The sequence below is a fragment of the Ictalurus furcatus genome, chromosome 20 (genome assembly GCF_023375685.1).
Source record: "Ictalurus furcatus strain D&B chromosome 20, Billie_1.0, whole genome shotgun sequence".
Taxonomy (NCBI): Eukaryota; Metazoa; Chordata; class Actinopteri; order Siluriformes; family Ictaluridae; genus Ictalurus; species Ictalurus furcatus.
In genome coordinates this window covers 15,588,227-15,692,581 of record NC_071274.1, presented here as the reverse complement: position 1 = coordinate 15,692,581, position 104,355 = coordinate 15,588,227, and the positions used below count along the sequence as shown (strand labels likewise).

The following is a 104,355-nucleotide window of genomic DNA, read 5'->3' as shown; positions in this document are numbered from 1 at the left end:
ATAGCTACCTAGCTTAATAGGTACCTTAGTAAAGGCACTCCAGGCATCTTGTGCCTTTATTAACCATCTTGTGTATGGATTATCGTAGTTTTATGAATCTTATTTGAATCTTAAGATCAGCATACTGCAGTCCATTTAACTGCAATCACTGATTCATTGGTGATAAGATGCAGTTATTTCAACACTACATACTATGTTTATTTCAGGAGACTCACAGGGATGTAGGGACAGAACCAGACGGACAGAGCAGTGGTTTAGATCAGTGCTTAGAGGAGCTTGGTACCTGCCCACACCAGCCCAATACCTGCTTCATTGAGACTCAGTCCCTAACAAAAAAGACACTCAAGACATGGCTGAGAACTACAATGACGCAGACTCGGCTAAACAACATTGCCATTCGCCATGTGCATCAAGAGAAATTGGATGCATTGGACAGGACACAAATCTGTCAGAGCCTAGTTGAGTTCAATGATGAGGGCCTCCAAGTTTTTGGGTCATTTATTTAGATACCTTTCCATCTCCACCCCTTGCTGCAATGTCTGTAGCTGCAGTACCTTTACACATACTCACCCCATTTTTACACCCAGAGAGCCATAAATCTAACATTACACTGCTGACACTGATGCCAACACTCATTCAACACTCACATAATTTAATTTACAACAAGATTATTCATAACTTTGCTTTCACCTTTGTTGTCTGTCAAGGTTTTTACTTTCATTTTTTTTATACAAGTCATTCATTCACATTACACTTTTCAGTGTAAATGCATAGACTTACTTTAATATAAATAAAAATATATAAATAATAAATATAAAGTTGGACATCTATTGGAAGTCTATTGCATTTTTTTTTCTTTGATAACAGAATAATCTGCCATATGTTCAAGTACAGCATTGGTTGTTGTAGTCACATCATTTACATAAACATATTTTGGATATGTAATTTGTATCCATTAAAAGTTATTCTGTTTGCTACTACTGGAAAATGCATAATTCTATTTGGCAGGTGTGATTTCTTGCATTGTAGCACCATCTAGTTGGTCTTGTTGAAATAGAAAATTAGTTGAGTAGATTAACCATTTCTTATGTTGATAGCGTTTTCACTACTTTGTAAGAGGTGAATCGGAAGTAACCTGCTTGCATGTGTCTGTAAAGATTCTACATCTTTGTATCACACTCTTAGAAAATTTCCTAAAATGTTTTTCTCTTTGAATGCCTTTGCTTGGTTATGGAGCAGAGAATACATCTGCCCACAGGACGCCCACAGCACCCCACAATTTCCCAATGCCGTGGTAGCTTCTGTCACTCAGAAATCTCGTGAACTCAAACGGTAACTGTAATCCTAAAACTATGTTCTAAATATGCAAATGTTCAGTATCAAACTTTGGATGTGGGGGGGGGGGGGGGGGGGTACGCCATGGTTACGGTGTGAACTAACATGTACCTGGAGGACAGAGCGAGTATCTACAGTGTCTCCCAGCACATTCTCAGGCTTGGCAGTAAATGAGTTTTATGTGACATTCATTTGTATATTTAAAACCAATTTGACCAGGTTTATTATTTAGTAACATTACGATCAATATTGTATTGTGTTGAACCCTTAAAATGGGTAGCCATGTTTTCCAATGCACCAGCATTCAGCTAACTATTAAATTGTATAATTCATGTCCAAGCATTACTAGGAAACGGGAATATTTTACCAGCTACTCATTTTAATGTTTAACTCTGCTCAATATAATATTTATCTTAATCTTAGCTGCCAAGCTAATTAGCCAGGTTTGTTAGCAGTGTAGCTAATGTTAGACCAGAGTTTCCCCCCAAACACACAGATGATACTCTAGTGTTACCAGACACTCTGTCTGTGTGTGTGTGTGTGTGTGTGTGTGTGTACAGGTGACATGATTAAACTCTCTAAAACCTCCTGTCCATCACCCAAATCAGTATAAATATTATACTGTCGAATTATTAAAACCTTTAACCGAGTTCAGCGAGCTAATTACCTCATTATACTCATTATACCTCATTATATATATTATACTCACTATGATATTGTGTAAATGAAATAATTAGCCAAGTTCTCCAGGGAGATAACGTACAGCTGTAAAAGAGTTCGTTAGTTGGTAGGCTAATCATGATTTAGTGTAAAACCAGTAGCCAGGGTTGTTAAAGTGACCTTCTAAACTTGTATAACAATGTCGCATGTAACTTTAGAGACGATCCCTTAATTTCCGCATATCTGTGAATATCGAACGCCGTTATGTGCACGTACCCGGTCTAAAATTTATATATAATAGTAATTAATTAATTACATGAATAAAAAACAATACAAATGTAGTTTTACAATTTAAGTAAAATTAGCCAATATTTGTTAATACATATTATATTTACTATTTATAAAATATGTAATATTTAAATGTAAACTGTAAAAAGTAGACATTATTATTATTATTATTATTATTATTATTATTATTATTATTATTATTAAATGAACAACTAAACAACTGACAACAATTTTTTTAAAGCAAGGCATACGTAGATTTGATACGTGGTAACTGATCAAGAAGGCCCCCCAGAATGTGGTATCCTATTCTTTGCCTGCTCGAATTGACTCAGAAATTTAAAATAAAAAAATAACAACAGAATAGTATTTCTCACTGACTACAAACTATATTCCTGCATTTAAAAACGTACAATTATAGTATATAGTAGATTTTATTACAAAGTCTCTGACCAGTTATTTACGCGACCCGGTACTAAAAGGACCCCAACGTAAACGCGAACAGACATGGGGACGAAGAAACATCGGCGGTCCAGGTCTCTGTCTGGCTCTAGGGAAAGAAATAAGAGTAGGGTATTCAGATCACGATCTCCGGAGGACAGACACGAAAGAAACCGACATGTAGAAAGTTCTCGAAGAAGAGCTCGGTCAGAGAGCAGCGGGTCGAGAAGCAGTGGCGCTTCCAGAGAGCGAAGACAGAGAGCAGCTGCCCGCTCGAGCGATTCCGACAGCGACAACCGGCGGAGGAGACCCCGCTCTCGTGGAGGATCTAGAGACAGAGACAAGTATGTGATAACACTGAACATGTTCATGAAACCAATGTATTTATGCATTTTTTTCTCGCACTGATTGTAATTAACGAGCGGGTCCTGGTGCTTGTGTGCAACTTCTTGTGTGTTCTGATTGGCTTGTCGTTGTAAACAGTATTGGAACAAAGTTGGTGTGACGTTATAAGTTCGCAGATATGCGGAAATTAAGGGACCGTCTGTAAAGTTACATACGACATTGTTAAACACGATTCTAACTTCAATAGCAATTGAAGGTAAAGACTTACAGTCATGTATCCAACTGTAAAGTGTTCATCTAAGTGTCAGCTATAATGTACACCTTTTTAGATTTTTGATATTTATCAAAATAAGCTATTAAATCATATATAAATATTGCAATGTTTTTCACTACCGAATGGGCCCATACACAAAATATACCATTATTTAAAGCCCAATAGCATTTGAAGGAACATCTATTTTTTGAAGAAAACCATTCAGTCCAGTACGGGTCATGTTGACCCCCTTTATGCATTCGTGAAGGTTTTTTTGGTTCATGCATTGTAGGGTTAAATATCAAAAATCTAAAAGGTGTGAGTCATACCTGACACCTAGATTAACACTTTACAGTTGGTTTTGTGACTGTAAGTCATTCCCTTCAAATGCTATTGAGCTTTAAATAATGGTATATTTTGTGTACAGTGAGGGGAAAAAAGTATTTGATCCCCTGCTGATTTTGTACGTTTGCCCACTGACAAAGAAATGATCATTCTATAATTTTAATGGTAGTTTTATTTGAACAGTGAGAGACAGAATAACAGCAAAAAATATCCAGAAAAACGCATGTCAAAAATGTTATAAATTGATTTGCATTTTAATGAGGGAAATATGTATTTGATCCCTCTGCAAAACATGACTTAGTACTTGGTGGCAAAACCCTTGTTGGCAATCACAGAGGTCAGACGTTTCTTGTAGTTGGCCACCAGGTTTGCACACAGCTCAGGAGGGATTTTGTCCCACTCCTCTTTGCAGATCTTCTCCAAGTCATTAAGGTTTCGAGGCTGACGTTTGGCAACTCGAACCTTCAGCTCCCTCCACAGATTTTCTATGGGAATAAGGTCTGGAGACTGGCTAGGCCACTCCAGGACCTTAATGTGCTTCTTCTTGAGCCACTCCTTTGTTGCCTTGGCCGTGTGTTTTGGGTCATTGTCATGCTGGAATACCCATCCACGACCCATTTTCAATGCCCTGGCTGAGGGAAGGAGGTTCTCACCCAGGATTTGACTGTACATGGCCCCGTCCATCGTCCCTTTGATGCGGTGAAGTTGTCCTGTCCCCTTAGCAGAAAAACACCCCCAAAGCATGATGTTTCCACCTCCATGTTTGATAGTGGGGATGGTGTTCTTGGGGTCATAGGCAGCATTCCTCCTCCTCCAAACACGGCGAGTTGAGTTGATGCCAAAGAGCTCCATTTTGGTCTCATCTGACCACAACACTTTCACCCAGTTGTCCTCTGAATCATTCAGATGTTCATGGGCAAACTTCAGATGGGCATGTATATGTGCTTTCTTGAGCAGGGGGACCTTGCGGGCGCTGCAGGATTTCAGTCCTTCACGGTGTAGTGTGTTACCAATTGTTTTCTTGGTGACTATGGTCCCAGCTGCGTTGAGATCATTGACAAGATCCTCCCGTGTAGTTCTGGGCTGATTCCTCACTGTTCTCATGATTATTGCAACTCCACGAGGTGAGATCTTGCATGGAGCCCCAGGCCGAGGGAGATTGATAGTTCTTTTGTGTTACTTCCATTTGCGAATAATCGCACTAACTGTTGTCACCTTCTCACCAAGCTGCTTGGCAATGGTCTTGTAGCCCATTCCAGACTTGTGTAGGTCTACAATCTTGTCCCTGACATCCTTGGAGAGCTCTTTGGTCTTGGCCATGGTGGAGAGTTTGGAATCTGATTGATTGATTGCTTCTGTGGACAGGTGTCTTTTTATACAGGTAACAAGCTGAGATTAGGAGCACTCCCTTTAAGAGTGTGCTCCTAATCTCAGCTCGTTACCTGTATAAAAGACACCTAGGAGCCAGAAATCTTTCTGATTGAGAGGGGGTCAAATACTTATTTCCCTCATTAAAATGCAAATCAATTTATAACATTTTTGACATGCGTTTTTCTGGATTTTCTTGTTGTTATTCTGTCTCTCACTGTTCAAATAAATCTACCATTAAAATTATAGACTGATCATTTCTTTGTCAGTGGGCAAACGTACAAAATCAGCAGGGGATCAAATACTTTTTTCCCTCACTGTATGAGCCCATTCTGTAGTGTCTAATTTACATATGATTTACTAGCTTATTTTAATGAATATCAAAAATCTAAAAGGTGTGCCTCATACCTGACACCTACATGAACACTTTACAGTTGGTGACTGTAAGTCATTCCCTTCAAATGCTGTTGAAGTTAGAAACGTGTTAAACAATGTCGTATGTAACTTTAGAGGCGGTCCCTTAATTTCCGCATATCCACTAATATTGAACGTCCAACGTCAAACCAACTTTATTCCAGTGTAAACAGTTTTGGCTTGCCGTATATATGTATATTATTGTAAGCTTTTTCCTGTAGAAAGAGCAAACAAAACAAAAAAGAGTTTTGTCACATAAGCACGAGACCCAGTTTTTGATCTTTTATCTTTAGATATCCCCATGTTGTCTGCTCTAACAGCCCTGAAAAAAAACAATTGATGCCATCACAGAAATTCTAATTGTTTCCACTACAAATACCATTACAAACTATCATCTAACCATTAAAACCATTACCATTATTCATCCTTAATGGTATCCATTAGACATAACATGCCACCAATAGAAGGCAACAAATGACCAGTAGAGACCCACAGGGCACATTACAGTTTCCATTCAAACCAATTCCTATTATAACCATTACGAATTCTATGAATGTTTCTGTTGGTGTCCCCCCCCCCCCCCCCCCCCAGCACAATAATAACTGAATTTACACAAATGAACCAGTTTAAAAGTTTACACACACTTAAAAACAGTTGTGGGTCATCCAGGTGACGACACACAGTATTAAGAATTATGTTTTGTGATAGTTGTTCATGAGTCCATTGTTTGTCCTGAGCAGTTAAACTGCCCACTGTTCTTCAGAAAGATCTTCCAGGTCCTGCACATTCTTTATTTTCCCATCATATTCTGCGTATTTGACCCCTTTCCAACAGCGGCTGTATGATGTGATCTTTTCACACTGAGGGACTCGGACAAAACTATTACATAAGGTGTAAACATTCACTGACTACATTTACATGGACAGCATTAATCTAATTATTGATCTTAATCTGAGTAAGATAATAATGTGATTAAGATGTTTACATGAGTCGCTTTTAGAATACTCCTGCCATGTTCCCGTTTTACATGTTATAAAACATAATTAGATTAATGGCACATGTCATCAGTCACCACGCCACGCCGTCCGATGTCCCTCCAGAATTTCACGTATCAACATACAGTTCGTCTTCATTATGGTACCGTATACAGTTTTGGGTGTGTTATTTAATTTTTTTACGAACGCTTTAAGTGCAGTTAATTATTTGTCATGCTATATGTGCTAATAGACAACTGCTTGAAGCCGTGGGCTGTGTCTCAAACCGCGTATTTACCTTCTATATAGTAGCCGAGATACATGTATTTTTCCCCACTACTTGCCTATAGTAGGCAAGTATGCGATTTGGGACGCGGCCGAACTCTCTTGTTCGCCGTAAAACGTAAAACTGCCGTGTGTGATCGTGTCCTGTCGCAAAATGTGGTGAAAACTCTCACATGACGTTCATAATGTGATTAAGGTGTTTACATGTCTGTAATACACGTCCATAATGTGACTAAAACAGGAGTACTCCACCTGTCTTAATTAGATTATTGCTTACTTCGATTATGACCTTAATTAGATTAAGGTAAGTAAAAATTGCTGTTTACATGGTAGTTTCTTAATTAGAATATGGTCTTAATCGGATTAAGAGTGGATTATTGTTGTCCATATAAACGCAGCTAATGATGCTCAAGAAGGTAACACGATACATTAAGAGCCAGGGTTGTAAACTTTTGAACAGGATAATCGGTGTAAATTGGTTTACTTCTTTATTGTTTTACTTATTACTTTTTTGAGCATTAGTTAAATAAATAAATACACATATACAGTATCTCACAAAAGTGAGTACACCCCCTCACATTTTTGTAAATATTTGATTATATCTTTTCATGTGACAACACTGAAGAAATGACACTTTGCTACAATGTAAAGTAGTGAGTGTACAGCTTGTGTAACAGTGTAAATTTGCTGTCCCCTCAAAATAACTCAACACACAGCCATTAATGTCTAAACCGCTGGCAACAAAAGTGAGTACACCCCTAAGTGAAAATGTCCAAATTGGGCCCAATTAGCCATTTTCCCTCCCCGGTGTCATGTGACTTGTTAGTGTTACAAGGTCTCAGGTGTGAATGGGGAGCAGGTGTGTTAAATTTGGTGTCATCGCGCTCACATTCCCTCCTACTGGTCACTGGAAGTTCAACATGGCACCTCATGGCAAAGAACTCTCTGAGGATCTAAAAAAAAGAATTGTTGCTCTACATAAAGATGGCCTAGGCTATAAGAAGATGCCAAGACCCTGACACTGAGCTGCAGCACAGTGGCCAAGACCATACAGCGGTTTAACAGGACAGGTTCCACTCAGAACAGGCTCCACTCAGAACAGGCCTCGCCATGGTCGACCAAAGTAGTTGAGTGCTCGTGCTCAGCGTCATATCCAGAGGTTGTCTTTGGGAAATAGACTTATGAGTGCTGCCAGCATTGCTGCAGAGGTTGAAGGGGTGGGGTTCAGCCTGTCAGTGTTCAAACCATACTCTGCACACTGCATCAAATTGGTCTGCATGGCTGACATCCCAGAAGGAAGCCTCTTCTAGGGATGTCACGATACCAAAAATCTAGAGGTCGGTACCGATACCAGCAAAAATACATGATACTCGATACCAAAGTCGATGCCACGGTGTGTAAAAATAAATAAATAAATAATACTTAAACATTAATTCCTTTATTTAAACATTTGAGCATTATAAAAAACAATAGTGGCAACAGTCATATAATATATAAAAAAAAAATACAAAATAGATATATAATAAATATGTAGGCATAAAATGGTTTTTCTTTGAGATGTTCTGAAATGAGGTCTTTGGTTTCGGTGTATAGTTTGGGGATCTCTGTATACATGAAGTAATTTCTGCTTGGTAGCTGGTATCTGGGGTTGAACTGCTGAAGCATTTGCTGGAATCCATGCTTTTCTACAGTGTAGACAGGAATTTGGTCCATGCATATGAATTCAACAACTGCCTTATCCAGTTTCCTTTCTTCGTTTGAGTTTTTGTCATATTTTCTGTGCCTTTTATAAGCTTCTCTTAAGGTTGGCTGTGTTAATGTTTTCTGACTTTGCTCCTGACTCTCCTGGTGGACATCCTCCTCTGGCTGATACTGGAGGGGGAGAGAGATTTTAGTTATCAAACACTGTCTGACAATGACTAAAACAGTGGAGTCTACAGGTGCTAAGGTGTGCACTCCTAAACACACACCTTATACGCTGAATGCAAGCATTAGTTTAAATTCACTGACATGGTCTCAGGCCGAAAAGATTGATTAAAACCATTAAAATTAAAATAATTATTTAATCTAGTGACATTAAGCTACATTTAGCTGACAGGGCACGGGCTGAATGGCGATGCATGGTGGCCCATTAGGAGGTAATTTATAACACTGCAATGCGTTAGCATTGTGAACATATAACAGGCTATCGCTAACATTACATGGAGCATAACGTTTCACGGCTACAATGCCCACTGCCTCAATCAAACATAATATAGGACCATCTTTCAGGATAAGGATTAGAAGTTTTACAGTTTGATGTTAATATGACTTGAAACTCACTCACCTTGAATTCTTTGAAGAGATTGGGGTGCCTGTCTTTCAGGTGCTTTGCCAAATTCGAGGTGTTTCCTCCTTTTGTTTGAAGTGTACGATGGCATCGTTTGCACACCGGCTTCAGAGAATCAATTATATGTCCGTTTTTATTCGCCTCGAATGCGAAGTATTTCCATATTCGACTCCTTGCCTTTTTTCCTCTCAACGAGTCGGGGAGGAGCTGAACTTGTCACCATAGAAATCTTTTGTAGTTTTTCCCCCGTATGCGTAGTTCTTCTTCTTTACCACTTGTGGACCGACTAAAACATTTGCACGTATTTGCTGCTCCCTTCAGGTTCGGAAGAATCGCAACCTCCTTACTTTTGGAACTTTCGTTACAAACGGTACCAACGGAACTGCAGAAAAACCAGTGCCGTCACATTTTAAGAATGTTGGTACCGAAGTACCGCTTCTCGTGACATCCCTAGCCTCTTCTAAAGATGATGCACAAGAAAGCCCGCAAACAGTTTGCCAAAGACAAGCAGACTAAGGACATGGATTACTGGAACCATGTCCTGTGGTCTGATGAGACCAAGATAAACTTATTTGGTTCAGATGGTGTCAAGTGTGTGTGGTGGCAACTAGGTGAGGAGTACAAAGAGAAGTGTGTCTTGCCTACAGTCAAGCATGGTGGTGGGAGTGTCATGCTCTGGGGCTGCATGAGTGCTGCCGGCACTGGGGAGCTACAGTTCATTGAGGAAACAATGAATGCCAACATGTACTGTGACATAGTGAAGCAGAGCATGATCCCCTCCCTTATTCCAGTTTAACGACCCCAAACACACCTCCAAGACGACCACTGCCTTGCTAAAGAAGCTGAGGGTGAAGGTGATGGACTGGCCAAGCATGTCTCCAGGCTTAAACCCTATTGAGCATCTGTGGGGCATCCTCAAACAGAAGGTGGAGGAGCACAAGGTCTCTAACATCCACCAGCTCCGTGATGTCATGGAGGAGTGGAAGAGGACTCCAGTGGCAACCTGTGAAGCTCTGGTGAACTCCATGCCCAAGAGGGTTAAGGCAGTGCTGGAAAATAATGGTGGCCACTCAAAATATTGACACTTTGGGCCCAATTTGGACATTTTCACTTAGGGGTGTACTCACTTTTGTTGCCAGTGGTTTAGACATTAATGGCTGTGTGTTGAGTTATTTTGAGGGGACAGCAAATTTACACTGTTACACAAGCTGTACACTCACTACTTTATATTGTAGCAAAGTGTCATTTCTTCAGTGTTGTCACATGAAAAGATGTAATGAAATATTTACAAAAATGTGAGGGGTGTACACTTTTGTGAGATACTGTGTGTGTGTTTTTATATATATATATATGTATGTATGTATGTATGTGTATATATATATATAAAATTACCCACACACTGTTGATAAAGGTGAACTGTCAGAATAATGCTGTATTGATTTGCAGTGACTCTGATTGCTAAAACACTTCTGACTTTCTTTAATTTGTCACTAAATGTGGGGTCTGTGAGCAAAAACCTTGCGGAGATAACTGTTAATGACTAAGAAACTTGTCATATATATTGTATATTTAGCTACTATTGTTTTAAGCATAATTTGAATTTCATTTGACTTGAACAGGTTTCATCTATAGCTAAAAGCTTCAATGCAAATAGAAACAATGTTAATAACATTCACTGATGCTCAAGAAGTTAACACGATACATATAAAATTACACACACACGGTTGTGTTAATGTAAAATTGTAGTCTGAAGTTTTTGTTGCATTCTGTTTGTGGATTTTATTTTAAATACACGAAAAACGGTACTGAAAGTTTTTGTTTTTTCCATCCAATTAATAGAAAAAAATAATAATTCGATTAATTGATTATGAAATCGAATGATAAATGATTATAAATCGTTAGTTGCAGCCCTAGTCTGTTATTTAGTAAACGTAGTACCAACAAAGTATTACTTTTATCTATCTAGCTCACCGTTTGATGACCATGGTAAAAAGAAACACAAGAAGAAGAGTGAAAGGAAGGAGAAACGAGAGCACAAGCAGAGCAGAAGTTCGTCTCGTTCCAGCACACGCTCCAGCGCAGAGAGACGGCGCGTGAGGGACGGAGACAGCAGCGACAGAGACAGGAGGAGGAGACGGAGGAGCGCTGAGCGCAGGAGCCCCAGCAGAGAGAAACGGCGGGAGCGAGATGATGAGGGGAGGAGAAGCAGAGGGAGGGAAAAGAGGAGCGAGGACAGGGACTGGAACAGGAGGAGGAACGATCGTGATGACAGCAGGGAGAGACATCAGAAAAGGAGGTCACGCTCGGGTTCGTCGGTGTCCTCCGCGTCCTCTGTTTCTGAGCAGGGTGACAAAAAAGAAGGACCAGTTGCTCTGTCGGTCAAGGAGGAGCAGAAGAAACAGAAGGAGCTGATGAAGGCTTTGGAGACTCCAGAAGAGAAGAGAGCTCGTCGGCTGGCTAAGAAAGAGGCAAAAGAGAGGAAGAAGCGTGAGAAAATGGGCTGGAGTGAAGAGTACATGGGATACACTAATGCAGATAACCCGTTTGGAGATAATAACCTTTTGGGCACCTTCAAATGGCAGAAGGTAAGCGGATCTATTAAACATCAGATATTGACAGTACTTTTTATCTGTCTACCTCACAAATTATTATTTATATAAATTGTTTTTCTTGGTTTTTATTACTTGAATTAGTTCAAGTAATAAAAATATTACAGTTTGGATTTTTTTGTGTATGGCAGCAGTGTGCATTGGTGGAAAGTAGAGATGCACTGATACTAAATTTCTCAGCCGATGCCGATAGTTCTGCCTTTTATGCCTTCTTTTAAATGAATAATAATTAATTCCACAATTCTGGAAAAAAAAATTAAAATAGAAACTTTATTCTCTCCATTTCAACAAGTTGTTTCACAGTAACTGGTCTCATAAACAGAAAATACATTACTCTAATTTACATGAACACATGAACTAAATTCTGAAGATTAAAGTAAGATTTCTTAACTTATTGAATGTTATTAATTCATATTAATATTGACTGAACTCTAAAAAACCTCCTGTTAGTCTCACATTCACTCCCCACAAACAAAAGCATTTCTACTTCATCACTGAACATGAAACTGCTCATATATAATACAAAATTTTATATATTAACATTAACTGGATATGAAATATACTACTCTACAAATATATTGTTCTGTGCAATATATATATATATATATTTTTTGTGAACTTCATTTAAATCTTTAAACGGTGTACTGGCCCTTTAATTCAGCTTGGGCAGCGCGGCCAAAAAAGAGTAATTTAGACTCGACGCCAAAACTCCCACTTCACTGCTGCAGCGTCCAGTGTAAAATTTTAGCAGTGCAGAGATTACAAACTGCAGTTTTGTCGTCATTCCACACAAGAGACATCCTCTTTACATACAGCACGAAATCGATGTCATTTCCCGCCCTCTTTTGATTGACAGGATATAATCAACTCTGAACATTGGATGTTTTTAAACTATTGGCTGACGGCCCGTAGCGTGAAAAATAGTCTTTGTCGGCCGATACATTGGTGCATCTATAGTGAAAAGTATCAAAGTCCAAAATAACTCAAAATGTATTCCTGTTACTGCATTTTCCAGACTACGTTGCAAAGGTGTTTTTTTAATTATTATTATTTTTATTTATTTATTTATTTATTTTAACCTAGTAACCATGTATAATGAGGTTATATCTTCTAGAAAGGAATTACAGCTGTAATAAGGATGTGGTTGGATTTACTCACTCAAAATACATACAAAAATTAGATCCAAACATGTTTTGGGTAAAGTATTGTTTTTCTTGAATTCTTAATTCTTTCTCTTGAAACATATACAATTTAGAAAATAAGGTGCAGTTGCAAAATGTCGGAAATGACAACAGTTTTTCTTACTTTTGAATATGAAAAAATGTAAATATACTATTTGAGAAGCCTAGTGTCTTTTTTGCTATGTAGACCTGTTTCAATTCATGAATGTGCATACCAGAGTTCCATTATCACATGTTGTTGCCGTTTGGCAACAATTACATTTTACCATTGAATAAAATACTCGAAATATATAAACTTGTTTAAATGACAAGCAAATAAATTTTAACTTCGCTCGGATAGTGTTTCAGTTTTTTCTTTTAAGTAGTTTTGCCAAAATATTGAAAAGTTAATCAACTTTTGAGAGCCCTCCGATGATGATGACTTTGTCCATGTGATTGCAGAAAAGGAAAAGCAAACGGCACTTCCTGGTCATGTGACATGGCTTTTTTTTTTATGTCATGTCAAAGTTAAAGCCCCTTTTTCCAGTTACATAGGAGAACAGGAGTATTGTATCATTACCCATCAAAAAATTGGGAATAAATTAATTGTTGCCATATGGCAACACCATGCAGTAAAGGGTTATCCATTTATTTTAACATTAAACAATCCCTAATTTCTCCATCTGGGGATTAATAAATTAATTATCTTATCTTAAACAAGTTATTCACCGCCAACTGTTAAAAGTGGCTGACACTGGAGACTCCTTCCAAAAAATAAGTAAATAAACAAAAAAATTTTAATATAAAGAGACAATAAAACTTTTTTTAATTAAAAAAAAATCTGTTGTTACATCTTGTTTACAAGTCTTTGTATAAGTTGTTACTATAGAAGCGATAATGTATTAAAATGTATAAGTATGTTAATATAAACCTTACAGCGTGCATTAGTGTCAGAACTATTCTTAGAAAATAAATCAACAGATTCTGACCAATCAGAGTCAAAAATTCAGCAGTATAAGCAAATATTCTATAAAATAAACCATGAAAAAGAACAAGGGGGTAAATACTTTTTGTTGTTGTTAGGTAAATAAATGTGCCATTATAAGTCAGTGATCTTACAGGATCAACACTGGCATTTTCATTGGTTTTCTTTGCTGCAGTTTTAATCCTGTTCATTGTGTGTTGGTGTGTGTTTGTTCTGTAGGCTCTTGAGTTGAAGGGAATAGGGCACTTGGGTGAAAAAGAGCTGAAGGAGAGAAACAAGCTTATCCAGGAGGAGAATCGCAGGGAGCTGCAGAAGGTAACTGCAAGAACGTGAACGTGTAGAGTCCTTGCTGTTGCATGAAAGCCTGGCATTTGTAGCATTTAAGAGACTGAAATGGTTTGTGATGTGGGGATGGGAATGTGTGTGCAGGTGAAGCAGTTACGTCTGGAGCGAGAACGGGAGAAGGCCATGCGTGAGCAGGAGTTGGAGATGCTGCAGAGAGAGAAGGAATCTGAGCATTTTAAAACCTGGGCAGAGCAAGAGGACAACTTTCATCTGCATCAGGCCAAGCTCAGGTACGAAAAGCACACAGTATACGTTATATCTCGTTATAACCGACCCGGCCCGGAACACCTGAATTAACTGGATTAGATATGTGGGATAAGAGCTGGTCATCATCACACATGCTGCAGACACTACCAGACCTGCCAACGGTCAAATTTTAACATAAAATCGGAATACATTCGTCATCACTCAATATTGATTTGTGATTGACAGTTGTGTAAGTGTTTTCAATGTCTTGAGTTTCCTCCTTGAAATATCCCTACTTTCTGTAATGGTAAATGAAGAATGTTCAAATTCTTAGCTAACATTTACAGAAGTATACATGTAGCTAACATCAGCTAACTGTACTTATTAGGAATTTTTGGCAACAAAAAGTTTCAGTTGAATGGTAAAAAAATAAATAAAATTCTCCTCAGTTCAGGAAGACTATGCATTATTCCTCTTAGCGGTTGGCAGGTCTGCACTAGTGCTGTCAGATCAAATTTTACTGATTACGTACTATGCTCAAAATATTTATGTATTTTCAAAGCAAAAAAATCCACATTCGGATGTTTATGATCCCTTGACCCTGTTGCGACCAAGTTTTAACTTTCTGGCTGATGTCATGAGGTTTTGCTTCAGTATTTCTAGACAATTCTTCCTCCTCATGATGCCATCTGTTCTTTTGAAGCTTACCAGAACTTTTTCAAGCAAAACACCACCAATAACGTGATTTTGCCGCCACCATGCTTCACAGTCAGGATGGCGTTCTTCGGATTAAAATCCTCACCCTTTTTCATCCATGCGTAGCGCTGATCATTATGGACAAACAGTTCCATGTTTGATTCATCTTACCAGAGACATCTAAGCACCAAAATGAGAAATAATAATAATGGAATAATAAATATATGGAGGAATTTCCACTATCGGAGCTCTCTGTAGGGGCCGATTCCTGATACTGAGATCCTCACAGTAACCAAACCTGCTTGAAAAATGTCGAAATCCTATCCTGTGCCAGTCAGCTGTTTCAGGCCAGTATTAATGCAATTATTGATTTGTAATTTGTTGCTTTGCATGTGCAGGTCTAAGATCCGCATCCGAGATGGCCGAGCCAAGCCCATTGACCTGCTGGCCAAATACATCAGCGCTGAGGATGATGACTTGTCTGTAGAGATGCATGAACCGTACACCTTCCTGAACGGACTCACCGTCACAGACATGGACGACTTGCTGGAGGACATCAAGGTGTGTGCACTTCAGCTAGATATTAGATGTCCTTCCTCTCTTTCACCTTGGTTTTTTAACCACAGGCCTGCTTTTCATTGTTACCGTTAGTATGAAATGGAAAGACCTTTTATTATGTTGTGTTATTGGGAAGTTGTCATTTTTATTATTGTATTCATAACACGTTATATGATGTAGGTTTACATAGAATGGAATTAAAGGAAGATCACGTCTTCAAACAGCTATATTCCTTTCTGTGTAAATGGTAGGTGTATATGGAGTTGGAGCAGGGGAAGAATGTGGATTTTTGGAGAGACATGACCACTATCACAGAAGATGAGATCAGTAAACTGCGCAAACTCGAAGCTTCAGGGAAAGGGCCAGGTAAAGCACAACGTAATCACATTTTATACAATTGCTCAAACTCAAATAAGCAGCATAACTAGACACGTAAAACCAAACCACTTTATCAAGAACTTTATCATTTAATCTTAAAACAAGTCAGAAACATAAACTCTCAAACAAGAAAGTACAGTGCATCTGGAAAGTATTCACAGCGCTTCACTTTTTCCAAATTTTGTTATGTTACAGCCTTATTCCAAAATGGATTAAATCCATTATTTTCCTCAAAATTCTGAAAACAATACCCCATAATGACAACGTGAAAGAAGTTTGTTTGACAACGTGAAAGAAGTTTGTTAGTATAGTAGAGATTCACTGAAATTAAAATTCTTGGCCGAAGCCGAATATAATGAAAAACTTGGCCGAAGACCGAACATGTTTTTTCGCGTTTTTTCCATTTATTTTGCCATTTTTTTCACCATTGCATAAATTAAATAGTCCAAATGTGCTTTTTACTATTTTGTCTTGCTTTTCAAAGAAAAAAATCAATTACAAAAACAACAATTTCAAAGTATTTATTTAACACTGAACATTTTTTTTCATTCCAGCAGGCAGAGGCTACCAACAAGGCACAATATAACTTTAAATAAATAAATGAGTAAAATGAAAATATTTTGATGTGGTCATCTTTGAGCCCCCCTTGAATAGCCTATGTTAGGACTATAACTGACTGCTGAAAGAATGTAACACTGTAGCCTACAACTAAAAAGTGCATTGACGAGTACAAAAAATGGTTCTATTCGGTTATATACGGCTGATTATATTGGGGATATATACCGCTTGCGTCCCTGTACACCTTGCGGAGTATTATAGTAGATGTAGTATAGTTAGATACGTTGTTAATGTTATGTTCCTTGATAGATTTAGTTAGTTTAAACTATAGATTAGTTCATTTAGTCCCCGCTGGTTTTTCCACTCTCAGGCCATAGTACTAGTTCATTTTTCTTGTTTTGTGTTTTGACCCTGTTTTCTGTGACCGCGACTTTGATTCCTGCTTTGCCCCGTTTATGCCTGTTTGCCGATCGCCCGACCCTTTGCCTGTCTTGACTACATTTTTTGGATTATGATTGGATTTGTCTGCCTGCTCTTAAGTAAATACGACTTTACCTGCTTCCGTACTCTACTCCCTTACGTCTCGCGACGTGACGGAATACTCCGGAACAGAAACTAAACAAACCCACATGTCCACAGTAAACATCCGAGGAGCACGTAGCTCGTGCATGCGCGCGCCCCCTCATCGAGGTCGTGACATTCGCGCGTCTCACTCTGGTTGCTGGGCTATTTGGTTGTGTCCTCAAACACGTCATTGTTCGGTCAAATTTATTTGGCCTTTTCGCTTATTCGGCCGAACACCGAAAATGCTTTTTTTGCTGTATTCGGCCGAATAATTTCGCTTGCCGAACATTCGGTGCATCCCTAATTTATAGCTGTCTCTGTTCACACACAGGTGACCGTCGTGAGGGTATCAACACTTCGGTGAGTACAGATGTGCAGTCTGTGTTCAAAGGTAAGACGTACAGCCAGTTGCAGGCGCTGCACATGAACATAGAGAGTAAGATCCAGGCCGGCGGCTCGAACCTGGACATCGGTTACTGGGAGAGCCTGCTGCAGCAGGTGCGAGTCTACATGGCACGGGCAAGGTACGAGTCTTCTACTAGTAGCGTACGTGAGATGCTGTATGATGCTTATGATACATGCCTCACTGATTGTATGCTGTGTGTTACGTCTGTGCTGTGTAGACTGAGGGAGAGGCATCAGGAAGTCCTCAGGCAGAAACTCTATAAGCTGAAGCAGGAGCAGGGGGTGGAAAGCGAACCACTCTTCCCCATTATCAAAGAGGAACCCGAGGCTGAGAATCCAGTGTGAGTTCCAGTTACAGTCTCGGTTAGGACTGACAATAATAATAATAATAATAATAATAATCTAACTTTGTGTCTATTTCAGTAATTTAAGTATTATTTTCATTATTTAAGTTTCATCATTTTAATATTTTCTACAATAATTATATTTCTACAATACAGTGGTATTCTTTACTGAACAATATTTTAATTAGTACGTATTCATTAACTATATACAGTATGTGTGAGCATTCAATAATAAGTATTCATATATTTCATTTTAATTATGCATTATTTATTTATGTTAATGTGTAGGTATATTTATTAATTAATACACACATGCAGTGTCATTCATTTATATATTCATTTGAAGTATATACATCAAGTATAAAATATGTATTTCATAAATGACTACTTTCTTCATTTTCCTTACTAATACTAGATGTACGTATGTGTCTATCTACCTCTTTATTTACTGAAATAATTATTTAAAATAATCATTTCATTACCTTTTCTTTTTAATCACTGTTTCTTACCATTTTCTTTTTGTAGTACAAATGAGGAGCCTTCTAGATCGTCTCCCTCAAAGGCTGCGGCCGAGTCGCCTGAGGAGGCGGAGGAGAGAACAGAGCAGGAGAAAGAGAGTGGAGACGAGAGGCCAGGGCCGAGCTCCAGAGCATCTGCGGAGAAGGAGGGAGGCGAGGGAGGAGGAGAAGGGGGCGATGAGGAGGGAGAGAAAAGCGGAGGAGTGGAGGCTGTGCTGACCGAGGAGGATCTGATCCAGCAGAGCCAGGCCGAGTACGACTCGGGCCGTTACAGTCCTGCGCTCCTGCAGCCCTCCGAGCTCCCGCTCGACACGCACGTTGTGGATGCTGAGGAAGACCTCCAACGCCTGCAACTCGCCCGCAGACAGCTGCAGGTCACGGGTATGTACATGAAACCTGAGCTCTTTGAACTGAAATGATGTCTGGAATAATGAGGAATTGGTCAGATGTGTGTGTCATGTCACGTACTCTGTGCACCTCATACATGCATCTGATCTATTGCAGCAGTTGGACTTGTTCAGACTCGGATTAAATTTGACGTAAATTTAACATCAGCTATGACACCTTTGGCGTCTGATATTTGCTCCTTTAGTTTTGCAATGCAGTGTTCTAAATCTTCAAAAACTCATTAAGCTCTAATTGTGTGCAGTCTGATAACAAATCGAGTGTTGAAACAAATTTATTAATTATTATTAACCAATTATTCTGGTTGTCCAGGATGGTTTCCTTAATAACATTACAACACTCTAGTGTGGATTACATTCCTACATTATTACCTAGTATTTTATTCCTGACACAATTTACACTCTGTCCTTCTGTCTTGTGTGTGATGATTGTGATGAGTGTGATGATTTAAAAAAAAAAATCTATATTTTTTGTTTCCCTTCAGGCGACGCCAGCGAGAGTGCAGAAGACGCGTTTGTGCGACGTGCAAAAGAGGGCATGGGGGGTGACGAGGCCCAGTTCAGCGTAGAGATGCCCCTGACTGGGAAAATGTACATGTGGGCTGACAAGTACCGGCCACGCAAACCTCGCTTCTTCAATCGCGTGCACACAGGCTTCGAGTGGAACAAGTACAACCAGACGCACTACGACTTCGACAACCCGCCACCCAAAATCGTCCAGGGTTACAAGTTCAACATCTTCTACCCGGACCTGATCGACAAGCGCTCCACGCCGCAGTACTTCCTCGAGCCGAGCCCCGACAACAAGGACTTTGGCATCCTGCGTTTTCATGCCGGGCCGCCCTACGAGGACATCGCGTTCAAGATCGTCAACCGCGAATGGGAGTACTCGCATCGACACGGCTTCCGCTGCCAGTTCGCCAATGGCATCTTCCAGCTGTGGTTTCATTTCAAGCGCTATCGCTACAGGAGATGAGGGGCTGACGCTCAAGTTTGAAGACATCTGGACAAATGGTTACATGATGAATCTTCCTATGTGAATTCTACTTATGTTAAATCTACTTTCACCTTGTAGTGCAGCATTTTCAGAATATTGTTCTGTATGAAATGAATGTAAAACCGTGATGTTGCGTAAATAAAAATTATCTTTACACCAGGCCTCGTGAGAATAAGAGTAATTTGAAAGAAACGGGTGAACGTATGAGAACATCGGCCCCTGTACTGAAAGTGATGGAAAAGCAAATTCTGTATATTTTTTTGGTATTTGATCGATTATTCTCAAATGATCATATTCCAGTGTTTGTCTTTCTATGATTTTGCAACAATAAAAATCTTTTCTTAACTTGTTCTTGATGCCTCTGTAAGATGGATTATAATATAAAATCTTTCCCTCTGATTTTTTTTATGTCAAATACACTGAGAATCATGGTTCTGTACACAGAAGAAATGACAAATCATACATTCACAGCTTCATGGGGCGGGGGGGTTGGCTGACATTGCACACAATGAGTAATAAGAGAGGCGTAAATGTTCTCAAAGATGTGCACAGGGTCCTCACTAGACAATGTTGTCTCCATTATGCTGGCTTCCAGTACTGGGGAGTTCAGTTCTTCTGTCATGATTGTTATTACTGTTTGTACTGCTGCATCCTACTGATGCTGCTTTATTTCTGTCTACTATTTGCAGTGGCTCCTGATAGCCAGACATAGGCTGTGGTCTTTCCGCAGCTTTATTGAAGCATCTCAGGACAGGACAATGCCCTTGGTAGAAGTTCCATATCAAAAGCGCCACTAATAACAGTGATAGGATGATGACCATAGCCCTGAGGATCAAGAGGGTGTTCAGCTGTTCCTGCACCAGTGGCAGGACTGAAGGATGCCCCATGTAGTTCCCCAGTCTCAGCTCATACGTAACAGTTTGAATGACGTAGTCTTTGCCATAGGAGGACTCTACAGAGGTGCAGGTGTAGTGGCCGGCGTCGCTGTCCGAGGCATTGAGGATGAACAGGCTGTTGTGTTGAATATGGTACATGTTGGAGTTTTCAACTGGGTGATCATTTACACGCCACTGCACTTGGGCGAGGTTTGATCCCGGCTGGCACGGCAGCCTAACCACGTTACCCGGGTAGAAGGTTTTAATGGTCTTGGTGCTCTCTGTAACACAAACCGCATCTCGATTCAGTCATTTTAATTTTACTTCATTTCTAATTTTTATTTACTGCTTGAGTCACAATGGACTTGAACCAGATCTGCTGTATGTATGTTCAAACATACAGTCAATGAAGAAGATCATTAAGACTTTTTAGTGTAAATACTGTACTAGTGGATATAAAAATCAATCCGTTAACATACCGACTGCAGGACAATGTGGTTCATCTCTCAGACTCTGAACCACTTCACTTCAGGAGAAAAAGAAAACACAGAGACATGACAGAAAATCCAATATATCTAACATTCCCACTTCACACATAGGCTCTAGTACAGTCAGTACAATATGTTAGACAACAGTGCTGTTTAATTCTTGATTCAGAAGGTGATTTTCTATAGCAGCAAATGACAGTAGTGCTAACTGTAAGAAACATCACAGGTTTATATTAATGTGGATATTCGAAAATACGTTACTGTTTCTATAGTAACGCCATATTCACAGGGACTGGTATGGCAGGCACGCTACATAATTCAATTCAGTAATGAGTTTATATATATATAAAAAAAAGTTTAAATCACAAAAAAAAAAAACAACAGGTAGTATATGTGTCATTATTTAATAAATAAAAACATTAATAATTGATGATACTTTCTTTCTTTAAGGAGTCTCCAGTGTCAGCTCATTGTAACAGTCAGAGGTAAAGCTATCACTTTTATTTATTTATTTAACCGGGGGTGACTGTTTATAGCTGCTGTAACATAACAAGAACTAACTTGTTTAGTGGACATTACACAACATTAAATGTAACTATAATTGGCTAAAAGTATGATGACATCCTTTAATAAATGGAAAATTAGCTTTTGGTTGTTTTTTTTTGCACCAAATAAATGGAACAAATTACAAGAGGTATTGAAATTAGACCAGTGTGTGTCAGTAGATCAAATTAAGTGTATGATAGATGATATGGTTGCAGTACAGTGATCCTGCTTTGGTTGATTTGCAGACATGTTTGTTATTATTTGGACTTTTTCTTCATTTTATTGTTATTGTTATTGTTGTTATTACATATGGTTTATCCTCATTTTTTTCTGACTGTCGGCTAGTATGACTGTGAACTCAGGGCATTGCTGTAAAAAAGCTTTATGCTCAGTCAATTTGTCCCTGAATAAACACTGGTAATTAATTAATAAATTAAATATACAAATTGTTATCATTGACACATTGCTGTGGTGTAAAAGGAATAAGACCGTTGCAGGATGAACTTCAGGCCACATCACACCATCCCATTGTTTCTATTCATGTTTTCCTATAACATCACACCACATCATGATTAATTCCTTACAACGCTACAAAACAACATACGAGTAGTTATTTCTATAAAGCTGCTTTGGGACAATGTCCATTGTTAAAAGCACTATACAAATAAAAGTGAATTGAATTGAATTGAGTAGTGTATGCTCAGTACCTGTGTGTATCTGGGTCAATGCTGTTTATAGCAATGCAGCTGCTAGTGTTGAGGTTCCAGCCGCAGTAGGGATCTCTGGCCAGCACACAGTCTATACAGGAGATGTAATGGTCGCATGCGCTAAGCGACATCTGCACCGCTGCCTCGTCTGAGCCTGCATACAGCTGACCCTGACAAAATATGTGCACCAGTTATTGAAATGAGGGTCAAACAAAAACTGAATCAAACTCAAACTGAATCTAACGCTGTTAAGTAGAAACAATGAAATGAATCGGATGAGTACTGGGATAAATCACAATAAGAAAGTCATTGAGTAATGATATACAGTTATTTTATGCTATACTAGTGTGACTGATGATGGCACAAAATTCATATTTTAGGTGTGCATGTTCCATAAAATATGTTCAATATGAGCAAATATGAGCAATCCACTCAAGAAACACATTTTATAAGATATTCTCCCAAACTAAATAAGTTTCTCTAACTATTCATTCCCCTTACTAATCATACCCGTACGTGGTTCATCCCCACTCTGTTGTCACAAAATTGGAAGCAGACAATTGTCTAGAATGTCTTTGTATGCTGAAGCATTTGTTCACTTTACTGGAACAAAGGGGCTCCAAAGCTGTTTGAGCGTGACAATCAGTGCGTTTACATGAACAACAATAATCCACTATTAACCCGATTTAGACAATACTTTGATTAAGAAACTACCATGTAAACAGCAATTTTTAATTACCTTAATCCGATTAAAGTCATACTCGAAGTAAACACAAATCGAATTAATACATGTGGAGTACTCCTGTTTTAGTCGCATTATCAACGTATATTACAGACATGTAAAGACCTTAACCACATTATTAACGTCGTGTGAGAGTTTTCACCGCATTTTGAGACAGGACACATACACACACAGCAGCGTTCAACCGTTTTACAGCAAAAATGGGAGCATGGGTGCGTCCCAAATCGCATACTTGCCTACTATAGGCCTGTAGTAGGAGAAATATAAGTATTTCGGCTACTATACAGTAGGTAAGTACGTGGTTTGGGATGCAGCCCATGGCTTTATGCAGTCGTCTATTAGCACGTACAGCATGACAAATAATTAACCGCACTGGAAGCGTTCGTAAAAATGAAAAATAAAAACACCCAAAATTGTATACGGTACCATAATGAAGACGAACTGTATGTTGATATGTGAAATTCTGGAGGGACGTCGGACGGCGTGGCGCGGTGACGTAATGATGTGTGCCGTTAATCTAATTATGTTCTATAACATGTAAAACGGGTACATGAAAGGAGTATTCTAAAAGTGACTCATGTAAACACCTTAAACACAATATTGTCTTATTTAGAGTAAGGTTAATAATTAGATTACAGCTGTCCATGTAAACGTTGTCAATGTCTCTGCACACAAAGTGAGCTCCATGAAGACACTATTTGCCAAGGTTGGAGTGGAAAAACTTGAAAGGCCTGCACAGAGCCCTGACCTCAACCCCTATGAACACCTTTGGCATTAATTTTGAACGTAGACTGTGTCCCAGGCCTGCTCGCCCAACATCAGTACCCAATCTACAGTAGTAATGCTCTTGTGGCTGCATGGGCACAGCCATGCTCCAAAATCTAGTGGAAAGATTCCCAGAGGAAGGAAATTTATTTAAAAAAAGCAGAAGGGGACTAAATCTGGAATGGGCTGTTCAACAAGCACATATGATAATTATGGTAAAGCGTTCACATACTATTGGCCGTATAGTGTATATAAATATGAGTCCATGCAGGATTTCAAGGAATTTTTTTTGTGATTGTTTCGCCAAAAATGCTTGATCTCGCTGTGGCTTTTGTTCAAAATTTTGTGATTTTTTTTTTTGCTGAAAACTACTTGAATTGGTGAAATTGCAATCGCACAAACTTGTTTTGCACGGTCTTTTGCAGTGATGTTTGCTGGCAAATTAGATTTTTTAGTTGCACTCATGTTTGACGAACATGAATCGAAGAGGGCTATGGCTGAATGCACGTTATGATGATGTCACGTGACGCATCTCAGCCCAAATCTGTGGAAAACCTGTGGTAATTTTGAAAAATATTGTGGAGTTTGCTTGATTTTGCTTTCATTTCTGCAATTGCAAAATCTTGGAAGGACTGATAAACTGTTCATGCAGATTGGTGCCATAAAAAAATTATTTCTGGCGGTTTAATTTTTCAGAGGTTATAGCATTTACATATTACTGGCAGAGAGAGACAACACCACCAGGAATCAGCCACATGAGCAAACGTAAAAGAACTGAATGTATAACAAAGCTAAAAATTAAAACTGTTTTTGTGTAGCACAAATCTGCATAAATAAATTATACTAATGTGGCTAAAAAGAATTGGTTTAATTTGTAGACATTACAATCTCAAAACCCAAACCAACATAAATCAGCACAAACAGAAACTTGTATTGAATATTTATGTTCAATGTTATTTGTAATTTGTTCATGCACTTGAATATTTGCTGTTGTTTTCATCACACATTTTTTTAACAATAGTGTAGCATCTAGCTGTAAGCCACAAGTGATTGTGCAGAGTGTGAACAGAGACTGTATGTAGTAGAGACAGGCCACTGTTTGAAATATGAATGTGGCAGTGTGTAGCACTTAGCAAGGTATTACATAATTATAAGTAACCACTTGTCTTCTTGTTTCAATAAGGGAAAAAAGCCTGTCAGATTCTTACACTCGGCATGGCAGGGCCCGACAGTCTCTGAGTGTCTTTTCACATGTCATGAAAGTTGTCATTATGGACACATTTAGTCACATTTTGCTTTAGTTATTTCTTCATGTCAAAAGCAGCCAAAGTCCATAACTAATCTGTCGACTCCATATACTACATACTATACTCTAATACAGAGGGTTTATATACAGTTTATATACAATTTGCTGAGAATTATCTACATGGATACATCTACAACTATAGAAAATAAACAAACAAATAAGTAAATCATATATATTTATATATATATATATATATATATATATATATATATATATATATATATATATATATATGTGTGTGTGTATTTTTTTAAAGCAGCTACACATATACCATAGCATAGAGTTAGTAGCAGCTTTGCTAATAACTTGCTAGTAACATAATTCGCTTAGATCTCAGCTAAGATAAATATTGGTGAACTGAACTGAAATATAAATTTGCTAAACTTAAGAAGAGCTTGCTATGAACCCTAAATGGCCTTCCATTGGCTATATATTGCCATTACATTCAGCCCTATGTTGTACAGGTATACAGGTATGTTTCTAATATGCCTCGCTGATCATTCACAGTTGCTAGCAGGAAAGTTTAGCGTAAAACGGGAAGTCGGAGTGAAAGAATGATGAGAAAATCTGGTGGCTATTATACTGGGAAAACTAAAGTTCAGATTTATTTTGAAACACAAGTCACAATCTTAAATTCCTCTGGGAACATAAACATCCCACAACAGTATTAACTGTAAAATGTTTTTTTTTTTTTAAAACTAGCTTAGCAATAATCCCCAAACTAACTTACCTAACATTAGAGAAAAGATCCCCACAGAAACAAAACAGAAATAGTTAGGTAACATTAGAAAAAAATTCACAACAGATGTAGCTAGTTAATGAATTTTTGTTACACGATTGAGGCAAGGTGAGGCAAAGTTGCTCACTTATACACAAGAAAATAGGAGCCTCATTCTTTGCCCAATACAACCAGAAGATACTCTGACAATATGTACAGTACAATATCTCCATCCCTGCCATTGAGAATATTAAAACAGGATGTTGCATGACAACTAAAACCACTTTAACCAACATCCAGTCCTGAAACAAACCTCAGTCCACCATTTTCAGCTTGACCAGGGATCAGTTCCTGGAACAGCACCCAGGTCCAAAAACAACTTATAACCTATAAACACTTGATGAACACGTTTGCCATAAATAAAACCCATCAACCCCACTGACTACTTTTGGTATGAAATGGAACTCAGACTGCACCCCAGGCCTGCTCGCCCACCATCAGTGCCAAGTCTAATAATGCTCTTGTAGCTGCCCCACAGCCATGCTCCAAAATCTAGTGGAAAGCCTTCCCAGAAGAACGAAGTTTATTATAACAGCAGAGGGGGACTAAATCTGAAATGAGTTATACGCAGATGTTCACATTCTTTTGGCCATATACAGTATATAAAATACTTGTGCAGATTTGTGCCCCAAACAAATAACTTCTAGCAGTTTATTTTTCAGATATTATAGCAATTACATATTAAGGGCAGAGAGTGACACACACACACCAGGAATCAACCAACTGAACAAAAGTAAAAAAAAATTATGTCTAAAAATACAACTTTTTGTGTCCCACAAAACAGCATAAATAAATGATATTAATGTGGTTAATGTTGGCACTCTGACAATATGTACAATATATCCATCCCTGCCATTATGAACATTAAAACAGGATGTGGCATGACAATTAAACAACTTTAACCAACATCTAGTCCTGAAACAAACCTCAGTCCACCATTTTCAGCGTGACCAGGGATCAGTTCCTGGAACAGCACCCAGGTTCAAAAACAATTTATAACCTATAAACACTTGGTGTAGCTTCAGAGAGGAGAAAATCAAACGTAAAAGTGTTCTGAGACTTACCATGGTGTTGGAGAGGCGTAGTATCTTCACTGCCTCTGAATGCTTAAACAGCTGCACCTCTTCTATTATCACCATCTTTCCGTCATAGTTGACTGCTTTCAGTACTGAACCGCTTGCTGTTATAAACACACATTTAATTTGTTAATGCTTATGTAGTGTAAAGCACTAGAATTTGCTGTCCTGGATGTATTTAAGGGTGTTTTGGTTAGATTATTGTAACAGAAAATGTATCAATCTTGTTAAAATGATGTAAAATGTAAATTAAATGATTACCTGTGCCTATAAACATAACCTGATGGCTGCTCCCATCCAGGGCAGTAGTGCTGGCCACCACGATATGTGTAAATGCAGCTCCTTTCTTCACTAGTAGGGCTTGCTGAGAAGATGGTTTCACTGCTTCATTCATCAGTGGCTTTTCTCTCACAAACAGAAGGGTTTTATCAGGCAGGTCCAAGGACGTGGAAATCATTTTCTGCCTTGCATCATTGTTAATACACTACACAGACCACAGAGAGAAACAGAGAGAGACAGAGAGAGAGAGAGAGAGAGAGAGAGAGAGAGAGAGAGAGAGAGAGAGAGAGAGAGAGAGAGAGCGTGTGCAACAGATAACATATAAATAACTCGGACATAACATCTTCATAGCTAACCAGGTATGGAGTTATACAAAATAGCACAAGTAATATGGCAAACAAAATTGTAATTTGTTACAATAATTATAATCTCCTCCTGAAATTTTAGAGTTTATCTAATATCTTATCCAACTAACATTATCCAACGTGTTACTTTGGTGAATTCATAAACTATATTTATACTTTTATACTTAACATATTCTGTATGAAGAAAGGCAGTAAGTACAAATACAAGTTGTTTTAGGGTGCAAGTCCCTGTGTAAGTTACAATACTATGGAAATGATAACAAGAGCATTCATTTAACCCTTACAACTGGAACTATTGTTCATTTTCTGTTTGGTTTCTTTTTCCATCACTGTAGCTAACATGTGAAAATGACTGTTGCAGAATAAATTGATAAATGTTGAACTCACAGCTCCGGGACGAGGGTCAGGCACATCTCCGTTGTATGTCACCCATTTAAAAACAGATTTGTCATTGTACAGCGTTTTGAACCTGCCTTCAGAGAACACTTCCCTGATGCTGTGTATACTGTAGGTGCACACTGCAGAGTAGTGCAACGCGTCCCTGTCAGTCAAATCACAGCAATGAAACAAGTGTATTAGGAAGGAGATTCATAAAACTATTTCTAATGATGTGTTCTGGAATATGCTGGAAAATTTTCTAAACAAGTTTTTTATTATGATTATTTTTTCTTTAACTGGCTGTGACATCTTAGTAGTTCAAAAACAGGAATAACAGGAAACAATATTGAAACAATTACTGGGTTTACATTGCAATCCAATTTGAAATGAAGGTAGGTTTTGACTCCCTTAAATAATTTTGCCCTCACCTCATTGCATCATGTAACCTCCAAAAGTGAATACATTAAACAGCATAGTAAAGCACAAAAATAACACGGTTTCTGAGGCAACTGTATCCATGATTGAATTTGACTGACATCATTCACACTTTCACATGATTGTGTAGTAAACCAAATAATAATTCTCACATACTGCATATTAGGAGGATCGGTACTTAGTATACATTTGAGGTCAGCGGTTTACATACACCTTGATGAATCGGCAAAATTTTAATCATTTATTTTGTTTAAAGATCATATTTTTTTTACATTTAGTCCTGCCCTTCAGAAGCTACATAAGATATTTACATGTTTCCCAGAAGACAAAATAGTAACAATTTACACTGATCATCCTGCTGCCTTCTGGGGCATCAGTGAACATTTGCACCTTTTGTAATAGCTGTGTACGAGTCCCTCAGACATCCTCCGTGTGAAAAGATGGATCTCAAAATCATATAGCCCGTGTTGGAAAGGGGTCAAATATACAGAAGGTGCTAGAAAACCAAAGAATATGCAGGACCTGGAGGATTTTTCTGGAGAACAGTGGGCAGTTTAACTGCTCAGGACAAACAAGGGACTTATAAACAATTATCACAAAACATAAAAACAGTTGTTGATCATCCAGGTAATGAGAGTTACACAGTATTAAGAATCAAGCGTATCTAAACTTTTGAACTGGTTCATTTGTGTAAATTCAGTTATTACTGTGTCTTGTGGACTATTCTGTGGACTATCTGTTATGTGAAATAGTTTATTCAGGGCAGGACTAAATAAAAAACTAAATGCAATTTTTACGATCCCACTTATTATTATTATTATTTTTGAATTATTAACATTTTGCAGATTCTTCAAGGTGTATGTAAAGTTATGACCTCAACTGTACACTGGTGGATGCAATATATAGACGGCAAGGTGGTGCAGCATTGCCATGTCACAGCACATCAAATCTCCCGGTTTGATCCTGTGCTCGGGTTACAGTTTGTATGGAAGTTCTCTGCATGGTCTCTCAAATGTGCCTGTTTCCTCCAGTTTTGTCCCACCTCTCAAAAACGTGCTGGTTCATGATTAGCTACACTAAATTGCCATAAATGACTAGAAATTCCAGTGAGTTGTAAAAGCCTTTTAGGGTACCCATGTGATCTAACCACCTTGACCCTCCAGTGACCTTGAGGCTGATCTAATACAAGCGGTAAAGTGTTTAAGTCCTCCATTTTAGGGTTTAATTTCCACTGTGTGTGCAATGATGGACTGGTATTGAACCACAATTGTGATTACATTCAAAATCCTTAACTGTTTCAAAATGGTGATTTTTGCAGGGTCTTTTGCTAGCAGGTTTGAACTGAAATATACTCACATCTGAGGAGTGAAGACTCCGTAGAACACACAGGTTGTCCAGCTGCCTGGGCAGAAGAGGAACACATCCTGTATGATGTAAGGAAGTCTGGTTTGAAGGACAGGACAGTCCAGGTGAGCCTTTAGGAACGATGTCCACTTCCTTTGCAGTGTCCGCTGTCCTCCCATATCCCCCTAGCAAGGAGAGGGAATGAGAAAAATTGATACAATGTTACAAAAAAAGAAGGCATTTATTTATTTAGTGTTTTACATTATAAAATGTAACCAAATATTTATTGGAAAAGTATTGTTCTATGGGCAGATAATATTTCAAATTTTAAGCATTTATTTCTCGAAAGAAGCAAAAGTATCTGCCAATAGAATAAGAAAATGGATTCTATTGCTGTATAAAAACATCAAAAGCAGGCTGAATAATCTTATAATATTTAATTTATAATTATCTTAAAATAGAAATGTTAGCAATTGAAAATATCTTGAATATGGGTAAATTTATCTAAGATATTTTTGTTTTTGCAGTGCAGACAAGATGGCAGTAGGAATGTGGTCTTGTTGGTTGGAATGGAAATGAACATAGTTGGTGGTCTTGTGTAGAGCAAAGAGTAAAATGTTTACTCAGTCGTCAGGAGTTCATGAGTTCGAAAGTTGACAAAGCCATTCATGGTCAGGAGTCTGAGATAACTCCGGTTATATAATAGGTTATATGTATGGTTATCCACAAGTCAACACTAACTGTCTGATAGATCATGTACTGTCATGGGAAAAAGAAAGTACAGACTTCTTCAGTTGTATGTTTTTATTTATCAGGGACTACATAGCAATTATGTGGTCCCGAACACTTCTATAAACAAACACAAATAACCTCAGGTGACAACAAACAGAAAACCACAGCAGATTTCAATATGTAGTCATTTTTTCCAAAAGGTAAACCAACATGTAGAACCACCTTTAGCAATAGCATGAAGTAAACATTTTCTGTAGTTTATCAGTCACACACATCGTGTGTGATGGGGAAACTACCTTACAGACGCGGGCCACTCTCGACACGTCCAGCTTATTGTAGGAGTCGTACTCCATAGCTGTTTCACTAAAGAAGAGGTAAATCTTGTCATCATCCCCCTCTGGGTTTTCCTTTCCTTCAGCCACGTACTTCATGCCAATGAATCTGGGTTCTGAAATCACAGAACTAATCAGTGATACTCAATCTTAAGCTGAGTAGAAGAATCGCAAGTTCAAAGAATTAAAGACTTAAAGACTGTCACAACTAAACTAGATGCAAACTAGAAGTGTTAATTTTATGCACCAGAAATGGTTTAATTTCAACTCCAAAATCTTCCAGTTCCAAAATGTGTGTGTGTATACACACACATTCTTACCACTGAGCCAGGAAGAGTAGTAATCAGTTCGTATAGTGTTATTAGAGCTTCGCATAATAACTGGTTCAGAGCCCAGGAAATTCATAGATGTAGCAGAGTACAGCTCTCCATCTAAATGATAACCAGAATGGTAATATTGTTATAAAATCATGATGATATCATTGGGCTACTTTTCTTTAAAACAATCAAAAGTATTATATCAGCTGTTATGAGCAGCATCTGTATTAAAGTGGATGGACATTTATAATGAATATATGAATGCATTTATTAATCTGGAATAAAAGTTAGGGACTATAATAATTAAATAACTCACTAACTGAACATTGTGTTCTTTGGTCTGTTACATCATGGAGCAGTTACACTTAAGAGAGAAGCACCTACCAACAAATTCAGAGGCGTATCTCTGGAAAGGATCAAATGGACACTTTCCCTTCCCCTCATGCTGTTTACTTTCCAGAGTCAGGTTACCCTCTGTATAAGACTGGAAGACAGAGCACAGCAAAGGCTACATGAAACATTTCCATGGTGTGGTAAAATACAACAAAACATTCACAAAGACTGAGACTTTAATGTCTACAATAATATATTAATGATATTTTGCAGTGAAATAATGTGAGAAATTACTCACCATATAATCACAAGTTGGACTGAAAGCATAGGTACCACACACATACATCCTGCCGTCTGGCATTTTATGAAGGATGCGGATATAGTTCTGACACTCAGTCTAGAAAAGTAATAACAGGAAATAGAGTCCAGTGAATTATGACAATCAGGACTGTCAGAAAACAGAGATTCAGTTCATTCCAGACTAGTTCACAGAACAACACAAGACAGGAGAATAATGTGGAATAATTTCATGGGTTAGGTTAGGACTCACTGAAGACGAGTTGCAGATCATTTTATACGACCAAGTTTATGTGATAGTATACCTGTTTCTAATCAGACGGTCTGTTAGTAATAATGTTTATTTTACACACAGTACTCACTAATAGACTCTTTCCAGAGGACATTTTATGTTTAATGCACAAAAGTCCTGAAGCTAACCAATGCTAGATATAAACATGACCTTGGGGGGTGTAGAAAACTTCATTCTTAGTGGTCTTAAAACTCAGATTGTAAGGCTAGTTCTTTACTGTATCAGGAAATGTATAATTTGTTACCCATATTTGAGTCATGTGAAAAAACAAGTACACCCCATGGAAATGCTTGTTTTTTTTTTGTTTTTTTTTGTGACATATTTGGACAAGCACTCGTTTGATTCTCTTTGAAACAGTGCCTATTAATAAAGGAGATATACTATCAAAAGAGACATAACATTGACATTTTGTAGTAATTTTAACAATTTAAATGAACAAATAAAAAAACAAAAACAAATCAGTCACATGGAAAAAGTAAGTACACCCCTACATTTATCACACCTTCAAATCCATAAAATTAGAATCAGGTGTTCAAGATTGGGTGCCAGTGATTAGAACCTTAGGGAGTGCAGGTGGAACCTGTCCTATTTATACCCCTCTCATATCTAGTGTCTGGTGTTCCCTTTGCTATTGAGGAAAATCTTCCACAAGTGGTGCAGATTTCAAACGGCAGTTTGTCAATTTGTCCAGGACTGTCCGTCTCAACAAATTCAGCCCAAGAGCAGACCGTCTAACGTAAAAACCCCAAATTTTCATCACAGGATCTACTAGTAAGTCTTGCAACTGCATGCTTGCATGCTTCTACAATCAGAAAGAGATTGCACAGACTTGGCCTGCATGGGAGGTGCGCCAGGAAAAAGCCTTTGCTGTAAAAAAGAACATTAGAACACGACTACAGTTATCAGTAAGCATATAGGCAAAGTCAAGGCCTTTTTGAATAATGTGCTCTGGACAGACAAATCAAAGAGAGAGTTGTTTTTTGGCCACAGTAACAGCAGACATTTTTGGCGCAGATCAAAGACAGCCTTTCAGGAGAATCACCTCATACCAACTGTGAAGCATGGTGGTGGGAATGTTATGGTTTGGGGTTGCTGTGCTGCCTCAGGGACTGGACAGCTTGCATTCACTGATTCAACTATGAATTCTGTATTATATCAAAGAGTGCTTGAAGATAACGTGAGGCCATCTGTCCGAAAGTTGAAGTTGTACCTTTCAACAGGATAACGTTCCTAAGCGCACTAGCAAATCCACAAAGGAATGGCACAAAATGAACATGGAGGGTTGTGGAATGGCTTTGAATCCCATTGAAATGTTGTGAGGGGATTTAAAATGGGCAGTACATGCAAGAAAACCCTCAAACATATTGCAACTGAAATAATACTAGCTTCTGAGGCCAAGGGTGCACTTACCTTTTCCACAGAATAATATCATATAGAATAATAACATTTCTGTTGACTAAAAAAGCAAATTTTCCTTGTGGTTTTGTTAAAGTAAATTAACTTTATTACTGGCACTGTTTCAAAGATGATCAAATGTTTGGTTGTCAAAATATGTAAAAAAAATATAAATATAAATAAAATAAATAAATAAAAATCCAGGGGGTGTACTTATTTTTTCACATGACTGTATATTTATATCCCTGCTGAAAAAAAACTATTGAAACCATCACCAAAATTCTAATGGTTTCCACTACAAACACCATCACAAGTTATCATCTAACCATTAAAACCATTACTATAACCATTACTGATCCTTAATGGTATCCATCTGACATAACAAGCCACCAATAGAAGGCAACAGGTTACCAGTAGAGACCCACAGGGACCATTACAGTTTCCATTAAATCCAATACAATTCCCATTATAACCATTAAAACCATTACAAATTTTATGAGGGTTTCTGTTGTATTTTTCAGCAGGGATATCATCTATTTTCCATATTGCTTATCCTACACAGAGTTGCGGGAAAAGTGGAGCCTATCCCAGGGAACTCCCGGCACAAGGTGGGGGATACCCTGGACACAGGGCACAATCACACACATATTCATTCACACACTACAGCCAATTTGGAAATGCCAATCAGCCTACAACGCATGTCTTTGAACTGCGGGAGGAAACTGAAATACCTGGAGGAAACCCCTGAAACACTGGGAGCACATACAAACTCCATGCACACAGGGCAGAGGTGTGATTCAAACCCCCAACCCCAGTGGTGCTAACCACTAGTGCCTCCCTTCATCTACATTCATAATTTAAATTAAAAAAATTAAAAATCACTGATTCATTCAATGAGTTCTGTTGATTAATTTTCATGTTAATGTCCTTTCATCAAGTCATCTAAAGAGTTTTAACACTGCCCGCTATCATATTTCCAGAGTGGATAAATGCTCTTCTCTGTTTTGATGATGATGTGACAGTGCAGGAGCATTGCTACCATTTTGGCAGCTGGTATATGATTACAGACAGGAAATTATTAGGATTATGTCCATTAGCTCGTTTATATCAAATTGTTGGATAGTTGCGAGTTAAACCTGACATTCATCCAGACTGACTGTTTTGTTAAACTTGTAATCTTCACAGGCAGAAAGCCAAGGCAAGGTCAGAAATTAGACTAAATAAAAACATTGTTTTTGATCACTTTCTTAAAGTAGAGGTGTCAAAGTATATTATGGGCAGAAAAACTGAGTTTTGGTCAAAACTTGATTGTTCATTTGTGGCAGTTTTCTAGAATTTAGTCTCAGCGACATCCAATGGATTTTCCCCCTGAAAACAGCAACAACATCATTGGTCTGAGACTGAAGGAGGCTCGTCCTTATTTAGCCACGCTAAGGCTTCACCCTCATTCAAACACCAAGGTCTAGTGTAACCGGAATGAGTTGTCTAGACTGTATTAATCACAGTGTAGTGTTCTTGAATTAATCAGACCACTGGACTGATTTTGCATAACATTAATGCTAATCCAGTGTTTATCTATGCATTAGGCCCGTGTTGTCATTGTAGTGAATAATTGTTAACTACAAAGTTTGGCAAATGAGAAAATGAGGAAAATTGAAATGTTGCTAATTGGAAAAAATGTCAAACAAATATTTTACTCCAAAGAGGCATTTTCACATGTGGCCTACATGGATTGGAACTATGTAGTTCATGCTTGTATAACATGGCTTCGGAGTGAAACTATAGAAAATGAAGGTCCTGTTAAATAGCCACTTGCTATGCTAACTCTTGTTGTACTAATCAGTCCGTACAGGATTTCGCAGAGTTTTTTTTTTGTGATTGCTGCGGCTTTTTCCCCCCAAGATTTGTGATGTTATTTGTGGAGTTTTTTGTGCTTTTTTTGCAGAAAACTACTTGAATTAGTGAAATTGCAGTTGCTTGAACTTGTTTTGCACATTGATTTCACAGTGATGTTTGCTGGTAAATGAGACCTTTTAGCTGTACTCATGTTTGACGCAGGTGAATGGAAGGGGGCTTTGGCTGAATGCTCGTTATGATGATGTCACATGATGTGCCTTGGCCAAAATCTGTGGAAAATCAGCAGTAAATTTGAAAAATGGTAGGCTCCTTCGAATAATACGGAGCTTACTTGATTTTGTGTTAATTTTTGTGAAGGCAAAATTGCTAAATCCTGGAGAGCCTGAATAATTCCTCACTTTTACTTTTTTTTTAGCTTGATGTATTTAATCTTAACCTGTTTTTACTAGCATGAGAATATATTATTTGATGGAGGCTATAAAGCACTGGTTTTCTATCCAGGGTGCAGTCCTGCTTTGCATCCAGTGTTCCTGGGATGGAGCCACTACCATCACCCCGAGAACCAGGAGAAAGTGGTTCACGATGATAAATGAATGAATGAATGAATGGAATACATTTACTATCCACTTTATAAGGAACACACATTCAAGCAGTCATCTAATCAGCCAATCATGTGGCAGCAGCACAATGCAAAAATCATGCAGATACTGGTCAAGAGCTTCAGTTAATATTCAGATCAAACATCAGAATGAAGAAAAAGTGTAATCTCTGTGACCAGAAGAGCTGGTTTGAGTAAACCCTAACTGTCGCTCACTCGGTGTTTTTTTGCTTTACTCTAGAGAATGTGGTGTGAAAATCCCAGGAGATCAACAGTTTATGAAATACTCAACCAGCCCTTCTAGTACCAACATCCATGTCATGATCAAATTTACAGAGATCACACATTACCTGAAGCTCTGCATGATGCATGATCTGTATGATGATCATGTGGCTACAGCAACATGATTGGCGGATTAGATAACTGTCATGAACAGTTTTGCACTTAAGACTCCATCTGTGAACAGTTGAGAACTTCAAAAATAGACTTCATGTGAAAACTATAATGAATTTCCCGGTTGCACAATTGCATCGTTTGCCCTTGTAGTACAGTTATAGAAGGGATTTATTTATAATAGCACTATCCGGTATCACCCAGACAAGGATGGGTTCACTTTTGAGTCTGGTTCCTCTCAAGGTTTCTTCCTCGTGTCATCTCAGTTTTTTTCCCCTCTGTCTTCCACTGTCGCCTCTGGTTTGCTCATTAGGGATAAATTTATACATTTAAAATTTATACCCTTCATTTATATATTTCTGTAAAGCTGCTTTGTGACAATACCCACTGTTAAAAGAGCAACACAAATAAAATTGAAGTGAATAACTGCATAAATGTGAAGGTGTTTCCAATAAAGTGGATGGTGTATAAAGCACTTCAAGTAAGTTACCCTGAATAATGGTGTTGTGCTAAATGTGAATAGAAACAAAAGGCAGTCAAAAGGCACTAAACTCCAGTTTTAGTCAGCCTTGATCATGACATACACTATGTGAGAGGAAATGCATAACCTCAACATTCAATCTAACAAAACCACCGGATGGAACTATCCCAGGTTTTGTCTGAATAATTTACTTATAATTTTTAAGGCACCAAAAAAAAAAAAGACCTCACCTCCAAATTTTTCCCTTTGTATGAACATATCTTCTTGTTGTCTGGAGTCACGTCCCACTTTACCTACGAAAGAGATAAACAGTTTATTTCTCCACTGATATGGCATTAAATAAGTACAGTACAGGTGAAAATGTACTACTAGCAAAGTCCTATAATAATAATAATAATAATAATAATAATAATAATAATAATAATAATAATAATAAAGTAAATAAATAAATAATAATAATGTAAAAAAAGGATAATGAAAAAAGTGTAATCAAAAATAAATTATAGCAGTGTCAAAAAGAGAAAATATATAAATATATAAACAATACAATATATAAAAATAGAATAAATGTGTGAAACTAAAATAAAAGTGCAACTATTAAAATAATATAAAAGTAGCGTACAATGTAATGTAAGAGTAATCCAATAATAAACAACAGTTTATGTTGTGTTATTATAATGTTTTTGTAACTGTTGTTGTTTTTTTTTAATCAGTGAAAGTAATGTGTTTGGCACATAAAATGAAGATGTTGCTTCATGGCTTTCATAGTGGAATCTGAAGAGGGCTTTAGACACAAGTTGGAAAACATTTTGAGATGTAGGTGCTCTACTATTAAGTGATTTAAAAACTAGCAAAAAAAAATATAGAACTGTAGATGAAAAGATTGCTACCCGAGCATTGTGAACAAGATTTAAATAAATAATGGGAAAATAAAATTGTCCTGACCATAGCCTTCTTGTGCGTGATGTTAGTGAGGTCCAAGGCAAAGATGGTCTCTCGAGCTCCCAGGATGAGCACACCAATGTCTTCCCTCAGGAGCATGGTGGAGTAGTTCCACACTCCCTCCTCTCGAAAAACATGTCCTCTGTTACCTAGCAACAGCAGAACAGGCTTTTAGTGCCCAGTGTGGCGGAGTAGCTATTGGAAAGGATGACATGTGCTGATCGTAATAAAGAAGAGTGCAAAGAAGTGAAGCAGAAGTAAGACTTGGTGATTCATTTGGAGAAAATAGTGTATCGTTGGTTAATCAGGAACTCAGTAATGCATTGTGTTATTCGTATATGCACTACTGATATCATGAAGGCTGCGATGTTCAAATGCTTTAAAATGTGCTAAAAATATATATTTTTATTACATACTGTGAGGATCTTCTATCTTTCCAGTAAGAGATTGTGTGTGATTTAACAAAAGTAAGAATTTTAAATCAACAATTTTTAAGACAAAGTTACTTACTGTTCAGAATAACTGTTTTGCGTGGTGTGCTGTACAAAGTCCCAACCTGGCCAGAAGTCAATATGGCTGTCCCAAAAAAACACAGGATGAGGAGGAACAACATGTCCATAGCTCTTCAAGTCTCTGTTACAGCACAAGGCCACTCTTAATCTCTCAAATGGTCACGCTGTAAAATAATGGAATTGTCAGCACTTCATAACCTCAGCCTCACTATGTTACTTCTCTTTTACCGTCAACAACGAGATATATAGCTTATTTTAATTCATGTAAGATGCCTCTTCAAAGAACCAGGAACCATGTGAAGCCATCTGGGAAAGTTGAGAGACAAAGAGAGATTAAAGGGAAAAAAAAGCACAAAAGAAGCAGCAATAATTCTGTTAAACTGCTATAGTGATGTAAATGTGGCTTCAAAAAGCTCCTTCTGCACAGGCAACATGTTATAGAGGCTGGTACTGGATATAGCAAAAGCACACGTGTCAAAAGCCACTGGTTGGTTGGTTTAAGTAGCACATCAGGTGCATGTCACTTCAACTTCTGAGGCAAAATGACCCATTTTAATTCTTAACTAAATGTGAAACAATACTATTTTTTTCCCCAACATGAAGCATTAAGTGCTTGGATTAGGGTCATTCCATCTCAAGTGATCCAATGCAGGTTGCTTGACCATTTTTAATTTTCCAATTTTTTTTGAGTGATTATCTCTATGTATTAGCATTGCAAAACCACCAGTTTTTTGAAAAATTTTTTTTTTACTTGGTTTAACTGCGGTGGCCATCTTTGTGTCATAGCACACAAATTTGGGTCGTAAAGCTGTTTACATAAACCTGAATATCTCGGCTCAGGATGGCCCTAGCTCCTTGGTACAAAAACCAATCTCTAGAGTACATTACAAGGTACATGATCATATAAACATTTAGCACATTATTGTTCCTTAGAACTTAAGTCCAAATGTAATGCTCAAGATTGCTTACAGTTCCACGGTTAGGGTCAATTTATAATGATAAGGGTTCAAGTCTTGTCTTAATTTTTTAGGGGGTACCTAGGTAAGTATAGTGTACATGTAGAACATTTCAGGTTTGAAACTTCTCTCTCTCTTTTTTTATGAGGGTGAGAAATTGCAATGTAAAAAAAAAAAAAAAAAAAAAAATCCCTTCATTTGCAGGTTGAATATCTCCGATGGGGGACGAGATAAGAACCTGAAATTTTCACACAAATAAGTCCTCTATAGAAGCATTCTGCTGTAAAAATGTTGAGTTTGAGATTCCACTGTTTACAGAGCTAGTGGTAGTAGAAATCTGGGGAAAAGCCTACTTTAATCATACAGTTTGAGAAATGAACAGATATAATATAAGCATAACAAATAATAAAAACAAACAGTATTTTACAGTAATTATGTTTATGATTGACATACAATAGCTTATGCTTGCCAATGAGGTCTAAAATGTTAATACTTTTGATATTGGCAACAGTGAAACATGATCCATCACAGAGTTCTTCAAATCTGCAGAGTTTAGCTCCAAACTCCAAACTTACCTTCCTGTAAATTTCCCGTAATCCTGAAGACCTTGGTTAGCTTGTCCAGGTGTGTTTGATTCGGGTTGTAGCTAAACTCTGCATGGACAGTCGACCACGAGGGCCAGATTTGAAGAACCGGCCTGATCTATCATGTTGATACAGATATACAGTTGGTATGCTTGAATAGATCATCGAAATATGGAATTACAGTGTTCAATTGGGTGTTACAACCTGAACAGTGTCATAAACAGAGCTGTGGTGTTGTTTCTCTTGTGGTAAAAGCAGCTCAGAATCAGTGCTCTAGAAATCAGTTTTTGTTCCAAGGAGCTGATGGACTGACACCACTATGATAACGCACATATCAATAAGAGAGAAAAAAAAGGACTTTATGTCATCCAAAACATCCAAAAAGAAGAACAGAAGATATGAGAAACTCAGTTTAAAGGCCAGTTTGGATCACACTGTCAGCCAACAACCCTGTTCAAGTTTTGTGTATAACCACAGCACTGAAAATATAAATCTAACACTGGAGTTTCAGAGAAGTAACTTTGCATTTTTTCTCTTAATAGTCTTGACTACAGACTTTCCTGTGAAGTCTTACAAATTCACCACATGCATTAGGTCACTAAATGCACAGGCATTTTGTCTTTGTCTATTTGTGCATGCTGTACAACATGTGCAATTCATGTAATGCAGTTTAAAAAATGTTTGCAAGCTATTGGAACATACCAGAACTTCTGCATTAAGTACTCTTATACCACAGTGCTGTTGCATTCTTGAATGTGATTGGTGTTGATTATTGTCTAACAGCAACTTTAACAGTAGTTCTGTGTACAGGGCAAATCACAAGTTTATATAAATGAATGTGCTAGTTCAAATACGTTATCATGTCTATAGTGGCAGTTAATTCTCCCTGTATGGTAGATGTTCCACATAATAAAATAATAATAATAATAATAAAAATAATAATAATAATAATAATAAACAGATTAAAACATGTTCGTTAACAAAGAGTAATTGGTGATTGTGCTTTCTGTAAGGAGATTAATTAATATTTAGGAAGGGGTCCCCAGTGTTAGCACTTAGTTATATTCAGATGTAAATCTGTTGCATTAAGTTTTTCCCCATGGGGAAATCTTCAGGACAGTTCTCTGCAACAAGCTGCATTTTTTTTTTGTCTTATTGACTTCAAGAAAGTGAAGGAATAACAGCTATAAGGGAAGTGAGAAGTGGAACTTGTTTCACAGGTATTCCATCACTGTAACTACTGTAAATGTAACTATTAAATGATAAAAAGTATGGCATTCCATTCTGTAATAAGGAAATACTGTAAGAATTGGCTAAGAGTTGTGGTAGTAAAGTAAAAAAAACAAACAAACACGTGTTATTGTTAGAAAATAATAAACTTCAGGTGGTAACTGTAACTCTGTTTTACATCTGTACATGTCACACCAAACGGATACTTTATTAACGATAAATGATGCAAGCTTGATGAGCATCTACAGGTGGAGTTTATTGCTTCTAAAAGAGGCTTGACCGGTTACTAAATACAAAGGGCTCACTTTTTTTATTCAATCAATGTATTCAATAAAGCCATGAAAGCTACGATTATATGTTTATGTGTTATTAGTATAGGCAGACTGTGTTTATATTATGACTTGGATGGAGATCAGACCACATTTAATAAGTGACTAATACAGAAATTCCAAACTTTTCCCTGCAGATGTGGAGTTCCATCATAATCCGAGAACAAATTTATGCTTAGTTAGTAGATTGTCTACCTAGCCAGCTAACTTCTTACCTAGTCCATATAGGTTTTTCTAGCATGCGCAATTAGAAGAGTCACTTCCTTCTTCTTGTGAAAAATGGCAAAATAAGCCTGTCATACTGCAGAACCTTGAGCTTTGTGAGGGAAATTATTCAGTTTAACTTTGTAATAGTTTTGTTCTTGTTCTGTTTCATTCTCATCAGAGGATAATGCCTAAGAAGGCCATGTCATGTCACTTAGATCAGTACAGAATGTTTATCTGCTATACAGAGACACAAACATGTTCTTCTGTTCAAGGTTCATCTGCACATCTTCTAAGATCCTAAAACAAAGCCTGTTTGAATTGCCTCAAACTGCTTCTTATCGGTACACAGAAGTGTATCATGCTCTGCGTTTCATATATATATATATATATAGTAGTGTTCAGCAAAAGCGCTACAGAGTGCTCTCATTATTCTATCCTGTATTAACCATCTTTTAATAAACCTCTTTTTTTTTACCTTCAGAGGACGAGTCTGTGAGTGTTGTTTAATTTCCACGACAATTTGAAGAATCTCCTGGCTGGGCTGCACGAGTCTTTCAGCTTTTCTGGACAACAAGCAAACTGGAAGACCACTGACTGGTAGGAATCATCAAGAATTTAGAATTAGAATTAGAATTTTATGAAGTCATAGTGTATTGCTGTCATTGTGTATTGCTGTCTGTGTGGAAGGGAGTCAATGATATAAGAAATGCGTGTATTACATTGAGAGAAGTATTACATGGCGCGATTTCTTATAAGAAGTTCCAGGAACTTCGCCTCTGTGACAGCAGCGATATTGGTGTTTCTTAGATCACAGCTGCAAAACTAAAATATATACTGACGGGTATATAAGACCAGTTAGATCCTGTCATCACTTGCATTAGCAGCTATTAACAAACGTTCTCTAACCACTCTATTTTTCTTTTTCTTCAAATTAATAAAATAAAAGAAATCCCGTTCACCATATTATACATTATAAATTTTTCCTTGTTCAATAACAACACATTTTAATAGTGCATCCTGATGCAATCTCTTCTCTTAGATAAGCGACGCACACGCATCCGGCCGTCCACATGATGTAAAAGAAAACGTGATTCCTCAGACCAGGGCACCTTCTTCCATTGCTCCATGGTCCTGTTCCGAAGGTGCTTTCAGCAGTGAAGAGGGGTCAGCATGAACACTCTGACCTGTCTGCAGCTTCGCAGCCCCATACTCAGCGAGCTGAGATGCACGGTGTCTTCTGAGACATTTCTGTCACAGCCAGCATTAACTTTTTCAGCAATTTGTGCTACAGTAGATCTTCTGTGGGATCGGACCAGACGGGCCAGCCTTCGCTCCCCATGCACATCAATGAGCCTTGGGCGCCCATGACCCTGTTGCCGGTTCACTGGTGGTTCTTCCTTGCACTTTAAGTAGGTACTAACATTATTAACGTCGTGGAACATTATTAACGTCGTGTGAGTTTTTTCACCGCATTGTGCAACAGGACACGTTCACACACGACAGTGCTCAACGTTTTACGGCAAACAAGAGAGCACGGCTGTGTCCGAAACCACATACTTACCTGCTATAGGCCTACAGTAGGTGAAATACATGTATCTCGGCTACTACATAGTAGGTAAGTACGCGGTTTGGGACCCAGCCGACGGTGTCAAGCAGTGATCTATTGCACGTACAGCATGACAAATAATTAACCGCACTTGAAGCGTTCTTAAAAATCTTAAATAAAAACACCCAAAACTGTACACGGTACCATAATGAAGACGAACTGTATGTTGATACGTGAAATTCCGGAGGGACGTCGGACGGTGTGGCGTGGGGATGTAATGACGTGTGCTGTTAATCGATCTATGTTCTATAACATGTCAAACGGGAACATGAAAGGAGTATTCTAAAAGCGACTCATGTAAACACCTTAATCACAATATTGTCTTATTCAGAATAAGGTCAATAATTAGATTACTGCTGTCCATGAAAACGTACTGACTGTCGAATTCTTGATTCTGATTAGTTCAGAATACCTGTTAATTTTTTTCTGTAACAGCAGCTCTGACAATAGTAGTGCCAGTATATTAATGCGATAAATGCGTCCTAATATGCTATAAATTTTATAGTAAGAGACTAATAATAAAATGTATTAAAATGTGTTGTTACTGAACAAAGAAAAATCTATAATGTATAATATGGTGAACAGGATTTCTTTTGTCTTATTAATTTGAAGAAAAAGAAAAATAGAGTGGTGAGAGAACATTTGTTAATAGCTGCTAATGCAAGTGATGACAGGATCTAACTGGTCTTGTGGACGTTCCACAACATTAAACGCAACCATGAATGGTTGGGGAAAAAAAAATCATGATGCATCGTGAATGAATAAATTATAAAAGTGTAATTGTTGGCTAATTGCTTTGGCGTAAAAGAAATAAAACACTTTAGGACAAGCTGTTACAGGGAAATATTCAACTTCGATGTAAAAATAAAGACCTCAGTATATTTCATGCTGAGATGATGAGCAACCGGTGAATATGGACATCATGCAGAGGTTTCGCTTAGTGAAATGTTCCTGTAGTTGTGCTCGATACAAAACTACTAAGAGTATGTGAGCTTGTAAACTCACAAAAGTGGAACACTCATCTCAACACTGTGTATACTGAGGCCTTATGTCTACTGAAGTCTACACACTGAATCACACCTCCCCGTTGATGATTATTTTCATGAAACAGCATGCCCCATAATGTTTTATTCCATACTCGGCCATCACTGGGTCGAAGGACTGATTTTGTGTGTGTGTGTGTGTGTGTGTGTGTGTGTGTGTATGTGTTCTATGCGCACACACACAAGGGTGAGAGCACCAGTTGTCTCATAGGGCTGGATGGCGAACCTGGAGGGCTTAGTGATCTTTGAGATGGGCTGGGAGATTTAGAGTGAGACCTCAAAGTCCATCTCTCTGACCCTGCTCAAAACATACACACACACACACACACACACACACACACACGCACGCACACACTGCAGAAAAATGGTATACATGAAACTTAGACTTAGATTCTCTGAGAGTAAAATGCTGAGGTGAGCTGAGGTCTTGTACCTTTCGGGGACAGTGAGGGTCCTCTGGAGAAAGTGCCAATGGGTGCACAGTGTCCGTTCTCATCGTTGGATGAAATGTACGCTTGACAAGGAATGATGAATTTTCAGCATACAAATCAAGAAAGGCAGAGCAAAGCCATAGAAATCAGTAACCAATAAATGATTCACTAAATGTGCATGTGTGTTGCATTAATACAATTCTCATTAGGATTCTTCTCCAGCATGGTCATGTTTGCGACTTGGCATACTGATGTTTTCTTGATAAGATGCAGTGTGTGTGTGTGTGTGTGTGTGTGTGTGTGTGTGCCAGACACACTGATATTCTCTTCATAAGGCTCCTCCAGTAGAAAAGGCTGAAGTGTCCCAGCTATTTTTTCGACTAGTGCGTTAATGACATCATAAAGGGTGGGACACGGGATCTGCCGAGACACACACACACACACACACACACACACACACACACACAGTGATGCAGCTGCATTCCCTCCAGTATCAACATCACACTTACTTTATTATCTTATCTAGCTGTTTATACATCCCTACATACCGGGTTTTCCACATCGATGATGTAACCTCCCTGAGACTTCTGGGTAACCCGTAAGTGTCTGAACACCGAGCTGTGGAACGTTCAAAAAGCAGAAAGCAGTAGAGTGTGACTGAGAATGTAACTGAATCAGGGAAAGTAAAATAAATAAATAAATAAAACCATGAGAGAGATCCTGAAGTGGTAAAGGAGATGCTACGAGGGAAAGTCTGGGAGTAAAAATAGAAATGCCATCTACAATACTGTATAGAGAGAGGCGGATAGGGAGAGAAGTGTTTTAATGCCGTATCATACCCATTAAGGTCTTGTCGTGTGGTTACTGCAAGTGACGTGGCGTCTCTGCCCGGTCTTAGCAACATGTTACTACAGTCTGGGTGACGCTCTAACAGAACCTCGGCTTCTGTACGAGAGACAGGCCTGAAACAACTGATCCAGACAGAAAACACACACACACACACACACACACACACACACACACTCAATTAATACATAAGTTAAATAGATTGGCTGACAAGTGAATATGATAATCTAATAGGTAATAAAACATGCAGTTATAGGAAAATAATCAACAAACGTTGAAGCTGTTTCCACCTCAATGTGGATGATTTTCCTATAGCAGCACATCCTAAAGTGTTTTATGCTGCTTATACTTACACTGGAGACTAGTGGAGACTAATAAATGCTAAATAAACGTCTTTTTGCTGAAATCTTCACCTTCATACGATAATTTTCCTTTCTCAAATACCAACATTAATACAGCACATTAATATAAACCTGTGATTTGCCTTATAGCTGGCAATACTGTCAGAGCTGCTGTTCGAAAACCTTTCGACCAATCAGAATCGAGAATTCGACAGCATTTTGGTATAAGCAAAAATACACAAAAACAGTCCTATTTGACTACTGGAACTAACTATTGGAATGGCAAGGCCAATTCATTGTTTTTGTTAAATACTGAAGACCTTTGGGTTTGAGATCAAAAGATGAATATGAGAAGAGAGTTTAGAATTTCAGCTTTTATTTCCTGGTGTGTATATATAGATGTTAATCAAAAGTTGAAGGTTTTAGACTGGCCAAGTCAACCACCAGACCTTAACCCAGTTGAGCAGTATTTCACCTCCTGAAGAGGAGACTGAAGGGAGAACACCGCCCCCCCATCCACTGAACAAACAAGAACTGAAAGAGGCTGCAGTAAAAGCCTGGAAAAGCATCATAAAAGAAGAAACCAACAATTTGGTGATGTCAGTAAGTCTCAGTATTGATGCAGTCACTGCAAGCAAGGGATTTTCAACCAAATATCAAGTGTCATTTACTTGAATTTACTTAAAGACTTATCCTTTCCTATACTTTTGCTCACCTAGAAATTGGGTGGTCTAATACAGAATGTTCTATGTTTTATGCTGTGTAACACATCTAGATCTAAACACCAGGAAATAAAAGCTGAAATCCTAAACTCTCATCTCATATCCATCTTTTAATCTCAAACCCAAATGTCTTTGGTGTATAGCACAAACAAATGAATTGACCTTTCCAATTCATTGTCCCTTCCCATCACCCCCTCCCCCCATATTTCATGCCTTGAAATAAAAGAATGAAATTTTTAATAAAACAGAATTTCATTTAAAAATCAACCAAATAGGCTTATCAGCCATCTTGTTCCTCTTGATCTTATGAGTGGAAAAGTTTCCCATTTGATTTTGATCCTAAGTGTCACTAGTGAATAAGGTGAACATAGAAATTCTACAGAGAATTTATAACCGGAGTAATTGTACCTACAACTAAACAAACAAGATAACAGTTGAACAAAAATGATTATTATTATTATTATTATTATTATTATTATTAATGACCATTTTTATTCTTTCTTTGAACCATGAATATACAAACGACAGCATCTCTAGACGAGGAAATACTTACGCAGGGATCTCTCCTACCAGAGGGAGGGAGAGGGGAGATGAAGGGGCTCTCGAGAGCGCTAGAGCTCTTCTTCTCTGTCTCTCTTTCTCCACCACCTCCTTTAGCATGTGCAGTTGCCCGGGCAGCAGGGTTAGAATCGTGGGCACTGCCAGCTGAGGACCAGATGCAGGAAATCACTTAATGATATGTTAATACACAGATAGAAACGTTGTTCATTTATTCAATTCATTCATTCCCTTATCAGCACCATGATAATGTAGGGTTTGTGTATGTCAGCACTTTGGATTTAAACCGAAACAAAGGCAGTAAGGTCAAAATGCAGAATATCGAAGCTTTAATTCAAGGCTTTGGATATGTTACAGGCCTCAAGCATGAGTAACCTGTGAACAGATATCGTGTCCTGTTTTGTACAGGAAAATCAGACACAGGAGATGTTATTTGTGGTCGCTCAGCAGGCTGTTCTCTGTCTTTATTAAACAGAATATATCTTATTTTTTCCTTTTTCATTTAAACCACTTCAACGATAATATTCCTTGTAACAAATTACACATTTAGCATCACATTACAGCATGGAGGTTAATATATAAAACTGCTGGAATAACATATTTTACAAATTATATAAATGTACAAATTTGTTGTTAAGTTCAACAGAAATCCTTCACTTATCAAAGTCTTAACTGGTGCTATGACTCATAGTTACTGCTATTACCAGCTCCGAAATCATATACACTCAGTAGCTTTAATACAGTTAAGCCTACTTGTCTCACACTTTTACTACATTTTCAAATACAAAATATAAAAACAATACAGAGGCCTACATTATACAAAATACCTCTGTCTCTTTAACCTTACCAACACATTACAACTATATATATACACAACTATTGAAATAACCGTACATTGTAAACTTCAGCTTTAACAAATACAGAGAAAGGTGCACATGTCCAGGAGCAATGACCATAAACAAAATAAATGTCAACGTCTGAAGGCTGCCATGTCGCTTACACTTTTTACACGGGAGCTAGCTACACTTCAATTCAAGGTCTCTCAACTGAATAAACCACTGTTTTACACATAAAACGTTGTCAGAACAACATAACTAAGGCTTTAAAAATCCTTAGAAATGTATTGCAGCGAAATATCACACACTACTAACCTGTTTTGTACAGGAAAATCAGACACAGGAGATGTTAATTGTGATCGCTCAGCAGGCTGTTCTCTGTGAGGAGCGGAAGCATCGCGCAGCCCTACTAGCGCTCACATAAGTGAACACTCCCTTGTGGCACAATCAAGCAATTGCACCCTCAAAAATACTACTCAAATCCATTGCAAAAAATACATTCAAATTGTTCCTTTTATACAGGCCAATACACAAAACAACTTAACAATTGTGACAATACATTTGTAGGCGTCACAGATATCCAGATTGGTGTTTTATTTTCTGAGGCTTCATTTGAATAGCATTAGCTGTAGCATATGAGGAACTCATGTAACATTAAATCATTTTTATCTTGATTTTAGTGGCACATGCGGCTTTCTGCGTTCAAAAAAGATTTTTGGCACCTCTATGAATTCGTAGGAGAAAAATGTACAACCCCAATTCCGAAAAAGTTGGAACAGTATGGAAAATGCTAATAAAAACAAAGAGGAGTGATTTGTAAATGTACTTTGACTTGTATTTAAACAAAAAATGTGTAAAGACAAGGTATTTGATGTTTTACCTAATCAACTGTATAGTTTTTTTTAAGGCAAACATTTATTTTGAAATTTATGCATGTTATGTTATAAATTATGTTGTAAATTATGTTACAAATGACAGGGGCAATTTAGGACCAATAGTGATGTGACAAGTTGAAATAAGAAGGCGATGGAAACAGGTGAGGCAATCATCTAATCATAGTATATAAGGAGCCTTCAAAAACGGCCTAGTCCTTCAAGAGCGAGGATGGGTCGAGGCTCGCCAATCTGCCAACACTTTGAGAACATTCCCCAAAGACAAATTGGTAGGCTTGTGGGCATTTCACCTTCTACAGTGTACAATATAATTCAAAGATTCAAGGAATCCGTTCAAATCTCCGTGTGTAAAGGGAAAGGCCAAAAACCACTTCTGAATGCGTGTGATCTCCAATCCCTTAGACGTCATTGCCTTAAAAACTGGCATGAGACTGTAATGGATGTCTGAACAGTATATAATAATTCGAGATGTGGAATTTGCATGCTGTCTTATAAATTAAAGATATAACCAAAGCAGCTGGCATTGATGCTTGTTATTCACCACAAGACCACTGAAAATGACTCAGAATCATTAAGGATTAAAGGACCATTGAGGATCAAGTGCTCAACAGATTACAAATACTCAGACAGTCTAGCCTAAATAGAAGATTTAAAAAAAAAAAAAACGTCAGAGGTTTTACCATGCAATATAAATCATAATTAAACAGAAAAACGGTTACCATTTGATGCTCTGAACAAAGTCTCCACAAAGATTAGCCTGGATCATGCTAACACATGATTTGTAGAAAGATGGTGGCATGGGGACTTCTACAGTAGCTGCTAGTGGAACTAAATTATAAGATTTTTTTTAATGACATATGGCACACAAGCACCAAAAGTCATGAATAGCATGTGATATCTAATGAAACTGCTCAGATCTAATCAAAAAGCCTCAAAGCTCAGTGAGGCTGTGCAATGGCCGGGGAATTTCCCAGGACAAAAACAGGATTGTTCTTCACTAGCTAAGTCAATCAGCTGACTGGAATGCAACCAAGGATACCGATGATCTCACTCCAAGTAAGACAGAAAGCCTGCAAAAACAAGCAGGAACTTGAATTTTTTTTTTAAAATCACCACAACAAAAGACTTCCATATTCCAGGTCATGATCCTAAAATAATGGCCAGTTATTTTGTATGCATCACCCAATACTGACATTTTGCCTTTTAAGTGTTAACATCAAAAAGTGCGGTACAAAACAGAGCCAATAAATGTACTCATCAACAGTACGGTATGGTGCAGGAGATAACCCAAAGTAACCACAAGTCAAAATAAAGACCACTTAATGCTTTAAACAACTTTTTATTCATCCATCAATTTTCCGTACTGCTTATCCTACACAGGGTCACGGGGGAGCCTGGGAATCCCTGGGAGCCTGGGTTCCCAGGGAACTCAGGGAACAAGGCAGGGGACACCGTGGATGGGGTGCCAACCCATCGCAGGGCACAATCACACACATTCATACACTACAGACAATTTGTAAATGCCAATCAGCCTCCAATACATGTCTTTGGACCAGGGGAGGAAAGTGGAGTACCTGGAGGAAACCCCCAAAACACGGGGAGAACATTCAAACTCCATGCACACAGTGCGGAGGCGGGAATCGAACCCCCAACCCTGGAGGTGCAAGGCAAATGTGCTAACCTCCATAACCTCCCCACAAACGAATAAATATTATCCAATCATGAATGTGATTATGTTGGTCTGCTATATGAAATTTCTGTAAATAGCATCGGAACCCAACCTTCTAGCCTTCTTTCGGAAAAGCGTGGTTTACATACTGTTGAACATAGCTAGAACCTCCTATTACATTTCAAGAAACAAAACATTTTTTCATGCACTGCGTGAATTCCCTCTTCCCGTTTTTGGACCCCGTCCGAGTTCCCTCTTCCCGTTTTTGGACCCCGTCCGAATTCCCTCTTCCCGTTTTTGGACTCCGTCCGAGTTCCCTCTTCCCCGTTTTTGGACCCCGTCCGAGTGCCCTCTTCCCTGTTTTTGGACCCCGTCCGAGTGCCCTCTTCCCTGTTTTTGCATCCCGTCTGAGTTAACTTTCGAAACTCAGCCACACATTGCTGTACAACAGTCTCTGAATTGAGACTTCACATTTCTTGTCTGAGCTGTACATTCCATATGTCAACATAGTTCCTGTATTTCCCCCCCTGTTTTCTCTAATTCTTTGTTTTAAATGATGTTCTGCAATAAACAAAAACTTTCTCCCTTCATTAGTATCACATAGAGGTTGATCCCAATAATATCCTAAACTCCACCCCATTCTTATTTTTTACTTGATCACATACCCAATCAGATTGTTTCTGTGGTCTCTGTCTCTTTGACATCCACATCTGAATGATGTGCAGGTGAAGTCCAAGGATCTCTTCACTGCTGTAAATTCTTCTCTTGTCTTGTCCCGATTTCCAGTGTCTTCTGTGCTTCTTGCGTCCTTGCTTTTCCTACAACTCTGCGCTGGCGTCTCCTTTCCTTTTTCTTTTCTCTTGGGCTGAGCGTGAATGCAGCTGCTTGAGGCCTTGGCTCTGTGAAGTCATGCAGAGTAAGTTTCTTGCTGGGCTGAGTGTACTATGTCACACGTTGAGGCCTAGGCCTCTGTACAACAAGTGATGAGTCGTAACAACTCAAATGATTACAACGTGTTTGTTCGGCTGTAGTGATCATTGAGGACAGTAGTTATATCATATACTTTCTGTCAAATTGTAAATCAAACTAGTGTGTTGCTGATTTATGGCCCTTTGTGCTGCTCAGGCCGACCTTTCTGCAGGTAAGCTAATTTATGACAGGGGTGGGGGTAACCTGTATCAGTGGGTCAATCTGGCTCCTGTGTGTCTGGGCAGTGGTGGAGAGGGGTGTGTGGGGGACTAGCCCCCCTCACAACAAATGTGTTCATGTTAATGAGTCTGGTTTTTGGGGGGGTGAAATACGTCTCAAAAAACATGTCAATGGGTAATATTGGGTATGCGTTTGTGTTACTGTGTGGGTTTATTTCGTTTATCTAAACACATTGTTAGAAAAAGCATGATGTTTGAATGTGTACATATATGAGTAGAATATTTGTTTTGTGAAATAAATGAAAACAAATGTTGATTACGTTTTTAAGGAGCCCTGTTTGACTTTTGATAAAAAGTTCAGGAGGTAAAGCATTTTTTTAAAAGAATCTGTTTAAAAGAATCGCGTGTATTACATAACTTCTAAACATAAACCTTTAGGATGTAAAAAAAATTATTAAAAGAGCTGTTTAAAAGAATCCGTATTACTTGTCTTCCAAAAAAACACATAAAACCTTTAGGATGTAAAAATGGTTAAAAAAGCTGTTTAAAAAGAATCACGCTTATTACATGACTCCAAACAAAGATCCTTGTGAGGTAAAAATGTTAAAGTGTTGGCTAAAAGAATCGCCGTATTGTTTAAACTAGGAGATAAGTTTTCCCGAGATGTCTTCCATTCCGTTGTCAAATATTGGTCGTGGCCAACACGGTGAATCTCCCCAGCAAGGAGCCTCTGGGTAGCTATAATGTGTTTATGCGTGATGGTGTGCCATTGTAATGTATCCGTCACAGATTGATTATAAAAATGTTGTTTCTTCTCAAGGTTGTCCAGACATTCTGCGACGCTAGCAAAACTCTTTTCAATCCCCGCAATACGCCCCTCGATGGTCTTGAACCCGATTCGTATCAGTTCAAACAAGTCTCTGTTGTTGTCTATAATAGCCGGCGACTCGCGACCATAAGCTTCTTGATTTGAAAGTAGAGCCTCAGAATCGTCCTCTCCCGCAGTCAGACATTCACTGGCACGCGTTTCTCAAGGAGTCGGGGAAAATGCACAAGCGTCCCACGATTCTAACAACACGTGATCCCAACTCAAACCAGAGTCTACAGCGCGTGGTTCAGCAACAGCCCGTTCATTCACAACTGACTTTGGAAAAAAGGCAACATGAATTAGGAAATCAGTACGAATTAGGATGATGAAACACTCTTTTTTTAAATACATACTACATACCGTCTGTCGATCCTGGGGGAGATCTTGATCGTTTGCGCTTAGGAGTTGTAGACGTCACTATGCCTATGCTATGTACCCGAGCGACTGTTTTACGCTTGGTCTTCCCTGGTTTTGTTGACATACGCCGTTCAGTAGAACCCGCAACACTATTTTTGAACTCTGGAGTGGCGATCTTGTTTACAAGATTTGACAATCCTTGAACAATAAACAAACAAACACAAAAACATAAGAAAACAGCATAAATCACATTTAAACATAACTGCGAAATATCTAATTATTGCATCACTTACCCAACACAGGGTTATCCAACCTGACTCGCGGAGCCGCACCGCCTGAGTTCGAGCCTTGGTGTAAAGTAAAAAGTATAATCATTCTACACATACACAAATCATACATAGGAACGAATACTTATAAATAATAACACATGTACGTACCACTTGCCTTGTTCAGAAACTTGATTTTGTCTACGATGTCCGAAATAGACACAATGTCAGCATCACCTGTAGCGTTAGATACCTGTATATCCATTACAATAAACCCCATAAATTCATTTATAAATAAACATTCTTAATAATGTGTAATAATAATAATAATAATAATAATAATAAAAACACTTACTGTTACGCTAGACAGCCATCTCCTCTTTGAAGTATTCCTCAAAATAAAAATAAAGCTTTAGCGGTGAGCTAAAATGAGAAGCTGCCGGTTCGTCTAAAATTACACAGCGCACTGTTACACAGCCGATTCTTAGAGACTTCTGCGTAACTGACTCCACTTTTAAACATGGAGCCTACCTATTGTTGGGTGTGTCATAAAGCCATTAACACGTCAAGACACTAACTCATTATCATAAACAAACTGACAGGATTACACCATGACCCCGCTACTAAAATAAGTGTCTCCCCCACAAAACTCTTGGTCAGGAAAAACACATAGGGCCATAAATTTTTTGTACCTACAGAAACGTCAACCAGGAAAAACACAAAGATCATAAATTAGCACACTACTTCGAATGACATTTTGACAGAAAGTGCTGTCTAACGGTGAAACACGTGTATGGCTTGGGGTTTTTAGAGAGAGAGAGAGAGAGAGAGAGAGAGGTCTGAAACACATATGTATGGGTGGGGTTTAGAGATAGAGAGGGGTTTCAGTTTAACGTCATTAATGCTTTAACCCTGCGAATGGAAGACATCTCGGGAAAACTTATCTCCTAGTTTAAACAATACGGCGATTCTTTTAGCCAACACTTTAACATTTTTACCTCACAAGGATCTTTGTTTAGAAGTCATGTAATAAGCGTGATTCTTTTTAAACAGCTCTTTTAACCATTTTTACATCCTAAAGGTTTTATGTGTTTTTTTGGAAGACAAGTAATACGGATTCTTTTAAACAGCTCTGTTAATAATTTTTTTTTTTTTACATCCTAAATGTTTATGTTTAGAAGTTATGTAATACACACGATTCTTTTAAACAGATTCTTTTTTAAAAAAATGCTTTACCTCCTAAACTTTATATTCAAAGGCAAAGAGGGCTCCTTAAAAACGTAATCAACATTTGTTTTCATTTATTTCACAAAACAAATATTCTACTCATATATGTACACATTCAAACAACATGCTTTTTCTAACAATGTGTTTAGATAAACGAAATAAACCCACACAGTAACACAAACGCATACCCAGTATTACCCATTGACACGTTTTTTGAGACGTATTTCACCCCTCCAAAACCCAACATGAACACATTTGTTGGGAGGGGGGCTAGTCCCCCACACACCCCTCTCCACCACTGCCCAGACACACAGGAGCCAGATTGACCCACTGATACAGGTTACCCCCACCCCGGTCATAAATTAGCTTACCTGCAGAAAGGTCGGCGTGAGCAGCACAAAGGGCCATATATCAGCAACACACTACTTTGATTGACAGTTTGACAGAAAGTGTATGATATAACTACTGAGGACCTTGTGGAGCATGGGTAAGTGGTTAGTTGCCAAATATAGAATGAACAAGACTTTGGACATTTGAGCATGCATTTTTTTGCATACAATCCTTCTGACACAGCGTTTTCATCTCCAGCAACCACCTCCGCCTCTGGAGGCAGCTCGACCTGTGCGGCTGCCACCCTCTGAGGGAGAGCTCATAATAGGGAGGGGAAGACAGAAATCAGCCCCAGGGGCTGTGACAGTGGAAGGTAGCTTTAAATTACCACTGTATCCTGACAATATGTCCACAGACATTTAGCTGTCCACAAATATCAGATTCTTTCCTGTCAAGATAATTGTTGTTGTGGGGGGGACCCCAAAAAATCCTGGAATTGTAAAAAAAAAACAAAACCAAAAAACAACAACAAAAAAAAACTAGTGATATAAAACTTGCAGCATTTCTCCTTTTATCCTCTTCAAAGTACTCTCCTCAAGATGCAATACACTTGTCTCAGGGTTTCTCTCATTCCTGGAAACATTTCCTGTAATAATCTTTTGCCATCCGATTTTAATCGATCTTCAATTTAACAAAACGAGATAGATTCAGGAAATCCCCGAATCGATTCTTAATGCACCTGCTTCACTTGAGAGGATGTGAATATTATCTGTTGTTCGTCTCTCGTCCTGAATATGTCGCCATTTCATGTTTTGAATTTTGAAAACGGTTTTATTTCTGGTTGTTAATGAATTTCACTGTTGCACATTTACAATTATTTTTTTTTTACAGTAGTGTGCAGTTTGTGCTTACCTTGTGTGTATGCACACTGACTTCTTGTTACAAATTTTGTTACTAATTAAACATAATAGTGTGGGCCCTATTGTTAAAGTAAATGTGAATTTCAGTAATATAGTTAAGTAAGAAGGTTTCTGTTATCAGCATTTATATTAAAACTTGGATTCCCTGTCTGCAAAACTAACATTTTAAATTAAATATCGATAACTAATCGATATGGAAACGAAACCATATAAAGAATCGAATCTCCAAATTGGTTGCAATACCCAGCCCTAATGTCTAGAGCAGGGGTGCCCACACTTTTTTGACTTGCAAGCTACTTTTAACATGACCAGTCAAAGAGATCTACTTATACTAAAAATGTGTAATATATATATACTGAGTATATTTCATATATATATACATATATATATATATATATATATATATATATATATATATATATATATATATATATATATACACACACACACACAATATATGTTCATGTACCTTGCATAACTGCATGAGCCCTTATGGCACACTACAATTCAGTACATTTTTGGTCATTACCTTACTCTGATGACTTGCACTGAATAGAATCAGCCAGGGTTGCATAGTCCGGACAATAGCTGCTGGTAGCCAGCCTCAAGCAGGCCTCCAAATGATGATCAGACAGTGTGGAACGGTATTTGGACTTAATAATCTTCATGTGGGAAAAGGCTGACTCACATAAATAAGTAGAGCCAAATAATGCAGTCAAGGAGGTTGCACATTTCCTCATGTTTGGGTACTTTTCCCCTGTGAGTAAGTTCCAAAACTGTGCATGAGCTCTGGACTTCAGCTGAATGTCAGTCTGTAGTTTCAAAATCTCATCCTCCACTTCAGACGAGTTCAGGTGAAACAGCGTTGCAATTTTCGATGCGACTGAATCAACCTCAACATTGTCCCTAAATGGGTAGCACATGAATGTAGCGACTGGCTCCAGTAAAGCAAAGTCTTGAAAGCGTCTGTCAAACTCTGACCGACAGCTGTCAGTCTGCTCCGTGTAGCGTGCAATGTTAAATTGCGCACAAGCCTTCCGCTGCGTCTCCAGCTCTGACGCAAGGTTTTGGAAGTTCCCAAAATCATGGCGCTGCAGCTTTGAGGACAAAAGTTGCATTTTCCGTTTAAAGGCATTAACTGAGCTGAGCATATTGGCCACGGTTTTGTCTTTTCCTTGCAGCTCCAAATTAAGCTCATTTAACATGTTGGTCAGATCGGTTAAAAATGCCAAGTCCAGCAGCCACTGATCATCATTGAGTTGGGTGTACTCTGCATGTTTAACAGCAAAAAGAAACTCCCTTATCTCCGGACAGAGCTCTTGAAATCTCTGCATGAATATACCCCTACTAAGCCATCTCACGTCAGTGTGTAGCAGGAGCTCAGAGTGGTCGCGGTCTGCCTTCTCCAGATGCGCACGGAACAGCCGTCTGTGAAGTGATCTAGCACGTATAGAACAGGCGATCTTTGTTGCCACATCCATGATCTCTTTCATGTTTAGCATTTTTGCGCATACGGCTTGTTGGTGTATTATGCATTGGTTATTAAGGAAGTCAGGGAAAGCATCGTCTTTCCTGCACTTGGCAATGAATCCATTTGCGTTGCCAACCATTGCAACCGCACCGTCCGTGGTGACTGATATCAAGTTGCACAGTGGGAGCTGGGTTTTGTCAATGAAGTCTTTAAAAGACTGAAAAATTCTTTCATGGGCAGTATTGTTAACAGCTCTTCTTTGGCAGTCATATCTGTAAACACCATCCGAATAAAAACGCACAACTGGGCTGTATTACTTGCGTCCGTAGACTCCTCCGATTGCAGTGAGAAACACTCGCAATCTGTGATGTCCTTCCAAAGCTGTTGTGTCAAATCCTCAGCCATGACTTCACAGCGCCGTGTAACTGTACTTCTTGATAGTTGGAGAGCTCTGATTGAAGATAATATTTCGGTTTTGTTTTTAAAATCCCGATCTCTCCGTCTTGGAATGACTTCTTGTGTTTAATGATGAAGTGACTCACCCGGAACGATGCTTCGGTGGCTGCCTTAGCATTTGAAGTCAGTCGTGAGAAAAATGACTGCTGTCCGGACAGCTGTGCTTTTAGTTCCTTCACCTTCCTAATTTCTCAGCTCGCTTTTTGGAGGGAAGTCGGAGTCGTAGTTTTTATGAACAGTCCTAAAGTGCCGCTCCACATTTCCCTTTTTCGGAATAGCAATGGTAGCTTGGCAGATCAGACAAACGCACTTCGAATATGACATCGTGGGAAAAAAAATCATCTCCCATTCCGCATGGAAGTCATAAGTCTTCGGTTCTTGCTTGATCCCGCTACCTCACTCATTTTGTACCCTTTCTTCAGTAGGAATAAATTGGAAAGTTAACTCAGTGATTTCGCTCGCTAGCCTTTAGCAGTAGCTGGCGCGTTTGATCACACAGATCTCAGACTGGCTGCCCTGTACGTCAACGCTAACATCTATTTTTTATTTTTTTTGAATGGCGATCTACCCGCACTTCCTTTGCGATCGACGTATTTCGATCCACCGGTCGATCAAAGGAAGTGCGGGTAGATCGCCATTGAAATCCAATAAAAATGGATTTTATTGATAAAAATCAATAAAAATGTGCTGTTTTGCTGATGGCTCATCTGCCTGGTCTCTAATGCTGCACTTACTGACTGAAAGCTTAAAGAAAAGGAAAAAAAAAGGGAGACAGTTAGGGAATCACAACTGTTGGTTTGATTAGAGCAAGCAGCATTTGATAAAATTACTGACCAAATAAAAGGATAGCTTACAAATACTCCACGCACAGCATCCTCTCCGATAGGAAATCGGGTTCCTCCAATAATGTGTAGTCAACGTACACAGCCTCCTTTTAAGGGATGGCTTAATTTCTGCATGTGCTCTTTCAGATCCCTGGAAACAGCAGAGGATGTAGCACGACGGCACCTCTCATACAACTGCAAAAACAATAAAGTATAGACAGATGTTGTCAAACCGATTCGCAGCCAGGGACACATTCTGAGGCAAATACGTGCATCGTATTTATTTGTATTAACACTATTAATGGTTGTTTTTTTTTTTTGTTTTTTTTGTTTTTTTTAAACTTTTTACTAAGTACAGAGAGGCCAAACCAGTTACCAGTGGTACAATGTACTTAAATATATGCTTCTCCTAGTTTTATTAAAATTGCTTTATTAACATTGTTTCTATTTGCGTTGAAGCTTTTAGCTATAGATGAAACCTGTTAAAGTCAAATGAAATTCAAATTAGGCTTAAAATGATAGTAGCTAAATATACAGTGTATATATAACAAGTTTCTTAGTCATTAATAGTTATCTCCGCTAGGTTTTTGCTCACAGACCCCATGTTTAGTGACAAATGAAGGAAAGTCAGAAGTCTTTTAGCAGTTGGAGTCACTGCAAATCAATACAGCATTATTCTGACAGATCACCTTTATCCAATGAGGAGACATTAATAATCTGACGCATGAGGGCTCACCGAATGGTTCGATTAGTACGAAAATGATGTAAATCATATGCCATGGCCTTCAAAATCACCATATCTTAACCCAATTAAACACTAATCAGCAACAATAAAACACCAACCAAAAAACTCATCTAAAACTCTCACTTTCTTAAACTGCTCTATCTTCGCTCTATCTATCTATTCCTTAGTTTCTTAGAGCAGTGGTTTTCAAAGTGGGGGCCGCCAGGGGGCGCCCGGGGGTCCTCAACAGTTTGGTGTGAAAAATAAATTGTCACTCTCAGACAACCACACACACACACACACACACATACACACACACACACACTCAATTCCTAATGTAATGTAATGTAAAGATGTGAGATGTAATTATTAATAAAAAAAAGGGGGATATATTCAGAAGTCTGTATTTTTAATGTGTTTTAAAGACATCTTGCAAAAGGGGGGCCTCGGTCAAATGTTAATGCCATTTGGGGTCCTTGCCCTGGAAGAGTTTGGGAACCCCTGTCTTAGAGGAGCCCTTCTCTGCTTTTTGCCTCCATAGGATGAGATCTGGCTGTAATGTTTATGAGTATCACCACCTTCCTTATCCTTAGTGCTCTGTTTCTTCCTGCCATGATGCTGGATAGATACAGAATACACTGAAAAATAGTAATACTAATGGGACTGCTTAGCTATCATGAGCATACAGACAACAGTACCTTTTCTGGTGGTAAAGGGTTTGGCTGGTTTCTTGGGGACTCTGATTCACCTCCGGTCATGTGCTTTTAAAAGAAAACTGCACAAGAGAAAGGACTCCTAGCTTCAGTATATTTTCCCTAAATGAATCACCTAATCTGTACCTACAATTAAATATAAAAAAAAATCTAAACAATGGGCATTATAGCTAAGACCTACATGAACACTTTATATTTGGTTTTGTGGCTTTAAGTCATTCCTATCAAATTCTATTGAGCTTTATATTATGGTATATTTTGTGTATGAGCCCATTTGGTAGTGAAATTCATGTCAAAATTTACATATGGTTTCATGGTTTATTTTAATAAATATGAACATTTTAAAATATATGCATTATAGCTAACACCTAGTTGAACACGTTACAGTTGGTTCTGTGACTGTAAGTCATTCCCTTCAAATGCTGTTGAGCTTTAAATTATGGTATATTTTGTGTATGAGTCCATACGGTATAAAAACATCACAATGTTTATATATGATTTGACAGTTTATTTTAATAAATATCAAAAATCTAAAAGGTGTGCTTTATAGCTGACACGTAGATGAACACTTTACAGTTGATTATGTGACTGTTAGCCATTCCCTCCAAATGCTATAGAAGTTAGAACGTGTATAACAATGTCGTGTGTAACTTTAGAGACGGTCCCTTAATTTATGCATATCTGCGAATATCAAACATCCAACGTCAAGCCAACTTTATACCAGTACAAATTTTGTCCGTTGAGCCGTTATGTGCACGTGCCCTGTGTAAAACCTATATATAATAGTAATTAATTAATTACATAAATAAAAACAGTACAAATTTAGTTTTACTCTTCAAGTAAAATTAGCCAATATTTGTTAATACATATTATATTTAATATATATAAAATATGTAACATATATTTAAATGCAAACTGTAAAAAGTAGACATTCTTCTTCTTCTTCTTCTTCTTCTTCTTATTATTATCAAATGAACAACTAAATCAATTTTTTTTTTTAAAGCAAGGCATACGTAGATTTGATGCATAGTAACTGATCAAGAAGCCCCCAGCATGTGGTATCCTAATCTTTGCCTGCTCGAATTGACTCAGAAATTTGAAAACAAAAACAAAACAACAACAATAACAGAATAGTACTTCTCATAGACATTTTTTTTTTACTGAATGAATACTACAAACTATATTCCTGCATTTATTTATTTATTTATTTTTATCATAGAATTTTTATTGGAAAATCACATTTTACATATAACAACATCCCATCCAACAACCCCAACAAAATAATCACAGCCAAAACCAAAAGAAAGAGGGAAACAAAAAACAACAACAAACAAACAAATAAATAAAGAGAGTGAAATAAAAGGCAAGATGATTAGTATTTACCATCTATCTTTCCTCAGTCCACTTCCTGGGTGCGTACGTCATTGAAGTAGGTAATAAATTGTTGCCATTTTCCCAAAAATGAGTCACCCCTGATTCTGATGTTATACTTGATTTTTTCAACTTTAAAAAAGAACATTAAATCTTTAAGCCAGAATGATATAGAGGGGGTTGTGGAGAAGTCCAAGACAGCTAGCTTATTTATGGTTCAGAGGGTGACGTTGAGATGGAACACCAAAGATGGCAATTAAAGGGCAGACATCCAATTTGATTTTAAGAACGTCGGACATAGTTTTGAAGAAAGAGTTCCAGAAGTTCTGCAGTGTGGGACAGAGTGCAAACATATGACTGAGGTTACAGGGCGAAAGTTTGCATTTTTCACACATGTCAGGAACATTGGGATATATTTTAGATAGTTTACTCATAGAAAGGTGAGCTCTATGGACCACTTTAAATTGTATGAAACTAAGTCTAGCACAAGACGTGGTGGTATGTATATTATCTAACGCTCTGCCCCAATAATCGTCCTCAAGCTCCAGGCCCAATTCCTCTTCCCAAGCATTAATGGTTTTGATATTGTAAGAATTGTCCTGTGACCAGATCGTTGCATATATCTGTGAAATAATGCCACCCTTATGAGGATTCAGCTTGAACACCTCTTCCCATGCAGACTTTGTAGGTAAGGAGGGAAAACCAGCGAATAGGGAGGAGACACAGTGCCTAATTTGAAAGAAACGGAATAGGTGCGACGAAGGCAGGCTGAATGACGAGGAAAATTCAGAAAAGTCTGCAAACACATTATTAATCAAAAGATCTTCAAAGCATTTCAGACCCTTCTTTTCCCAAAAAGAGAATGTGGAATTTATAAAGGGAAAGAGGTGGTTATTACATATAGGTGCCATGGTTGAGGCCGAGATAGATTTAAAATGACGGCGAAACTGATAGAAAATTTTTAGAGAGGTACATACTATTGGATTATCCGTGTATTGTGAAAGGGGTATAGGAAGGGAGGAGAACACCATAGCAGGGAGGGTGGTTGAAATATAAGACTTTGCTTCTAAGTGGCACCATGGAAGAGAGGGGGCCTGCACCCAGAGCACCAGTTTCTGAATATTAGCCACCCAATAATAATACACGAAATTGGGCAATGAGAGGCCACCACTTAGTCGACTCTTTTGAAGTGGAAATTTGGAAACCGTGGGAGTTTTTCCTGCCCATATAAAAGAGGAGATTAATTGGTCTATATTCTTGAAGAAAGATTTGGGTAAAAACAAAGGAATGGACTGAAAAAGGTATTTTGGAAAAAGGTATTTTGAGGAATTTTGGAAGAATGTTCATTTTTACTGTGTTTATTCTACCAAGAGGGGATAATGGTAGAGCTGCCCATCTTTGAAAGGCTGACTGCATGTATGAAATTAAGGGTGTAAAATTCGCCACCATTAATGCAGAATAGAAACGGGTGACATTAACTCTGAGATATTTGAAGTTTGAATCCTCCAAATGAAAAGGTATTTCAGTTGGTTTTATTTTTTGGCCAGATTGGTTTATGGGTAAGCATTCACTCTTTTGTAGGTCCAGTTTATACCCGGAAAATTTCCCAAAGTCATTTAATATGTGTATCATCCCTGGAATAGATGCAATTGGATCTGCATATAGGGCTAGTTTATGTTCAGTTCCCTTGCTGATTATACCCTGAAATACAGGAAGAGTTCTAAACATCATCGAGAGAGGCTCAATTGCTATGGCAAAAATTAAGGGAGACAGAGGACATCCCTGGCGCCTACCCCGTGACAAAGTAAAATAGTCAGATTTAGCATCGTTGGTATATATGGAAGCTTGCGGTTCCTCATTTAATAAACGGATCCATGATATCAGTTCATCCCCAAAGCCGAACCTCTTTAGCACCATAAAAAGATATTCCCATTCTATCCTAACAAACGCCTTTTCTGCGTCCAAAGAAATGACCACTTCAGAGGAGTTGCTGTTTTGTTTTGAATATAAAATACTAAGAAGAGAACGAATATTCGAAAAGGAATGCCGTCCTTTTATAAATCTGGTTTGCTCCTCTGAAATAATGCTAGGGAGAATCCCCTCTAAATGAGAGGCCAAAAGTTTGGCTAAAATCTTGCCATCAACATTGAGGAGGCTAACAGGTCTGTACGAATTACATAATGTTGGGTCCTTCCCATCTTTAAGCAATAGAGTTATAGATGCTTGTCTCAATGTTTCTGTCAGTGTACCTAATTCTAAGGATTCCTTGAATACAGCCATAAGTAATGGGGCCAATGTAACATGAAATTTCTTATAAAATTTGGAAGGAAACCCGGCCGGACCAGGTGATTTCTTAGATTGCAATGACTTGATTGAGTTAATGATCTCATCTTAGGTGATGGGGCTGTCAAGTTCAGATGCCAATAGAGGGTCAACTCTGGGAAAATCAATATTTGTAAGAAAATGGTTCATGTTACCTGAATTGTCAGGAGCTCCAGCTGTGTATAAAGATGAGTAAAAACTTTTAAAAGTTGAATTAATTTCTACAGGATCCAAGGTTAATGCACCACTGGACTGCATAATCTGAGTAATAGAGCATGAAGCCGCTCGGCTATGCAGTTGGTGAGCCAACGACCGACCGACCTTATCCCCATATTCATAATAATTGCCACACGTATGTAACAAAAGCCTCTCCACCTCACCTGTCGATAACAAATCAAACTCCGCCTGCAAATTAAGCCGTTGTTTATGCAGCTCAGGGGTCGGGTTGAGAGCATATTGGTCGTCAATAGCTCGAATATTATCAGATATCTCTTTTTTCTTATCCTTAAGTTTCTTATTGGCATGAGCAGTATAAGAGATTATCTGTCCCCTTAAGAAGGCCTTTAGAGTTTCCCAAAGTAAAGAGTAAGAGACTTTATCGGTTTGATTAGTAAGAAGAAAATGATCTATCGAAGTATAAATATACTTGCAAAACGCTGAATCGGATAAAAGTAGAGAATTAAGCCTCCATGTTGGATGAAAGGCACGATGTGAAGGTAGAAGAATGTCAAGACTTAAAGGAGCGTAACAATTGCTAGATATTCAGAGTTTACAACCCAAGAAATTACAGAGTTATTAATAAAAAAATAATCAGTGAGAGAAAAAGATTTATGTACGTGAGAAAAAAAAGAATATTTTCTCACTGTGGGGTTAAAATAACTCCACAGATCAATGTAACCATTCTGAACCATAAACTCAGAGAATACCTTTGCCATTGCAGAGGGAGCCTTTGTAACCGTGCTAGATTTGTCCAAAACCGGTCAATAACACAGTTTAAATCTCCCCCAAATATCAAGAGATGTGTATTTAAAGCAGGAATTTTTGACAACAAATTCTGAGCAAAAGGAGCGTTATCAAAATTCGGGGCATATACATTTACCAAAACTACTGGCGTTTGTGAAATTTTCCCTTCCACAATCACATATCTACCATTTACATCAGAAATAACTTTATCAAAAGAAAAGGGCACAGTGTTACGTATCAGAATAGAAACTCCCCTGGACCTGGAATCAAAATTGGAGTGAAACATATGTGATGTCCAGTGAGCTTGGAGTCTGCATTGATCCCTGAGATGGAGATGGGTTTCCTGAAGAAATGCAACATCAGGTTTTTGTAGTTGTAAATGTGTCAAAACTTTGGATCTTTTAATGGGACCATTCAGATCTTTCACATTCCAACTTAGGAATCTGATCGAGCTTCGGGTATTTTCCATGAATTTAGACTAATACAGAATGGAGTACAGAGAGGTTGATATCAATAGGAGAATAAATAGATAAATAAATAAATAAATAAAAATATAACAACAACACAGCATCCCTCCCTGCCTCCCACCCCACCCTACTCTGAACATCAGCTAACGTCTCTCCATTCCCAAACAATGGAGGCAGAACCCTACAACACAGGAACATCCGATACTCGTAAACCATACCTATTCTTGTTGTGTGAAGTCACTCCCGAGCATAAAAGGTACCATAATTACCATGTATCTCAGGCAACCTATAGATTTACATGGAAACTAATATAGTTGCCCACACCCAAGTAGTTTTACAGTCACATTACAGGTATTAATAAATTGGTTAACTGTTATGTAGACAGTTTAACATGGGGGATACCGTTCATTAAACCTTAGTTGTGCTTTTTGGGGGCAGTCGAATTGCAGCCTCTCATCACTGAGGTCTATTCGAAGGCGAGCAGGGTATCTGAGAGAAAACCACACATTTCTCTCACGCAAGCTGTTTCTCACCACAATGAAGGCCGCCCTCCTCTTAGCGACGCTGGAGTTGAAGTCAGGAAAGGTGAAGACCTTACGGCCCTGATGGAAAAGATGATTCCAATTACCGCGTCGAACAACTTTTTCTCTGTCGTGAAAGTAGTGAAACCGCACAATCATCACTCCGGGCCTTTGATTCTCTCGCTCCTCCGAGGGCACGGGGCCAATACAGTGCGCTCTATCCAGCAATAGAGCGGTTGGAAAGATTTCTGATCTGAGGACATCCTGGAAAAATTTTGACATAAACGTTACTGGATCGCTCCCTTCTTCTCGTTCCGGAATACCGATGACCCGGAGATTGCAGCGCCGTGAATGGGACTCCAGGTCCTCCACTTTATCGGTGAGTTGTTTGTTAGCAGAATTTAGCTTTAGCACCGTCTGTTCCAGTGCTACAATGCGGTCACTGTAATCGTTCAGGTGCCGGTCAAGCTCGTCAATACGTCGTCCTCGTGATTCAATGCCCGATTTAAAACTCTCAAAAGACGCAACAACTGGGGCCAGAGGTGAGTCAATAGCTGCTTTCACCTGTACTGCGGTGGTAGATGTTAGCTCAGCGATCAAAGTGGTGCAGAGGTTTTCCAGGTCAAATGGTAGCTTATCGCCATGACTCGTCATGCTCGGTGAAGATTTAGGTTTCAGTAGTCTTTCAGAAGCCATAAGTCCTTTCTGGTTATAATTGTAAACCGAGTAATTGAAAAAGAATGCACCAAATGTCTTAGAAAAGATTCAGGTTGCCTGAAAAGCACAATTAAAAGATAAAATGCTCGGGAGCTCACTCCATACGTGCCTTCTCAATCACATGCTCAGCCGGAAGTCATTCCTGCATTTAAAAGCATACAATTATAGTATATAGCAGATTTTATTACAAAGTCTCTGACTAGTTATTTACGCGACCCGGTACTACCAGGACCCCAACGTAAATGCGAACAGACATGGGGACAAAGAAACATTGGCGGTCCAGGTCTCTGTCCCGCTCTAGGGAAAGAAATAAGAGTAGGGTATTCAGATCACGATCTCCGGAGGACAGACATGAAAGAAATTGACATGTAGAAAGTTCTCGAAGAAGAGCTCGGTCAGAGAGCAGCGGGCCGAGAAGCAGCGGCGCTTCCAGAGAGCGAAGACACAGAGCAGCTGTCTGCTTGAGCGATTCCGACAGCGACAACCAGCGGAGGAGACACCGCTCTCGTGGAGGATCTAGAGACAGAGACAAGTATGTGATAACACTGAACATATTCATGAATCGAATGTATTTATGCATTTTTTTCTCGCACTGATTGTAACTAGCGCTCGGGTCCTGGTGCTTGCTAACTTCCTGTGTGTTCTGATTGGCTTGTCATTGTAAACAGTTTTGGCTTGCTGTATATCTGTATTTAACGCCCCTTTGGTGTAATATCTTTACTTGGTGGAGCTACCCTGAGTTCTTCTCACTGATTAACTATCTATGATCTTAGGAAAATAGACTAACTTAAAGTGTAGACACTTATGTTTAACTTTTAAGTCAATAATCAAACCAATGTTTAAACCTTTAACCTTTTTTTTTTTTTTTTTTACCAATGTAGACAAAGTATTTAACATATTCTTTGTCTTAGCTTTAGGAGTATTAATAGGGGTGGGATACCTTTCGAGTTCTATCTCAGATTCAGAGTGGTCCGAGTCAGTGATGTTGGCACTGGCCACATCATCTGACTGGTCATCCTCCTCCACTGGGTCATAGGAATCATGACTATTATGCTCTTCAGGATCAGAGACTTCATCGTTCTGTTCCTGGATGGATATCTCTTCCACCTCTCTTGGCTCATGAACAGAGAGCTCCTGTTCATCGTTACTGTAATCCGTTGCAGCGGACTCACCATGGCTCCTCCTCTCTACGAGCTAATCCAGGTAAGCTCTGTAGGATCGATAGGTCCTTTCATGCCCCACTTCTGAAGATGAATCGGATTCCTCTTGTCTCACTTTGGGTTTTGTTTCCCTTGGGTGTCTGTTCCACTGTAAATGTGGCTTGGGTTTAACTGGTGTCTCTTTTTGAACTTTGCCATACGGCATTCTCAAGGATTGACTAATGGGTAAGAGATGGTCTCTGTGCAGCGTCCTAACTCCACCTTTTCCCTCCTCAGGCTTTACACGGTATACAGGTAAATTGGATAGTTTTCCTACCACCACATGTGGCACAGAGCTCCAGCGGCTGTCAAGCTTGTGTTTGCCTTGAAGCAACAGGTTTCTCAGTAGCACTCGGTCTCCAATGTCAATGGTCTGGAAACGTACCCTCTGATCATATGCTCTTTTATTTCTATTATGTGTCTTATCTGCCGATTGGCTGGCTAAGCGATAGGCTCTTTGCAGATCTCCTTTCAACTTCTCCACATACTTTGAATAGTGTCGGTCACCCGTTCCATCAGGTAAGGCTCCAAAGCACAGGTCGACTGGCAGTCTGGCTTCTCTGCCGAACATCAGTAAGTACGGTGAGTATCCCGTTACTTCGCATTTTGTACTGTTGTACATATGGACTACATACGGCACGTGTTGACTCTAAGAACGTTTCTTACCCTGCCCTAAGGTTTCAAGCATGGAAAGCAGAGTGCGGTTGAATCTTTCTGGCTGAGGGTCTCCTTGAGGATGATAGGGTGTGGTTCGAGAATTTCGTACCCCCAGGATCATCAAGAGCTCTCTTATCAACCTGCTCTCAAAATCTCGTCCTTGGTCTGAATGTATTCTGGTGGGCAGACCATAATGCACGAAGTACTTCTCCACCAAAATTTTGGCTACGGTGAGGGCCTTTTGATTTTTCATAGGAAATGCCTGTGCGTATCTCGTAAAATGGTCCGTCACCACTAAAACATTGCTGATCCCCTTTGAGTCAGGTTCCATGGACAGGAAATCAATGCAAACCAGATCCATAGGACCATTGCTTACAATCTGATGCAAAGGGGCAGTTTTTCTGTAAGGGGTCTTGTGCATGACACACTCTCCACAATTCTTGACATACTGTTCAGCATCTGCAGCCATCTTGGGCCAATAGAACCTACTCCTTAACAGGTCTGTGGTCCGCTCCGCTCCTAAATGACCCATGTCATCATGTAAGGAGTGTAGAACAACCCCTCTGAACACAGCAGGCGGACGAGCTGAGTTACGGGCTCTCCCGAGGGTTTCTTGCTCGTCCGTTGTAGCAGTCCATCCTTCAGCACAAGACAGTCCTTATCGCGCTTCATCAGCATCAACTCAGGGTCAGTGGTTTCCTCTTTGGGCCACTTTCCTTGCTGCAAGGCTTCAATCACTCTCCGTAGGTGTTCATCCTGCCTCTGAGCCTCTATCTAATCAGCTTTGGACATCTGTCTCAATGAAAGTAAGTCAAGGTGAGTAGGGAAAGCATAGACAACAGGGATGCACTCAGCGGAGGGTCCCAGCTGATCAATGCATCCTGGTGGCATACCAGATGACTCAATAGTGCAGACCCGTTGACAGATGAACTTTACTCCTGTCTGAGGTATCTCCTCCCATGTTCCTCTATCCACCTCATCAGCCATGTTTCTGGATAACAGGTCAACGTCAATGTTATTCTTGCCAGGCCGATACTGAATATCAAAGTCATACGTGGCTAAAGCTGCCAGCCAGCGATGTCCTGTTGAGTTAAGGTTGGCTGTCGTTAGCACATACGTAAGTGGATTATTGTCTGTACGTACAGTAAATTCAGCTCCATATAGGTAATCGTGAAATTTATCCATGACTGCCCACTTTATTGCTAAAAATTCAAGTTGGTGAATTGGCTAGCGCTGTTCAGTGTCACTCACTTTTCTGCTGGCAAACGCCACCGGCCTTAATCCTTCTAGGTGTTCTTGATAAAGTACAGCACCGAGCAACCTTTTAAGCTTGCATCGGTGTGGAGAAAGTAAGGCTTGTTGGCATCTGCAAAAGCTAACACTGGCGCATTAGTGAGGCACTGGATGATCTGGTGAAACACGTCAGTACAAGCCTGGTCCCACCGGTAACCAAATGGTTCAGACTCTTTCAGATAGGTCTTTGTCTTCTCTTTAGCTTTTTGCGTGGGTGCATACCCTTTAGTGAGTTCTGTGAGGGGTCTGACAGTAGCTGAATAGTTGGCTATAAACCTCCGATAATATCCACAGAATCCCAGGAAAGACCTCAAAGACTTCAGATCAGTGGGCTGAGGTCAGTGGGTGACATCCTCAACTTTTCCGGGATCTGTACCAATGCCCTCTGCTGATACTATATGCCCCACATATTTCACCTTGGGTTGGCAAAACTGGCATTTGCCCAGAGAGAGCTTTAGTCCTACCTCCTCCAGTCTGTCCAGCACCTTGAGAAGCCTCTCTTCATGTTCCTCCAATTACTTTCCAAAGACTATTAGGTCATCTAGGTAAACCAGTACCTGGAGAAGGTTCATGTCACCCACTGCTTGCTCCATCAGTCATTGGAAAGTCGCAGGGGCTCCAGTGATGCCCTGCGCCATTCTTTCAAACCGATAAAACCCTAGAGGGCAGATGAAGGCCGTTTTCTCCTTATCAGCTTCTGACATTGCAATCTGGTAATATTCACTTCGCAAGTCTAAGACTGAAAACCAATTGCTCCCTGACAAGCAGTCAAGCGCATCATCAATGCAGGGAGTGGAATACTGATCTGGAACAGTTCGACTATTCAGTGTTCTGTAGTCTATGCACATTCTGACACTTCCATTCTTCTTTCTTGCTACAACTATTGGAGAGGCGTATGGGCTACGAGAATCCTTGATAATACCAGCTTTCAGAAAATCTTGTAAGTGTCTTCGTACATCTTCAATATCCACTGGCGCTAATCGCCGTGACAGCTCTCGGAAAGGTCTCGTGTCTGACAGTTGGATATGATGCTCTACACCCTTCGCTAGTCCCACATCCCACTCATGTAGAGAAAACACACTGGCTCGTTTTGACAGGTTTTGTCTGAGTCTAGTTTTCCACTGATCGGGGATGGGTGAATCCTCAAAGTTGATGCCATGGGGGTCAAACTCTAGTAAAGTCAAATCTATTTTGGATGCAGGTTTTTGCTGGAAAGCTGGCATCACTGAATCTGCAGAGCACAGGTTACCCATGATTGTCCCAACTGGGAGGACTGTATCTCTCATTGACTCATTGTGCACCAACACAGTGAAGTGCTCTCCATTTGCTTTTGAACTAGGCACTACCATGGGTTGCAGCAGCACCCCAGCCGGCAGTGGGACCATTTGTGAAGCTTCCACCATCAGCACTTCTTTGTCCAAGGGCTTCTCTAACTCTACCCTACATATAGCACGGAGGTTACCACCAGCAGGTAAGGCCAAAGGGCCAGGCCCCATTCACTTGATCCATCCTACTTCCTCTTCTCTCTCCCAGGCCATTGACATCACCCTCTGGGCTGGGTCTTCAGCTCGGATACCTAAGGTTTGCGCAATATCCAGCCTGGCTGCCTCTTTACACAGTTTAGCCAACCGCTTGAAGAAACTGGCATTGGTGCCCAGGATAATCGGAATGTAGTCTGGAGTTCTATGGCCAGGACAGATAAGGGCGAGGACTGAGATGGACCCTTGGACCCAGTAACACTGCCTGGAAACTCTATGTCTACTACTACATAGCCAAGATAGGGATAGCTAGTTTCACTTTGACCCCATATAGCCAGGCCAGATACAGGATGAATCATGACATTTGACATGTACTGCTTATACCAGCCCTCAAAGATGATCGTTACTTGTGAGCCACTATCCAACAAGGCACTACACTGTTGGCCATTCACTCTCAAGTGCACTACGGAGGATGGACCTATTAACCCTTGGGGAATGTCTTTACCTCCTACTGAAGTCACCTCACTTTTCTTGACTGAGCATATGGTACCAGTACTGTCATCTTCTTGGTTTCATGACTGTCCCACTTTGGCTTCCTTGAGAAAGCAAATTAGTTTTTTAATGACTCTGTTCTGATTTTCTGCATTCTGACAAAATGTCCATTTTCACCACACATTGGTGTGTGATGAAAGCAGATGCGTTCTTCTGAGTCTCTAAAAGGCTTATATGACTTTTGGCTGTTTTGAGCAGGTTTTAATGGTTCTATCCTCAATGTATTGGTCAGCGTTCCAGCAGCATTGGCCCCTTTTGATGACATGTTCCACTGTAACCTTTTGACTTGTTTTTTTTTTTTAAAGCTGCTACCTCTTTAGTTTCACGGCTTTCAGACACAGGCATTTTGGCTACTGGACTAGTCCCGTTATCGTCTGCCACTTCTTGACGGGGCTTTGATGTCATTGAGGCGAACCTCGACTTCAGCACTTTAATCTCTGCTTTCAAACTCTGTAAGTCAGTCAGACGACTGTCCACATCTGGGTTAGCATGTACTCTATGTGCAGACAGATTAACCTTGACTCTAGTGGCGGCGAACTCCTCTTCAGCGAGAATCTCGGCCAGCAGCTCTAAAAACGTTGGAGGATTCTGCTTTCTTTCCCTTAGTTTTAGCTGAACTAGCATCAGATCCAAATGTATGGCACCCCGAAGTAGCTACTCTATTCTGGCTGTATCCACACAACTGGCAGGAACACCTCCTTTAATAACCACCTTTGTCAGAGACTGCTCTAATCGCCTCAGGAAGTCTGACAGTTTCTCATATTGGCCTTGCTGCAATAGCCTAAAATCAAAGTAGCGGTCTTCACCTGATTCAGCTGTTCCGAATGCACTCTCAATAGCATCCAAGCATTTATGAGGTGTAACGTCGGCATCAGCTGTCCGCACAGCTTTTACTACAGCTAGAGCTGACCCTCTAAGGCTTTCCATAATCCTCTGTCACTTTTCTTTGGCAGAGCAGTCACTCTCTTCCACCATCAAGCGAGCCTGTTCGATCCAATGCTCCAACACTTCTTCCCCTGCAGGAACTGGTAAGGTGCCAGAGAACATCCTCAGGCAATGATAACTACTATTCTCTCCTGAAGGCTTCTCTATTTTGGACAACAGGTCACCAACAGCCCGAATGATGGACTCAGCAGAGCCACTAGATGTTGATGCTTCAAGCAGGACTTTCAATGGAGTCTGTGCATCTTCATCTAAAGCGGGAGCTTCCGTTGCCATGATGATAGGCCAAGCCTCATCGGTATGGGTGTGCATTACTTCATACGGGACCTTGGTTGGATCAAGCTTCTCTTTACATTCACACAGTTCTGTCCGTCGGTCAAGTGTTGTATTAAACTTTCTTCCTCTAACTCACACTCGTCCCAAAGCCTTGATAGTTTCCAGAGTTTCTTCTATCTGAGCAGCTTCAAACTCTTTGGGGACAACTGCTAGCAATGTGTGGAATTGATCGAGAGACTCCCCTCTACACCACTCTCTAAGCTCTTTCACCAGCTCTAATTTCACTGACTGAAGATCCATGGTAATCTACTTTTGCCTATTAGTATTACGGAATTATGGTTGGGAACTCAAAAAATATATATATCCCACCGGTGCCTCCAAATTATGTAGAGCTCCTTTGGTGTAATACCTTTACTTGGGGGAGCTACCCTGAGTTCTTCTCACTGACTAACTATCTATGATCTTAGGAAAAAGACTAACTTAAAGTGTAGACACTTATGCTTAACTTTTAAGTCAATAATCAAACCAATGTTTAAACCTTTAACCTTTTTTTTACTAATGTAGACAACGTATTTAACATAAAGTTCAGTCATCAAACATTCTGCTCCAGTTTTACATTATATATAGTTCTCAGAATCCCTTAAGAAGTTTTAAATGTCACAGATTAAACATCAGAAAATGTATGCACAACACTCAAAAGATATAGGCTATTCGCCCAGATTAACCAACAAAAGCCGACATTGCCCCATAAAACACACAAAATAATAGGTCCAAGTTCCCCGTTGCAGGCCTGAATGTAGCTGGCGTATGTAGAAGCCTCAAACAAAATGGCTGCTTCACCACGGGGGCAAGAACAAATAAATGGTACCTTGACCAAGAATGGGGTCACAGTCACGCAGGGTCCTTGCAAGATAAGAAAAGGAGATTCACACACAGGTAGTCCTCCGCGAAGTCCACAGCTCCTTTCTCAGTGACAAACACAGTCTCTGCACCTCCAGTCGTCTGTTCGCTAACTTATTAGCAAAATCCATGTGTGCACTAGTATCCAAGTCTTAACAGCGAGCTCTTAACTATTGTACTCTTTCCGCGGTAATATAACGTCTCTCCGAGGTTATACTCTCCACAGATAGCTTATTCCCTAAAGTCACATATAGTGCTCTGGTCGACCACTTAGCTTGCAGTGATGGTACTTGAAAGAAACAAAAAACCCGCAGCTAGCGAATTCACACTCCTTCCACACGCACGCGCTTCTCCCTTCTCTCTCTCTCTCTCTCTCTCTCTCTCTCTCTCTCTCTCACATTGTTTTTTTCCCCCTCAACCTTCCGGTGACCTGTAACTCCCTCCTGACTGGACCATTAACACATAAACATAAACCTACACCTTTACATCCATTTTTTTCTGTACACACCTCACAAAATTATTACAGCATTAAACTCCTTATGACTGTAATTTTTCCCAAACAACTATTTAAGAACTTATTCTATGAATGAATCAGTTTAAATAATTACACTATTTTCCACCTCGCTACATGTATATTATTGTAAGCTTTTTCCTGTAGAAAGAGCAAACACTTGCAGAAAAGAGTTGTGCTACATAAGCACGAGACCCAGTTTTTAATCTTTTATCTTTAGATATTCCCATGTTGTCTGCTCTAACATCCCTGCTGAAAAAAAACAATAGAAGCCATCACAGAGATTCTAATGGATTCCATTACAAATACCATTACAAACCATCATCTAACCATTAAAACCATTACCATTATTCATCCTTAATGGTATCTATTAGACATAACATGCCACCAATAGAAGGCAACAAATGACCAGTAGAAACCCACAGGGCACATTACAGTTTCCATTCAAACCAATACAATTCCTATTATAACCATTAAAACCATTACACATTCTATGAATGTTTCTGTTGATGTTTTTATTCCAGCACAATAATAACTGAATTTACACAAATGAACCAGTTCAAAAGTTTACACGCACTTGATTCTTAATACTGCGTGTCGTCACCTGGATGATCCATGACTGTTTTTATGTTTTGTGATAGTTGTTCATGAGTCCCTTGTTCATCCTGAGCAGTTAAACTGCCCACTGTTCTTCAGAAAAATCCTCCAGGTCCTGCACATTCTTTACTATTCCAGCGTCTTCTGTATATTTGACCCCTTTCCAACAGTGGCTATATGGTGTTGAGATCCATCTTTTCACACTCAGGACAACTGAGGGACTCGTACACAAGTATTACAAAAGGTGCAAACATTCACTGATGCTCAAGAAGGTAACACGATACATTAAGAGCCAGGGGGATGTAAACTTTTGAACAGGATGATCGGTGTAAATTGTCTTACTTCTTTATTGTTGTAATAATTACTTTCTTGAGCATCAGTGATTATATATATATATATACACACACACACACAGTATCTCGCACAAGTGAGTACACCCCTCACATTTTTGTAAATATTTGATTATATCTTTTCATGTGACAACACTGAAGAAATGACATTTTGCTACAGTGTAAAGTAGTGAGTGTACAGCTTGTGTAACAGTGTAAATTTGCTGTCCCCTCAAAATAACTCAACACACAGCCATTAATGTCTAAACCGCTGGTAACAAAAGTGAGTACTGACCCGCCATTCCACCTTTTCTACAAGTGGGTGAAAATGCTAGAATCCGTTAGACGTGCTAGAATCCGCAGCTCCGGAGCTCCAGCCCAAGGTCAACTTGGCGACCTCTGGGCCCCCGCCTGAGGTCAACTTGGCGACCACAGAGCTCTGGCTTGAGGCCTGTGGGGAGGTCTCAGCTCTGGAGCTCCAGCCCGAGGTCAACTTGGTAACCTCGGACCTCCAGCCAGAGACCCACAGGGAGGTCTCAACCGCCGAGGAAGCTTTCCCGCTGTCCTGTCCCGCCGAGGAAGCTGTCCCGCATTCCAGCCCTGCAGAGGATGTCCCTCTGAGCTCCAGCCCCGCAGAGGACGTCCCTCCGAGCTCCAGCCCCGCTGAGGACGTCGCCCAGCGTTCCAGCCCCTGTGAGGACGTCGGCCAGCGTTCCAGTCCCGTTGAGAACGTCGGCCAGCGTTCCAGTCCTGCTGAGGACGTCGCCCCGAGCTCTAGCCCAGCGGTGGACATCACCCTAAGCTCCAGCCCCGCGGTGGACGTCGCCCAATGCCCCAGCCCCGCTGGGGGTGGTGTTCCATCTGTCTGCTGCCCGGCGGAGGTCGCCCTGTTTCCTGATATATCAAAGGACAGATTACACAGGGACCCAGGACTGCCGTTGGAGGGGGGGTTCCGTCATAATCTCGCCGGCAGATGGAACTGCGGCGAAGACGTGCACAGTCAGCTGGAGAGCACGTGCACGTGCTTGAAGTGCGCATGGACGCTAAGACTTTGTTACAATGGACATGTGCACTTATTTTGGTTTCTGTTCTGTCCCCGCCCTGCTCAGTTATTGGCGGCGGTGCGAGGGTGTGCTTTGAAATGTTACCAGCTGTCAGCAATTAAGGTAATTGGGACTGGTTATTTAAACCCCTCGCGTTACTACGCACATGGGGCAGTATTAGCGTAGAGACTAATAGAGGAAATAATTAATTATGCATTATTTATGTTAATGTGTAGGTATATTTATTAATTAATACACACATGCAGTGTCATTCATTTATATATTCATTTGAAGTGTATACATCAAGTATAAAATATGTATTTCATAAATGACTTCTTTCTTCATATACGTCTATCTACTCGACACGCACGTCGTGGACGCTGAGGAAGACCTCCAACGCCTACGACTCGCAGCTGCAGGTCACGGGTATGTACATGAAACCTGAGCTCTTTGAACTGAAATGAAGTCTGGAATAATGAGGAATTGGTCAGATGTGTGTGTCATGTCACATACTCTGTGCACCTCATAAATACATCTGCTCTATTGCAGCAGTTGGACTTGTTTAGACTCGGATTAAATTTGACGTAAATTTAACATCAGCTATGACACCTTTGGCGTCTGATATTTGCTTCTTTAGTTTTGCAATGCAGTGTTCTAAATCTTCAAAAACTTCATCATTAAGCTGTAATTGTGTGCAGTCTGATTACAAATCGAGTGTTGAAACAAATTTATTAATTATTATTAACTAATTATTCTGGTTGTCCAGGATGGCTTCCTTAATAACATTACAGCACTCTAGTGTGGATTACATTCCTACATTATTACCTAGTATTTTATTCCTGACACAATTTACACTCTGTCCTTCTGTCTTTAAACTAGATTTGTAATTTGAAGTGTGATGATTTAAAAAAATTGTATATTATATATATATATATATATATATATATATATATATATATATATATATATATATATATATATATAATTTTGTTTCCCTTCAGGCGACGCCAGCGAGAGTGCAGAAGACGCGTTTGTGCGACGTGCAAAAGAGGGCATGGGGGGTGACGAGGCCCAGTTCAGCGTAGAGATGCCCCTGACTGGGAAAATGTACATGTGGGCTGACAAGTACCGGCCACGCAAACCTCGCTTCTTCAATCGCGTGCACACAGGCTTCGAGTGGAACAAGTACAACCAGCCGCACTAAGACTTCGACAACTCGCAACCCAAAATCGTCTAGGGTTACAAGTTCAACATCTTCTACCCGGACCTGATCGACAAGCGCTCCATGCCGCAGTACTTCCTCGAGCCGAGCCCCGACAACAAGGACTTTGGCATCCTGCGTTTTTACGCCGGGCCGCCCTACGAGGACATCACGTTCAAGATCGTCAACCGCGAATGGGAGTACTCGCATCGACACGGCTTCCGCTGCCAGTTCGCCAACGGCATCTTTCAGCTGTGGCTTCATTTCAAGCGCTATCGCTACAGGAGATGAGGGGCTGACGCTCAAGTTTGAAGACATCTGGACAAACGGTTACATGATGAATCTTCCTATGTGAATTCTACTTATGTTAAATCTACTTTCACCTTGTACTGCTGCATTTTCAGAATATTGTTCTGTATGAAGTGGATGTAAAACCGTGATGTTGCGTAAATAAAAATTATCTTTACACCAGGCCTCGTGAGAATAAGGGTAATTTGAAAGAAACGGGTGAACATATGAGAACATCGGCCCCTGTACTTAAAGTGATGGAAAAGCAAATTCGGTATTTTTTTTGGTATTGTGTAACTGATCTATTATTCTCAAATGATCATATTCCAGTGTTTGTCTTTCTATGATTTTGCAACAATAAAAACCTTTTCTCAACTTGTTCTTGATGCCTCTGTAAGATGGATTATATTATAAAATCTTTCCCTCTGATTTTTTTTTATTTGTCACATACACTGAGAATCATGGTTCTGTACACAGAAGAAATGACAAATCATACATTCACAGCTTCATTTAATCCAAAAACAAATAAATTCATCACATAATGTTAGAGGTGAGGGGGCTGACCTTGCACAAAATGAGTAATAAGAGAGGCGTAAATGTTCTCAAAGATGTGCACAGGGTCCTCACTAGACGATGTTGTCTCCATTATGCTGGCTTCCAGTGCTGGGGAGTTCAGTTCTTCTGTTATGATTATTATTACTGCTACTGCTGCATCCTACTGATGCTGCTTTATTTCCCTCTACTATTTGCAGTGGCTCCTGAAAGCCAGACATAGGCTGTGGTCTTTCCATAGGTTTATTGAAGCATCTCAGGACAGGACAATGCCCTTTGTAGAAGTTCCATATTAAAAGCGCCACTAATAACAGTGATAGGATGATGACCATAGCCCTGAGGATCAAGAGGGTGTTCAGCTGTTCCTGCAGCAGTGGCAGGACTGTAGGATGCCCCATGTAGTTCCCCAGTCTCAGCTCATACGTAACAGTTTGAATGACGTAGTCTTTGCCATTGGAGGACTCTACAGAGGTGCAGGTGTAGTGGCCGGCGTCGCTGTCCGAGGCATTGAGGATGAACAGGCTGTTGTGATGAATGCGGTACATGTTGGAGTTTTCAACTGGGTGATCATTTACACGCCACTGCACTTGGGCGAGGTTTGATCCCGGCTGGCACGGCAGCCTGACCACGTTACCCGGGTAGAAGGTTTTAATGGTCTTGGTGCTCTCTGTAACACAAACCGCATCTCAATTCAGTAATTTTAATTTTACTTCATTTCTAATTTTTATTTACTACTTGAGTCACAATGGACTTGAACCAGATCTGCTGCATGTATGTTCACACATACAGTCAATGAAGAAGTTCATTAAGACTTTTTAGTGTAAATACTGTACTAGTGGATATAAAAATCAATCCGTTAACATACCGACTGCAGGACAACGTGTAGCATGTCCATCTCTCAGACTCTGAACCACTTCACTTCAGGAGAAAAAGAAAACACAGGGACATGACAGAAAATCCAATATATCTAACATTCCCACTTCACACATAGGCTCTAGTACAGTCAGTACAATATGTCAGACAACAGTCCTGTTTAATTCTTTATTCAGAAGGTGATTAATTTTTTATAGCAGCAAATGACAGTAGTGCTAACTGCAAGGAACATCACAGGTTTATATTAATATGGATATTCAAATATGTTACTGTTTCTATAGTAACGGCATATTCACAGGGACTGGTATGGCAGGCGCTCTACATAATCCAATTCAGTAATGAGTTTATAAAAAAAAGTTTAAATAACAACAAAAAAAAAACAGGTAGTTAATGTGTCATCATTTAATAAATAAAAATATTAATAATTGATGATACTTTCTTTCTTTAAGGAGTTTCCAGTGTCAGCTCATTGTAACAGTCAGAGGTAAAGCTATCACTTTTATTTATTTATTTTCCGGGGGGGGGGGACTGTTTATAGCTGCTGTAACATAACAAGAACTAACTTGTTTAGCGGACATTACACAACATTAAATGTAACTATAACTGGATAGGAGTATGATGACATCCTTTAATAAACAGAAAATTAACTTTTAGTTGTTTTTTTTTGCACCAAATAAATGGAACAAATTACAAGAGGTATTGAAATTAGACCAGTGTGTGTCAGTAGATCAAATTAAGTGTATGATAGATGATATGATTGCAGTACAGTGATCCTGCTTTGGTTGATTTGCAGACATGTATGTTATTATTTGGACTTTTTCTTCATTTTATTGTTATTGTTATTGTTGTTATTACATATGGTTTATCCTCATTTTTTCTGACTGTTGGCTAGTATGACTGTGAACTCAGGGCATTGCTGTAAAAAAGCTTTATGCTCAGTCAATTTGTCCCTGAATAAACAATGGTAAATAATTAATAAATTAAATATACAAATTGTTATTATTGACACATTGCTGTGGTGTAAAAGGAATAAGACTGTTGTACGATGAACTTCAGGCCACATCACACCACCCCATTTTTTCTATTCATGTTTTCCTATAACATCACCACACCACATCATGATTAATTCCATACAACACTACATTACAGCATTCAAGTAGTTATTTCTATAAAGCTGCTTTGGGACAATGTCCATTGTTAAAAGCACTATACAAATAAAAGTGAATTGAATTGAATTGAGTAGTGTATGCTCAGTACCTGTGTGTATCTGGGTCAATGCTGTTTACAGCAATGCAGCTGCTAGTGTTGAGGTTCCAGCCGCAGTAGGGGTCTCTGGCCAGCACGCAGTCTATACAGGAGATGTAATGGCCGCATGCGCTAAGTGACATCTGCACCGCTGCCTCGTCTGAGCCTGCATACAGCTGACCCTGACAAAATATGTGCACCAGTTATTGAAATGAGGGTCAAACAAAAACTGAATCAAACTCAAACTGAATCTAACGCTGTTAAGTAGAAACAATGAAATGAATCGGATGAGTACTGGGATAAATCACAATAAGAAAGTCATTAAGTAATGATATACAGTTATTTTATGCTATACTAGTGTGACTGATGATGGCACAAAATTCATATTTTAGGTGTGCATGTTCCTTAAAATATGTTCAATATGAGCAAATATGAGCAATCCACTCAAGAAACACATTTTATAAGATATTCTGACAAGCTAAATAAGTTTCTTTAACTGTTTATTCCCCTTACTAATCATACCCATACGTGGTTCATCCCCACTCTGTTGTCACAAAATTGGAAGCACACAATTGTCTAGAATGTCTTTATATGCTGAAGCATTTGTTCACTTTACTGGAACAAAGGGGCTCCAAACCTGTTCAAGCATGACAATGACTACGTTTACACGGACAGCAGTAATCTAATTATTGACCTTACTCTGAGTAGGATAATAATGTGATTAAGGTGTTTACATGAGTCGCTTTTAGAATACTCCTTTCATGTACCTGCTTTACATGTTATAGAACATAATTCGATTAACAGCACACATCATTATGTCACCGTGCTACGCCGTCCGACGTCCCTCCAGAATTTCACGTATCAACATACAGTTCGTCTTCTTTATGGTACCGTATTCAGTTTTGGGTGTTTTTATTTAATTTTTTTACGAACACTAAGTGCAGTTAATTATTTGTAATGCTGTACGTGTAAACAGACGACTGCTTGAAGCCATGGGCTGCGTCCCAAACCGTGTACTTACCGTCTATATAGTAGCCGAGATACATGTATTTTTCCCCACTACAGGCCTATAGAAGGCAAGTATGCTGTTTGGGATGCGGCCGTACTCTCTTGTTCAGCGTAAAATGTTGAGCACTGCCGTGTGTAGACATGTCCTGTCGCAAAATGCGGTGAAAACTCTCACACGACGTTCATAATGTGATTAAGGTGTTTACATGTCTGTAATACACATCCATAATGCGACTAAAACAGGAGTACTCCACCTGTCTTAATTCGATTAGAACTTAATTCGATTATGACCTTAATTAGATTAAGGTAAGTAAAAATTTTTTACATTTACATATAAATGTTTACATGGTAGTTTCTTAATCAAAGTAGGGTCTTAATCGGATTAAGAGTGGATTATCATTGTCCATGTAAACGCAGCTAATGTGATCTCTATGAAGACACTATTTGCCAAGGTTGGAGTGCAAAAACTTGAAAGGCCTGCACAGAGCCCTGACCTCAACTCCTCTGAAAACATTTGGTATTAATTTTGAACACAGATTGTGTCCCAGGCCTGCTCCCCCAACATCAGTACCCAATCTACAGTAGTAATGATCTTGTGGCTGGGTGAGCACAGACATGCTCCAAAATCTAGTGGAAAGCCTTCCCAGAGGAAGGAAATTTATTTTTTTTAAAAAGCAGAAGGGGACTAAATCTGGAATTGGATGTTCAACAAGCGCATATGAGAATTACGGTAAAGCGTTCACATACTATTGGCCATATAATGTATATAATATGAGTCCATGCAGGATTTCAAGGATTTTTTTTTTTTTTTTGTGATTGTTTCGCCAAAAATGCTTGATCTCGCTGTGGCTTTTGTTCAAAATCTTGTGATTTTTTTGCGGAAAACTACTTGAATTGGTGAAATTGCAATCGCACAAACTTGTTTTGCACGGTCTTTCGCAGTGATGTTTGCTGGCAAATGAGATTTTTTAGCTGCACTCATGTTTGACGCACATGAATCGAAGAGGGCTTTGGATGAATGCACGTTATGATGGTGTCACATGACGCATCTCGGCCCAAATCTGTGGAAAACCTGAGGTAATTTTGAAAAATTTTGCTTGATTTTGGTTCCATTTCTGAAATAGCAAAATCGTGAAATTTTGGAGGGACTAATAAATTGTTCATGCAGATTTGTGCCATAAAAAAAAATATTTCTGGAGGTTTCATTTTTCAGAGGTTATAGCATTTACATATTACTGGCAGAGAGAGACAACACCAACAGGAATCAGCCACATGAGCAAACATAAAAGAACTGAATGTATAACAAAGCTAAAAATTAAAACTGTTTTTGTGTAGCACAAATCAGCATAAATAAATTATACTAATGTGGCTAAAAAGAATTGCTTTAATTTGTAGACATTAACCAACATAAATCAGCACAAACAGAAACTTGTATTGAATATTTATGTTCAATGTTATTTGTAATTTGTTCATGCACTTGAATATTTGCTGTTGTTTTCGTCACACTTTTTTTTAAACAATAGTGTAGCATCTAGCTGTAAGCCACAAGTGATTGTGCAGAGTGTGAACAGAGACTGTATGTAGTAGAGACAGTCCACTGTTTGAAATATGAATGTGGCAGTGTGTAACACTTAGCAAGGTATTATATAATTATAAATAACCAATTGTCTTCTTGTTTCAATGAGGAAAAAAAAAAGCCTAGCCTGTCAGATTCTTACACCGGGCACGGCAGGGCCCGACAGTCTCTGAGTGTCTTTTCACAGGACATAAAAGTTGTCATTATGGACACATTTAGTCACATTTTGCTTTAGTTTTGTCTTCATGCCAAAAGCAGCTAAAGTCCATCACTAATCTGTCCACTCCATATACTACATACTATACTCTAATACAGAGGGTTAATATACAATTTGCTGAGAATTATCTACATGGATACATCTACAACTATAAAATATAAACAAACAAACAAACATATACAAATATTTTAAGCAGCTACACATATACCATAGTATAGAGTTGGTAGCAGCTTTGCTAATAACTTGATAATAACATATTTCACTTAGATCTCAGCTAAGATAACTATTGGTGAACTGAATTTAAATATAAATTTGCTAAACTTAAGAAGAGCTTGCTATGAACCCTAAATGGCCTTCCATTGGCTATATGGGGCGGCTGTGGCTCAGGTGGTACAGCAGGTTGTCCACTAATCGTAGGGTTGGCGGTTTGATTCCCGGCCCACATGACTACACATGCCAAAGTGTCCTTGGGCAAGACACTGAACCCAAAGTTGCTCCCAATGGCAAGTTATTGCCTTGTATGGCAGCTCTGCTACCGTTGGTGTGTAAGTGTGTGTGAATGGGTGACTGAGACACAGGGTAAAGTGCTTTGGATAAAAGCGCTATATAAGTGCGGCATTTACCATTTATATATTGCCATTACATTCTGCCCTATGTTGTGCATATACAGGTATGTTTCTAATATGCCTTGCTGATCATTCACAGTTGCTAGCAGGAAAGGTTAGCGTAAAACAGGAAGTCGGAGTGAAAGAATGATGTGAAAATCTGGTGGCGATTATACTAGGAAAACTAAAGTTCGGATTTATTTTGAAACACAAGTCATAATCTTAAATTCCTCTGGGATCATAAATATCCCACAACAGTATTAACTGTAAAATGTTTTTTTTTTTTTAACTAGCTTAGCGATAGTCCCCAAACTAACTTACCTAACATTAGAGAAAAGATCCCCACAGAAACAAAACAGAAATAGTTAGGTAACACTAGAAAAAAATTTACAACAGATGTAGCTAGTAAATTAATTTTTGTTACACGATTGAGGCGAGGTTCGGCAAAGTTGCTCACTTATACACAAGAAAATAGGAGCCTCATTCTTTGCTCAATACAACCAGAAGATACTCTGACAATATGTACAGTACAATATCCCCATCCCTGCCATTGAGAACATTAAAACAGGATGTTTTAGCATGACAACTAAAACCACATTAACCAACATCTAGTCCTGAAACAAATCTCAGTCCACCATTTTCAGCTTGACCAGGGATCAGTTCCTGGAACAGCACCCAGGTTCAAAAACAATTTATAACCTATAAACACTTGGTGTAGCTTCAGAGAGGAGAAAATCAAACGTAAAAGTGTTCTGAGGCTTACCATGGTGTTGGAGAGGCGCAGTATCTTCACTGGCTCTGAATGCTTAAACAGCTGCACCTCTTCTATTATCACCATCTTTCCGTCATAGTTGACTGCTTTCAGTACTGAACCGCTTGCTGGTACAAACACACATTTGATTTGTTAATGCTTATGTAGTGTAAAGCACTAGAATTTGCTGTCCTGGATGTATTTAAGGGTGTTTTGGTTAGATTATTGTAACAGAAAATGTATCAATCTTGATAAAATGATGTAAAATGTAAATTAAATGATTACCTGTGCCTATAAACATAACCTGATGGGTGCTCCCATCCAGGGCAGTAGTGCTGGCCACTACGATCCGTGTAAACGCAGCTCCTTTCTTCACCAGTAGGGGTTGCTGAGAAGATGGTTTCACTGCTTCATCCATCAGTGGCTTTTCTCTCACAAACTGAAGGGTTTTATCAGGCAGGTCCAAGGACGTGGAAATCATTTTCTGCCTTGCATCATTGTTAATACACTGGACACACACCACACACACACACACACACATACACACACACACACACACACACACACACACACACACACACACACACACATACACAGAGAGAGAGAGAGAGAGAGAGATAACATATAAATAACTCGGACATAACATCTTCATAACTAACCAGTTATGGAGTTATACAAAATAGCACAAGTAATATGGCAAACAAAACTGTAATTTGTTAAAATAATAACTTGATAAAATAATTTCCTCCTGAAATTTTAGAGTTTATCTAACATTTTATCCAACTAACATTATCCAACGTGTTACTTTGGTGAATTCATAAACTGTATTTATACTTTTATACTTAACATATTCTGTATGAAGAAAGGCAGTAAGTACAAATACAAGTTGTTTTAGGGTGCAAGTCCCTGTGTAAGTTACAATACTATGGAAATTATAACAAATAACAAAAGCATTAATTTAACCCTTACAACTGGAACTATTGTTCATTTTCTCTTTGGTTTCTTTTTCCATCACTGTAGCTAACATGTGAAAATGACTGTTGCACAATAAATTGATAAATGTTGAACTCACAGCTCCAGGACGAGGGTCAGGCACATCTCCATTGTACGTCACCCATTTTGAAACAGATTTGTCGTTGTACAGCATTTTGAACTTGCCTGCAGAGAACACTTCCCTGATGCTGTGTATACTGTAGGTGCACACTGCAGAGTACTGCGACGTGTCCCTGTCAGTCAAATCACAGCAATGAAACAAGTGTATTAGGAAGGGGATTCATAAAACTATTTCTAATGATGTGTTCTGGAATATGCTGGAAAACAAGTTCCATCCATCCATCCATCTTCTATACCGCTTATCCTTTTTCAGGGTCACGGGGAACCTGGAGCCTATCCCAGGGAGCATCGGGCATTAATATAATAATTTTTTTTTTCTTTAACTGGCTGTGACATCTTAGTAGTTTTTTAAAAAAAAAAAAAAAAAAAAAAAAAAAAAAACCAGGAAACAATATTTAAACAATTACTGGGTTTACACTGCAATCCAATTTGAAATGAAGGTAGGTTTTGACTCCCTTAAATAATTTAGTTCTCACCTCATTGCATCATGTAACCTCCAAAAGTGAAAACATTAAACAGCATAGTAAAGCACTAAAATAACACGGTTTCGGAGGCAACTGTATCCATGATTGAATTTGACTGACATCATTCACACTTTCACATGATTGTGTAGTAAACCAAATAATAATTCTCACATACTGCATATTAGGAGGATCGGTACTTAGTATACATTTGAGGTCAGAGGTTTACATACACCTTGATGAATCGGCAAAATTTAATCATTTAATATTGTTTAAAGATCATATTTTTTTTTACATTTAGTCCTGCCCTTCAGAAGCTACATAAGATATTTACATGTTTCCCAGAAGACAAAATAGTAACAATTTACACTGATCATCCTGCTGCCTTCTGGGGCATCAGTGAACGTTTGCACCTTTTGTAATAGCTGTGTACGAGTCCCTCAGACTTCCTCCGTGTGAAAAGATGGATCTCAAAATCATATAGCCCGTGTTGGAAAGGGTCAAATATACAGAAGGTGCTAGAAAACCAAAGAATATGCAGGACCTGGAGGATTTTTCTGGAGAACAGTGGGCAGTTTAACTGCTCAGGACAAACAAGGGACTTATGAACAAGTATCACAAAACATAAAAACAGTCATGGATCATCCAGGTAATGACAGTTACTCAGTATTAAGAATCAAGCGTATCTAAACTTTTGAACTGGTTCATTTGTGTAAATTCAGTTATTACTGTGTCTTGTGGACTATAGGCAAACATCTGTTATGTGAAATAGTTTATTCAGGGCAGGACTAAATAAAAAACTAAATGCAAGTTTTACGATCCCAATTATTATTATTATTATTATTATTATTATTGAATTATTAACATTTTGCAGATTCTTCAAGGTATATGTAAAGTTATGACCTCAACTGTACACTGGTGGATGCAATATATAGACGGCAAGGTGGTGCAGCATTGCCATGTCACAGCACATCAAATCTCCCAGTTTGATCCTGTGCTCGGGTTACAGTTTGTATGGAGATTTTCTGCATGGTCTCTCAAATGTGCCTGTTTCCTCCAGTTTTGTCCCACTTCTCAAAAACGTGCTAGTACATGATTAGCTACACTAAATTGCCATAAATGACTAGAAATTCCAGTGAGTTGTAAAAGCCTTTTAGGTTACCCATGTGATCTAACCACCTGGACCCTCCATTGACCTTGAGGCTGATCTAATACAAGTGGTAAAGTGTTTAAGTCCTCCATTTTAGGGTTTAATTTCCACTGTGTGTGCAATGATGGACTGGTACTGAACCACAATTGTGATTACATTCAAAATCCTTAACTGTTTCAAAATGGTGATTTTTGCAGGGTCTTTTGCTATCAGGTTTGAACTGAAATATACTCACATCTGAGGAGTGAAGACTCCGTAGAACACACAGGTTGTCCAGCTGCCTGGGCAGAAGAGGAACACATCCTGTATGATGTAAGGAAGTCTGGTTTGAAGGACAGGACAGTCCAGGTGAGCCTTTAGGAATGATGTCCACTTCTTTTGCAGTGTCCGCTGTCCTCCCATATCCCCCTAGCAAGGAGAGGGAATGAGAAAAATTGATACAATGTTGCATAAAAAGGACATTTATTTATTTAGTGTTTTACATTATAAAATGTAACCAAATATTTATTGGAAAAGTATTGTTCTATGGGCAGATAATATTTCTAATTTTAAGCATTTATTTCTCGAAAGAAGCAAAAGTATCTGCCAATAGAATAAGGAAATGGATTCTATTGCTGTATAAAAACATCAAAAGCAGGCTGAATAATCTTATAATATTTAATTTATAATTATCTTAAAATAGAAATGTTAGCAATTGAAAATATCTTGAATATGGGTAAATTTATCTAAGATATTTTTGTTTTTGCAGTGCAGACAAGATGGCAGTAGGAATGTGGTCTTGTTGGTTGGAATGGAAATGAACATAGTTGGTGGTCTTGTGTAGAGCAAAGGGTAAAATATTTACTCAGTCGTCAGGAGTTCATGAGTTCGAAAGTTGACAAAGCCATTCATGGTCAGGAGTCTGAGATAACTCCGGTTATATAATAGGTTATATGTATGGTTATCCACAAGTCAACACTAACTGTCTGATAGATCATGTACTGTCATGGGAAAAAGAAAGTACAGACTTCTTCAGTTGTATGTTTTTATTTATCAGGGACTACATAGCAATTATGTGGTCCCGAACACTTCTATAAACAAACACAAATAACCTCAGGTGACAACAAACCACAGCAGATTTCAATATGTAGTTATTTTTTCCAAAAGGTAAACCAACATGTAGAACCACATTTAACATCAATAGCATGAAGTAAACATTTTCTGTAGGAGTTTATCAGTCTCTCACATTGTTTTGGAGAAATTTCTGCCCACTGTTCTTTACAAACATTGTTGTTTGAGGGCATTTGTTTATGCACAGCTCTCTTAAGATCCTGCCACAAAATCTCAATGGGGTTGAGGACTGGACTTTGACTTGGCAGTTCCAACACCTTGATTTTTTTCTTCTTTAGCCATTCAAATATCAAGTTGCTTTTGAGCATGGGATCATTGTCATTTTGCATGACCCAATTTTAGCTGCTAGACAGATGACCATGCTTGACAGTTGGTATGAACTGTTTTATAGTGATATGCTGTGTTTGGTTTTCACCAAACATGGTGCTGTGCATAATGGCCAAACATCTCCACCTGGGCCTCAACAGTCCAAAGGATATTGTTCCAGAACTTCTGTGGTTTGTTTAGATGCAATTTTGCAAACCTAAGTCACACTATTCATTTATACATATTCTTTTAGGAGAAAAGGGGCTTTTTCCTAGCCACCCTGCCATGAAAGCCAAATTTGTTCAGTTTTTTTCTGAATGTGCTGTCATGAACATAAACCTTTAAATATCACATATTGTAGCTCTTGGTTTTTTCTTTATATCTCTGAGCATTGAACAGTCTGTCATTGGACTGAATTTGCTGGGCGGACCACTCCTGGGAAGATTGGCAACTGTTTTGAAGGTTCTCTATTTGTAAACAATCCTTCTCACTGTAAAATTGTATGGAGATGGCCTTATAACCCTATCCCAGATTGATGAGCAGCAACCGTTGCTTCTCTGAAGTCACGGCTGATGTCCTTTCTCCTTGACATGATGCAGACACACACCTGAGTGCTCCAGAACACGAAACTGCAAAAAATTCTGCATTTATAGAGGTAGCCACACTTCTTGATGATTAACTAATCGTGCTTATTTATTTAGTAACACCTGGCTGCTAAAAACACTCTCAATAATTGTCAATAAGATCTAGGAAGAGTGTACTTATATTTTCCCACCTGGTTTCTGAATGTTGGTTTACTTTTGGGGGAGAAAACGACTACATATTGAAATCTGTTGTGGTTATTTGTTTGTTTATGAAAGTTGGTGAGCACCACACAATTGTTATTTAGGCCCTGATGAATAAAAACACAGAATTCAATAAAAAAAAGTGTACTTTCTTTTTGCCATGACTGTATATGAAAGAAAACAGTTAGTGCTCTCCTCCAAACATATTCAGCTGTCCTAAGGATGTTGCATGAACAGTTAGAAAAGCTATCGTGTGTGATGGGGAAACTACCTTACAGACGCGGGCCACCCTTGACACGTCCAGCTTATTGTAGGAGTCGTACTCCATAGCTGTTTCACTAAAGAAGAGGTAAATCTTGTCATCATCCCCCTCTGGGTTTTCCTTTCCTTCAGCCACGTACTCCATGCCAATGAATTTGGGTTCTGAAATCACAGAACTAATCAGTGATACTCAATCTTAAGCTGAGTAGAAGAATCACAAGTTCAAAGAATTAAAGACTGTCACAACTAAACTAGATGCAAACTAGAAGTTTTAATTTTATGCACCAGAAATGGTTTAATTTCAACTCCAAAATCTTCCAGTTACAAAATATGTGTGTGTATACACACACATTCTTACCACTGAGCCAGGAAGGGTTGAAATCAGTTCGTATAGTGTCATTAGAGCTTCGCATCATAACCGGTTCAGAGCCCAGGAAATTCATAGATGTAGCAGAGTACAGCTCTCCATCTAAATGATAACCAGAATGGTAATATTATTAGAAAATGATGATGATATCATTGGTCTACTTTTCTTTAAAACAATCAAAAGTATTATATCAGCTGTTATGAGCAGCATCTGTATTAAAGTGGATGGACATTTATAATGAATATATGAATGCATTTATTAATCTGGAATAAAAGTTAGGGACTATAATAATTAAATAACTCACTAACTGAACATTGTGTTCTTTGGTCTGTTACGTCATGGAGCAGTTACATTTAAGAGAGAAGCACCTACCAACAAATTCAGAGGCGTATCTCTGGAAAGGATCAAATGGACACTTTCCCTTCCCCTCATGCTGTTTACTTTCCAGAGTCAGGTTACCCTCTGTATAAGACTGGAAGACAGAGCACAGCAAAGGCTACATGAAACATTTCCATGGTGTGGTAAAATACAACAAAACATTCACAAAGACTGAGACTTTAATGTCTACAATAATATATTAATGATATTTTGCAGTGAAATAATGTGAGAAATTACTCACCATATAATTACAAGTTGGACTGAAAGCATAGGTACCACACACATACATCCTGCCGTCTGGCATTTTATGAAGGATCCGGATATAGTTCTGACACTCAGTCTAGAAAAGTAATAACAGGAAATAGAATCCAGTGAATTATGACAATCGGGACTGTCAGAAAACAGAGATTCAGTTCATTCCAGACTAGTTCACAGAACAACACAAGACAGGAGAATAATGTGGAATAATTTCATGGGCTAGGTTAGGACTCACTGAAGATGAGTTGCAGATCATTTTATACGACCAAGTTTATGTGATAGTATACCTGTTTCTAATCAGACGGTCTGTCAGTAATAATGTTTATTTTACATACAGTACTCACTAGTAGACGCTTTCCAGAGGACATTTTATGTTTAATGCACAAAGGTCTTGAAGCTAACCACGGCTAGATAGAAACATGGCCTTGGGGGGTGTAGAAAACTTCATTCTTAGTGGTCTTAAAACTCAGATTGTAAGGCTAGTTCTTTACTGTATTAGGAAATGTAAAATTTGTTACACATATTTGAGTGTTTACACACGGTCGTGTGAAAAAATAAGTACACCCCATGGAAATGCTTGGGTTTTTTTGTTTTTTGACATATTTGGACAACCGCTCATTTGATTCTCTTTGAAACAGTGCCTATTAATAAAGGAGATACACTATCAAAAGAGACATAAAATCGACATTTTGTAGTAATTTTAACAATTTAAATGAACAAATAATAAAAAAACAAAAAAACAAATCAGTCACATGGAAAAAGTAAGTATACCCCTACATTTATCATACCTTCAAATCCATAAAATTAGAATCAGGTGTTCAAGATTGGGTGCCAGTGATTAGAACCTGCTTAGGGAGTGCAGGTGGAACCTGTCCTATTTATACCCCTCTCATAACGAGTGTCTGATGTTCCCTTTGCTATTGAGGAAAATCATCCACAAGTGGTGCAGATTTCAAACGACAATTTGTCAATTTGTCCAGGACTGTCCGTCTCAACAAATTCAGCCCAAGAGCAGACCGTCTGACGTAAAAACCCCAAACTTTCATCACAGGATCTACTAGTAAGTCTTGCAACTGCATGCTTGCATGCTTTTACAATCAGAAAGAGACTGCACAGACTTGACCTGCATGGGAGGTGCGCCAGGAAAAAGCCTTTGCTGTATAAAAAGCACATTAGAGCAAGACTACAGTTATCAATAAGCATATAGGCAAAGGCCAGGCCTTTTGGAATAATGTGCTCTGGACAGACAAATCAAAGAGAGAGTTGTTTTTTGGCCACAGTAACAGCAGACATTTTTGGCGAAGACCAAAGACAGCTTTTCAGGAGAAGCACTTCATACCAACTGTGAGGCATGGTGGTGTAAATGTTATGGGTTGGGGTTGCTGTGCTCCCTCAGGGACTGGACAGCTTGCATTCACTGATTCAATTATGAATTATGCTTGAAGATAATGTGAGGCCATCTGTCTGAAAGTTGTACCTTTCAAAAGGATAATGTTCCTAAGCACACTAGCAAATCCACAAAGAAATGGCTCAAAAAGAAGAAATAGAGGGTGATGAAACGGCTTTGAATCCCATTGAAATGTTGTGAGGGGATTTAAAATGGGCAGTACATGCAAGAAAACCCTCAAACATATTGCAACTGAAACAATACTAGCTTCTGAGGCCAAGGATGCACTTACCTTTTCCACAGAATAATATCACATCTATTTATAAATGATTAGCAAAGCTAATTTTCCTGGTGGTTTTGTTAAAGTAAATCAACTTTATTACTGGCACTGTTTCAAAGATGATCAAATCTTTGGTTGTCCAAGTATGTTTAAAAAAAAAAAAAAAAAAAAAAAAAAAAAAGTCCATGGGGTGTACCCATTTTTTCACGACTGTATATTTAGATCCCTGCTGAAAAAAACTATTGAAACCATCACCAAAATTCTAATGGTTTCCACTACAAACAACATCACAAGTCATCAGCTAACCATTAAAACCATTACTCTAAGCATTATTGCTCCTTAATGGTATCTTTCTGACTAAAATGTCACCAATAGAAGGCAACAGATTACCAGTAGAGACCCACAGGGACCATTACAGTTTCCATTAAATCCAATACAATTCCCATTGTAACCATTAAAACCATTACAAATTTTATGAGGGTTTCAGTTGTATTTTTCAGCAGGGATATCATCCATTTTCCATATTGCTTATCCTACACAGAGTTGCGGGAAAAGTGGAGCCTATCCCAGGGAACTCCCGGCACAAGGTGGGGGATACCCTGGACACAGGGCACAATCGCACGCACATTCATTCACACACTACAGCCAATTTGGAAATGCCAATCAGCCTACAACGCATCTCTTTGAACTGGGGAAGGAAACCGAAATACCTGGAGGAAACCCCCGAAACACTGGGAGCACATGCAAACTCCATGCACACAGGGTAGAGGTGTGATTCAAACCCCCAACCCCAGTGGTGCTAACCACTAGTGCCTCCTTTTATCTACATTCATAACTTAAATTTGATTATGTAAAAACATCACTGTCAAAAATCAACCTTTAAAGTAAGTTTTAATAGGAAATGAGTTACCAGTGATGATCAACATCAGCCACATCAGTCCCTGTGTCATCACACGAAGTAAAAGTTACTCACAGCGTTTAATAATAATAATAAAAAAAATCCCCTCATCGTTGTCTCGTTACATCGTTGACCTTTGCTAACATTGGTGGGAAAGTAATCACTGATTCATTCAACGAGTTCTGTTGACTAATTTTATCATCATTAATATCCTTTCATCAAGCCATCTAAAGAGTTTTAACACTGCCCGCTATCATATTTCCAGAGTGGATAAATGCTCTTCTCTGTTTTGATGATGATGTGACAGTGCAGGAGCATTGCTACCATTTTGGCAGCTGGTATATGATTACAGACAGGAAATGATTAGGATTATGTCCATTAGCTCGTTTTGATCAAATTGTTGGATAGTTAGGAGTTAAACCTGATATTCAGCCAGACTGACTGTTTTGTTAAACTTGTAATCTTTGCAGGCAGAAAGCCAAGGCAAGGTCAGAAACTAGACTAAATAAAAACATAGTTTTGATCACATATATTAATGCTTTCTTAAAGTAGAGGTGTCAAAGTATATTATGGGCAGAAAAACTCAGTTTTGGTCAAAACGTGATTGTTCACTTGTGGCTGTTTGCTAGAATTTAGTCACAGTAACATCCAATGGATTTTCCCCCTGAAAACAGCAACAACATCATTGGTCTGAGACTGAAGGAGGCTCGGCCTTATTTAGCCACGCTAAGGCTTCAACCTCATTCAAACACCAAGGTCTAGTGTAACCGGAATGAGTTGTCTAGACTGTATTAATCACAGTGTAGTGTTCTTGAATTAATCAGACCACTGGACTGATTCTGCGTAACATTAATGCTAATCCAGTGTTTATCTATGCATTAGGACCGTGTTGTCATTGTAGTGAATAATTGTTAACTACAAAGTTTGGCAAATGAGAAAATGAGGAAACCTGAAATGTTGCTAATTGGAAAACATGTTGTCAAACAAATATTTTACTCCAAACAGGCATTTTCACATGTGGCCTACATGGATCGGGACTATGTAGCTCATGCTTGTAGAACATGGCTTCGGAGTGAAACTATAGAAAATGGAGGTCCTGTTAAATAGCCAGTTGCTATGCTAACTCTTGTTGTACTAATCAGTCTGTACAGGATTTCGCAGAGTTTTTTTTGTGATTGCTGCGGCTTTTTCCACCCAAGATTTGTGATGTTATTTGTGGAGTTTTTTGTGCTTTTTTTTTTTTGCAGAAAACTACTTGAATTAGTGAAATTGCAGTTGCTTAAACTTGTTTTGCACATTGATTTCACAGTGATGTTTGCTGGTAAATGAGACCTTTTAGCTGTACTCATGTTTGACGCAGGTGAATGGAAGGGGGCTTTGGCTGAATGCTCGTTATGATGATGTCACATGATGTGCCTTGGCCAAAATCTGTGGAAAATCAGCAGTAAATTTGAAAAATGGTAGGCTCCTCCGAATAATACTTGCTTGATTTTGTTTTAATTTTTGCGACGGCAAAATTGCTAAATCCTGGAGAGCCTGAATAACTCCTCACTTTTACTTTTTTTTTTAGCTTGATGTATTTAATCTTAACCTGTTTTTACTAGCATGAGAATATATTATTTGATGGAGGCTATAAAGCACTGGTTTTCTATCCAGGGTGCAGTCCTGCTTTGCATCCAGTGTTCCTGGGATAGGCTCTGGAGCCACTACCATCACCCCGAGAACCAGGAGAAAGTGGTTTACGATGATGAATGAATGAATGAATGAATGAAATACACTCACCATTCACTTTATAAGGAACACACATTCAAGCAGTTATCTAATCAGCCAATCATGTGGCAGCAGCACAATGCAAAAATCATGCAGATACTGGTCAAGAGCTTCAGTTAATGTTCACATCAAACATCAGAATGAAGAAAAAGTGTAATCTCTGTGACCAGAAGAGCTGGTTTGAGTAAACCCTAACTGTCGCTCACTCAGTGTTTTTTTGCTTTACTCTAGAGAATGTGGTGTGAAAATCCCAGGAGATCAACAGTTTATGAAATACACAACCAGCCCTTCTAGTACCAATATCCATGCCATGATCAAATTTACAGAGATCACGCATTACCTGAAGCTCTGCATGATGCATGATCTGTATGATGATCATGTGGCTGCAGCCACATGATTGGCGGATTAGATAACTGTAATGAACAGTTTTGCACTTAAGACTCCATCTGTGAACAGTTGAGAACTTCAAAAATAGACTTCATGTGAAAACTATAATGAATTTCCCGGTTGCACAATTGCATCGTTTGCCCTTGTAGTACAGTTATAGAAGGGATTTATTTATAATAGCACTATCCGGTGTCACCCAGACAAGGATGGGTTCACTTTTGAGTCTGGTTCCTCTCAAGGTTTCTTCCTCGTGTCATCTCAGTTTTTTTCCCCTCTGTTTTCCCCTGTCCCCTCTGGTTTGCTCATTAGGGATAAATTTATACATTTAAAATTTATACCCTTCATTTATATATTTCTGTAAAGCTGCTTTGTGACAATACCCACTGTTAAAAGAGCAACACAAATAAAATTGAAGTGAATAACTGCATAAATGTGAAGGTGTTTTCAATAAAGTGGATGATGTATAAAGCACTTCAAGTAAGTTACCCTGAATAATGGTGTTGTGCTAAATGTGAATAGAAACAAAAGGCAGTAAAAAGGCACTAAACTCCAGTTTTAGTCAGCCTTGATCATGGCATACACTATGTGAGAGGAAATGCATAACGTCAACATTCAATCTAACAAAACCACCGGATGGAACTATCCCAGGTTTTGTCTGAATAATTTACTTATAATTTTTAAGGCACCATAAAAAAAAAAAAAGACCTCACCTCCAAATTTTTCCCTTTGTGTGAACATATCTTTTGGTTGTCTGGAGTCACGTCCCACTTTACCTACGAAAGAGATAAACAGTTTATTTCTCCACTGATATGGCATTAAATAAGTACAGTACAGGTGAAAATGTACTACTAGCAAAGTCCTATAATAATAATAATAATAATAATAAAGTAAATAAATAAATAATAATAATGTAAAAAAAAGATAATGAAAAAAGTGTAATCAAAAATAATAGTGAAACAAATATATAATAAATTATAGCAGTGACAAAAAGAGAAAATATATAAATAAATAAACAATACAATATATAAAAATAGAATAAATATGTGAAACTAAAATAAAAGTGCAACTATTAAAATAATATAAAAGTAACGTACAATGTAATGCAAGAGTAAGGAAAAATAATAAACAATAGTTTATTACAATGTTTTTGTAACTGTTGTTTTTTTTAAATCAGTGAAAGTAATGTGTTTGGCACATAAAATGAAGATGTTGCTTCATGGCTTTCATAGTGGAATCTGAAGAGGGCTTTAGACACAAGTTGGAAAACATTTTGAGATGTAGGTGCTCTACTATTAAGTAATTTAAAAACTAGCAAAAAAAAATATAGAACTGTAGATGAAAAGATTGCTGCCCGAGCATTGTGAACAAGATTTAAATAAATAATGGGAAAATAAAATTGTCCTGACCATAGCCTTCTTGTGCGTGATGTTAGTGAGGTCCAAGGCAAAGATGGTCTCTCGAGCTCCCAGGATGAGCACACCAATGTCTTCCCTCAGGAGCATGGTGGAGTAGTTCCACACTCCCTCCTCTCGAAAAACATGTCCTCTGTTACCTAGCAACAGCAGAACAGGCTTTTAGTGCCCAGTGTGGCGGAGTAGCTATTGGAAAGGAAGACTTGTGCTGATCGTAATAAAGAAGAGTGCAAAGAAGTGAAGCAGAAGTAAGACTTGGTGATTCATTTGGAGAAAATAGTGTATCGTTGGTTAATCAGGAACTGAGTAATGCATTGTGTTATTCGTATATGCACTACTGATATCATGAAGGTTGCGATGTTCAAATGCTTTAAAATGTGCTAAAAATATATTTTTATTACATACTGTGAGGATCTTCTATCGTTCCAGTAAGAGATTGTGTGCGATTTAACAAAAGTAAGAATTTTAAATCAACAATTTTTAACCATATGACTTCAACGGCTCATCAACATGCTTTTTATTTTAATGCAAGGCTTATCACAGTAATATTGTGCAGCAATGTTGTAGAGCCAAGTCTCAAAAAAAAAAAAAAGACAAAGACACTTACTGTTCAGAGTAACTGTTTTGCGTGGTGTGCTGTACAAAGGCAGAACCTGGCCAGAAGTCAATATGGCTGTCCCAAAAAAAAACAGGATGAGGAGGAACAACATGTCCATAGCTCTTCAAGTCTCTGTTACAGCACAAGGCCACTCTTAGTCTCTCAAATGGTCACGCTGTAAAATACTGGAATTGTCAGCACTTCACAACCTCAGCCTCACTATGTTACTTCTCTTTTACAGTCAACAACGAGATATATAGCTTGGTTTAATTCATGTAGGATGCCTCTTCAAAGAACCAGGAACCATGTGAAGCCATCTGGGAAAGTCGAGAGACAAAGAGAGATTAAAGGAAAAAAAAGCGCATAAGAAGCAGCAATAATTCTGTTAAACTGCTATAGTGATGTAAATGTGGCTTCAAAAAGCTCCTTCTGCACAGGCCACACGTTATAGAGGCTGGTACAGGATGTAGCAAAAGCACACGTGTCAAAAGCCACTGGTTGGTTGGTTTAAGTAGCACATCAGGTGCATGTCACTTCAACTTCTGAGGCAAAATGACCCATTTGAATTCTTAACTAAATGTGAAACAATACTATTTTTTCCCCCCAACATGAAGCATTAATTGCTTGGATTAGGGTCATTCCATCTCAAGTGGTCCAATGCAGGTTGCTTGACCATTTTTAATTTTCCAATTTTTTTTGAGTGATTATCTCTATGTATTAGCATTGCAAAACCACCAGTTTTTTTTGAAAATTATTATTTTACTTGGTTTAACTGCGGTGGCCATCTTTGTGTCATAGCACACAAATTTTGGTCATAAAGCTGTTTACATAAACCTGAGTATCTCGGCTCAGGATGGCCCTAGCTCCTTGGGACAAAAACCGATCTCTAGAGTACATTACAAGGTACATGTTCATATAAACATTCAGCACATTCTTGTTCCTTAGACTTAGAACTTAAGTCCAAATGTAATGCTCAAGATTACTTACAGTTCCACGTTTAGGGTCAATTTATAATAAGAAGGGTTCAGGTCTTGTCTTAATTTTTTAGGGGGTACCTGGGTAAGTATAGTGTACATGTAGAACATTTCAGGTTTGAGACTTCTCTCTCTCTCTTTTTTTTATGAGGGCAAGAAAGTGCAATGTAAAGTTAAAAATAAATAAATAAATAAATCCCTTCATTTGCAGGTTGAATATCTCCGACGGGGGACAAGATAAGAACCTGAAATTTTCACACAAATAAGTCCTCTATAGAAGCATTCTGCTGTAAAAATGTTGAGTTTGAGATTCCACTGTTTACAGAGCTAGTGGTAGTAGAAATCTGGGGAAAAGCCTACTTTACTCATACAGTTTGAGAAATTAACAGATGTAATATAAGCATAACAAATAATAAAAACAAACAGTATTTTACAGTAATTATGTTTATGATTGACATACAATAGCTTATGCTTGCCAATGAGGTCTAAAATGTTAATACTTTTGATATTGGCAACAGTGAAACATGATCCATCACAGAGTTCTTCAAATCTGCAGAGTTTAGCTCCAAACTCAGCTTCCTGTAATTTTCCCGTAATCCTGAAGACCTTGGTTAGCTTGTCCAGGTGTGTTTGATTCGGGTTGGAGCTAAACTCTGCATGGACAGTCGACCACGAGGGCCAGATTTGAAGAACCAGCCTGATCTATCATGTTGATACAGATATACAGTTGGTATCCTTGAATAGATCATCAAAATATGGAATTACAGTGTTCAATTGGGTGTTACAACCTGAACAGTGTCATAAACAGAGCTGTGGTGTTGTTTCTCTTGTAGTAAAAGCAGCTCAGAATCAGTGCTCTAGAAATCAGTTTTTGTTCCAAGGAGCTGATGGACTGACACCACTATGATAATGTACATATCAGTAAGAGAGGAAAAAAGGACTTTATGTCATCCGAAACATCCAAAAAGAAGAACAGAAGATATGAGAAACTCAGTTTAAAGGCCAGTTTGGATCACATTGTCAGCCAACAACCCTGTTCAAGTTTTGTGTATAACCACAGCACTGAAAATATAAATCTAACACTGGAGTTTCAGAGAAGTAGCTCTGCATTTTTTTTGAACAATCTAGACCACAGACTTTCCTGTGAAGTCTTACAAATTCACCACATGCATTAGGTCACTAAATGCACAGGCATTTTGTCTTTGTCTATTTGTGCATGCTGTACAACATGTGCAATTCATGTAATGCAGTTTAAAAAATGTTTGCAAGCTATTGGAACATACCAGAACTTCTGCATTAAGTACTCTTATACCACAGTGCTGTTGTATTCTTGAATGTGATTGGTGTTGATTATTGTCTAACAGCAACTTTAACAGTAGTTCTGTGTACAGGGCAAATCACAAGTTTATATAAATGAATGTGCTAGTTCAAATACGTTATCATGTCTATAGTGGCAGTTAATTCTCCCTGTATGGTAGATGTTCCACATAATAAAATAATAATAATAATAATAATAATAATAATAATAAACAGATTAAAACATGTTCGTTAACAAAGAGTAATTGGTGATTGTGCTTTCTGTAAGGAGATTAATTAATATTTAGGAAGGGGTCCCCAGTGTTAGCACTTAGTTATATTCAGATGTAAATCTGTTGCATTAAGTTTTTCCCCATGGGGAAATCTTCAGGACAGTTCTCTGCAACAAGCTGCATTTTTTTATTTGTCTTATTGACATCAGGAAAGTGAACGAATGACAGCTATAAGGGAAGTGAGAAGTGGAACTTGTTTCACAGGTATTCCATCACTGTAACTACTGTAAATGTAACTATTAAATGATAAAAAGTATGGCATTCCATTCTGTAATAAGGAAATACTGTAAAAATTGGCTAAGAGTTGTGGTAGTAAAGTAAAAAAAAAAACAAACAAACACGTGCTATTGTTAGAAAATAATAAACTTCAGGTGGTAACTGTAACTCTGTTTTACATCTGGACATGTCACACCAAACGGATACTTTATTAACGATAAATGATGCAAGCTTGATGAGCATCTACAGGTGGAGTTTATTGCTTCTAAAAGAGGCTTGACCGGTTACTAAATACAAAGGGCTCACTTTTTTTATTCAATCAATGTATTCAATAAAGCCATGAAAGCTACGATTATATGTTTATGTGTTATTAGTATAGGCAGACTGTGTTTATATTATGACTTGGATGGAGATCAGACCACATTTAATAAGTGACTAATACAGAAATTCCAAACTTTTCCCTGCAGATGTGGAGTTCCATCATAATCCGAGAACAAATTTATGCTTAGTTAGTAGATTGTCTACCTAGCCAGCTAACTTCTTACCTAGTCCATATAGGTTTTTCTAGCATGCGCAATTAGAAGAGTCACTTCCTTCTTCTTGTGAAAAATGGCAAAATAAGCCTGTCATACTGCAGAACCTTGAGCTTTGTGAGGGAAATTATTCAGTTTAACTTTGTAATAGTTTTGTTCTTGTTCTGTTTCATTCTCATCAGAGGATAATGCCTAAGAAGGCCATGTCATGTCACTTAGATCAGTACAGAATGTTTATCTGCTATACAGAGAAACAAACATGTTCTTCTGTTCAAGGTTCGTCTGCACATCTTCTAAGATCCTAAAACAAAGCCTGTTTGAACTGTCTCAAACTGCTTCTTATCGGTACACAGAAGTGTATCATACTCTGCGTTTCATATATATAGTAGCGTTCAGCACAAGCGCTTCTCATTATTCTATCCTGCTTTATTCTATCCTGTATTAACCATCTTTCTGTAATAAACCTATTTTTTTTACCTTCAGAGGACGAGTCTGTGAGTGTTGTTTAATTTCCATGACAATTTGAAGAATCTCCTGGCTGGGCTGCGCGAGTCTTTCAGCTTTTCTGGACAACAAGCAAACCGGAGGACCACTGACTGGTAGGAATCATCAAGAATTTAGAATTAGAATTTTATGAAGTCATAGTGTATTGCTGTCATAGTGTATTGCTCGGTCAGTGTGGAAGGGAGTCAATGATATAAGAAATGCGTGTATTATATTGAGAGAAGTATTACATGGAGTGATTTCTTATAAGAAGTTCCAGGAACTTCGCCTCTGTGACGGCAGAGATATTGGTGTTTCTTAGATCACAGCTTCAAAATTAAGATATATTCTGATGGGTGTGTATATATATATATATATATATATATATATATATATATATATATATATATATATATATATATATATATATATATATATATATAAAGAGAGATAATAACAGTAAAAATATTGCTAAAGGAAAGAGTCCATTAGCAAGATTGTCTACCTAGCCAGCTAACTACTTACCTAGTCCATATAGGTTTTTCCGGCATGTGCAATTAGAAGAGTCACTTCCTTCTTCTTGTGAAAATAATTTCACTTCATTTAAAGTTTACAGCAATTTAAATGCATTCAGGAGAAACCTATGTAAAGAAATGGACTGACTAATCCCAGTATAAGGTGTTTGATATGTGAACAGACCACCAATTGAAAAAGATATTTTACAATTCGATCACTGCTCATAAAATAGACAGCCCTGAAGCCTAGGACATTTAATCCCAGCTTCTGACACACATTAGCCAACTAATTACAGTCTGTTGATTTCTCAAACTAGGTGTTCAGAAAGACAGAAGAGAAAAGTGCACAGAGGAACTGACAACACACACACACCTTACTGGTTGGATATTAAGAACGTCTCTAAGGAAGAATAATTTCAGTCTACAGACACTGGCTAATAAATAAACTTTAGCATGTAAGATGTAACTTTCTTTGCTTTAAAGGCCCTTATCATGAAATGAGCCACGCCAGACAGGGTGTGTTTTAATGGCAGTGGAAGTACTATTGCACAATGGTGCTCGGAGACGAGCGAGTTTGATGCTCTGAACGTGTCCGCACCCAGGCCGAGGAGATGGGCCAAAACCTATCACAATATCAGAACATGTTTTTGCAGCTTTGTATATTTCAGGCTCAAGTAACCTGAAATGTACCCAAAATAAATTCATGCATTTGCAGGTTTAAAAAAACGAGTCATTTCCTGGCAGGAAACCTCAAGCAGAAGGTACGCTTACAGAAATACTCATCAGGCCTCACCAATGCTTCTTTGGAAATTACCATAACTATAAATCTTCTTTGATATAGAATGCATACACTACAGATGGAGGCTGTAGTGTAGTCAAGTCACTTGCTCCGAAATGAATCATTTCACCTTTAAACTCAAGTCAAGTCAATTTACACTTGCCAGTCAGAGCATGCAATTAAAAAAAAATAAATTATATTATATATATATATATATATATATATATATATATATATATATATATATATATATATATATAAAGTCCAGGTTGAATGTCAAGATACAAGACATAAAAAGTTCAGGATTCAAACCTTACAACACTACAGACAGAATTCATTATCAGGTTTGAGTTGATGCTGAGATGCACATTAAACAGAAAAAAGCTATAAATATAGCTTATATAGTATTTCTTATGACTAAGACAATGCAACAGACTAAGACACGCAACTAGAACTCGCTAGAAGTCTTTGTTCATGTATCTGCTTTTAGAACAGTTTAAATGAAAGGACACTATGGACAAAAGCACCGCTTTTAAAAAAGAAAAAGAAAAAAAGAAAAAAAGGAAACACAAATATTGCTGCACAAATTTTCAAAAGACGACCTAGATGTTCCACAACATTTTTTAAACGTCTGTGGACAGATAAAAAAAAAATGCTATGTTTTTCAGGGGAAATTGCACTACAAACCAGTACCTCATGCCAACTGTGAAGCATGGTGGTGGGAGGGTCATGATTTCAGTCAGGGCCATAGTTCTTTTTTTTTAAGTATTTGTTCATTCCAAGTCTGTGATTTAAGTGCTACATCATTGCATAAAGAGATACAGAAATTCAATACAATATTGTCTGGCTCAAGCTGACATGGAGATGCATTAAAAATAAATAAATAAATAAATAAATAAATAAGGAAGTCAATACAACTCATCAACAAGGCATTCCCGTGTCAGACCAGTCTGATATCAGTTCAAAGTTGACAATCTGGATAAGGGACTTACCTTTTGATACCCACCCTCGGTCTCTTTGCAGCTTTGCAGCTTGATCGGACACATGCTCCTCCTGCCCCTTAAACAAAACAAGCAAATCTTTCAGTGTATAAAGGAGGGGCTCAGTACTTCAAGGCGATGTGGATAAGTTGCTGTCTCTCGTCCAGGCCAGTGCGAGTGGAGTTCACGGAATAGGCTGTTTGTTGCTTTAGAAGTGTCCTGTGGTGAAGTGTGAAAGAGCTACACTTCTGTGGAGTTGAGGAGAAAGGACACGCCACAACAGGCTACACACACACACACACACGTCACTGTAGGAGGAAGAAAGGAAGGGAAGAAACTAATGGTGTAAGAGGTGTATTGGGTAGAGCACAAACAGTTTCACATACTGGCTGCTCGTATAAATGTGAACATTTGCTTCCTGGTCAAAGGTGCTTGGCTCAAACTAACTGCATCATCACGTAATCCTCACTCAATATTAACTCAGAGAACTGCGGTGGATAGAATTTACAGTAATGTGCAAAAGTCTTACGCAGCCTATTTTGTTTTTAGTACAAACTTTGTTATAGATTTTTATTTTATGACTTATGCATTATCGAGTCAGTACAAAAACATTTTAGATTTCCAAACATTCGTTTTCCAGCACAAAATGAAATGTTACTGAAAAATGTTTGTATGTCAGTAAAGAAAGCAGCATATTAAATGGTAAGAGACACTTTTCAGACAAAAGACATAATGAAGGCTGCTGGGTTTTGTTGAAAAAATAAGAAGCAAGTGTGACAGTTAAAGTCTCCAGAAGAACCGTGACTGGTTCTGCAAGATGCAAACTTTACCAGCTCTATTCCTAATAAAACTGTACACATTATTTAAAACTGTACGCATTTAAGTTCATTATTTTTGAAGGCATCTTCGCCGTACAGCAGTTCTCTGCATGTGCAAAAAAGACTTTGACACAGTACTGTATGTTGAAAGGTATTTATGAAATGTATGAACTTCTTGTTTTCACATTGTCTTTCAGGAAGGGTGGAACTGATTGTATACAGAATGCTTGTGG

The 104,355-nt window shown here is 38.7% G+C and overlaps 5 protein-coding genes across 11 annotated transcripts; 2 read left to right on the top strand and 3 right to left on the bottom strand.

The window, feature by feature from the left end:
• Positions 1–2,787: 2,787 nt before the first annotated feature.
• Positions 2,788–20,086, top strand: cactin. The gene is made up of 10 exons (XM_053651050.1): positions 2,788–3,065; positions 11,001–11,619; positions 14,008–14,103; positions 14,218–14,363; positions 15,414–15,576; positions 15,825–15,939; positions 17,405–17,597; positions 17,697–17,819; positions 18,348–18,721; positions 19,230–20,086. Exons 1-10 carry the CDS (start codon positions 2,788–2,790, stop codon positions 19,718–19,720), a joined length of 2,598 nt encoding a protein of 865 aa, XP_053507025.1. The 3' UTR covers positions 19,721–20,086.
• On the bottom strand, positions 20,069–44,769 carry LOC128623899 (semaphorin-4E-like). 5 transcript variants are annotated; one of them, XM_053651055.1, is made up of 18 exons: positions 44,695–44,769; positions 44,443–44,559; positions 42,088–42,206; positions 39,838–39,964; positions 38,305–38,370; positions 37,798–37,943; positions 37,083–37,145; positions 31,838–31,936; positions 31,591–31,690; positions 31,210–31,320; positions 30,854–31,005; positions 29,838–30,010; positions 28,056–28,209; positions 27,286–27,508; positions 27,013–27,128; positions 22,358–22,527; positions 21,096–21,142; positions 20,069–20,897 (listed from the first exon to the last, which is right to left on the bottom strand). In XM_053651055.1, exons 2-18 carry the CDS (start codon positions 44,468–44,470, stop codon positions 20,302–20,304), a joined length of 2,490 nt encoding a protein of 829 aa, XP_053507030.1. In that variant the 5' UTR covers positions 44,471–44,559; positions 44,695–44,769; the 3' UTR covers positions 20,069–20,301. The 5 variants fall into 5 exon arrangements, with proteins under 5 accessions (XP_053507030.1, XP_053507028.1, XP_053507026.1 ...); XM_053651053.1 differs by lacking the exons at positions 39,838–39,964; positions 44,695–44,769 and having other exon boundaries at positions 38,305–38,612; positions 44,445–44,617; XM_053651051.1 differs by lacking the exons at positions 39,838–39,964; positions 44,695–44,769 and having other exon boundaries at positions 38,305–38,470; positions 44,445–44,617.
• Positions 44,648–58,100, bottom strand: LOC128623816 (signal-transducing adaptor protein 2-like). Its single transcript, XM_053650920.1, has 6 exons — positions 56,203–58,100; positions 47,155–47,306; positions 45,532–45,663; positions 45,241–45,310; positions 45,010–45,112; positions 44,648–44,775 (listed from the first exon to the last, which is right to left on the bottom strand). Exons 1-6 carry the CDS (start codon positions 56,245–56,247, stop codon positions 44,648–44,650), a joined length of 630 nt encoding a protein of 209 aa, XP_053506895.1. The 5' UTR covers positions 56,248–58,100.
• A 14,520-nt stretch (positions 58,101–72,620) lies between these two features.
• LOC128623815 (uncharacterized) lies at positions 72,621–77,917 on the top strand. The gene is made up of 3 exons (XM_053650919.1): positions 72,621–72,641; positions 75,373–76,425; positions 77,001–77,917. Exons 1-2 carry the CDS (start codon positions 72,621–72,623, stop codon positions 76,183–76,185), a joined length of 834 nt encoding a protein of 277 aa, XP_053506894.1. The 3' UTR covers positions 76,186–76,425; positions 77,001–77,917.
• A 64-nt stretch (positions 77,918–77,981) lies between these two features.
• LOC128624134 (semaphorin-4E) lies at positions 77,982–103,507 on the bottom strand. Of its 3 annotated transcripts, XM_053651506.1 has the most exons (16): positions 103,317–103,507; positions 101,026–101,144; positions 97,246–97,553; positions 96,633–96,778; positions 95,937–95,999; positions 90,488–90,586; positions 90,241–90,340; positions 89,860–89,970; positions 89,512–89,663; positions 87,275–87,447; positions 85,388–85,541; positions 84,601–84,823; positions 84,328–84,443; positions 80,171–80,340; positions 78,906–78,958; positions 77,982–78,707 (listed from the first exon to the last, which is right to left on the bottom strand). In XM_053651506.1, exons 3-16 carry the CDS (start codon positions 97,352–97,354, stop codon positions 78,115–78,117), a joined length of 2,262 nt encoding a protein of 753 aa, XP_053507481.1. In that variant the 5' UTR covers positions 97,355–97,553; positions 101,026–101,144; positions 103,317–103,507; the 3' UTR covers positions 77,982–78,114. The 3 variants fall into 3 exon arrangements, with proteins under 3 accessions (XP_053507481.1, XP_053507483.1, XP_053507482.1); XM_053651508.1 differs by lacking the exon at positions 101,026–101,144 and having other exon boundaries at positions 103,317–103,495; XM_053651507.1 differs by lacking the exon at positions 103,317–103,507 and having other exon boundaries at positions 101,026–101,376.
• Between the last annotated feature and the right edge of the window lie 848 nt (positions 103,508–104,355).

Excerpts from the sequence above, each read along its gene's own strand:
- cactin (XM_053651050.1), top strand. The coding sequence starts at position 2,788 with ATGGGGACGAAGAAACATCGGCGGTCCAGGTCTCTGTCTGGCTCTAGG. Across the intron at positions 3,066-11,000 it reads GGATCTAGAGACAGAGACAA|CTCACCGTTTGATGACCATG; the intron begins GTATGTGATAAC and ends TTATCTATCTAG. Across the intron at positions 15,940-17,404 it reads AGCTTCAGGGAAAGGGCCAG|GTGACCGTCGTGAGGGTATC; the intron begins GTAAAGCACAAC and ends GTTCACACACAG.
- LOC128624134 (XM_053651506.1), bottom strand. The coding sequence starts at position 97,354 with ATGGACATGTTGTTCCTCCTCATCCTGTTTTTTTTTGGGACAGCCATA. Across the intron at positions 87,448-89,511 it reads GGGTGGCCCGCGTCTGTAAG|GGGGATATGGGAGGACAGCG; the intron begins GTAGTTTCCCCA and ends TCTCCTTGCTAG. Across the intron at positions 84,444-84,600 it reads GGTTATGTTTATAGGCACAG|CAAGCGGTTCAGTACTGAAA; the intron begins GTAATCATTTAA and ends TGTTTGTACCAG.
- LOC128623815 (XM_053650919.1), top strand. The coding sequence starts at position 72,621 with ATGATAGGCCAAGCCTCATCG. Across the intron at positions 72,642-75,372 it reads TGATAGGCCAAGCCTCATCG|GTCAACTTGGCGACCACAGA; the intron begins GTATGGGTGTGC and ends CCCCCGCCTGAG.
- LOC128623816 (XM_053650920.1), bottom strand. The coding sequence starts at position 56,247 with ATGCAACCCTGGCTGATTCTATTCAGTGCAAGTCATCAGAGTAAG. Across the intron at positions 47,307-56,202 it reads GTGCAAGTCATCAGAGTAAG|CTGGCAGTGCCCACGATTCT; the intron begins GTAATGACCAAA and ends TCTGGTCCTCAG. Across the intron at positions 44,776-45,009 it reads GCCTTATGAAGAGAATATCA|CGTACATTTCATCCAACGAT; the intron begins GTGTGTCTGGCA and ends TTCCTTGTCAAG.
- LOC128623899 (XM_053651055.1), bottom strand. The coding sequence starts at position 44,470 with ATGAGACAACTGGTGCTCTCACCCTTGT. Across the intron at positions 31,937-37,082 it reads ACAAAGGGAAAAATTTGGAG|ACTGAGTGTCAGAACTATAT; the intron begins GTGAGGTCTTTT and ends TTACTTTTCTAG. Across the intron at positions 31,321-31,590 it reads ATACGCCTCTGAATTTGTTG|ATGGAGAGCTGTACTCTGCT; the intron begins GTAGGTGCTTCT and ends GTTATCATTTAG.